At 55.9% G+C, this 141,418-nt stretch overlaps 1 protein-coding gene and 1 long non-coding RNA gene across 6 annotated transcripts; one reads left to right on the top strand and one right to left on the bottom strand.

Moving 5' to 3' along the window:
* The first annotated feature begins 10,631 nt into the window (after window positions 1-10,631).
* Window positions 10,632-12,708, top strand: LOC128825779 (uncharacterized). The gene is made up of 2 exons (XR_008442726.1): window positions 10,632-11,886; window positions 12,181-12,708. It is a non-coding gene; the product is annotated as an uncharacterized LOC128825779 (long non-coding RNA).
* Window positions 12,709-29,778: 17,070 nt separating this feature from the next.
* ELN (elastin) lies at window positions 29,779-132,795 on the bottom strand. Of its 5 annotated transcripts, none has more exons than XM_054008264.1 (39): window positions 132,639-132,795; window positions 115,688-115,735; window positions 112,623-112,688; window positions 111,968-112,000; window positions 108,238-108,273; window positions 107,616-107,714; window positions 106,703-106,771; window positions 106,499-106,567; window positions 106,358-106,405; window positions 100,381-100,410; window positions 100,026-100,097; window positions 84,610-84,651; window positions 83,321-83,383; window positions 82,219-82,263; window positions 80,900-81,010; window positions 78,538-78,594; window positions 77,133-77,249; window positions 76,985-77,038; window positions 71,466-71,612; window positions 71,318-71,371; window positions 69,738-69,854; window positions 69,590-69,643; window positions 60,582-60,698; window positions 60,434-60,487; window positions 51,437-51,553; window positions 51,289-51,342; window positions 49,411-49,527; window positions 49,260-49,316; window positions 45,763-45,894; window positions 45,426-45,479; window positions 43,237-43,383; window positions 42,467-42,520; window positions 41,591-41,761; window positions 41,271-41,318; window positions 34,529-34,555; window positions 33,188-33,229; window positions 32,767-32,796; window positions 31,503-31,553; window positions 29,779-30,875 (listed from the first exon to the last, which is right to left on the bottom strand). In XM_054008264.1, the coding sequence occupies exons 1-39, from the start codon at window positions 132,715-132,717 to the stop codon at window positions 30,826-30,828; spliced, it is 2,832 nt and encodes a 943-aa protein (XP_053864239.1). In that variant the 5' UTR covers window positions 132,718-132,795; the 3' UTR covers window positions 29,779-30,825. The 5 variants fall into 5 exon arrangements, with proteins under 5 accessions (XP_053864239.1, XP_053864241.1, XP_053864238.1 ...); XM_054008266.1 differs by lacking the exon at window positions 41,591-41,761 and adding an exon at window positions 100,767-100,838 and having other exon boundaries at window positions 132,639-132,794; XM_054008263.1 differs by lacking the exon at window positions 106,703-106,771 and adding an exon at window positions 100,767-100,838 and having other exon boundaries at window positions 132,639-132,794.
* Window positions 132,796-141,418: the final 8,623 nt, after the last annotated feature.

The raw sequence follows: 141,418 nt of genomic DNA, 5'->3' as shown, positions 1-141,418 counted from the left end.
GGTTTCTCAGAAATGAGTAGACTTTATGGCCAGAAGAGACAGTTAGAGCATCTAATCTGACCCCCTGCATATCACAGGCCTCCTGTCTACCACAATAGCTACTGTTGGGGCAAACACATTCCGGAAAGGCATCTAGTCTTTATTAACTGACATCAAGAGATGGAGAATCGACCACTTTCCTTGGTAGCTTCCTCCTGTGGTCAATTATCCTCGCTGTTGAATATTTGTGCCTTATTTGTCATAGGAATTTGTCTCTTTTCACCTTCCAGCCATTCCCAAACCTCAGCCAGCATTTGTAGGTGACAAATCTCACGAATTGTCACAGATTGCGGTGTTACTAGAGGAGGTTTTGGAATTAACTGATAAGTCACCGGGACCAGATGGCATTCACCCAAGAGTTCTGAAAGAACTCAGATGTGAAATTGCGGAACTACTAATTATGGTTTGTAACCTGTCCTTTAAATCAGCTTTTGTATCCATGACTGGAAGATAGCTAATGTAACGCCAATATTTAAAAAGGGCAGTATTGGTGATCCCGGCAATTACAGACCAGTAAGTCTAATGTCAGTACCGGGCAAATTAGTTGAAACAATTGTAAAGAATAAAATTGTCAGACACATAGAAGAACATAAATTGTTGGTCAAAAGTCAACATAGTTTACGTAAAGGGAAATCATGTCTTACTAATCTATTAGAGTTCTTTGAATGGGTCAACAAACATGTGGACAAGGGGGATCCAGTGGACATAGTGTACTTAGATTTCCAGAAAGCCTTTGACAAGGTCCCTCACCAAAGGGTCTTAGGTAAATTAAGTTGTCATGGGATAAGAGGGAAGACCCTTTCATGGATTGAGAACTGGTTAAAAGACAGGGAACAAAGGGTAGGAATAAATGGTAAATTTTCAGAATGGAGAGGGGTAACTAGTGGTGTTCCCCAAGGGTCAGTCCTAGGACCAATGCTATTCAACTTATTCATAAATGATCTGGAGAAAGGGGTAAAAAGTGAGGTGGCAAAGTTTGCAGATGATACTAAAGTGCTCAAGATAGTTAAGACCAAAGCAGACTGTGAAGAACTTCAAAAAGATCTCCCAAAACTAAGTGATTGGGCAACAAAATGGCAAATGAAATTTCATGTGGACAACGTAAAGTAATGCACATTGGGAAAAATAACCCCAACTATACATACAATATGATGGGGGCTAATTTAGCTACAACGAATCAGGAAAAAGATCTTGGAGTCATCGTGGATAGTTCTCTGAAGACTTCCACGCAGTGTGCAGAGGCAGTCAAAAAAGCAAACAGGATGTTAGGAATCATTAAAAAGGGGATAGAGAATAAGACGGAGAATATCTTATTGCCCTTATATAAATCCATGGTACACCCACATCTTGAATACTGTGTACAGATGTGGTCTCCTCATCTCAAAAAAGATATACTGGCATTAGAAAAGGTTCAGAGAAGGGCAATTAAAATGATTAGTGTTTTGGAAGGGGTCTCATATGAGGAGAGATTAAAGAGGCTAGGACTTTTCTGCTTGGAAAAGAGGAGACTATGGGGGGATATGATAGAGATATATGAAATCATGAGTGATGTGGAGAAAGTGAATAAGGAAAAGTTATTTACTTGTTCCCATAATATAAGAACTCCACTAGTAACCTCCCTCCAGCCTGACAGTTCACCTTTCAGTACGACCTGTTGTAGTCTCCCCTTTAACTAGTTCCTTATCCACCTTTCAATTTTCATATTGATCCTCATCTTTTCCAATTTAGCTAATAATTCCCCATGTGGAACCGTATCAAATGCCTTACTGAAATCGAGGTAAATTAGATCCACTGCATTTCCTTTGTCTAAAAAATCTGTTACCTTCTCAAAGAAGGAGATCAGATTGGTTTGGCACGATCTACCTTTTGTAAAGCCATGTTGTATTTTGTCCCAATTACCATTGACCTCAATGTCCTTAACTACTTTCTCCTTCAAAACATTTTCTCAGACCTTGCATACTACAGATGTCAAACTAACAGGCCTGTAGTTACCCGGATCACCTTTTTTCCCTTTCTTAAAGCTAGGAACTATGTTAGCAATTCTCCAGTCATACAGTACAACCCCTAAGTTTACAGATTCATTAAAAATTCTTGCTAATGGGTTTGCAATTCCATGTGCCAGTTCTTTTAATATTCTTGGATGAAGATTATCTGGGAGCCCCGATTTAGTCCCATTAAGCTGTTCGAGTTTGGCTTCTACCTCGGATGCGGTAATATTCTACCTCCATATCCTCATTCCCATTTGTCATCCTACCATTATCCCTTAGCTCCTCATTAGCCTCTGAAAGACTGAGGCAAAGTATTTGTTTAGATATTGGGCCATGCCTAGATTATCCTTAACCTCCACTCCATCCTCAGTGTTTAGTGGTCCCACTTCTTCTTTCTTTATTTTCTTCTGATTTATATGGCTATAAAACCTTTTACTATTGGTTTGAATTTCCTTTGCAAGGTCCAACTCTACATGGCTTTCGGCCTTTCTCACTTTATTCCTACATGTTCTGACCTCAGTAAGGTAGCTTTCCTTGCTGATCACTCCCATCTTCCACTCCTTGTAGGCTTTCTGCTTTTTCTTAATCATCTCTCTGAGATGCTTGCTCATCCACCTTGGTCTACAACTCCTGCCTATGAATTTTCCCCCCTTTCTTAGGATGCAGGCTTCTGATAGTTTCTGCAACTTTGACTTGAAGTAATTCCAGGCCTTCTCCGCCTTTAGATCCACAAGTTCTTCAGTCCAATCCACTTCCCTATCTAATTTCCTTAATTTTTTAAAGTTAGCCCTTTTGAAATCAAAAACCCTAGTCACAGATCTATTTTGTTTACCCTTCCATTTAGTTTAAACTGAATTAGCTCATGATTGCTCAAACCAAGACTGTCCCCTACAACCATTTCTTCTAAGAGATCCTCACTACCCACACCAAATCTAAAATGGCATCCCCTCTTGTGGGTTCTTCAACTACTTGGTGAAGGAATCCATCAGCTATCACATCTAGGAAAATCTGAGCCCTATTATATTACTAGCACTTGTCCTCCAGTCTATATCTGGGAAGTTAAAGTCTCCCATGATCACACAATTCCCATTAGTATTTACTTCATTAAAAACATTAAAGAGGTCTCTATCCCTATTCAAATCAGACTCCTGTTCTAACAGACAGCAAACCCCCCAAAGACAGGGATAGAGCCCAGGAATCGAGATGGTGGGGAAATTTCATTGAAACCGTTTCTGTCCGAAAATCCCATTCAAACTAAACCAGTTTGTTTCTTGAAATCATATCAGGTGGCATGAAAATTCTTTGCAAAAATATTTTGTTGCAAAACAAAAGCATCTTCTGTGTCACAAAAAGAACAGGAGTACGTGTTTGTCTCGTCGCACACAAAGAGGAGACACTTAGATCTCAAAAATTAGATAAGATGTTTCAGTCTGAGCTAAGTAGTTGCTCCTCTTAACAATTACAACATAATAAAATACAAATAAAATAGACTATTTCAGCCATTCTATTATGTCATAATCTGATCTGAGTAAACATGATAGGACACCTCATCTTATGCACTGCTCCGAGTGACACTCTCCAATAGATCCCCATCCTCCACCCGCCGGGAGGTAGGTAGGGGTGGATTGTTATCCCTACTTGAAAGAGGGAGAAGCTAAGGCTGAGAAAGGAGAATTGACTTGTCTTAGGTCACACAGCCAGTCCGTGGCAGAGTTGGGAATAGGACCCAAGAGCCCTGATTTTCAAACTAACCATCGGATCTTGAATTTCAGACATTGAATGACCTGAATAAAGTGCTCTCAAGTGAGTTCCAGACCAGCAAGAGTTCATAGTAATTATTCAGCAAGTATTTTAGGAGAACTGGAATGGTAGAGAAAATAATGAACTGCAGAGAAGCAGCAAAATTTGTCCAACATATGACTGGTTATGACTATTTACTTGGTCTTAAAAGAAAACAAAAGGGACCTGAGTCTCCTCCCTGTCAATAACCCCCTGCTCAGCCAATCAGGGTAGAGACCGAGGGACGGGAGGATGAGGGTTCTCACCAGAGAGCCCAAAGGATGGCCCAGGTCACCGCTGGGGATCACTGTCTGAGCACTATTTCAGCCCCACATTTTTCGGTGGACCTCCCACAATGGGAGTTGTAGAGCACCCCCCATGACACACACACACCCCTCCTGGTGGTGGGAGGGGAACAGAGGAAAGGACAAAAGAAGTAAGAGATGAAGAGAAAGGAGGGAGGGATGGAGGAAAAGGTAAAAGAAAAAGGACAAACCTTAATGTCCTCAGAGATTTTAAGGGACAAAATCCCAGGTGGGGAATAAAATTTGGCCACCTTAAACTAGTGTTTTCCATGCCTAAAATTCAGCTGGCGCCAGATGCAGCAGAGTGAACAGGTTCCAAACCTCTCGGAGGCTCTTACCTTCTAAACAGGGACGTCAGTTTTCTAGTGAAATCAGGAAAAAGAAAGGAGAAAACTCAAAAGAGGTTCCTCCTGGTGGTCACATACATGAACCCAAATACTCTCTCAGACCTCAAAGAGAGACCTCGAGAAGGAGACTTGCTGAAGCAAAGCCACAGGGGTCTCTGAGGTTTCCCTGGCCCTGCGCCCCTGTCCTGCCTGGCTGATGTCAGCATCCCTCTGTGAGGTCACCACCTCCCCTGCACCTTTGGCCAATAGACTGAGGTCCTGCAAAAGGCCTTTGTGATGTCACTGCCACACCCACCCCTCCCCTGCAGTGCTAATGTCCTGCCACAGGCCAGACACTTTGGAGGTTTGAGCTACTCCCTGTGGATCACCCCACTCAATGAGTGTTCATTCTAGGAAACAAGCCAGCTAGACAGTAAAACATCACAAGCTGCTCCCAATACTACACTCGGTTTCTCAAAAAGGAGTAGACTTTATGGGCAGCAGAGACCGTTAGAGCATCTAATCTGACCCCCTGCATATCACAGGCCTCCTGTCTACCACAATAGCTACTTTTGGGGCAAACACATTCCGGAAAGGCATCTAGTCTTTATTAAATGACATCAAGAGATGGAGAATCCACCACTTTCCTTGGTAGCTTCTTCCTGTGTTCAATCATCCTCGCTGTTGAATATTTGTGCCTTATTTGTCATAGGAATTTGTCTCTTTTCACCTTCCAGCCATTGGGTCTTGTTCTGCCTTTCTCTGCTCGATTAAAGAGCCCTTTAATACCCAGTATTTTCTCTCCATTAAGGCACTTCAACACTTCAATGAAGTCCCCTTCAATCTTCTTTTGATAAGCTAAACAGGTTGAGCTCTTTCAATAGTTCACTAGAAGGCATTTTTCTCCAGCCCTCAGAACATTTGGTGGATCTTTGCTGCCCCAGCTCCAATTTCTAGGACCATCTTTTTCAAAGGAGGACACCAAGACTGGAGGCAGTATTCCAATAGCAGTCTCACTGCTGCTGTGTCACCTCCCTATCCTACTCACGGCTCTGCTCCTTCGTCTAATGATGGCTTTAGCCCTGTTCACCACAGCATCACACTGGGAGCTCATGTTGAGTGGCTTCTCCACTCTGGCCCCTAAATCCTTTTCAGAGTCACTGCTTTCCTGGATACACGTCCCCATTCTGGAGGTGTGGCCGCCGTGCCTTCTTGCCACGTATAGGACCTTGCATTGGGCTCTGCTCAAACTTGGTTTCTTTGAATGGGTCCAGCTGGCCGAATGAGCCAGATCTCGGTATATCACTGCCCTCTCGCCATCAGTAATTACCACTCTGCCTGTATTTTGTCACCCCCCAATCTTATCCGCAGTGATTGTATGTTTTCTCCCAATTCATTGATAACAATTATTTTAAAAAATTAGTATTTGAGAGCATCTTCAGACCCTTAGTACCCAGGACCTGCTCCCCACATCACAGTCAGAAATGCTGTCCAGCCCTGCTGGTACATAGGGGATAAGCACAGAACAAACGTACCTTTAGGAGCTGTGTTGTCCATAGGCTCTGAACAACATGTGGGGGTCAGCAGATTACAAACGCACGACAGACCTGTAGTGTAGACAGGTCCCAACTGTGTCTCGGTTTCCCACCCTGTAAAATGGGGAGAACAAACAAAACCTTGATTAGCTCCATTTGATAGCTGGGGAAACCGAGGCACCCAGCGGTGCAGAGACTCGCTCATGGTCCCAAAGCCAGGAATAGAAAACAGCAGATCTGATAGCGAGGCCTGGGACCTAACCCTGGTTTTCCTGGCCTTGCTGCTCTAAGTTTAGTCACAGCCTCCATGTCTTTTCCCCCGTGTCCCTTAACCCCACGTCACTGCAGAAGAGAGATTTTCTGGTAGCCAGCTGGCTCTCCTGCATGTGGATGTCGTTCCAAAAGACGTGCTCTGGCTCAGTCCCATGCTATGGTTGGCTGAAGGAACCACTTGGTCACATTCTAGCCCTGAGTTATACAGGAGGGGCGACTAGATGCAAATAATGGTCCTTTCTGACCTGAACCTCTATCAATCGCTACATTTTCTGCTGCTAGGAAGAGAACTCTGGACCTATTTTCTCTCATTCACTTTCAGTCGGTATAATTTCAATCCAGGCCAAAGGATTTCCTCCTCCATTGTGTCTTCAGCACCTTTGCGAGCAACCAGTTACTGTTACCCACAGGTTTCCAGTTTCTACCTGTCCCTGGGTGAGATGGCCAGGAAAGGGGTTGGAGCTCAACTGCACCTGGCCCAGGTGATGCAACTCCCTAGGGTGAAGGGAATAAGTGTGGGGGTCACGTGACAAGACGCAGCCTGTGACTAGGACCCAGGCCTGCAGAGAGATAGAAGGGCAGCCTGTGCTCAGCCAGGAGAGAGATCCCAAGGGGAGCAGGCCTGGGAGGGGCTTGGAGAGTCCTTTAAAGGTCAGGGACAAGCTGGAAAGGGGCCAGGCTGAGCACTAAGGATCAGGCCCTAGGAGGGAAAGACAGGGCAGTTTAGGAGATGGGGCAGATAGTCCAGTTGGTTTCGGTCCCAGGACCAGACACCCAGAGGTGAAGGTGATTGTCGGGGCTTCTGTCCTTCTTCCCCAGTGTAGATTTGATAGTGGAGGAGACTGATGCCGTAAGGGGGAAGTGAGTTACCCCAAGGTCACCCAGTGAGTTTATATCACGAATGCATACTCGGAAGGATCCAATAGAAACATGGATTTTCCAGTCTCTTCTTTCTAGGAGTCCCCAGGGCTAAGGTAAAACCCCTGCGGCCCCTCCCCATTCTGCTCACCTCCAAGATGTGCTGGAGTTTGTCTGTGCTGGGGGGTGCTGTCAGCAGGATTGAGAGCTCGTCATCCATGATCTCTGGGCAGGCCTTGCTCAGACCCTGCCAGCGGAGGGAGACCAGGGGTCAGGAGCCTGCATTAGCACCGGTGTGCCATTGATCAGGAGCCGGCTGAGGTAAGCGTCCCCTGGCTGGAGCTCGCACCCAGAAACCCTGCCCCAGGTCGGAACCCCCTCCCACACCCAAATTCCCTCCCAGACCTCACACCCGGCACCCCAACCCCCTGCCCCAGGTCGGAACCCCCTCCTGTACCCTATTTCCTCCCAGACCCCACACCCCCACCCCAATCCCCTACCCCAGCCCTGAGCCCCCTCCCGCATCCAAACTCCCTCCCAGAGTCTGCACCCCAACCCTCTGCCCCAGCCTGGATCCCTCTCTGGCACTCCAAACCCCTAATCTCCAGCCCAATCCCAGAGTCCGCATCCCCACCGGAGCCCTCACCCCTCCCTGCACTCCAACCCCCTGCTCCAGCCCAGTGAAAGTGAGTGAGGGTGTGAGAGCGAGCGACTGAGGGAGGTGGGCTGGGCTGGAGTGAGTGGGGGTGGGGCCTTGGGGAAGGGCATGAAAGGGGTTGGGTCAAGGGCGTTTGCTTTTTGTGCAAGTAGAAAGTTGGCAACTCTACTTAAGGACCTTTGAAAAGCAGCCTCCTTAGCACCGCTCCTGTTACCAGGGGCCAAGGCGCCCCCGGACATGAGAACCACAATAGGCCAGAGCAAAACGCTGCGTTAGAAATCGGAGCTCAGGCTGCCAAGCGAATGATAGCTGACAGACAGGAGATGCAGGAATTAAGGTTGTGCCTTCAGCCAGCAGCTGGTGTTCATCCGTTTGCACCACACACACACCTGTAGGCAGGGCCACTATTTCCTTGTCTGCCTGCCTGTTTCGCGTCTCTCGGTCCTTACTGTGCCCATCACCGTGGTGTCTGAGTGGCAAACCAAGGGTTTGACGTGTGCATATGAAACTGCCTGACTGGAAGGACGTGGTTTGGTGTGGATCAGTGACTGCTGGGGCGATTGGTGGCAGAAGGCTCTGAGGGCCTGGCTCATTCCGACCTGGCTCATTCCAATGGCTTCTACAGCTGAGAGCAGCCCAGTCTCCTGCCTGGGTCGGACGCAAACCAGGAAGTACAGGACCACGGTTAATAAGAGCAGCTCAAAAGATCATTTTCGCTGAGCCCAGCCCTGCACAGATTTCCAGCTTAGGTTTGCATTTTCACCAAAGTTCTTCTTGATTATTTTCTCCCAACCCCTTTGTGCCTCCATAATAGCCAGCCACCCCGTCAGTCGCATCCTGGGGCGCTCCAGGGACTGCGTGTATGTGTACGTCTGTATATATGTGTATGTGTACATGTGCGTATGTATGTGTGTACGTGTATGTGCACATGAGTGTGTGCACGTGAGTGTGCGTGTGTATGTGTGTACATGTACCCCAGTCAGATGTATACATCTGGATTTCCTTTGAAAGAATTTTCCAATTGAGCTGATCAAGTGCAATGGCAAAGCACCCAATTCCTCTGCCCCCCAACTGCCTTCGCTGCTTTAACGTACAACCTGCTCCGCTGGCACCTCTGACTCCTGAAAGCCCTAACGCTCCAGGGGAGCAGGCCGTACCCTGCCCTGCCCTGGCTGCCCTGGGTGTTACCTCGGAGGGAATCGTTCCAGATTCCAATGGGTGGCAGGTCCAGGGAAGAGCCTTATCTGGGGGAGGCTGTACCAGACCCGCCCGACCCAGGCAGGCTCCCAGGTACTCTCTGCTCGGGGCTGATAAGGCTCCTTAGCAGTTTCTCTCCAAACAAATTCCAGTTCAAGACACCTGAGAGCTCCACAGCAGGGCAGCATCCCCAGAGCGCAGCAGGGCGGGGTTAGGGGGAGCAGTTGGTTGCAGCACCTGCCCCTCGTACGGCAGGAGCGAGAAGTGCCAGCCTCTCTGCACAGAGCAGCAGCGTTCAGCCTGGGCCAGACGTGCTGCGGTGATGGGTAAGAGCAGGCTCGGAGAGCCAGAGGGTCTGTGGGGGCAGCGCTGGGCCCTTCTGCTCCGCACTAGGGCCGGGTGGGCGTGTTCAGCTGGGATTGGAACCCACCAGCACTTGTGGGTGCGAATGTGGGGCTGGAACTCAACGTGGGGCGCTCCCACCTCGCCCGGGGGCGACTGGGGGGAAGGGCAGAGAGACACCTGGGCTGAGACCCCAGCTCCAGGGAGACAGTCACCCCGGCCAAGCCGGGTTAAATTGCCCAGCTGTGTGACAGCCCCCCCATCCCCGAGGGGTTCCCCCCCCCCGGTATGTCACAGCAGGGTAATGTGCGTATTGAACGGCAGGGGTTGCCAGAGACTGGCTGGGAGAGGCCTTTGGGGATGGAGGAAGCAGCACTAAGGTACATGCCAACCTCCCTACAGAGGAGGGGCCGTGCCCCGCAGGTGTGGGGCGGGGAGCTGGGACACTGCGCGGTGGGTCATTGTCTGGCCCAGGCCCTTCCTAGCCGGAGGCCGAGGCCGAGGCACTTCCTTCAGGTCACGTTCCGCTGCAGCTTGGCCACGGGCCCCCATAGCCACTAGCCCAGCCAGGGATCCCAAGTGGGGATTGTCACGGCTGGCTCCTCCCTGCCGCCAGCAGCTCTTCACTGCCAGGAAATTCCTGAAATCCTGTGTGCCCCTCCCCCACCCACCTCCTGGGGCTGTGAGTGCCCCCCCTGGACAGCCCCTCCCCGAGCTCTGAGTGCCCCTGGCCAGTCCCTCCTCTCTCCCCCCCCCCACTTCCTGGGGCTCTGAGTGCCCTCAGCCAGTCCCCCTCCCACACCCCGGGGCTGAGTGACCTTGGACAACCCCCGTCCCTTCAGGAGGAACTCCCAGTACCCACCCAGCCCCCACACCTCAGGGTTCCCCTCCCTGCGGCTCTTTGCCATCCCCCCACCAGGGCCAGCTTTAGGCCAATTCAACCAATTCCCCTGAATCGGGCCCCGGGCCCAAGCCCCGGTACAGTGTACCGGCAAGAGCCGGTGCGCTGTACCAGGGTGGTCTGGCTTCCCCAGGGGGCAATTTAAAGGACCTAGGGCTCCCAGCAGGGGCCGGAGCCCCAGGCCCTTTAAATTGCCACCAGACCCCCACTTCTGGAGCCCTGGGGTAGGGCTGCGGGGCTCTGGGGGCTATTTAAAATGTCCGGGGCTCCCATTGCCTCTAGCGCCCCGGCCCTTTAAATAGCCACTGGAGCCCCGCTGCTTCCCCAGGGCTCCCGCGGCTATTTAAAGGGCCGGGGCGGTAGAAGCAGGGGAGCCCTGGGCCCTTTAAATAGCCCCCAGAGCCCTGGGATAGCGGGGGACTCGGGGGCTATTTAAAGGGCCGGGGCTCCAGCTGCCTCTGACACACACCCCTGCCCAGCCTGAGGTCGTTGCATTCTACCCACCCCTCGTTAGCTGCATGGAGGGCCCAGGGGGCTCTGTCCTTCTTTTCTTGTGCCTCCGCCCTCCCCGAAGCAAGTTCGACCCACTCTCCCTGGCAGCTGGGCAGGGAGCGGGACAGAGCTGTTTCTGCCGGAGAGGCAGCCTGGGCTCGGCTGTGGGGGGAGGCAGCGGGGCTCCTGCTCGTTCAGCCCCTATCCTTGCAGCAGGGCCCGGATGGGGGGTGGCTCACTGCCGCCCCAGATGCCAGGGACAGGGGTGAGCGAGCCAGAGTCCCCTCTCCCCCTGCACCCCAGCATGTTTCTGGCTCACGGGGACAGGGACCAAGTGAGCTGGAGTCCCCTCTCCCCCGCCCACCCCCGGGAGCCCGCCGGCTGCTGGCACATCTCTGCGCACCCCTGGGGGAAGGGGAACAGCGTGTCTCCGTGTGCTGTCCACGCCTGCAAGCGCCACCCCCGCAGTTCCCATTGACTTGTTCCCAGTCAATGGGAGCTGCGGGGACAGTGCTGGGGGCAGAGGCAGTACGCGGAGCCTCCTCCCGCCACCCCTGCCAGGGGCCAGAGAGACATGCCAGCAGCTGGCCGCTTCTGGGAGCAGCATGGGTGTCACGGAGTATTGGGGGACTCAGGGCCCTGCACCCCCGGCTCCCTGCGATTCACCATGACTCTCAGCCAGCCAGTAAAGCAGAAGGTTTATTTGGATGACAGGAATACAGTCCAAGACAGGTCTTGCAGGCACAGACAACAGGACCCCCTCAGTTAAGTCCAGCTTGGGGTCCCAGGGCATTCCAGCCCACCCCCCTTTGGGGGGTCAGAGCCATCTCTCCCTCCCAGCCATCTCTCCAGCTCGCTTCCAGCACTCTGCCTTCAGCGACCCCTCCCACAGCCTTTGTCCAGTTTCCCGGGCCCCGGAGTCACCTGACCTCCAACCCCCTCCTGGGTTCTCATGTTACAAGCTCAGGTATGTTCCCTCGGGCCGACTCCCATCCTCCGATGCAGACCATCCTAGTCACACTCCCCTGTCAGCATTCCCACACCCCAGCAAGAACAGTCCCAGTTCGTCACAATGGGGCCACGGCATACAGGCAACCTGCCTGTGCCCTACTGCACCACTGGACTTTTAGCAGCCCGGAGATTGCGATGGACTGGCTGAGGCTCCAGGATCGACCAGTGGATCGCAATTGACGGTTAGTGACCACTGAATTGTATATAATAATGGATTTATTTTTGTGGGGGCCTGTGACACTCTGTGCCTTGAGGGAACCCCCTGCACCCCCATGTTCATCCTTATAATATGATTGTGTGGTATCTAATGCAAAGTTGGGCATGTCGGGTGTCTTAGGAAGGCTCATGATGCACTGAGCATTGTTGTTATAGTGATGGTATAGCAATTGTTACAGTAATGTTATAATAATGTTATAGGTTGTAATTTCATGTATGTAGTTATGAGGCGGAAAATGTGTCCTCATGGCTTAAAACAGGCCCAGGAAAAAAATCTCCAGGAGCAGAGGGGCAGTTCACACCTCATCAGGGCATGTATGGGACAAACCCAGTCCAGCCTCAGGAACAAAGGACGCTGGCCTAGGCAGCAACAAAGGATTTGTTGGATTCTCCAGTGAGTCACCCCCATTCCCTTGGTCAGTGTGGGACTGCAATGAGGTAATGCTCACCTGACTCTGAACGGGGGGCAAAGCCAAGAGGGAAGAAAGAACATGATAAAAGAGAGAGACATTTTGCCATGCTCTTCCTCTCTCTTCCACCTCCATCTACAGACATCACCACCAAGAGACTGAAGCGCTGATCAAAGGGGAGAGCCTGGCTGAAGGGCAACCAGCCAGCCTGCGGTGAGAAGTGTCTAAGTTTGTAAGGGCATTGAAAGTGTTCAGATCAGCTTAGAATGCGTTTTACTTTTATTTTATTTGATCAAATCCAACTTGTTGTGCTTTGACTTATAATCACTTAAAATCTATCTTCGTAGTAAATAAATCTGTTTGTTTATTCTACCTGAAGCAGTGCGTTTGGTTTGAAGTGTGACAGAGACTCCCCTTGGGATAACAAGGCTGGTACATATCAATTTCTTTGTTAAATTGATGAACTCGTATAAGCTTTCAGTGTCCAGCGAGCATAACTGGACATTGCAAGACAGAGGTTCCTGGGTTGTGTCTGGGGCCAGAGATATTGGCTACTGTGATTCGGTTGCAAGTGCCTTACATGCCAGAGGCTGTGCGTGAACAGCCCAGGAGTGGGGGTTCTCACAGCGGAGCAGGGTAAGGCTGGCTCCCAGAGTCAAGGATTGGAGTATCCTTACAGATCACCGGTCCAGATAACACTAGGGGAAGGTCACAGGGACCCCTTAGCCTGAGGCCCTGGGCTGCAGCCCCTAAAGCCCCTGCGTTAATCTGGCCCTTCATGCCTCCCCCCACGCATCGCCTCTGGGAGAGGGAGCGGGATTATCTCCCTGTCACGGAGTATTGGGGGACTCAGGGGCCTGCACCCCCGGCTTCCTGCGATTCACCATGACTCTCAGCCAGCCAGTAAAGCAGAAGGTTTATTTGGATGACAGGAATACAGTCCAAGACAGGTCTTGCAGGCACAGACAACAGGGCCCCCCTCAGTTAGGTCCAGCTTGGGGTCCCAGGGCATGCCAGCCCACCCCCCTTTGGGGGGTCAGAGCCATCTCTGCCTCCCAGCCATCTCTCCCGCCTCCCTCCAGCCTGCTTCCAGCCCTCCGCCTTTCAGCGACCCCTCCCACAGCCTTTGTTCAGTTTCCCGGGCTAAGGAGTCGCCTCGCCTTCAACCCCTTCCTGGGTTCTCATGTTACACACTCAGGTATGCGCCCTCGGGCAGATCCCATCCTACAATGCAGACTATCCCAGCACACTCCCCTGTCAGCATTCACAGACCACAGTGAGAACAGGCCCAGTTCGTCACATCTCTCCCCCCTTCGAGACCGAACTGAGCAGGGTCACTTTAGCCAGTGACCCGGGGAAGTTCGAACCTACCCCCGTTCCCATGGATGCCCCCGCATCCCTCCCATTCCTTGGTGAGAATTACACCAGGCCCCTCCAGTTTCACGCTCCCCCTTAGGTTGTGGGTGCTTGATGGCACTCGCAGTTCGCATGTGGGAAGGTTTATGCGGCCTGCGCCCTTTTCCCACCCCCATACCTCTGGGGCTCCAACTGGGTTGTGGTCTTCTCCCAGCGCTCCAGTCTGGAGGTCTGTGCTTTGGGCTCTCTTGGTTTAGAGCCGCCCTTTTTACCTTGGCCACCCTCCGAAAAGGCTCCTCTATGCTGGGCAAGGGTCCTAAAGCTGTTTTCCCTTTGTCCCAGGCCTTCCTCCCCCTCTGACAGGGGTCACAGGATCTGCAGTACTGTCGGACAGTAACAAAGACCCCAGGCCAGTAAAAGCTCCGTAGCAGCCTCTGCTGGGTACGCCAGGTTCCCTGGTGCCCTGCGAGGGGAATGTCATGGGCCCGGCACAGCAGCTGGCGGCGATACTTCTGGGGTACCACCAGCTGCCTCCTGATCCCCCCTGACTCCATTTTCCCTGGGGGAGCCCATTCTCGGTACAGGAACCCCTTCTCCCACAGGAATCTTTTCCGGCCACCTCGTCCCATGGTCTGTACCGCATTGAGGTCGGCCAGGTCCCTTATCTTCCGCAAGGAGGGATCTCTCTGTAACTCGGCCTGGAACTCAGCAGCTGGGACGGGGATGGCCACCTGCTCTTTCTCGCCCGCTGGGTCCGAAGCTGCAGCCTCCCTGAGCCGCGTCCCTGGGCGTTCCCTCCCCACCAGGTTAGGGTCCCGCGCCTCAGGCAAGGCACCCCCCCCAAGGCCAGGACGCAGTGCCCCTCGCCGGCTCTGACTGCGGGTCACAACTAAGGTGGTCTGGGGGCTGCTGGGCCAGTCCTCTAGGTCCCCCCCCATCAACACCTCAGTGGGCAAATGGTGGTGCACTCCCACGTCCTTGGGGCCCTCCTTGGCCCCCCATTTCAGGTGTACCCTCGCTACGGGAACCTTGAATGGGGTCCCGCCCACCCCGGTCAGGGTCAGGAAGGTGTTGGGCACCACCCGATCTGGGGCCACCACCTCGGGCCGGGCCAGTGTCACCTCTGCGCCCGTGTCCCAGTAACCATAAACTTCCTTCCCATCCACCTCCAGGGGAACAAGGCACTCGCTCCGCAGGGACAGCCCCGCGCCAACCCTGTAAACGGAGAACTTTGAATCCGGAGCATCTGGCCCCCCAGAGAAGCTAGCCTGGGGCTCTCCTCCCTCCTTAGCAGGTGGTACCCTGCCAGCCCCCCTTCCCTGGGAATGCTGCCTCTCGCCGGGCTGGGTCTCTACCCAGTCAACCCTCTGTGGGTTCGGCCTGCTCAGTCTGTCCCTGAGCCTGGGGCACTGGGCCCGTATGTGGCCCTTTTGGCCACAGTGGTAGCAGCCCATGTCCCATGGGTCCCCTTGAGTGGGTCGGATGGTCCTGATGCCGGATGTTCCCCTCTGATGGGGTTTTTCTGTATTTTCCCACGGGGAGGTCCCATGGTGACTCTCTCTCTGCGTTGTGGTGGGATTGCTCCTTTGGGACTCCTCCCTTTTATCTCCTGACCGGCTCTTTACGAACTCATCGGCCAGCCGGCCTGCCTGTCGCGGGTTCTCTGGCTTTCTGTCCACCAACCACAGCCTCAGGTCAGATGGGCACCGCTCATACAGTTGCTCCAGTACCAGCAGTTTGACCAGGTTCTCCTTCGTCTGGGCCCCATCAGCCCACTTGCTGGCGTATCCTTCCATGCGGGCGGCTAGTTGTAGATATGAGATCTCAGGGGTTTTATCCTGACTCCGGAACCTTTCCCGGTACATCTCAGGAGTCAGCCCAAACTCTCGTAGCAGGGCCTTTTTGAATAGTTCGTAGTCCCCTTTCTCTGCCTCTTCCAGTTGGCGGTACAATGCCACGGCTTTGGGGTCCAGTACGGGGGTAAGGACCCGGAGTCTGTCCGCGGGATCAACCCGGTGCAGCTCGCAGGCCGTCTCAAAGGCCTCCAGGAAGTCATCCATGTCCTCCCCCTCCTTGTATGGGGCCATGATGCACTTATCAAAGCTCTGTGCAGTCCTGGGTCCCCCCTCACTCACCGCAGCCGGGGGTTCGCTGCCCTTCAATCTCGCCAGTTCCAGTTCATGCTGACGCTGTCTCTCATTCTCCTCCCGTTCATGCTGTCTCTGTCTCTCTTCACGCTGATGCTGTCTCTCTTTCTCCTCCCGTTCACGCTGATGCTGTCTCTCTTTCTCCTCCCGTTCATGCTGACGCTGTCTCTCTTCATGCTGTCTCTGTTGTTCACGATCCTCCAGCTCCCTCAGTTTTAGCTCTTTCTCCCATTCCAGCCAATTCCGCTCCCCGGATGCCGAACGTCGCCGGGAGGATCCTCTGCTGGCCGGCGGGCTTCGCCGGGGGGACCCCCTGCTGGCCGGGGGGGTCACGGCGCCTTCGGTATTTGCTGGGCTCCTCCCCACCCTTCCCCTAGGCATAGGAAGGAGGGGTCTCGGGAAGCCCTCAGCAGCCGGCTGACCACTCCCAGCTGGGACAGACACTGGTGCCTGCGCTGCATTTGCCAGGCTGCTTCCCTGAGACACAGGGATCAGTTCATTCGCGCGATCTTCCGCCTCCAGCTGGGCAATGAGCTGTTCTTTGGTGAGCCTCCCAATGCGCAGCCGCCTCTGCTTGCACAGCTCCACCAGGTCGCTCTTAAGCCGCTTGGCATACATCTTCCTGCTGGCCACTCACCGGCCTGTGTGCTCACAGCTCCCCACAGTTCCCAGGGGGACCCCTAGTGTGCCAGCCCTTCTCGAGGTCACCGCCTCTCTGCCAGGGTCGAGCTGCAGACTCCTCCGCCCCTGGGACCACTCGCTGCGATCCCCCCGGGGGACCCTGTTACTGCAAATGTCCTTCTCGCTGGTCACACACTCCCAGGGGTAATAACCGTCTCTCTCCCACTCTTCAGCCGGCCTGGTCCCCGTCAATCCCCCTTCATTTTACTGCTCCCCAGTCACTTACCGCAGGAAGCGCCGTCCACGGGGTGCAGTAGATCCCACCGCTGCCACCAGTTGTCACAGAGTATTGGGGGACTCAGGGCCCTGCACCCCCGGCTTCCTGCGATTCACCATGACTCTCAGCCAGCCAGTAAAGCAGAAGGTTTATTTGGATGACAGGAATACAGTCCAAGACAGGTCTTGCAGGCACAGACAACAGGGCCCCCCTCAGTTAGGTCCAGCTTGGGGTCCCAGGGCATGCCAGCCCACCCCCCTTTGGGGGGTCAGAGCCATCTCTGCCTCCCAGCCATCTCTCCCGCCTCCCTCCAGCCTGCTTCCAGCCCTCCGCCTTTCAGCGACCCCTCCCACAGCCTTTGTTCAGTTTCCCGGGCTAAGGAGTCGCCTCGCCTTCAACCCCTTCCTGGGTTCTCATGTTACACACTCAGGTATGCGCCCTCGGGCAGATCCCATCCTACAATGCAGACTATCCCAGCACACTCCCCTGTCAGCATTCACAGACCACAGTGAGAACAGGCCCAGTTCGTCACACTCCCATTAGCCCTGCCCAGCCGGCCCTGCAACGGGAGAGGGAGCTGGATTCTATCCCATTAGCCCTGCCCGATCGGCCCAGCGATGGGAGAGGGAAATGGATCTTACCCCCATGAGCTCTGGCCAGCTGGGCCAGCGACGGGAGAGGGAGCTCTGCACATAGGGTGACCAGTGTCTGGTTTTCGACCGGAACCCCTGGTCAAAAAGGGACCCTGGTGGCTCTGGTCTGGTCAGCACTGCCGCCGTTAAAGGTCCGGTCGGTGGTGCTGCGGCGCTAAGGCAGGCTAGTCCCTGTTAGAGAGCTTATTCCTTCACTCTCCCCTTCCCTGGTCCTTCTCACACGAACAGAGAGCAACAATACCCGAAATCCGAAAGGGGCAAACAATTCGATGTTTATTGGGGTGAACTTCCAGCAAGCTTAAATCCAAGTTCCTTTTTCCTTATTTTTTAATCTCAATTTACTTCCTGTTTGTCCCTAACTTATATGGTAATATTCTCAGCTATACCTTAACCAATCATTTTACTGAAATTTAACTAACCAATCCTAACATATTGTAACATAATTCTCTAACCAATTATATCCCACTACCCTAATTAACTTACACCTAGTAAAATTATGTAACCCCTTTGGGGTTTAGAGAGCATGGCCCCTTTAAATCTTTTTCCTAGGGGGGAGGGGGAGAGTGAGAAAAAAAGAGGGAAACTCCAGGGGGTGGGGCTGGAGCTCGTTGGGAGAGAGGGGCAGCCGGCAGGCCCTGGCAAAGGAAGAGCAGAGAACCTGCCTGGAGCCTGGGAGGGACAGGGCGGCCGATCGGGGACACCCCAGGACAGGCGCCAGGAGGAGGACTGTGCCAGGGAGGAATTGCCCAGGAAGGACAGGCCAGCAGGGCCGGCTTTAGCAGGTGCGGGGCCCCATGCTGGGACGCGAATTGTCTCGCCCCCCCCCGCCCCGACTCCACCCCCTCCCTGCCCCATTGGATCCCTCCCCAAATCCCTGTCCTGGCCCCGCCCCCAGCCTCGCCCCTCCCTGCCCCATTGGATCCCTCCCCAAATCCCTGCCCTGGCCCCGCCCCCAGCCCCGCCCCCTCCCTGCCCCATTGGATCCCTCCCCAAATCCCCACCCTGGCCCCGCCTCTTCCCCAACACGCCGCATTCCTCCTCCTCAACCCTCCCTCCCAGGCTTGCGCTGATCAGCTGTATGGCGGCGCAAGCTCTGGAGGGAGGGGGGAGAAGGACGCAGCTTTTTTTTTTTTTTTTTTTCGCTCCGCTGGCAGCCCCGGACGTTGCGGGACCCTCTTAGGCGCCCTATTCCGGGGATTGGTCGAATCGGCTTAAAGCCGGCCCTGCAGGAGCTGGACCCAGTATCACGGCTGCCCAAAGCTGCATGGGGCTGTGAGTACTGGGGCTTGGGACTCTGCATTGGGAACAAGGAGGGAGGCTGTAGCTAGTTAAGTGGGGAGATGGAGGGCACCAGAGGGATTTGTTGGGGGAAAGTTCACTGGCGCCGAAGACAACCAGGAGCAACCAAGACTCACCACTGGACTGGAACTTTGCCCAGGACTCCTGAACTCTGTGTGCAGACACATTGCTCAGTGTCTGCCCTTCCAGACTGTGCTACCCCTGGGCCCGTGGGGCCTTGGCTTGGATGCAGCCCTGTTTTACTGCTCCCCCTATATGTCCCCTTGGTGTAGTTCTCCTCTCATCCCTCCGTAAATAAATATTTCCCTTTGTTATACCCATTGTACGATTCCTGTGGGGGGGTGTATTCACTCTGGGGGGTTTGGAACAGGTGCCCCTGGGTGGAAGGGATTTCTCCTGCTTCGTTCCTGCGCGCGCCTTCTCTTGGCCAGAGCTGCCTGCAGAGCAGACTCCATCTTGGCCACGAGGGCGCTAAAGTTACAATTAATTATATAGTTGACAGAAACAATTAGAGAACCAGACAGATTAACAATAGAAAAGTGGGGACCCTAAAGATAAAACATACAGAAATGAGGGTTTCACAACCACAACTACTGAGAAGTGATTTCTTGCCAGACAGGACGCTATCAAACTAAGTTTTCTTTACCCATCTTTCTCTGGTGGTGAGGGGCGCTATCAGGACAGGATTGTATTTCTAACAGCCCAACAGCCCCTTATTTCCATGTGGCTGGTTTGGGAGGTGAGGATGTGACCGGTCGCTTCCCAGATTATGGCTGCCCCTGCTGCTTAGCCAAAGGCCTGAGCCTAAGAACCGGGCCGCAGCCTGTCCCCGGGAGAGACGGCCCAGACAAGATTCTTTCTTTTATACCTTAGAACTAGCTAAATGATAAACATAGACCTCAATTCTTACAGTACAGGCCTTTATAGGCAGGCCTGCATATCTATATCCTAACAGCCCCGGAAGCGGCCAGCTGGTACAGCTCCAAGGTGGGGAAGGCCACGGGGCTCCATGCGCTGCTCCTGCCCCGAGCACCAGCTCCACACTCCCATTGGCTGGCAGCCATAGCCAATGGGAGATGCGGGGGCAGTGCCGGCGGGTGAGAGTAGCGTGCAGAGCCTCCTGGTCCCCCTGCCTGGTAGCCAGGCCTGCTAGAAGCTCGCAGGGCGCAGCGCAGTCCGTGGTGCCAGGACAGGCAGGAAGTCTGCCTCTGCACCCCTGCTGCGCTGCTGACTGGGAGCCGCCCGAGGTAAGCCCACGCCCCAACCCTGAGAGCCAACCCTCTGCCCCAGCCCTGAGCCCCACCCAACCCGGAGCCCCCTCCTGCACCCAAACCCTCTGCCCCAGCCCTGAGCCCCACCCAACCCGGAGCCCCCTCCTGCACCCAAACCCTCTGCCCCATCCCTGAGCCCCACCCAACCCGGAGCCCCCTCCTGCATCCAAACCCTCTGCCCCAGCCCTGAGCCCCACCCAACCTGGAGCCCCCTCCTGCACCCAAACCCTCTGCCCCAGCCCTGAGCCCCACCCAACCCGGAGCCCCCTCCTGCACCCAAACCCTCTGCCCCAGCCCTGAGCCCCACCCAACCCGGAGCCCCCTCCTGCACCCAAACCCTCTGCCCCAGCCCAGAGTCCCCTCCCACACTCTGAACCCCTCTGCCAGCCTGGAGCCCCCTCCTGCACCCCAAACCCCTCATCCGCAGCCACATCCGAGCCCACACCCCCAGTCAGAGGCCTCATCCCCTCCCACACTCCAACCCCCTGCTGCAGCTCAGAGCCCCCTTCTGCACCCTGAACCCCTCATTCCTGGCCCCACCCTGGAGCCCGCACCCCCAGTTAGAGCCCTCACCCCCCCCGCACCCCAAGCCCCTGTCCCAGCCCAGTGAAATTGAGTGAGGGTGGGGGAGAGCGAACCACCGAGGGAGGGGGAATGTAGTGAGTGGGGGTGGGCAGGGCCTCAGGGAAGGGATGGGGCTAGGGTGTTTGTGGGATTAGAAAGTTGGCAACCCCACCTGCATAGTCGGTCCAGTGACAGGAGAGGGAGCTGGTTTCCACCCCATTAGCCCTGCCCTGCAGGACAGCGACTGGAGAAAGAGCTGGATTCTACCCCCATTAGCCCTGACCAATGATGGGAGAGGGAGCTGGATTTCCTCCCCATTAGCCCTGCCCGGCCAGCCCAGCCCAGGAATGGGAGAGGGAGCTGGATCTTACACTTATGAGCCCTCGCCAGCCGGCCCAGCAACAAGAGAGGGACTTGGGTCTTACACCCATGAGTTCTGCCCAGCTGGCCCAGGGACGGGAGAGGGGGCTGGATTCCACCCCCATTAGCCACACTCGGCTGGCCCAGCGACAAAGAGGTATGCAGGTTCTGTTCCTTCTTGTGTATCAGTAAGAGAATTGCTTCCTGAACTCCAGTCAGTGAGAGTCCAGTGGAGGCAGAAGGGTGTGCACCATTGTTCCTGAGGGCACACTCTGCCTGCAGCACCTTTGTTCCTGGTGAACTAGGTGGAAAGAAGCTCAGCTCTGTGAGCCGTGGGGAGCTTGTGTGGCTGGACAGTTGAAAAGCTCTCAGGATGCTGATGAAGGGAACGGGTCAGAGCCAGAGATGGCACATGGCACTCTCCAGAGTAGCACTGGGCTAGGGTCACCTGCCAAGACCTCCTCCTATTCACTTGCCCATTCATTGTTTTCCCATACAACAGTACAAGGGCCCTTGGCTTTTTCAGCAGGAATTGGCTCAAGCCCCTCAAAGAGCAGCTGCTAGGAGACTCCATTACTAAAGAATGAAAGGAGGGTAATGTAATTAATACCAATTAACGTGGGTTTATGGAAACTAGCTCCTGTCATACTAACTTGATATCTTTTTGGAATGAGATTGCAAGTTTGGTTGATAGAGACTGAGACTTCCATCGGCATTTGACTTGGCACCAGATGACATTTTGACTAAAAAACTAGCAAGATATAAAATTAATATGGCACAAATTAAATGGATTAAAATCCTCACTGCTAAAGTTTGCAGATGACACAACACTTGGGGGATGGTAAATAATGAAGAGGACAGGGCACTGATTCAGAGCAATCTGGATCACTTGGTAAGTTGGGCACTAGCAAACAATGTACTTTCATACAACTAAATGTACATGTACACATCTAGGAACAAAGCATGCAGGCCACCCTTACAGCCTGGGGGCTCTCTCCTGGGAAGCAGGGACTCTGAAAAAGACTTGGGGGTCATGGTGGATACTCAACTGACCATGAGCTCCCAATTTGATGCTGTGACCAAAAGAGCTAATGTGATCCTTGGATGCATAAACAGGGGAATCTTGAGTAGGAGCAGAGAGGTGATTTTACCTCTGTATTAGGCACTGATACAACCAATGCTCAGATACTGTGTCCAGTTCTGGTGCCCACAATTCAAGAAAGATATTGATAAATTGCAGAAGGTTCAGAGAAGAGCCAGAGAATGATTGAAGGATTAGAAAACCTGCCTGCTAGTGAGAGAATTAATGAGTTCAATCTTGTTTAGTTTACCAGAGAAGGTTAAGGGGTGACTTGATTATAATCTATAAGTGTTTTCATGGGGAACAAATACTTAGCAATGGGATCTTCAGTCTAGCAGAGAAAGGTGTAACACAATCCAATGGCTGGAAGGTGGAACTAGACCAGCGGTTCTCAAACTGTGGGTTGGGACCCCAAAATGGGTCGCAACCCCATTTTAATGGGGTCGCCAGGGCTGGTGTTAGACTTGCTGGAGTCCAGGGGCGAAGCCTGAGCTCCATTGCCTGGGGCCAAAGCTGACACCCGAGGGCTTCAGCCATGAGTGGTGGGGCTCAGGTTACAGGCCCCCCCATCTTGGGATGAAGCCTTTGGGTGTTGGCTCCCCATGCCGGTTGGGCTTCTGCAGGGTCATGCTTTGGTCCTCCCTCCTGGGGTCATAAGAACATAAGAACGGCCGTACCGGGTCAGACCAAAGGTCCATCTAGCCCAGTATCCTGTCTACCAACTGTGGCCAATGCCAGGTGCCCCAGAGGGAGTGGACCAACAGGCAATGATTAAGTGATCTCTCTCCTGCCATCCATCTCCATCCTCTGACAAACAGAGGCTAGGGACACCATTCCTTACCCATCCTGGCTAATAGCCATTAATGGACTTAACCACCATGAATTTATCCAGTTCTCTTTTAAACGCTGTTATAGTCCTAGCCTTCACAACCTCCTCAGGTAAGGAGTTCCACAAGTTGACGGTGCGCTGTGGGAAGAAGAACTTCCTTGTATTTGTTTTAAACCTGTTGCCTATTAATTTCATTTGGTGACCCCTAGTTCTTGTATTATGGAAATAAGTAAATAACTTTTCCTTATCCACTTTCTCCACATCACTCATGATTTTATATACCTCTATCATATCCCCCCTTAGTCTCCTCTTTTCCAAGCTGAAGAGTCCTAGACTCTTTAATCTCTCCTCATATGGGACCCGTTCCAAACCCATAATCATTTTAGTTGCCCTTTTCTAGTGCCAGTATATCTTTTTTTAGACGAGTAGACCACATCTGTATGCAGTATTCGAGATGTGGGCGTACCATCGATTTATATAAGGGCAATAATATATTCTCAGTCTTATTCTCTATCCCCTTTTTAATGATCCCTAACATCCTGTTTGCTTTTTTGACCGCCTCTCCACACTGCGCGGACATCTTCAGAGAACTATCCACGATGACTCCAAGATCTTTTTCCTGACTTGTTGTAGCTAAATTAGCCCCCATCGTATTGTATGTATAGTTGGGGTTATTTTTTCCAATGTGCATTTATCCACATTAAATTTCATTTGCCACTTTGTTGCCCAATCACTTAGTTTTGTGAGATCTTTTTGAAGTTCATCACAGTCTGCTTTGGTCTTAACTATTTCTTAACCCCTTTCTCCAGATCATTTATAAATAAGTTGAATAGGATTGGTCCGAGGACTGACCCTTGGGGAACACCACTAGTTACCCCTCTCCATTCTGGGAATTTACCATTAATTCCTATTCTTTGTTCCCGGTCTTTTAACCAGTTCTCAATCCATAAAAGGACCTTCCCTTTTATCCCATGACAACTTACTTTACTTAAGAGCCTTTGGTGAGGGACCTTGTCAAAGGCTTTCTGGAAATCTAAGTACACTATGTCCACTGGATCCCCCTTGTCCACATGTTTGTTGGCCCCTTCAAAGAACTCGAATAGATTAGTAAGACACGATTTCCCTTTACAGAAACCATGTTGACTATTGCTCAACAGTTTATGTTTTTCTATGTGTCTGACAATTTTATTTTTAACTATTGTTTCGACTAATTTGCCCAGAACTGACGTTAGACTGACCGGTCTGTAATTGCCGGAATCACCTCTAGAGCCCTTTTTAAATATTGGCGTTACATTAGCTAACTTCCAGTCATTGGGTACAGAAGCCAATTTAAAGGACAGGTTACAAACCTTAGTTAATAGTTCCGCAATTTCACATTTGAGTTCTTTCAGAACTCTTGGGTGAGTGCCATCTTGTCCAGGTGACTTGTTAATGTTAAGTTTATCAATTAATTCCAAAACCTCCTCTAGTGACACTTCAATCTGTGACAGTTCCTCAGATTTGTCACCTACAAAAGCCGGCTCAGGTTTGGGAATCTCCCTAACATCCTCAGCCATGAAGACTGAAGCAAAGAATCCATTTAGTTTCTCCGCAATGACTTTATCGTCTTTAAGCGCCCCTTTTGTATCTCGATCGTCCAGGGGCCCCACTGGTTGTTTAGCAGGCTTCCTGCTTCTGATGTACTTAAAAAACATTTTGTTATTACCTTTGGAGTTTTTGGCTAGCTGTTCTTCAAACTCCTCTTTGGCTTTTCTTATTACATTCTTGCACTTAATTTGGCAGCGTTTATGCTCCTTTCTATTTGCCTCACTAGGTTTTGACTTCCACTTTTTAAAGGAAGTCTTTTTATCTCTCAGTGCTTCTTTTACATGGTTGTTAAGCCACGGTAGCTCTTTTTTAGTTCTTTTACTGTGTTTCTTAATTTGGGGTATACTTTGAAGTTGGGCCTCTATTCTGGTGTCTTTAAAAAGCGCCCATGCAGCTCGCAGGGATTTCACTTTAGTCACTTTTACTTTTTAACTTCTGTTTAACTAACCCCCTCATTTTTGCATAGTTCTCCCTTTTGAAATTAAATGCCACAGTGTTGGGCTGTTGAGATGTTCTTCCCACCACAGGGATGTTGAATGCTATTGTATTATGGTCACTATTTCCAAACGGTCCTGTTATATTTACCTCTTGGACCAGCTCCTGCGCTCCACTCAGGACTAAATCTAGAGGTGCCTCTCCCCTTGTGGGTTCCCGTACCAGCTGCTCCATGAAGCAGTCATTTAAAGTATTGAGAAATTTTATCTCTGCATTTCATCCTGAAGTGAAATGTTCCCAGTCAATATGGGGATAATTGAAATCCCCCACTATTATTGGGTTCTTAATTTTGATAGCCTCTCTAATTTCCCTTAGCATTTCATCATCACTATCACTGTCCTGGTCAGGTGGTCTATAATAGATCCCTAATGTTATATTCTTATTAGAGCATGAAATTTCTATCCATAGAGATTCTATGGAACATGTGGATTCACTTAAGATTTTTACTTCATTTGATTCTACATTTTCTTTCACATATAGTGCCACTTCCCCCCCCCCCCCCCCCCGCATGACCTGTTCTGTCCTTCCGATATATTTTGTACCCCGGAATGATTGTGTCCCATTGATTGCTCTCTGTCCACCAGGTTTCTGTGATGCCTATTATATCAATATCCTCCTTTAACACGAGGCACTCTAGTTCACCCATCTTATTATTTCGTCTTCTAGCATTTGTGTACAAGCACTTTAAAAACGTGTCACTGTTTATTTGTCTGCCCTTTTCTGATGTATCAGATTCTCTTTTATGTGAATGTTTATCATCTGATCTGGCCCTTACATTATCCTCCTCCATCCTCTGCTCCTGACTATAACCTGGAGATTCTCTATCATTAGACTCTCCCCTAAGAGAAGTCTCTGGCCGATCCACGTGCTCCTCTGCAGCAGTCGGCTTTCCCCCATCTCCTAGTTTAAAAACTGCTCTGCGACCTTTGTAATGTTTACTGCCAGCAGTCTGGTTCCACTTTGGTTTAGGTGGAGCCCATCTCTCCTGTATAGGCTCCCCCCATCCCAAAAGTTTCCCCAGTTCCTAATGAATGTAAACCCCTCCTCTCTACACCATCGTCTCATCCACGCATTGAGACTCTGAAGCTCTGCCTGCCTACCTGGCCCTGCACGTGGAACTGGGAGCATTTCTGAGAATGCCACCATAGAGGTCCTGGATTTCAGTCTCTCCCCTTGCAGCCTAACTTTGGCCTCCAGGACCTCTCTCCTACCCTTCTCTATGTCATTGGTACCTACATGTACCACGACCACTGGCTCCTCCCCAGCACCACACACAAGTCTGTCTAGATGCCTTGAGAGATCCGTAACCTTCGTACCAGGCAGGCAAGTCACCATTCGGTTCTCCCGGTCATCTCAAACCCAGCTATCTACGTTTCTAATGATCGAATCTCCCATTACTAATGCCTGCCTTTTCCTAGCAACTGGAGTTCCCTCCCTCAGAGAGGTAACCTCAGTGCGAGAGGTAACCCCAGCACCGTCTGGAAGGAGGGTCCCAACTATGGGAAGGTTTCCCTCTGCTCCCATTGACTGCTCTGCTTCCCTGGGCCTTTCATCCTCCTCAACAGTGCAGGGGCTGTCTGACCGGAGGTGGGACAATTCTACAGTGTCCCGGAAAGCCTCATCAACATACCTCTCTGCCTCCCTTAGCTCCTCCAGTTCCGCCACCCTGGCCTCCAGAGTCCGTACGTGGTCTCTGAGGGCCAGGAGCTCCTTGCACCGAATGCACACATACGCCACCCGCCCACGGGGCAGGTAATCATACATGCTGCACTCAGTGCAATAAACTGGATAGCCCCCACTCTGCAGCTGGGCTTCTGCCTGCATTGTCTCCTAGTTAATGAAAGGGTTGTTTAAGCAAAAGGTTTTGAATGTAGTTTGGTTTATAGGGTTTAAGGGAAATAAAGGGACCCCCCCTCCCTTCCCACTCCCCTTCCAAACTCCCTTGCGAAACTCCCTGTTAGCAGCAAAAGCTCCCTGGTCGCTTGTGCGCTGAAACTTCTACAGAATATCAGGGTTGGAAGGAACCTCAGGAGGTATCTAGTCTGACGCCCTCCTCAAAGCTGGACCAATCCCCAGACAGATTTTTGCCCCAGATCCCTAAATGGCCCCCTCAAGGATTAAACTCACAACCCAGGGTTTAGCAAGCCAATGCTCAAACCACTGAGCTATCCCACCCCCTCTATGTGTAGTCATTTTTGTTGTCAGGAGGGGGCCATGGTGCAATGAAGTTTGAGAACCCCAGAACTAGACAGATTCAGACTGGAAATGAGCTGTACGTTTTTACCAGCTAAGAGTAATTACCCATTGGAACAATTCACCAAGGGCTGGGGTGGATTCTCCATCACTAGCAGTTTTTGACTCAAGATGGGGCAGGTCTCTGGCCTGTGCTGTACAGGAGGTCACACTAGGAGATGACAGTGGTCCCTTCTGGCTTTGGGATTGATGACTCTCCATCTGTGATACTCAGACCCCAGTGGTTCAGGAACCCAATTAGCACTCGACATTGCCGAGAAGCGCCACAGTCGTGTGACTTCATTGGCTCATTTACTAGTGCTTTATATCATAGAATCATAGAATATCAGGGTTGGAAGGGACCTCAAGAGGTCATCTAGTCCAACCCCCTGCTCAAAGCAGGACCAATTCCCAACTAAATCATCCCAGCCAGGGCTTTGTCAAGCCGGGACTTAAAAACCTCTAAGGAAGGAGACTCCACCACCTCCCTAGGTAACGCATTCCAGTGTTTCACCACCCTCCTAGTGAAATAGTTTTTCCTAATATCCAACCTGGACCTCCCCCACTGCAACTTGAGACCATTGCTCCTTGTTCTGTCATCTGCCACCACTGAGAACAGCCGAGCTCCATCCTCTTTGGAACCCCCCTTCAGGTAGTTGAAGGCTGCTATCAAATCCCCCCTCATTCCTCTCTTCTGGAGACTAAACAATCCCAGTTCCCTCAGCCTCTCCTCATAAGTCATTTGCTCCAGACCCCTAATCATTTTTGTTGCCCTCCGTTGGACTCTTTCCAATTTTTCCACATCTATTATTCTCACAGCAAAGCATTATTTATCAACTGCAATTGGTTAATTACATAGTAAAAGCATCCTGATTGGTTACTGACTTAGATTGGTTAATAATTAAATCACCCAGCATTTTAAAGTCACGTGCTGCAAGGAGCATTGAATAGTTGTTTGCAGCTCGTGAGCTTCAGTCGGAGTCTCGCTGCTCTTCAGTCTGGCCACGCACTCCTGCGTTGGGGCCCCAGCACTATGCACGCCAGCTATGGGTCGGGATTGCAGAAATCCTAACACCCTTGCCTGGTCCCTGCCCCTTCCTTTCCCTGAGGCCCCCGCCTTCCGCTCACTCTATCCCCTGTCCCTCCGTTGCTCGCTCTCCCTCACCCTCGCTCATTTTCACCAGGCTGGGACAGGGGGTTGGGGTGCGGGAGGGGGTGAGGGCTCTGGCTGGGAGTGTGGGCTCTGGGGTGAGACCAGAAATGAGGGGTTCAGGTGAAGAAGGTGGCTCCAGGCTGGGGCAAGGGGTTGGGGTGCAGGGGGCATGGGGGCTCCAACTCGGGTTGTGGGCTCTGGAGTGGGGCTGGGAATGAGGGGCTTGGGTGCAGGAGGGGGGTCTGGGCTGGGGCCAAGGGGTTTGGAGTGCGGGAGGGGGTGTGGGCTCTGGGAGGGAGTTTGGGTGTGGGAGGGGGCTCCGGGCTGGGGCAGGGGGTTGGGCTGTCGGCTCGGGAAGGAAGTTTTGGTGTGGGAGGGGTGTGGAGTGCGGGCTCCGGCCATGCAGCGCTTACCTCAGGTGGCTTCTGGAAGTGGCTGGCATGTCCGGCTCCTAAGCGGAGGGACCGGGGGCTCTGCGTGCTGCCCGTGCCTGCAGGCACCACCTCCACAGGTCCCATTGGACGTGGTTCTCTGGGAGCTGTGGAGTCGGCGCTCAGGGCAGGGTCAGCGTGCGGAGCCCCCGTGGTCGCCCCTGCTCCTAGGAGCCGGACATGCCAGCTGCTTCTGGGAACCGCACAGAGCCAGGGCAGGCAGGGAGCCTGCCTTAGCCTGCTGCGCTGCCGAGTGGGACTTTTAGCAGCCCAGTCAGTGGTGCCGACCGGAGCCACCAGGGTTCCTTCTGGTAGAAAATTGAACGCCTGGCAACTCTAGCTACGGGCTGCTCTGATCCTGGCATCGCTTTGCTGGCCTTAGTGCTCTGGAGATGACTTTGGTTCCGTGTCTCAGCACACAGCCCAGTTATTGCTGCACCTAAACCCCCTTCTTCAGGGAACTATGGCCGGGCTCCCACTGTAGCTGGGCTGGGGGGCAGGGGGTTGACCCTGTGTGGGCGCCCCAGCCCCTGCTTGAGCAGGGTGTACACACCTGCTAGTCCAGTCACTCCCTGCCTGTCCAGAGAAACCCAGGCAGAGACAGACTCTGCCAGGCCAGCAATCTAACACAAACATAGCACCACTTCACTGTGATTCAGTCCCAGCAGGGCCATCAGCGCTGTGAGCTTCTTCGCAGTAGTGCCCTGTGAGTGCCAGCAGCGAGAGCACAGGAGTAGAGCCCCGGGAGGGAATCTAGCTGGCAAGGGGTGTGTGTGAGTGTAGCCGCCTGTGAAATGGGCACAGTACATGGCCGGTACCTGCAGCAGAAGGCGGCAGGGGCCCAGGTGCTGCAGGCAGGCAGTGGAGCTGGAGAAATGGGATGAGTCCCAGGCAGGTGCAGTGAGAAACTGGGTGGGGCAGATCCCCAGGTGGGCAGGGAGGATCCCCGGGGGGTGGGAGACTGTGAGGATCCTGGGGTACAGGGCAGAACCATGGGGGGGGCAAGCCGGATCCCTGTGGGGGGCAGATCGCCGGGGTGGATCCCCACCTCTGGGTCTGGAGAAGCAGCGCGGAAGGAGCAGGAGGCCGCAGTCCTTTAGAAGTCATTGTTTATTAGTCGTTTGGAAGCAGTTACTTTCCCTCTTTATAACATGTCCCACCCGAGCTATACCAAGTGAGTAACATGGAGAGGTGCGATTCCTTCCGGCCGACAGCTCTCAGGAACACACGGGCCTCCAGGGCAAGAGGAAGGGCAGGTCCCAGCGGGGCCTCGGAGACACGGCAGGGCTGGGCTGGCGCTGGCTGCCCGTACAGTACTGCTGAGTGAGGGCGGGCGCATGGCTAATCCCATCAGTGTTAGTGACTTGGCTCTGCTGATAGTGCCAACCCCTCCCCACGCACCGGGAGGGCTGTGTCCTCCAGTGCAAGGATGGGTCAGCCAATCAGATGGCCCTGCCGCAAAGAACTCTGGGTGAATTTAACCCACCCACGAGCCCCTACTGGCCCCACTGGCATGAGTGTCTGAGCAGGAGGCATTCCCCTGCCCGCCTGCATGGAGCCCACGAACCCCATCCCATGGCACCCTGCAGCGTGGGCCCTGGGGCGGGCAGGCATGGAGGGGGCTGACAGACACAAGGCTGGCTAGCTGCTAAGAAGTCCCTGGCACATGGCACCAATGCCAGCTGGACGGAGTCTTGGGAGCAGCTGGGATGTGCTGGGGCTGGGCGCTGCTGACGGGCCATTCGCCCATGTGCTGGCGGCAGGTGGAGCCCAGCCCCTCGCTGTTCTCTTGGAAACCAGCCCCCATCTCTTCCTCCCCCAGGGCCCCCGGGGAGGGTCCTGTCCTGCCCTGCCCAGAGAAGCCCCCGCCCCACGGAGGCCTGCCCGGCTCTCCCCGCAGGGAGCTTTAGCACCAGTGGGAACGGCGTTTCCCGCAGTTTGTTCTGTGCTTCCCGCTGGAGAGAGGGTGGGGACCCCCGGGCCGGAGCGAAGGGGGCGTCAGGGGCCGTGGAATTCCCTCCGGGGGGCCGGCGGGGGAGCGGGGGAGGGGGGCGGGATCACTGCTTTACTCAGGGTTTACATTCTAGACCATGCAGTAGCACCAAAGTTCATGAGGTTAATGGTAGCAGCCTGGCTGGGTTACTTCCGCTTCCTGCCACAGTACTTCCCTTGCGCACAGCCCACGCCACCTGGCAGGGGACAAAGGAGGGGGTCAGTGCCAGCGCTCCGAGCCCCGGGGCTCCCCACAGCCAGGGGCGGTAGCATGTGGTTCGCGAGGCTGCCACCTAGTGGTGATGGCATAGGCCAACAGGCCCCCTGCTGCCAGCTGGGGTGAGCGGCGTGATGTGCCCCAGGCCAGGCGCCACGCTGCAGGGGGCATGGGCTCACCCCAGGCTGACACATGTGCCGCTGTGTGAGGCAGCGAACATGCTATGAATGAAGGGTTTGTCGCTGTGCCGGAGGCGGGCCAGCACTCGCAGTGCCAATGCTGCCCTGTGGGCACAGCTGCAATGTGGGGAGACAAAGTGGGAGTGGCCTGGGTGAGCCCCTGGCAGTGGGGCATGCCGAACCGAGCACCAAGGCTATGGCCAGGTGGACACAGTAGCCGAGCCTGAGCATGGGCACTTCGGCTGGCACCTGGAGCGGCCAGCGCAGCAGAACCAGGCTGCACGAAGTGACGAGACTGGGGGAGCCCCAGGATGAGGAGTCACGTGGCTTCCTCCTTCTAAGTGCAAACGGCCAGTGGGGCTTTCCCATCCTGCTCCCCCGGTGTGTGCCTTGCTCTGTCTGGCACAGTCCCTGTGGGGGGCACCTACCTCTGTATCCCAGGGCTCCCAGGGCCCCACCATACGTCTTGAGAGGTTTTCCTGTGGAGAGGCAGAGAAAACAACCCATCAGCACAGGCCCGGGGAGTGCGCAGCCCATCCGTGGGCAGCAGGGAGTATGGGCCACCGGTTCCCCGCTCTGCCAGCCACAGTCCCTGGGAGTCTGAGGATGGGCGGTGGGCCTCATGGGCTCCCTCTCCCCAGCACCTCTCACAAGGGGCACTTCGTGGGAGCAACAGGGGCTGTTGGCAGCTCATCCAGGATGCCAGTTCCCAAAGGCAGCAGAGAGCGGCTCCCTATCGACCAGCTCAGCAATGCGATCGAACCCCTTTGCCCCAAGGCCTGGCTGCAGCTGCAATGCACAGAGACGTGCCCGCCCCTGCTGTGGGCACCAGGCCGTGTGCAGGGCCAAGGACTAAGGCAGAGTACCTGGCTGCAGAAGGCACCCTTGCTCAGGTGGCAGAAGGCACGGGGGGTAGGGGTTGGGGAGCCCAGCACTGGAGCCTGGCTTGCCCACTGGAAGTGCTTTGTGATAGTGACAAAGCAGGGGAGTCTGGACCTGCTGGAGCCACCCCGCTTGGCTGCTGTGGGGGTGCTGCTGAGGAGGGCGGATTTGGGAGCTAAGGCACTGCATGGGCACTCAGAAGATGAGGACTCCCTTCCCTGGCACTGCCGCCCAGGGCAATTCACTCTGGGCCTGGGTTTCCAATGGGCGCACGCGGCCCTTGCGGAATCTGGCCCCTCGGCTGCAGAGCGCTGGGGAATCCAGGCTTTGGGAAGGGGCTGCAGGGTCCCCATATATAACATGAGGAGAGGTCCAGCCTGTGTCTGCTGGTTTGGGCTGCATGCACCTGGGGCAGGGCCAGGCTGGCGCGGGGACCTGTCTCGGGTCCATGTCCCAGGCCACAGGTACTGTACCTAAGGAAATGGGAATGGGTTGCTCTCACCACATGCCCCGTTACCCTGGGGCAGCCCCAGGGAAGGTGAGGCCTGAGCAGAAACCACTGTGCTGCAGTGAGCCCTAGGGGAGAGTAAATGGCTCTGTGCTCACAGGCCGCACACCCATCCCAGGCACGGTGCCCACCCCCCCTCACACTGGCGGCTGCCTGGCATCGTCCTCAGGAGCTGGTAGAACTGCCCCAGCTAAGGGCTGTGGAGAGCAGGCTCTGGGGCCCCCCCAGGGAGAGGGGCTGGTTCTCCGGGCATCAGTGAGTCCTGCCTAGCCCAGCCCTGGCTGGCATGGGCACCCACTCACCGCCGTATCCCAGCTGGCCAGCGAGTCCACCTGGAAGAAAGCAGACTCCTCAGTGCCAGCCCTGTCAGTACCTCACCCCTCCTTCAGACCTGGCGCCATCCCCCGAGGACTGCTCCAACCCCACCAGCTCAATAAGTCTCCCAGGCAGACCGAGTGTCTATGGCATGGAGGCCACCATAGACCAGGGCCCAGCCAGTGGGCACAGCCCCCTGGGCATAGGCCTCCCTCCTGGGCCCCAGCCATTGAACACAGCCCCCTGGGCACAGGCCCTTCCCGTCGATGTTGGCCTGACTGCAGCACAATGTGGCGGAGCTATGCTGGGACCCCAGGTGTGGCCAAGAGGCCCATGCAGGGGGATGGGGCACTAGGCCGGGCTCACGGCCTGACTGCTAGGAGATAGGAACTGAGCCGTCAAATATACCTGGGTAAATGGGAGACAAACCGAAGCCAGGAACTCCAGCCCCTAGAACAAAATGACAGCGTGTGAAGCTGGGGCGAGCCACTGGCCTGGCTTGAGGGGGGTCGTGCCATGTACCCCACAGCATACACTGGGCCTGCAGGTCACAGTAACACCTGCCCTGCTGCGGGCTGCCTGGCAGTGCCAGAGACTGTGCCAGAGGAGACCCAGAGCATGGCCTGGCACCACCTTGGGTCGCAGCTCTCCTGGCCCCACCCTGGGCAGGAAGATGAGCCTCCAGGGTCCAGTCCTCATCTGATCAAGGCTCAGCCCCACCTGAGCGGCAATGGCTGTGAATGCCTGGCCCCATCCCCAGTGCTGGGCTGTGGGAACCCATGGCTGGCTAAAGAGAAGTTCGGTTCCCTGGTGCCCAGGGCACATCACCCATAGTTCCTGGCAGCTTGTCCGGGGCACTAGCCTGCCTGGTGTCACGGGGTCCCCGAGCGATGCTCTGCAACTGCTCCATATGAAGCCAGTCAGGACTCTGGGGAAGCCTCCTCTGTCTGAGCAGACTGTCTCCAGGGCAAGAAGCTCACACAGCTGCGACCTTCCTGGGTCTGACCTCGGAGCATTCAGCATCCCCTTCCACACTGTGCGCTTCCCACAGTGAGTCCGCACAGGCGGGGCTCCTGGGGAAGCCAGAGGGTCCTGCACCCCAACTCTGTAGTCAGACATGACTCTCAGCCAGCCAGTAAAACTGAAGGTTTATTAGACGACAGGAACACAGTCCAAAACAGAGCTTGTAGGTATAGAAAACAGGACCCCTCAGTCAGGTGCATCTTGGGGGTAGGGAGGCCAGAGCCCCGTCTGGCCCCCCTCCATCTCCCCAGCCAGCTCCAAACTGAAACTCTCCAGCCCCTCCTCTGGCCTTTGTCTCTTTCCCGGGCCAAGAAGCCACCTGATCTCTTTGTTCTCCAACACCTTCAGTTGGCACCTTTGGAGGGGAGGGGCCCAGGCCATCAGTTGCCAGGAGACAGGGTGTCGGCCATTTACTGTGTAGACACCATCACACTGGCCCTCTAAGGCTCTGCAACCATCAAACCCCCTTATCCCACCACCTAGATACTTAAGAAATACATAGGGGAAACTGAGGCACCCACACAGTATTCAGAGAAAACATTAAGAACATTCCCACTTCGTCACACCTGGACCCTGCCTGGGGAGCAGCTAAAGGGCAGGGCCATGCTGAAGGCACCACTGGCACCAGCATCCCAGCCCAGGGAGGCTAAGGCATTTCCTAGGCAATGCCCGGCATAGCCGCAGGCGGGCACAGCATGAGCTCCCCCCACAGCCCCATTCACTCACCTGGCTGCAGGCCCCCAACACCGAACCCTACAACAGCAAACACAGTCAGTCACTAACAGCGCCAGTGTTACAACATCCCTACCACCTCCCGCCACAGTGCCCCCTGCTGGGAGAGGCTGGACTGGCATAGCCAGGAGCCCCCCGCCCCACAGCCAGCACTCCTGCCCCACTCCCCACAGTGCCCCATGCTGGGAGAGGCTGGGCTGGAGTAGCCAGGAGCCTCCCCCTTCCCCCCCCAGCCAGCGCTCCTGCCCTGTTTCCTACACTGATGCCTGAGGGGAGGCCCTAAGTCTAGAGATGCTGCTCCTGGTGCCCCCCCGCTGCAAAGGGCAAGGCAAGGGCTTTGGGGACTGGCCAGGGGATCTGGGCCCTGGCGATTGCTGCTGGCGTCACTTGGTGCAGCCCCTCTCCCCAGGGCTGCTCTGCACCAAGAGATGCCAGCGTCTGGAAACAGGCTCCTCACAGCACTGCGCCACATTGAGATGGGGGGGGGGTCAGCCTAAGCAGCCGGGGGCTCCCTGCAGTCCAGCCACAGCCCAGCTGGGCGCAGCGAAAACGTTTCCCTCATCTAATTACGGCTCCACCCGGCTGGGCTGGCCCCTCCTGTGTCCACATTTCACAAGCAGCTGCACAGGGGAGGGCACGTGCTGGGGAGGCTCGTACCTGTCTGCAGCAGCCTGGCCACCATGCCTGGACACTGAGGGGATGAGCAGGGAGAGGTGGCTGCACGTGGCACATGCCGTCACCCTGCAGCCTCTGACGGGGAAAGCTGCCTGGAACAGCTGCCTGCCCTGGGACCAGCCAGGTGGGCAACCAGGGACTGGGACCCCCAGACCCATGGACAGAGCCAGAATACAAAGCAGCATGACAAGGCAGGGCTGGGCTCACAGCCCCCCAGACTGACACGGGGCCCAGTGACAATCCCCAGACTAAGGTCACAGCTCAGAGGGCCTTAAGTGCAGGCAGCCCAGGTGAGAGGCACTAGCCCTGCGCACGGGGCTGGCCCTGGTGTGAGCTGACAGCTGGGCCAGGGAGAACCCAGTTCCTCATTTATTGCCGTAGCTGCAGCCCTGCCATAGGCTGCCTACCTTTGTTGGATGGTAGTATGGGGAAAGCACATGGGAAATACGGGACAAGACTGTATTTCAAGGGCCATTTTAGGGACGCACCATTTTTTTGAGCACCACCTGGATTTCTCTCTCAAGTGAACATTTCTACTGCCCTGCCCTCAGGTGTCCAGTGCAGTTACCACCTGCATCAACGTAATGTTCCAGTGGTCAAGGGATGGCCCTCAAATGACGGGACGGGTGCCCGGCCCATAACCTGCAGGGCAAAGGCTCCCTGAGTAACTCCGTAGGGACACTGAGACTGCCCCTGCTCGGAGCCAGCGCTCCTGCCCTGCTCCCTACAGTGTACCCTGCTGGGAGAGGCTGAAACCAGTGGAGCTGGGCCAGTTACATGGCTTGAGAGGTTTGCCACTAGCCCCTGTGGCACAGAACAGGTGGGAAATTCACACCATCAGCATTCAGCAAACCTTAGCATCCCCCGGCTGGGTGATAGGGGTGGGGGAGGCCCCAAGCCTGTGGCTCATGGCTCCATGACAGTGTAGGGGGCCCAAGGTGCTGAGAGCTGGACAGATGGGAGCCCTCAAGGCGGCAGTGGAGTCTCCTGGCTCTGAGATGCTAAGAAAGGAACATCCCTTCATTGACACTGTTTGGGGGCTGCTTTGGATAGGACCGAGGGGCCTCAGGGCCGGGGCCCCCTTCCCCTGGGACCACAGCAGGCGACATTCCCCAAGACTGGCATCCTGGTCCGGCACTCCGTAGCCATGCATCCTGCCATCCCTCGCCACCGCCGATACCCAGTCCTGAGGCCAGGAGCTCTAGGAATTGGCCCAGCAACCTCCTCCCCACAGGGCCGGTCATGGAGCAGGACAGGTGCTCTGGGGAGTACGCATGAGAAGGCCCTGGGACATTAATGTGAACCTGTGCACCATGCAGACACACACACACACACATACGCATGCACCCCCCCATGTGTACACACACACACGTGTACAGTATGCACACGCTCAGCGCACATGTGCATGCAGGGCTGTCCATGCTAAGTGAAGCACTGCACCAGGCCCTGGAGAGATGTGTGCAAGTCTGGCTGCTCTGGGGGAAACATGGGCACACACGGCCATGTGGGGAGGAACCAGGCCCTACGAGCCTCTAGTGCGGGCTGACCCCCAACAGCCCAGCTCCAGTGCCGTGACCTGCCAAGTAAAGGCTCCATCAGCCAGTGAGAGCAGCTGTTCGCTGCTGGCAGCAGGCACCCAAGGCCAGCCCCTCTGGGAACAGCGGAGCCAGTGGACAGGGCAGCACCCCAGAAGTTTGTGGCCTCCCAGAAGCAAGGAGTGGCCTGTGGAAGCATCACATGGGGAAGGGAGAAAGAGGAGGGCAGTGGCCTGTAGGCCTGGAGCCCCACCCATGCTCCCTCTAGCTCCTCTGGACAGAGCCTCTGGCAGTGCAGAGACTCGGGTCACCCTGCGTGCTGGCTCCTCCAGGAGGGCCCCCCAGTGGGAGGGACTGCACCCTGCAGAGCCACTGCCCGGCCCCGGCACTGTGCCAGGGAGCAGACTCCTGCTGGCATGCCCTTAGGGACGGGGCTTCTGGGGGAAGGGAGCTAGCCAGGCTGGGTCTGGCACTAGCCGGGGATCCAGGATAGCATGGCCTGCGGCAAAGGGGTAGGTAATGCGAGCTGGGCCAGGGCCTGGAGACTGGACTGTAGGGAGAATCCTGCCTCCCCCATCTGGGGACACAGTGCTTGCCCCCCAGCACATCACCCCCGCCCGGCACCAAGGCCTCGCCTGCTGTAAAAGCCTTCAGGCCAGAGCCAGCCCTGGCCAGGACAAGGCCTTCTTTGAGTCAGGGTGCAAGGGAGGAGAGAGGAGCAGGTGACAAACCACAGGGTGGCCCCCCACTGTGCCCAACCTCTAGCCCCCTGCCAGTCCCTGCCCTGGGTCTTTCCCAGCCCAGGGAAATGCAGACAAGTCTCAGCCCGCCAGCCCCCAGGGCAGGAGGTGAGACAAGGGGTTGAGTCACTGACACAGACAGCAGGCCAGGGAGGGTGTTCTGGCAAGTGGGATAGGGTGGGAGGGAGCCTGGGCCACGCTGGGGAAGGGTTGAGTCGCTGGGGCTCCTGCACGGAGTGCGCTGGCCCTAGGGTGTCAGTGCCATGTGCTGAGTGAAGGGCTCACAGCCAGAGTGGCTGATGGGCACACTGATCACCCCAGCCATGCCATGCTGCACAGGGAGAAGCCAGGCCTGGGCCAGTTCCACCCTGCAGTGCCCAGCTCTGCCCTCGCAGCCCCTCTTAGGATATCAGGGTTGGAAGGGACCTCAGGAGATCATCTAGTCCAACCCCCTGCTCAAAGCAGGACCAATCCCCAAACAGATTTTTGCCCCAGATTCCTAAACAGCCCCCTCAAGACCCTGGGTTTAGCAGGCCAGTGCTCAAACCACTGAGCTATCCCTCTCCCTCTTGCTTGCATAGCCCATGGTCTGACTCCTAACCCGGGACTGGCCTGCAGCCAACCATGCTCCACCAGAGCCACCGCCAGGGAGGGCAGCTCCGGAGGGTCAGGGATGCCCTCAGCCCTTGCTGAAGGGGGAAGGGATGAGTCATACCTTGCTACTTGCCATCCTGGATGCCTGTCTGCAGCCATGAGGGCTGGGTCCCGGCCAGGGCTTTCTGTGCTCCAGAGGGGAGCTTGGGAGCAGGGACAATGCTGTGCCAGGGGAGAGCACTGGAGCCCTGCAGCACCAGACCGCCCACCAGCTCTGGGAAGCCTTGCAAAGCCCCTCTCTTCCCCATGCTGCCAGCACACTTGGGCAGAGCCCAGGGGCACGTCCTGCCTCTCCAGAGTTCCTGGCCCACAGAATTTAGCGTCTCTGGGAGCTGCACACCTGGGAGGCCCCGGTGCCTGTGATCCCAGCCCCAGGGACACCTGTCAGTCAGAGAACAAACAATTACGCCAGCCTAGTTCCTCCCACTGGGCATACGCTGCGGCCGCCTTTCCTAGGCCAGCACCTTTGTTGGATCACAGGTAAGGCTACCAGAGACCTCCCTGACATTCTCTGCTTCAGCCCAGGGGCTGCGGGATTCTGGAGCTGGCAGCCAGTGGGGCCATGGCAGGGTTCCAGCGACAGGCGACAGACTCCTCAGGGGGCCCTCCTCAGGGTTCCAACAATGGGCGACAGACTCACCTCGGGCGAGTGGCTGGGGGTGTCCCATTTTCTCTTTGGGAAATATGGTCACCCTGCAGCTGCCAGACACCACGGGTGGCCGGGGGTGGGGGGAGGGGGGTGGGGGTGGGAAGAGGACCATGGAGCCACAGCAGCAAAACTCACAGACAGGTCACAGCTTCCGTGAAGCTTTGTTTATTGCCTGTGACCTGTCCCTGATTTTTACTAAAAATAACCATGACAACATCTTAGCCTTAATCATAGGCCCCAGAACCCCTGGTTCTGAGCCATGCAGTGCTGGCAGCACATTCACCGGTGCATGACGGATCCATTCAGTGTAAACCAGGTGTATCTCCTGGTTCCCTTTCACAGGAAACTGGATTGTCACAAGATTTTAAACCTATGGATTCAACAAAGGGTGTGCACACACACACACACCAACATGACTTGCACACGCACATATGCACACATGTAAGTGATCTGCACACGCACACATGCATGTGCATACATGACCTGCATACGTGCATACACGACCTGTACGCACACAGACACAGACACACACACCCATAACCTGCACACACACACACACACACACAACCTGCACGCGCACACATGCACACACACCCATAACCTGCATGCACGCACACACACACAAACCTGCACGCACGCACACACACACATATAACCTACACATGCACACACACATATAACCTGCACATGCACACACACACACACACACACACAGATGCACACACACACACACGGACATGACTTGCACATGCACATATGCACACGTGTAAGTGACCTGCATGTGCACACACATGCATGTGCATAAATGACCTGCATATGTGCATACAGGACCTGCACGCACATAGACACAGACACACACACCCATAACCTGCACACACACATAATCTGCACGCGCACACACACACACACACAACCTGCACGCGCACACACGCACACACACCCATAACCTGCACACACACACACACGCACACATAACCTGCACACATGCACACACACACACATATAACCTGCACAAGCACACACGCGTACACACACACACCACCTGCACATGTGCGCACACACACATAACCTGCACGCACACACACACATAACCTGCACACGCACACACATACACACACACATATAACCTGCATGCGCACAATGCACACATACTAATAAGAGAGACACACACACTGCTGTGCACACACGGCCTACGTCAGTGATCCTGATAAGCATGCATTGCAAGATTTAATAAAATAGCACCAGGAAGACAGAGGGAAAATGCTTTAAAGACATAAAATGAACTGGCCTCTTGATAGTGCCATAGCGCTACAGGTCGAGAAGGAGAGCGCCCGGTCCCTGTTCTTTCTGCGAGGCAGAGCAGTGAGGGGTTCAGGGATTTCTGCCTGCTCGCTGTGGACACTGTAAGCTTTGGCCGGTCTGCCTTGGTTTCGTGGCCACAGATCATAGTCTGTAATGCTCAGTTTCACCCCAAATGCCTTCTATCATTCTTCCTTAATGCAAGGCAGAGAATTCACAGGCCTGAACTCACAAAACAATACAGCTCTGCCCCGACATGCACGTTTGGGGCTAAGTAGTGAGAACCTGCCTAGCTAAACTCAGAAGTGGAGCTGGGACCGATTCCGGCCAAAGGAAAGAACAAAGCCTGCTCTGGAGCGCTAGCTGGAGAGGAATCCACAGCTCCTCCTGCCCCAACCCCTTCCTGCACGTGGCGCTGTAGGAGGGAAGCAGAAGCACTGGCTCTGTGGCACTCAAAGACGTGTCTAGTAGGCAGCAGGTTTAAAGCAAACAGAAGGAAGCACTTCTTCATACAACGCACAGTCAACCTACGGAACTCCTTGCCAGGGGATTTAGTGAAGGCCAAAAGTATAACTGGGTTCAGACAAGAATTAGATCATTTCCTGGTGGACATGTCCATCAATGCTATTAGCCAAGAGGTCAGGCAGCCTCTGACTGCCAGATGCTTTGAATGGATGACAGGGGATGGATCACTCAGTAAACTGCCCTGTTCTGTTCATTCCCTTTGAAGCACCTGGCATTGGCTGTTGTCGGAAGACAGGATATTGGGCTAGACCCAGTGTGGCCGTTCTTATGTTATGTCGTCCCCGTTCCCCTCAGTAGAAGAGGGGTGTGGAACAGGGCAGGAGCAGTGGCTATGGGGAAGATGCCTTTGCTGGATCTGGCCTAGGCTCTGGAGGCCCTAGCTCCCCAGAGGGGCAGTGCAGGGCAAGAGAGGGGCAGAGTTTCAAAGCCAAGGCCGGTGGATGGAGACAGGGTCCCCAGGGTGGATGTCAGCGGCTCCAGCCAGAAGTTGCTGTCAGTCTGCAGAGACAGGTGGCTGGCTCTGGCTGTCTGCGCTGAGCAACAGGACAGCTCCTCAGCCCTCCACACAGAGGGCACAGGGGAAAAGTGGGCAGGATGGGCCACAGTTGGTGGAGGGCAGAGAAGAGCCATTGGCTGGGCCAAGGTGGGGAGGTGCCTACCGTACTTGGGAGGCTTGGCGCCTGGCTGCACGCCCAGCTGGGGAATCCCTGCAGAGTGAGAAGAGCATTGAGTTAGAGTCAGGAGCCACATGCGCCCGGTGCCCGTCCATCGCCAACCCGCCTTACTTGGCTTCAGGGGACAGATGGCGCATGGGTGACTGTTCTGCTTTTCACATTCAAAGCCACCTGCTTGCTACTACTCACAGCAGGGCCCAACCCTCCTGGTGCTCCAATGCCCGAGCTGCCCCAGTGCCCAGGAGATACCCTCCGAGGGGCATCCCATTGGAACCAGCACCCTGAGTGACAGGATATGCACTTACCTACTCCAGGAACAATGCCTGTGCCTGGCACTCTTCCCGCACCGGGCACAAAGCCCCCAGTCCCCGGCGTTACAACTGGCACCCCACCAGCCCCCGGCGTTGCGACTGGCACCCTACCGGCCCCAGGCACTAAGCCTGGCACCCCGCCGACTCCAGGTGCGACACCAGCACCTGTGGAGAGGGACGGGGGTTAAGGCCAGAAGCGCAGGCTGGGATGGAAGGGGACACGAGGTGCCTGTGTGGGCTCAGGGGGAGCATTTCTGGGCTGGGTCTCCATGCCTGTGACATGGGCCCATTCACCGGGCCAGACCCGTGGCCTTTGCATTCCTTGCACTCGCTCCGCATGGGGGTAGGGGATGGTGATGGGCAGCCAGGTGGAGGGTTGGAGGGAAGGGGGACGGTCAGGGCTGGAGGCTCAGGGCTGAAGCGGGAGGGCTGGAGGGAAGGGGGGAGGGTCAGGGTTGGAGGCTCAGGGCTGGAGGGGGAAGGTTGGAGGGAAGGGGGAGGCTCAGGGCTGGAGGGGGAAGGTTGGAGGGAAGGGGGAGGGTCAGGGCTGGAGGGGGTGGGTTGGAGGGAAGGGGGGAGGGTCAGGGCTGGAGGGGGTGGGTTGGAGGGAAGGGGGGAGGGTCAGGCCTGGAGGGGGAAGGTTGGAGGGAAGGGGGGAGGGTCGGGGCTGGAGGGGGTGGGTTGGAGGGAAGGGGGGAGGGTCGGGGCTGGAGGGGGAAGGTTGGAGGGAAGGGGGGAGGGTCAGGGCTGGAGCGGGAGGGTTGGAGGGAAGCGGGAGGGTTGGGGCTGGAGGGGGAGGGCTGGAGGGAAGGGGGAGGTCGGGCTGGAGGGGGAGGACTGGAGCGGGAGGGCTGGGGAAGCCCAACTCACCGTACTTGGCTGCTTTTGCAGCTGCTTTGGCTGCTGCTGCGGGACTGAGGAGTCCTGGGGAGAGAGCGAGAGGCCGGGATCAGAGTCCTGCCCTGGCGAACAGCCCGGCTCATCCACACGGGCACCACTGCCCCTGCCCAGCTCTGCCTCTGCTGAACCTCTCCTGCTCTTCCCCTTACCCCAGTGCAGCCTCCCTCTCCAGCCGTGTCTGCACTGGCACGAGGGACCCGACCTGCTCGCAGGGGCACAGCAGCCTGTGTCTGTCTGATCCATCCCTGCGCAGGCTCAGGTCACACGATGGCACCAGCACCTGCCCCCTCTCCGCCAGCGCTCCCAGCGCTGCCGCTGCCCAGGGAGCTGGGCCAGTGGGATCAATGGCTCTGAGGCTGGAGGGGCTGGGCGGGGCTGACTCTGGGCTGCTCAGACTGGCACTTCTGCCTGCCTCTGACACAGCCAAGCCCACCAGCTCCCATTTGATTACGGGCAGGTCCCAAGCCCATGCCTGAACCGCAGTCAGCAAGGAGCAGTTGGCAGAGCTGGGGTGCTGTATCCAGATCCCGGTCTGAGAGTGGGAGAATGGCAGGACTCCACCCCCGACAGGGAGGGGCAGGAGGTTGTACAGCGGAGGGGTCACTCAGACAGAGCAGCAAGGGGGCAGGAGTGCACTCAGCCACATCACTGTCCAACCCTATCGTATGGTACCAGGGAGGAGTCCAACACACTCATCCGCTACTGGAACAGAATGAGATTGTCTCCAACTCTGCCAGCACCTGGGATGCCTCCGACACCACCGGGCACCAGGCCTCCGACACCACCGGGCACCAGGCCTCCGACACCACCGGGCACCAGGCCTCCGACTCCACCGGGCACTAGGCCTCCGACTCCACCGGGCACTAGGCCTCCAACACCGCCAGCTCCTGCAGAAAGTTAGATATGTGAAATGCAGCCGTGGTCTGGAAATTCAGGGTCTATAAAGGTATGGAAGATGGCACAGACTGAGGTAGGTCAAAAGTGTGGGGCCTTCAAATAGCATGCAGCTGGATTGTAACGGACAGCGGTGCTTAGATAGCAAAACATTGGGGGCAGTATAAGAACTGATTAAGAGAGATCTGAATGGTGGTGGATGGATAGTGGGTGGGTCTGTTTGGGGATGACTGGATGGACAGTGGGTTGGTCTCTTTGGGGACAGGTGGATGATTGTGGGTGGGTCTGTTTGGAGATGGGTGGATGGACAGTGGATGTGTCTGTTTGAGGACAGGTGGATGGACAATGGATGCTTCTGTTTGAGGATGGGTGAAAGGACAGTGGTTGGGTTTGTTTTCGGGCAGGTGGATGGAGAGTGGATGGGTCTGTTTGGGGACGGGTGTAAGGATAGTGGTTGGGTTTGTTTGGGGACAGATGGAAGGATAGTGGATGTCTGTTTGGGGATGGATGGACGGATAGTGGATGGATCTGTTTGGGGACGGGTGGATGGATAGTGGTTGGATCTGTTTGGGGACGGACGGAAGGATAGTGGATGTCTGTTTGGGGATGGATGGACGGATAGTGGATGGATCTGTCTGGGGACAGGTGGACAGATAGTGGATGTCTGTTTGGGGATGGGTGGATGTATAGTGGATGTCTGTTTGGGGACGGGTGTAAGGACAGTGGTTGGGTTTGTTTGGGGATGGGTGGATGGATAGTGGATGGGTCTCTTTAGGGACGGGTGGTTGGATAGTGGATGGGTCTGTTTGGGGATGGGTGGATGGACAGTAGATGGGTCTGTTTGGGACGGGTGGATGGATAGTGGCTGGGTCTGGTTGGGGACGGATGGAAGGATAGTGGATGTCTGTTTGGGGACAGGTGGACGGATAGTGGATGGATCTGTCTGGGGACAGGTGGACGGATAGTGGATGGGTCTGTTTGGAGATGGGTGGACGGATAGTGGATGGGTCTCTTTAGGGACGGGTGGATGGATAGGGAATGGGTCTCTTTGGGGACGGGTGGATGAATAGTGGGTGGGTCTGTTTAGGGATGGGTGGATGGTTAGTGCATTTATTTTTGGGGATGGGTGGCTGGATAATGGGTGGAACTGTTTGGGGATGGGTGGACGGATACTGGATGTCTGTTTAGGGACAGGTGGATGGATAGTGGATGGGTCGGTTTGGGGACGGGTAGATGGATAGTGGGGGGGTTTGTATCGGGATGGGTGTATGGATGGTGGATGTGTGTTTGGAGATGGGTAGATGGATAGTGGATGGGTCTGTTTGGGGATGGGTGGATGGATAGTGGGGGTTTTGTTTAGGGACGGGTGTATGGATGGTGGATGTGTGTTTGGGGATGGGTGGATGGAATTAGCTACATTATTTCCTAAGGGACTCTCCAGACTCCACCAACCCCTTAGTGCAGGGAAGGGGCGTTTCCCAGCTGACTACACAATGGGTCTTGGGCTAGTAGTCACCTGAGGGGCTGGGTTGCCCATGTCTCATCTGTAACACCGATAGATGTGGATGTGTCTGTCTGGGGACTGATAGACCCCGTCTGCCAGCGAGCGGAATCAAATCTGGGGCCTCCGGAGCTTAGTGCATGACCCTCTACTGCATGAGCTCAAAGCCACGTGGCCCTTAGCGAAGGCTGCAGAGGAGACTCATTAATCTCTCTCTACGTGGTCTCGGAGGGGTGTGGGTTACATATACATTGTGGTCAATACATACCACCCCCCCACAAAGGAATCTCTGCCCCAGCTGGGTTGGCAAGGTAATTGCACTCAGCATGTACCATTACTTCGTGTCTGTTCACATGTGGCTCACGCGGTGGCCTTACTCCTTCTCCGGAGGGACCAGTCTGCTCTGAGTGGGAGGGTGCTACATTCTGGAACCCGAAGCCCCAGCTCTGGCCATGACCCCCTCCTGCTGGGACTCGCAGGGAGCCAGCAGTCGCAGGGCACTGTGGATAGCCCGAGGAGGAAGAGTCAACTCACCGTACTTGGCTGCTTTAGCCGCTGCTTTGGCTGCTGCTGCTGGACTGACGACTCCTGGGGACAGAAATGTCTGGAGAATGAGACTCGGGTGGAGATGCATTCCCCAGGGATGGACTCCAACAGACCCCTGGGCATATCCCATCACAGAAAAACACTGTTCCTGCAGCATGCTCTCCCACAGCAGGGACAAGGGGGATGCACCTGGGGATGCTCCAGATTGCAGCAGGGCATCATGGGACTCTTTGCCTTCCCCTGCAGTGGCCATTACAGATCACTGCAGCAGTGAGGATCCCAGATCAAGTGGCAAGTCGTATCTCCCAGTTAAAGCAAAAGTTACCTCCAACGCCGGGCACCAGGGCTCCACCAACACCAGGCACCAGACCCCCACCAACGCCGGGCACCAGACCCCCACCAATGCCAGGCACCAAGCCTCCAACTCCGGGTGCCACACCTGGTACGCGTCCAGCCCCTGTTGAGAGGTTCAGTAGTGAGGCCAGGGCATGAAGCAGGACTGTATCCCCCTGTACTCGGGGGCCCATGATGAGGTTGTAAAGGTCGCCCTGCCATTAGATTTAGAGAGATATGAATGGAGATCCTGGTTTGCCATCCGCTCCCCCCATTATCCTCTCAGCCCATGACCAGGCAGGCATCTTACTGCCTGCTCTGGGAGTCTGGCACCGATAGGGGCCATCCAGCCATCCCAAAACAGACCCACCCACTATCCTTTCCATGCCGTCCATTCACCATTCACCCATGTGACGCATAAGAAGTAGGGCCCCAGTAAATGCTGGGAAGTGCCCAGCCCCAATGCTCAATGTGCCCCACTCTGGCAGAAGCAAGTGTCATGTACTCCATGGACATGGTAGAGTACAAGGCTGCTACTAGCAGGTCAGACTGTTGTACCAGATATGGACCTGCCCACAGAGCTTCCTTCTTGGAGAGACACATCAGAGATGTTTCTTCCATGAGATCCTTTAATGCACTGTCTGGCTCTAGCTATGACCTGCTCAGATAAGGATGTTACACCTAGCGCTAACTCGTGGCTGATCAGTATAGGACAATTTAGCATTCCATTACACTCCCCCTTTAAATTCTACATTCCTACCAGTACAGATACAGATTGTTCAGTGAATCTGAATCATACTGTTTTTCTAATTACATGACCTGAATACATAACAACTAGATCATCTAGCTGTCCATTGGCAGCAACACCTGTCTCTGGTCAGTTTGGAATCTTTGAGTCTTCTTCTTATTCTGCATCTGCCATCTGTAGAATTTGCTCATTGATTGTTCTTTCTGAGGAACAAAATGTAGATGTTGATCGCTTCTAGATGTTGAACTCTCCAGTGATGGTCTCAATCACATATGATCTGGATGCTGAATTATCTTTTTTTTATAACAGCTGGAGTTGTCCATCCTTTTTCTCCATCCTGTTTGACACAAACATGGTCTCCAGGTTCTAGACCCCGCAGGTCCCCGGGTGATTTCTGTTGAAAAAGTTTTCCGTAAGCTCTTTTTGCCTTTGTATCTAATTTGGCTACTGTCTTCATGTCTGGCCACTTTGGAGATTGATTCTTTTCCAAAGTTAGAACAGTAGTTCTGAGTTGTCTTCCCACCAGGAGTTGTGCTGGACTATATCCAGTAGTCACTATTGGTGTTGATCTGTAGCTCAGAAGACCAAGGAATGGATCTTCCTGCCTTAGGATTTTCTTGTGTGTCTGTACAGCTCTCTCAGCCTCTCCATTCGTTTGTGGGTAATGTGGGCTACTAGTAATATGAACAAAATCATATTTTGTTCAGAATGACTTAAATTCTGCTGCAGTGAATTGTGGTCCATTGTCCAATACTAGTTGTTCTGGAATACCAAAGTGAGCAAAAGTGCATTTCTGTTTCTCCATAACACATGTTGTGTCTTTCAATTACATTATTTCTATATACCTGGAAAAATAGTCCACAATGACCAGGTAATGATGTCCTTTGAATTTGCATAAATCTGCAGCTCATCTTTTCCAAGGTCTCTCTGGTAGGAATGTCTGTACACTGCATGATCTACCATTGTCTCAAGTTTATTTGTACTGAATCTCTTTTCTAAAGTCCAATATCATCAAATCCTCTGAGTTCTTCCACCTTTCTCACTAGGCCCGTCATGGCTGCCACGCTGTGGCTGAGAAGGTTGTTGGTCTTTGATCACACGCACTCTGAATGCACAGCTTTTGTCTTTGTGTTACTATGGTGAAGTGGCCCAGGCAGTTCAGAATACCCCCAGGGCTAGTCAGAGCTGTGTCAGCTGATTTCAGCTCTGGGAGGGGCAGAAGGGGATTGTAAGTCCCTTCTGAGATGATGGTCACATCTGCTCCTGAGTTAATATTAAAGTGAATAGTCTTCCCATGAATATTCCGTTTCAATCTCCAGGCTGTCATCACGAGTGATAGATTATTTTAACAATGGCACGTGATCGTCTGTAATATTAGTCAACTCCCTGACTGCCTTGGTATGGCAAACAGCTACAAAATGTCCATATTACTTACAGGTGCATTTACTATACCTTGCACATTTGACTAAATATACATCTGCAGGGCTATGAATTTTTCCATGTCTTGTACATTCTGTCTGAAAGGCTTTGTAGTTTGCCTGGGACTCCCTCATAGCCTCAGGGTTTTTGTGGTAGTGTCTTTTTCAACTCATGCTGTGTCTGTTTACAGCTTCTAGGTTACTTGCAGATGTTTCAAGTTGCTCCTGCCTTTTGTGCTACTTTTTGACAAGCTCAGCCTGCTTTGGTCTCTGTGTAGCTGTGAGTAGGTTTAAATCTGTCTTTAATTGCCGTTCCTGTAGCTGGAGTTGTCTGTTGACTCAATAACCAGCCTGTCGCTGATCTTTTCATGTTCTGCATTCCCAGAATCAGTTCTCAGCCAATACATGCAGAGCTATTATAAAACATTCAACAGTTTCTCCTGGCTCTTGAATTCTCTGGTGGAAACATGCTCTTTCGTAAACTACATTTCTCGGAGGTATACAGTCTGCATCAGACAGAGCCAGAACCCTTTCCAAGTCATCTTTGTGACTGTCTGCAGTAAAGGTAAAAGATTTAAAGATGTGTTCTGTCTGCTTCCCACAGCATCAATTAACATTGATACTGGAATATCCCCCAGTTTCCTTATGGAGTCTTGTAGCAATGCAAAATCTTGAAAAATGTGGCTTCCAGTCTGTCCATTCTGAAGGGCAGAGAAGAGTGGCATGTTGATGAGATCCCACAACCTTTGTTGCTTTTGTTGCTTCTGTTTGCAACCTTTGCTGCTGTTTTCCTTCTGTTTCTGTTCTCCTCTGGCGCTAGTTTACTTTCAACACCATGTTGTAGATGGAAAATTGCAGGGCTGCTACTACCAGATATGGATTGGCTACAGCGCTTCCTTCCCAGAGAGATACACTGGAGATGCGTTCATTACAAGACCTTTCAGTGCTCTGTCTGACTTTAGCTATGACCTGCCCAGATAAGATAAGTGACACAGGGCTCCACCTAGTGGCCGGACAGTAAAATATAGTTTAACATTCTGTTGCAGCGGGGATAGGTCTGCAAAGGCCTCGGCTGCGCCTGTTGGCATTAGAGGCATGTCAGGGGAATCCAGGCTGAGCACTCCCCACCAGGTGATCCCCTGTGCCATGGGACCCTCGTCTCCTGCTGCGCAGCATGGACCGGTCTCTGTCTGCGCTCCATGCTGATGACCCAGTGACGCCAGAGGCTACAGATGCCAGCAAAAAGGACTCTGCCCTGCAACTGGGGAGCCCTGGGGAAAAGGGCATAGTTGCAGAGCAGTAAGAGAGGAGGAGCTGACTCACCATATGCTGCTGCTTTCGCTGCTGCTTTCGCTGCTGCCGCTGCTGCCGGGCTTATAGCTGTTTGGGACACAGTAAAGAGAGAGTCAGGGCTGTGAGACGGGGAGAACACAACCCCACAGGACCATCGACAGGGCCAATCATGCAACTTCACCTCCAACTCCTGGGAAACCGCCGACACCAGGAACCACGCCAGGGACACCGCCAACACCGGGCACCACGCCAGGGACACCGCCAACACCGGGCACCAGGCCTCCAACACCACCCGCTCCTGCAGGGTTAGAGGAGAGAAACCCAGTCCCAATCAATGCAAACTCTAAGTGCCCAGTGCAGCCAGGCCAGTGCAATTCCGCTGCTGTGCGCTCCCGTCATGTCAGACACACCAAAGGAAGGGGCATTGTAAACATCCTGCGCCATCCTGCCTGTTCCTCTCAGCCCCATACTAGAGGGACAGTCCGACGGGATAGGAATTCATTCTCCAGGGGGATGAAACATCTTCTACTCCAGCAGGGACTAGGGAGGATGTTAAAAAGCAACTGCTAAAGTTATACAAACATGCCAGACTGGCTAATTTACACCCAAGAGTTTAAAAGAGCTGGCCAAGGTGGTCCCAGAGCTGTTGATGTTGCTATGTAATACATCTTCAAACCTGGGCAAGTCCCAGAAGACTAGAAAAATGCCAATGTGTGCCAGTATTCAAATGGGAAAGTGGGATGACCTGGGTAGCTATAGGCCAGGTAGCCTGACAGCAATCCTGGGTAAAGTTATGGAAGGGCTGATACGAAATGCAGTCAGGAAAGTATTAAGGATGGCAGCATGGCATTTAGCATGGTCTTACGGACAATAGGTCATGTCAAACAAGTCTGGCATTGCTTGTGAGGAGAATACAAGTCTGGGTAACAAAGACAACTATGTGGATATTAAAAAAGAGAGGTGTGGATCTTTTATGGTGCCCAGCCAGAGCCAAGACAAAGTGGGAGGCCAACAGGGGCCAGCCGTAGCTCCCAGATACTCAGCACTCGGCCCCAGACTAAGTTAAACTGCAGGGGGGAACGTTAATTTACGTTGTTGGCGATAGGTCCCCCTGGTACCAGCAGCCAGTGGGAAAACATCCGTAGTAGAATCTAGCTCTAGCAGATGCCCTCCCTTCCCTTGCCCTGACCACCCTTCTTCTCCCTACGTGACACCCCTTCCTCCACCCCATCATGCCCCTCCCCCTGACCAGCCCTCCCCTCCTTCAATTGACAGCCCTCCTCTCTTACACCTTGACACACATCTCCTTTTCCTCACCCGGAGTGCCCCTCCCCTCCTTCACCTGACACCCCCTTTCCTCTCCCCCAGCACGCCCCCTGCCTCACCCAGCACCAGATGGCAGAGCTGGCTTGAGGTCAGCAGAGCCAACTCAGCCAGCCTTGCACCGCATGGATTCCCCCTACACCAGGATTTCCCCATGGCCCTTCTCTGCCTTCTTGCATGCTGCAGCGTGTGCTTGATGGACTGGGAACTGAGGCCGTTATGTATGAAGTGGATTCACACAGGCTGATGATGGAGCTGAAAAGATCATGAGGGGCTCTGGGAATTCACTGACTGGCACATCCAAAACGGTTTTGCCTGCAGCCCCCCAAACTAAGCCGCGGGATAGCAGCCTGCCCAGAGTGACAGGGGAACGTGCTCTGTGCCGTCACACTGTCGTAGGCTTCCCCACGCTCTCTGCTGCCTGCAGGGAGCCTGGCTTGTAGCTGGGGCTGGGCTCCCAACTCGCTCGCTGGCCTCTCTGCTCCCCATTGCCAGTGGACCAAACGCAAGAGCTCTCTGTGCTGCGTGATGCAGGATGGGACGAAGCTCCCTGGGGAGCGGGGAGGGGAGGGATGTGAGTACTTCCCAGACAGGCCAGTGGCTCTGCTGATCGCTCCCAAAGGGACAGACGGTCTCTGGGCTCGGAGCCCAGGAGCTACACGGTTCCAGGAGTGACAGGCGGGCACCCCATCACTACGGGCTGCATGGAAGGAGAAGGGGGGGGGAGCCAGCTTACCGTACTTGGCAGCTTTTGCTGCTGCTGCTGCTGCCGCTCCTGCTGGAAGTCCAGCTGTTTGGGACACAGTAGAGAGAGAGTCAGGGCTGTGAGACGGGGAGAACACAACCCCCCAGGACCATCGACAGGGCCAATCATGCAACTTCACCTCCAACTCCTGGGACACCGCCGACACCGGGCACCACGCCAGGGACACCGCCAACACCGGGCACCACGCCAGGGACACCGCCGACACCGGGCACCAGGCCTCCAACACCACCCGCTCCTGCAGGGTTAGAGGAGAGAAACCCAGTCCCAGTCAATGCAAACTCTAAGTGCCCAGTGCAGCCAGGCCAGTGCAATTCCGCTGCTGTGCGCTCCCGTCATGTCAGACACACCAAAGGAAGGGGCATTGTAAACATCCTGCGTCATCCTGCCTGTTCCTCTCAGCCCCATACTAGAGGGACAGTCCGACGGGATAGGAATTCATTCTCCAGGGGGATGAAACATCTTCTACTCCAGCAGGGACTAGGGAGGATGTTAAAAAGCAACTGCTAAAGTTATACAAACATGCCAGACTGGCTAATTTACACCCAAGAGTTTAAAAGAGCTGGCCAAGGTGGTCCCAGAGCTGTTGATGTTGCTATGTAATACATCTTCAAACCTGGGCAAGTCCCAGAAGACTAGAAAAATGCCAATATGTGCCAGTATTCAAATGGGAAAGTGGGATGACCTGGGTAGCTATAGGCCAGGTAGCCTGACAGCAATCCTGGGCAAGGTCATGGAAAGGCTGATACGAAATGCAGTCAGGAAAGTATTAAGGATGGCACCATGACATTTAGCATGGTCTTAGCATGTGAGGAGAATACAGTTGGGGAGACAAAGGCAACTATGTGGCCATTACAAAGGGAGGCCTGGAGCCTTCATGGGTCCCGGTCAGAGCGCAGACAAAGTAGGAGGCCAACGGGGGCTAGTCGTGACTCCCAGATCCTCCGCACTCAGCTCCAGACTAAAATAAGGTGCAAGGGGGAACGTTAATTTACATTGCTGGCGATAGGTCCCTCTGGGACCAGGTTGTGACGAAGTGGGACTGTTCTTAATGGTTCCTCTAAATACCATGTGAGTGCCTCAGTTTCCCCTATGCATTTCTTAAGTCTCCAGTGTGCATAAATGGCTGACAATTTGTCTCCTAGCAACAAATGGCTGGGGCCCTTCCCCCCTTGCAAGGGGATAGCTAACTGTGAACAAAGAGATCAGGTGACCTCCTGGCCCGGGAAAGAGACAAAGGCCAGAGAGGAGGGGCTGGAGGGGGTTTCAGTTTGGAGCTGGCTGGGGATGGGAAGGGAGTGCAGACGTGGGTGTCTGCCTCGCTGGGCCCCAGAACGGACCGGGCCGAGGGGTCCCGTTTGCCGCTGTACCTACAAGCTCTGTTTTAGACCGTGTTCCTGTCATCTAATAAACCTCTGTTTTACTGGCTGCTGAGAGTCACGTCTGACTGCCAAGTGGGGGTGTATGCAGGACCCTCTGGCTTCCCCAGGACCCGCCTGGGCGGACTCGCTGTGGGAAGTGCACAGAGGGTTATGCTGAATGCTCCAAGGAGAGACCCAGGAAGGTGAAGCCGTGTGAGGTTCTTGCCCTGAAGACAGTCTGCTCCAAGGGAGAGGAGGCTCCCCAGAGTCCTGACTGGCTTTGTGAGGAGCAGTTCCAAAGCATCGCCCGGGGACTCCGTAACACAGGTGCCAGTGGGAAATTATCTGTAGTAGAACCTAGTTCGGGGAGATGCCCTCCTTTCCCTCACTTTGACCCCCTCTCTCCTTCCCCACCTGACACCCCCTCCTCCAGCCCAACATGCCCTTCCCTTCCCACAGCTGCCTTTCCCCTCCCTTGCTGACACCCCCTCCTCCACTCCAACACACCCCTCTACCTGACAACCCTTCCCCTCCTTCACCTGACACTCCCTTTCTTCTCCCCCAACATGCCCCCTCCCTCGCCCAGCACTAGATGGCAGAGCCAGCTAGGGGCAGCAGAGTCAACTCAGCCAGCCTTGCACCGCACAGATTCCCTCTATACCAGGAATTCCCCATGGCCCTTCTCTCCCTGCTTTCATGGTGCAGAGTGCTTTTGATGGGCTGGGAACTAAGGCCCTTATGTATGAACTCAGGCAGCTGGAGGCTGACAAAGAAAAGGCCATCCACCAGCAAACCCTGGACTTAAAAGACAAAGAAATTGAGCCCCAGAGACGAACAGGGATTTTACATGTACTGCCTCCGCCATGGACAGTGTTCAAGACTATGGCAGTAGGTTCAAGAGGAGGGTGTGATGTTGCACTCCATATGCTTTATGGAGATATGCTTATGAATATGACATAACTGGAATATGCTTTACGCTAAATACCCCATCTATGGTGTCATTAGAAAGCTTTCAGAGTAGCAGCCGTGTTAGTCTGTATCCGCAAAAAGAACAGGAGTACTTGTGGCACCTTAGAGACTAACAAATTTATTAGAGCATAAGCTTTCGTGGACTACAGCCCACTTCTTCGGATGCATATAGAGTGGAATATATATTGAGGAGATATATACACACACATACAGAGAGCATGAACAGGTGGGAGTTGTCTTACCAACTCTGAGAGGCCAATTAAGTAAGAGAAAAAAACTTTTGGAGTGATAATCAAGATAGCCCAGTACAGACAGTTTGATAAGAAGTGTGAGAGTACTTACAAGGGGAGATAGATTCAATGTTTGAAATGGCTCAGCCATTCCCAGTCCTTATTCAATCCTGAGTTGATTGTATCTAGTTTGCATATCAATTCCAGCTCAGCAGTCTCTCGTTGGAGTCTGTTTTTGAAGTTTTTCTGTTGTAAGATAGCCACCTGCAGGTCTGTCATTGAATGGTCAGACAGGTTAAAGTGTTCTCCCACTGGTTTTTGAGTATTATGATTCCTGATGTCAGATTTGTGTCCATTAATTCTTTTGCGTAGAGACTGTCCAGTTTGGCCAATGTACATGGCAGAGGGGCATTGCTGGCACATGATGGCATATATCACATTGGTAGATGTGCAGGTGAACGAGCCCCTGATGGTATGGCTGATGTGATTAGGTCCTATGATGATGTCACTTGAATAGATATGTGGACAGAGTTGGCATCGGGCTTTGTTACAAGGATAGGTTCCTGGGTCAGTGGTTTTGTTCAGTGATGTGTGGTTGCTGGTGAGTATTTGCTTTAGGTTGGGGGGTTGTCTGTAAGCGAGGACAGGTCTGTCTCCCAAGATCTGTGAGAGTAAAGGATCATCTTTCAGGATAGGTTGTAGATCTCTGATGATGCACTGGAGAGGTTTTAGTTGGGGGCTGAAGGTGACAGCTAGTGGTGTTCTGTTATTTTCTGTCTTGTAGGAGGTGACTTCTGGGTAATCGTCAGGCTCTGTCAATCTGTTTTTTCACTTCAGCAGGTGGGTACTGTAGTTTTAAGAATGCTTGATAGAATTCTTGTAGGTGCTTGTCTCTATCTGAGGGATTGGAGCAAATGCGGTTATATCTTAGAGCTTGGCTGTAGACAATGGATCGTGTGGTGTGTCCTGGATGGAAGCTGGAGGCATGTAGGTAAGTGTAGCGGTCAGTAGGTTTCCGGTATAGGGTGGTATTTATGTGACCATCGCTTATTAGCACAGTAGTGTCCAGGAAATGGACCGCTTGTGTGGATTGATCTAGGCTGAGGTTGATGGTGGGATGGAAATTATTGAAATCATGGTGGAATTCCTCAAGGGCTTCTTTTCCATGGGTCCAGATGATGAAGATGTCATCAATGTAGCGCAAGTAGAGTAGGGGCGTTAGGGGACGAGAGCTAAGGAAGCGTTGTTCTAAGTCAGCCATAAAAATATTGGCATACTGTGGGGCCATGCGGGTACCCATAGCAGTGCCGCTGACTTGAAGGTATATATTGTCCCCAAATGTGAAATAGTTGTGGGTGAGGACAAAGTCACAAAGTTCAGCCACCAGGTTAGCTGTGACATTATCAGGGATACTGTTCCTGATAGCTTGTAGTCCATCTTTGTGTGGAATATTAGTGTAGAGGGCTTCTACGTCCATAGTGGCCAGGATGGTGTATTCTGGAAGATCACCGATGGATTGTAGTTTCCTCAGGAAGTCAGTGGTGTCCCGAAGATAGCTGGGAGTGCTGGTAGCGTAGGGTCTGAGTAGAGAGTCCACATAACCAGACAAGCCTGATATTAGGGTGCCAATGCCTGAGATGATGGGGCGTCCAGGATTTCCAGGTTTATGGATCTTGGGTAGCAAATAGAATACCTCTGGTTGGGGTTCTAGGCATGTGTCTGTACAGATTTGTTCCTGTGCTTTGTCAGGGAGTTTTTTTTAGCAGATGGTGTAGTTTCTTTAGGTAATCCTCAGTGGGATCACAGGATAATGGCCTGTAGAATGTGGTGTTAGAGAGCTGTCTAGCAGCCTCCTGGTCATATTCCAGTTTATTCATAATGACGACAGCACCTCCTTTGTCAGCCTTTTTGATTATGATGTCAGGGTTGTTTCTGAGGCTGTAGATGGCGTTGTGTTCAGCATGGCTGAGGTTATGGGACAAGCGATGTTGCTTTTCCACAATTTCAGCCTTTGCACATTGACGGAAGCAATCTATGTAAAAATCCAGTCTGTTGTTTCGACCGTCCGGAGGAGTCCAACGAGAGACTCCAACGAGAGACTGCTGAGCTGGAATTGATATGCAAACTAGATACAATCAACTCAGGATTGAATAAGGACTGGGAATGGCTGAGCCATTACAAACATTGAATCTATCTCCCCTTGTAAGTATTCTCACACTTCTTATCAAACTGTCTGTACTGGGCTAGCTTGATTATCACTTCAAAAGTTTTTTTCTCTTACTTAATTGGCCTCTCAGAGTTGGTAAGACAACTCCCACCTGTTCATGCTCTCTGTATGTGTGTATATATATCTCCTCATTATATGTTCCATTCTATATGCATCCGAAGAAGTGGGCTGTAGTCCACGAAAGCTTATGCTCTAATAAATTTGTTAATTAGAAAGCTTGTAATCTACTAAATGTGTTCATCCTATTTGTTCGCATGTATTATTTCTATATCTAGAGTTAGGAGAATAAGATATAAACTTGTATCACTGAAGTGGAGGCCATCATGGGTGCTCCAGAAAGAATCAGTTGTAAATGGCCTTAGTTTCTTGAAAGCCTTCCTGTGTACGTGTGGGCCAGCCCACAGGTAATGGAGACTAGGGGTCTTACAGTGTTATGTGACAATGTCACCTGATAATGAAATCCATCTTAAATCTGGTACTTTTCCATTTAGAAGGAGGGGTGGGGACCCAGAGAGACAAAAGATGCCCACCTTGTGGCAAAGCTATAAAAGGGGATGGAGCAGGACAAAGGGGGCTGCCAGTCATGAGAAAACCCCTGCTTTCCACCTGAGATGGCTGCTGAAACTAATAAGGATTGTACCAGGGGAAGGATTGGGCCCAGACTTGGAAGGAGTCTAGCCTGTGAAAGAAGCTTATTGGAACATCTCTAAGAGTGAGCTATTACCTGTAATCAGTTTCTTAATGTATTAGGCTTAGACTTACGTGTTTTTGCTTTATTTTGCTTGGTGACTAACTTTTTGTTCTGTCTGTTATTACTTGAAACCACTTAAATCCTACTCTTTAAACTTAATAAAATCACTTTTGTTTATTAATAAACCCAGAATAAGTGATTAATACCTGGGGGAGCAAACAGCTGTGCATATCTCTCTATCAGTGTTTTAGAGGGTGGACAATGTATGACTTTAACCTGTATAAGCTTTATACAGAGTAAAACGGATTTATTTGGGGTTCAGGCTCCCAGAAAGGCTGAACACTGGGTGCTGGGAAAGTCCCTGTTAACTGAGAAGTCCCTGGGCTGAGTGAATCTCAGGTTCTGTGAACTGCAGAGAGGTGTGGCCCAACCTCTGGGTCTGTGCTGGAGCTGACGGGAGTGTCTGGCTCAGCAAGACAGGAGTGGAGGGGTGCCTTTTCTGGCACGAGGAATGTTCTCAGTGGTATCCCAGCTAATTGAGTGACAGTCTCGAGGAGAGTCTCTGTGACCGAACCCGTCTGTGTACAATGAAGATTCTCAGAAGGAGCAGGTAAACAATGGACAATTTTTGACTCAGGTCATAGCAAAAGATTTTTCCAGCAAGCTGGAAGAACCTATAAAGGAGGGGAAGTGACATCATCACTTGGCCTCACTCCCCTCACAACTCAACACCTGGAAACACGTCTGGAGAATAAAGCCTTTGAACAGGGGAGGTGGTCTCAGGCTGAAAAGAGGAATCCCAGAAGGAACTATACCATTAGGGTGAGACACTGCTTGATTCAAATCCTATCTAGTTTATAGAACTCAGATTGCACTTCTATTTTTATTTCTGAGGTAACCAACTTTGAACTCTACGCTTACTACTTATAATCACTTTAAATATCTCTGTCTTTCGTTAATAAATCTGTTTTATATTTTACCTAAGACGGTGTGTTTTGGTTGAAGTGTTTGGGAAATCTCAGCTCAGTTTACAAAGCTGGTGTGTGTCCTCTCTGCATTGAGGGATTAGCAGACTGGGTAATGAACTTACACTGGTCAAAAGAACAGGAGTACTTGTGGCACCTTAGAGACTAACAAATTTATTTGAGCATAAGCTTTCGTGGGCTACAGCCCACTTCATCGGTGATCTTCCAGAAAACACCATCCTGGCCACTATGGATGTAGAAGCACTCTACACCAACATTCCACACTTTTGTGTGGAATGACCACAAGCGGTCAGGAACAGTATCCTCGATAATATCACGGCAAACCTGGTGGCTGAACTTTGTGACTTTGTCCTCACCCACAACTATTTCACATTTGGAGACAATGTATACCTTCAAGTCAGTGGCACTGCTATGGGTACCCGCATGGCCCCACAGTATGCCAACATTTTTATGGCTGACTTAGAAAAACGCTTCCTTAGCTTTTGTCCCCTAACACCTCTACTTTACTTGTGCTACATTGATGACATCTTCATCATCTGGACCCATGGAAAAGAAGCCCTCGAGGAATTTCACCATGATTTTAACAATTTCCATCCCACCATCAACCTCAGCCTAGACCAATCCACACAAGAGGTCCATTTCCTGGACACTACTGTGCTAATAAGCGATGGTCATATAAACACCACCCTATAACGGAAACCTACTGACTGCTATACTTACCTACATGCCTCCAGCTTCTATCCAGGACACACCACACGATCCATTGTCTACAGCCAAGCTCTAAGATACAACCGCATTTGCTCCAATCCCTCAGACAGAGACAAACACCTACAAGATCTCTATCAAGCATTCTTAAAACTACAATACCCACCTGCTGAAGTGAAAAAACAGATTGACAGAGCCAGACGAGTACCCAGAAGTCACCTCCTACAAGACAGGCCCAACCAAGAAAATAATAGAACATGACTAGCCATCACCTTCAGCCCCCAACTGAAACCGCTCCAGCGCATCATCAAAGATCTACAAGCTATCCTGAAAGATGATGACTCACTCTCACAGATCTTGGGAGAAAGCCCCCCAACCTGAAGCAAATACTCACCAGCAACCGCACACCATACAACATAAACACTAACCCAGGAACCTATCCTTGCAACAAAGCCCGATGCCAACTCTGTCCACATATTTATTCAAGTGATATCATCATAGGACCTAACTACATTGGCCACGTCATCAGGGGCTCGTTTACCTGCACATCTACCAACGTGATATATGCCACCATGTGCCAGCAATGCCCCTATGCCATATACATTGGCCAAACCAGACAGTCTCTATGCAAAAGAATAAATGGACACAAATCTGACATCAGGAATCATAACATTCAAAAGCCAGTGGGAGAACACTTCAACCTGTCTGGCCACTCAGTAACAGACCTGAAGGTGGCAATTTTGCAACAAAAAAACTTCAAAAACAGACTCTAAAGAGAGACTGCTGAACTTGAATTAATATGCAAATTAGATACAATTAACTTAGGTTTGAACAGAGACTGGGAATGGTTGGGTCATTACACTAATTGAATCTATTTCCCCATGTTCAGTATCCTCACACCTTCAATGGGTCATCTCGATTATCACTTCAAAGGTTTTTTTTCTTCTGCTGCTGATAGCTCATCTCAATTGATTGGCCTCTTACAGTTGGTCTGGCTACTCCCACCTTTTCCTGTTCTCTGTATGTATAAATATCTTCTGTCTGTGTGTTCCAGTCTATGCATCCGAAGAAGTGGGCTGTAGCCCACGAAAGCTTATGCTCAAATAAATGTGTTAGTCTCTAAGGTGCCTCAAGGATTCCTGTTCTTTTTGCGGACACAGACTAACACAGCTGCTACTCTGAAACCTTACACTGGTCAGGCTTCTGACCAGGGCAGGACAATACAGCCTTGGGGTCCTAGGCTGGGGAGCTGCGGGAATTGGCTGGAGCCCCTCTTGTTGGTTAGTAAGTGGCTGGCAAAAGCATTCAAGTAACTCAGCTGGGTGTGTCCCTGCCCGTGGATGTCTGTGTAAGTGTCGTACCTGGAGAGATTTGCAGCTTGTCACAGTGTGAGAGGGAGTCCAGGTTGGTGAGACAGAGGGCTCAGCGGTATCCCAGGTCCAGGTTTCACCCTGAGGAACCCATCACACATGGGCCCTGGTGAGGGGCTCTGGGAATTCACTGACCGGCACATTCCAAACGGCTTTGCCCGCAGCCCTCCAAACTAAGCCGCGGGATAGCAGCCTGCCCAGAGTGACAGGGGAACGTGCTCTGTGCCGTCACACTGTCGTAGGCTTCCCCACGCTCTCTGCTGCCTGCAGGGAGCCTGGCTTGTAGCTGGGGCTGGGCTCCCAACTCGCTCACTGGCCTCTCTGCTCCCCATTGCCAGTGGACCAAACGCAAGAGCTCTCTGTGCTGCGTGATGCAGGACAGGATGAAGCTCCCTGGGGAGCGGGGAGGGGAGGGATGTGAGTACTTCCCAGACAGGCCAGTGGCTCTGCTGATCGCTCCCAAAGGGACAGACGGTCTCTGGGCTCGGAGCCCAGGAGCTACACGGTTCCAGGAGTGACAGGCGGGCACCCCATCACTACGGGCTGCATGGAAGGAGAAGGGGGAGGGAGACAGCTTACCGTACTTGGCGGCTTTTGCTGCTGCTGCTGCTGCCGCTCCTGCTGGAAGTCCAGCTGTTTGGAACACAGTAGAGAGAGAGTCAGGGCTGTGAGACGGGGAGAACACAACCCCACAGGACCATCGACAGGGCCAATCACGCAACTTCACCTCCAACTCCTGGGACACCGCCGACACCGGGCACCACGCCAGGGACACCGCCAACACCGGGCACCACGCCAGGGACACCGCCGACACCGGGCACCAGGCCTCCAACACCACCCGCTCCTGCAGGGTTAGAGGAGAGAAACCCAGTCCTAGTCAATGCAAACTCTAAGTGCCCAGTGCAGCCGGGCCAGTGCAATTCCGCTGCTGTGCGCTCCCGTCATGTCAGACACACCAAAGGAAGGGGCATTGTAAACATCCTGCGCCATCCTGCCCGTTCCTCTCAGCCCCATACTAGAGGGACAGTCCGACGGGATAGGAATTCATTCTCCAGGGGGATGAAACATCTTCTACTCCAGCAGGGACTAGGGAGGATGTTAAAAAGCAACTGCTAAAGTTATACAAACATGCCAGACTGGCTAATTTACACCCAAGAGTTTAAAAGAGCTGGCCAAGGTGGTCCCAGAGCTGTTGATGTTGCTATGTAATACATCTTCAAACCTGGGCAAGTCCCAGAAGACTAGAAAAATGCCAATATGTGCCAGTATTCAAATGGGAAAGTGGGATGACCTGGGTAGCTATAGGCCAGGTAGCCTGACAGCAATCCTGGGCAAGGTCATGGAAAGGCTGATACGAAATGCAGTCAGGAAAGTATTAAGGATGGCACCATGACATTTAGCATGGTCTTAGCATGTGAGGAGAATACAGTTGGGGAGACAAAGGCAACTATGTGGCCATTACAAAGGGAGGCCTGGAGCCTTCATGGGTCCCGGTCAGAGCGCAGACAAAGCAGGAGGCCAACGGGGGCTAGTCGTGACTCCCAGATCCTCCGCACTCAGCTCCAGACTAAAATAAGGTGCAGGGGGGACTTTAATTTACATTGCTGGCGATAGGTCCCTTTGGGACCAGGTTGTGACGAAGTGGGACTGTTCTTAATGGTTCCTCTAAATACCGTGTGAGTGCCTCAGTTTCCCCTATGCATTTCTTAAGTCTCCAGTGTGCATAAATGGCTGACAATTTGTCTCCTAGCAACAAATGGCCATGGCCCTTCCCCCATTGCAAGGGGATAGCTAACTGTGAACAAAGAGATCAGGTGACCTCCTGGCCCGGGAAAGAGACAAAGGCCAGAGAGGAGGGGCTGGAGGGGGTTTCAGTTTGGAGCTGGCTGGGGATGGGAAGGGAGTGCAGACGCGGGTGTCTGCCTCGCTGGGCTCCAGAATGGACCCGGCCGAGGGGTCCCGTTTGCCGCTGTACCTACAAGCTCTGTTTTAGACCGTGTTCCTGTCATCTAATAAACCTTTGTGTTACTGGCTGCTAAGAGTCACGTCTGACTGCCAAGTGGGGGTGTATGCAGGACCCTCTGGCTTCCCCAGGACCCGCCTGGGCGGACTCGCTGTGGGAAGCGCATGGAGAGGCATATGCTGAATGCTCCCAGGAGAGACCCAGGAAGTGAAGCCGTGTGAGCTTCTTGCTCTGAAGACAGTCTGCTCCAAGGGAGAGGAGGCTCCCCAGAGTCCTGACTGGCTTTGTGGGGAGCAGTTCCAAAGCATCGCCCGGGGACTCCGTAACACAGGTGCCAGTGGGAAATTATCTGTAGCAGAACCTAGCTCTGGGAGATGCCCTCCTTTCCCTCACTTTGATCCCCCTCTCTCCTTCCCCACCTGACACCCCCTCCTCCAGCCCAACATGCCCTTCTCGTCCCACGGCTGCCTTTCCCCTCCCTTGCTGACACCCCCTCCTCCACTCCAACACACCCCTCTACCTGACAACCCTTCCCCTCCTTCACCTGACACTCCCTTTCTTCTCCCCCAACATGCCCCCTCCCTCGCCCAGCACTAGATGGCAGAGCCAGCTAGGGGCAGCAGAGTCAACTCAGCCAGCCTTGCACCGCACAGATTCCCTCTATACCAGGAATTCCCCATGGCCCTTCTCTCCCTGCTTTCATGGTGCAGAGTGCTTTTGATGGGCTGGGAACTAAGGCCCTTATGTATGAACTCAGGCAGCTGGAGGCTGACAAAGAAAAGGCCATCCACCAGCAAACCCTGGACTTAAAAGACAAAGAAATTGAGCCCCAGAGACGAACAGGGATTTTACATGTACTGCCTCCGCCATGGACAGTGTTCAAGACTATGGCAGTAGGTTCAAGAGGAGGGTGTGATGTTGCACTCCATATGCTTTATGGAGATATGCTTATGAATATGACATAACTGGAATATGCTTTACGCTAAATACCCCATCTATGGTGTCATTAGAAAGCTTTCAGAGTAGCAGCCGTGTTAGTCTGTATCCGCAAAAAGAACAGGATTACTTGTGGCACCTTAGAGACTAACAAATTTATTAGAGCATAAGCTTTCGTGGACTACAGCCCACTTCTTCGGATGCATATAGAGTGGAATATATATTGAGGAGATATATACACACACATACAGAGAGCATGAACAGGTGGGAGTTGTCTTACCAACTCTGAGAGGCCAATTAAGTAAGAGAAAAAAACTTTTGAAGTGATAATCAAGATAGCCCAGTACAGACAGTGTGATAAGAAGTGTGAGAGTACTTACAAGGGGAGATAGATTCAATGTTTGAAATGGCTCAGCCATTCCCAGTCCTTATTCAATCCTGAGTTGATTGTATCTAGTTTGCATATCAATTCCAGCTCAGCAGTCTCTCGTTGGAGTCTGTTTTTGAAGTTTTTCTGTTGTAAGATAGCCACCTGCAGGTCTGTCATTGAATGGTCAGACAGGTTAAAGTGTTCTCCCACTGGTTTTTGAGTATTATGATTCCTGATGTCAGATTTGTGTCCATTAATTCTTTTGCGTAGAGACTGTCCAGTTTGGCCAATGTACATGGCAGAGGGGCATTGCTGGCACATGATGGCATATATCACATTGGTAGATGTGCAGGTGAACGAGCCCCTGATGGTATGGCTGATGTGATTAGGTCCTATGATGATGTCACTTGAATAGATATGTGGACAGAGTTGGCATCGGGGTTTGTTACAAGGATAGGTTCCCGGGTCAGTGGTTTTGTTCAGTGATGTGTGGTTGCTGGTGAGTATTTGCTTTAGGTTGGGGGGTTGTCTGTAAGCGAGGACAGGTCTGTCTCCCAAGATCTGTGAGAGTAAAGGATCATCTTTCAGGATAGGTTGTAGATCTCTGATGATGCGCTGGAGAGGTTTTAGTTGGGGGCTGAAAGTGACAGCTAGTGGTGTTCTGTTATTTTCTGTGTTGGGCCTGTCTTGTAGGAGGTGACTTCTGGGTAATCGTCTGGCTCTGTCAATCTGTTTTTTCACTTCAGCAGGTGGGTACTGTAGTTTTAAGAATGCTTGATAGAGTTCTTGTAGGTGCTTGTCTCTATCTGAGGGATTGGAGCAAATGCGGTTATATCTTAGAGCTTGGCTGTAGACAATGGATCGTGTGGTGTGTCCTGGATGGAAGCTGGAGGCATGTAGGTAAGTGTAGCGGTCAGTAGGTTTCCGGTATAGGGTGGTATTTATGTGACCATCGCTTATTAGCACAGTAGTGTCCAGGAAATGGACCGCTTGTGTGGATTGATCTAGGCTGAGGTTGATGGTGGGATGGAAATTATTGAAATCATGGTGGAATTCCTCAAGGGCTTCTTTTCCATGGGTCCAGATGATGAAGATGTCATCAATGTAGCGCAAGTAGAGTAGGGGCGTTAGGGAACGAGAGCTAAGGAAGCGTTGTTCTAAGTCAGCCATAAAAATATTGGCATACTGTGGGGCCATGCGGGTACCCATAGCAGTGCAGCTGACTTGAAGGTATATATTGTCGCCAAATGTGAAATAGTTGTGGGTGAGGACAAAGTCACAAAGTTCAGCCACCAGGTTAGCTGTGACATTATCGGGGATACTGTTCCTGATAGCTTGTAGTCCATCTTTGTGTGGAATATTAGTGTAGAGGGCTTCTATGTCCATAGTGGCCAGGATGGTGTATTCTGGAAGATCACCGATGGATTGTAGTTTCCTCAGGAAGTCAGTGGTGTCCCGAAGATAGCTGGGAGTGCTGGTAGCGTAGGGTCTGAGTAGAGAGTCCACATAACCAGACAAGCCTGATATTAGGGTGCCAATGCCTGAGATGATGGGGCGTCCAGGATTTCCAGGTTTATGGATCTTGGGTAGCAAATAGAATACCTCTGGTTGGGGTTCTAGGCATGTATCTGTACAGATTTGTTCCTGTGCTTTGTCAGGGAGTTTTTTTTAGCAGATGGTGTAGTTTCTTTAGGTGATCATCAGTGGGATCACAGGATAATGGCCTGTAGAATGTGGTGTTAGAGAGCTGTCTAGCAGCCTCCTGGTCATATTCCAGTTTATTCATGATGACGACAGTACCTCCTTTGTCAGCCTTTTTTATTATGATGTCAGGGTTGTTTCTGAGGCTGTAGATGGCGTTGTGTTCAGCATGGCTGAGGTTATGGGGCAAGTGATGTTGCTTTTCCACAATTTCAGCCTTTGCACATTGACGGAAGCAATCTATGTAAAAATCCAGTCTGTTGTTTCGACCGTCCGGAGGAGTCCAACGAGAGACTCCAACGAGAGACTGCTGAGCTGGAATTGATATGCAAACTAGATACAATCAACTCAGGATTGAATAAGGACTGGGAATGGCTGAGCCATTACAAACATTGAATCTATCTCCCCTTGTAAGTACTCTCACACTTCTTATCAAACTGTCTGTACTGGGCTAGCTTGATTATCACTTCAAAAGTTTTTTTCTCTTACTTAATTGGCCTCTCAGAGTAGGTAAGACAACTCCCACCTGTTCATGCTCTCTGTACGTGTGTATATATATCTCCTCAATATTTATTCCACTCTATATGCATCCGAAGAAGTGGGCTGTAGTCCACGAAAGCTTATGCTCTAATAAATTTGTTAATTAGAAAGCTTGTAATCTACTAAATGTGTTCATCCTATTTGTTCGCATGTATTATTTCTATATCTAGAGTTAGGAGAATAAGATATAAACTTGTATCACTGAAGTGGAGGCCATCATGGGTGCTCCAGAAAGAATCAGTTGTAAATGGCCTTAGTTTCTTGAAAGCCTTCCTGTGTACGTGTGGGCCAGCCCACAGGTAATGGAGACTAGGGGTCTTACAGTGTTATGTGACAATGTCACCTGATAATGAAATCCATCTTAAATCTGGTACTTTTCCATTTAGAAGGAGGGGTGGGGACCCAGAGAGACAAAAGATGCCCACCTTGTGGCAAAGCTATAAAAGGGGATGGAGCAGGACAAAGGGGGCTGCCAGTCATGAGAAAACCCCTGCTTTCCACCTGAGATGGCTGCTGAAACTAATAAGGATTGTACCAGGGGAAGGATTGGGCCCAGACTTGGAAGGAGTCTAGCCTGTGAAGAAGCTTATTGGAACATCTCTAAGAGTGAGCTATTACCTGTAATCAGTTTCTTAATGTATTAGGCTTAGACTTACGTGTTTTTGCTTTATTTTGCTTGGTGACTAACTTTTTGTTCTGTCTGTTATTACTTGAAACCACTTAAATCCTACTCTTTAAACTTAATAAAATCACTTTTGTTTATTAATAAACCCAGAATAAGTGATTAATACCTGGGGGAGCAAACAGCTGTGCATATCTCTCTATCAGTGTTTTAGAGGGTGGACAATGTATGACTTTAACCTGTATAAGCTTTATACAGAGTAAAACGGATTTATTTGGGGTTCAGGCTCCCAGAAAGGCTGAACACTGGGTGCTGGGAAAGTCCCTGTTAACTGAGAAGTCCCTGGGCTGAGTGAATCTCAGGTTCTGTGAACTGCAGAGAGGTGTGGCCCAACCTCTGGGTCTGTGCTGGAGCTGACTGGAGTGTCTGGCTCAGCAAGACAGGAGTGGAGGGGTGCCTTTTCTGGCACGAGGAATGTTCTCAGTGGTATCCCAGCTAATTGAGTGACAGTCTCGAGGAGAGTCTCTGTGACCGAACCCGTCTGTGTACAATGAAGATTCTCAGAAGGAGCAGGTAAACAATGGACAATTTTTGACTCAGGTCATAGCAAAAGATTTTTCCAGCAAGCTGGAAGAACCTATAAAGGAGGGGAAGTGACATCATCACTTGGCCTCACTCCCCTCACAACTCAACACCTGGAAACACGTCTGGAGAATAAAGCCTTTGAACAGGGGAGGTGGTCTCAGGCTGAAAAGAGGAATCCCAGAAGGAACTATACCATTAGGGTGAGACACTGCTTGATTCAAATCCTATCTAGTTTATAGAACTCAGATTGCACTTCTATTTTTATTTCTGAGGTAACCAACTTTGATCTCTACGCTTACTACTTATAATCACTTTAAATATCTCTGTCTTTCGTTAATAAATCTGTTTTATATTTTACCTAAGACCGTGTGTTTTGGTTGAAGTGTTTGGGAAATCTCAGCTCAGTTTACAAAGCTGGTGTGTGTCCTCTCTGCATTGAGGGATTAGCAGACTGGGTAATGAACTTACACTGGTCAAAAGAACAGGAGTACTTGTGGCACCTTAGAGACTAACAAATTTATTTGAGTATAAGCTTTCGTGGGCTACAGCCCACTTCATCGGTGATCTTCCAGAAAACACCATCCTGGCCACTATGGATGTAGAAGCACTCTACACCAACATTCCACACTTTTGTGTGGAATGACCACAAGCGGTCAGGAACAGTATCCTCGATAATATCACGGCAAACCTGGTGGCTGAACTTTGTGACTTTGTCCTCACCCACAACTATTTCACATTTGGAGACAATGTATACCTTCAAGTCAGTGGCACTGCTATGGGTACCCGCATGGCCCCACAGTATGCCAACATTTTTATGGCTGACTTAGAAAAACGCTTCCTTAGCTTTTGTCCCCTAACACCTCTACTTTACTTGTGCTACATTGATGACATCTTCATCATCTGGACCCATGGAAAAGAAGCCCTCGAGGAATTTCACCATGATTTTAACAATTTCCATCCCACCATCAACCTCAGCCTAGACCAATCCACACAAGAGGTCCATTTCCTGGACACTACTGTGCTAATAAGCGATGGTCATATAAACACCACCCTATAACGGAAACCTACTGACCGCTATACTTACCTACATGCCTCCAGCTTCTATCCAGGACACACCACACGATCCATTGTCTACAGCCAAGCTCTAAGATACAACCGCATTTGCTCCAATCCCTCAGACAGAGACAAACACCTACAAGATCTCTATCAAGCATTCTTAAAACTACAATACCCACCTGCTGAAGTGAAAAAACAGATTGACAGAGCCAGACGAGTACCCAGAAGTCACCTCCTACAGGACAGGCCCAACCAAGAAAATAATAGAACATGACTAGCCATCACCTTCAGCCCCCAACTGAAACCGCTCCAGCGCATCATCAAAGATCTACAAGCTATCCTGAAAGATGATCACTCACTCTCACAGATCTTGGGAGAAAGCCCCCCAACCTGAAGCAAATACTCACCAGCAACCGCACACCATACAACATAAACACTAACCCAGGAACCTATCCTTGCAACAAAGCCCGATGCCAACTCTGTCCACATATTTATTCAAGTGATATCATCATAGGACCTAACTACATTGGCCACGTCATCAGGGGCTCGTTTACCTGCACATCTACCAACGTGATATATGCCACCATGTGCCAGCAATGCCCCTATGCCATATACATTGGCCAAACCAGACAGTCTCTATGCAAAAGAATAAATGGACACAAATCTGACATCAGGAATCATAACATTCAAAAGCCAGTGGGAGAACACTTCAACCTGTCTGGCCACTCAGTAACAGACCTGAAGGTGGCAATTTTGCAACAAAAAAACTTCAAAAACAGACTCTAAAGAGAGACTGCTGAACTTGAATTAATATGCAAATTAGATACAATTAACTTAGGTTTGAACAGAGACTGGGAATGGTTGGGTCATTACACTAATTGAATCTATTTCCCCATGTTCAGTATCCTCACACCTTCAATGGGTCATCTCGATTATCACTTCAAAGGTTTTTTTTCTTCTGCTGCTGATAGCTCATCTCAATTGATTGGCCTCTTACAGTTGGTCTGGCTACTCCCACCTTTTCCTGTTCTCTGTATGTATAAATATCTTCTGTCTGTGTGTTCCAGTCTATGCATCCGAAGAAGTGGGCTGTAGCCCACGAAAGCTTATGCTCAAATAAATGTGTTAGTCTCTAAGGTGCCTCAAGGATTCCTGTTCTTTTTGCGGACACAGACTAACACAGCTGCTACTCTGAAACCTTACACTGGTCAGGCTTCTGACCAGGGCAGGACAATACAGCCTTGGGGTCCTAGGCTGGGGAGCTGCGGGAATTGGCTGGAGCCCCTCTTGTTGGTTAGTAAGTGGCTGGCAAAAGCATTCAAGTAACTCAGCTGGGTGTGTCCCTGCCCGTGGATGTCTGTGTAAGTGTCGTACCTGGAGAGATTTGCAGCTTGTCACAGTGTGAGAGGGAGTCCAGGTTGGTGAGACAGAGGGCTCAGCGGTATCCCAGGTCCAGGTTTCACCCTGAGGAACCCATCACACATGGGCCCTGGTGAGGGGCTCTGGGAATTCACTGACCGGCACATTCCAAACGGCTTTGCCTGCAGCCCCCCAAACTAAGCCGCGGGATAGCAGCCTGCCCAGAGTGACAGGGGAACGTGCTCTGTGCCGTCACACTGTCGTAGGCTTCCCCACGCTCTCTGCTGCCTGCAGGGAGCCTGGCTTGTAGCTGGGGCTGGGCTCCCAACTCGCTCGCTGGCCTCTCTGCTCCCCATTGCCAGTGGACCAAACGCAAGAGCTCTCTGTGCTGCGTGATGCAGGATGGGACGAAGCTCCCTGGGGAGCGGGGAGGGGAGGGATGTGAGTACTTCCCAGACAGGCCAGTGGCTCTGCTGATCGCTCCCAAAGGGACAGACGGTCTCTGGGCTCGGAGCCCAGGAGCTACACGGTTCCAGGAGTGACAGGCGGGCACCCCATCACTACGGGCTGCATGGAAGGAGAAGGGGGAGGGAGCCAGCTTACCGTACTTGGCGGCTTTTGCTGCTGCTGCTGCTGCCGCTCCTGCTGGAAGTCCAGCTGTTTGGGACACAGTAGAGAGAGAGTCAGGGCTGTGAGACGGGGAGAACACAACCCCACAGGACCATCGACAGGGCCAATCACGCAACTTCACCTCCAACTCCTGGGACACCGCCGACACCGGGCACCACGCCAGGGACACCGCCAACACCGGGCACCACGCCAGGGACACCGCCGACACCGGGCACCAGGCCTCCAACACCACCCGCTCCTGCAGGGTTAGAGGAGAGAAACCCAGTCCCAGTCAATGCAAACTCTAAGTGCCCAGTGCAGCCAGGCCAGTGCAATTCCGCTGCTGTGCGCTCCCGTCATGTCAGACATACCAAAGGAAGGAACAGAGGGTCCTGTGGCACCTTTGAGACTAACAGAAGTACTGGGAGCATAAGCTTTTCTGGGTAAGAACCTCACTTCTTCAGATGCAAGTAATGGAAATCTCCAGAGGCAGGTATAAATCAATGTGGAGACAACGAGGTTAGTAAAATCAAAGGTGCCACAGGACCCTCTGTTGCTTTTTACAGATTCAGACTAACACGGCTACCCCTCTGATACTTGACACCAAAGGAAGGGGCATTGTAAACATCCTGTGCCATCCTGCCCGTTCCTCTCAGCCCCATACTAGAGGGACAGTCCGACGGGATAGGAATTCATTCTCCAGGGGGATGAAACATCTTCTACTCCAGCAGGGACTAGGGAGGATGTTAAAAAGCAACTGCTAAAGTTATACAAACATGCCAGACTGGCTAATTTACACCCAAGAGTTTAAAAGAGCTGGCCAAGGTGGTCCCAGAGCTGTTGATGTTGCTATGTAATACATCTTCAAACCTGGGCAAGTCCCAGAAGACTAGAAAAATGCCAATGTGTGCCAGTATTCAAATGGGAAAGTGGGATGACCTGGGTAGCTATAGGCCAGGTAGCCTGACAGCAATCCTGGGCAAGGTCATGGAAAGGCTGATACGAAATGCAGTCAGGAAAGTATTAAGGATGGCACCATGACATTTAGCATGGTCTTAACATGTGAGGAGAATACAGTTGGGGAGACAAAGGCAACTATGTGGCCATTACAAAGGGAGGCCTGGAGCCTTCATGGGTCCCGGTCAGAGCGCAGACAAAGCAGGAGGCCAATGGGGGCTAGTCGTGACTCCCAGATCCTCCGCACTCAGCTCCAGACTAAGATAAGGTGCAGGGGGGACTTTAATTTACATTGCTGGCGATAGGTCCCTCTGGGACCAGGTGCCAGTGGGAAATTATCTGTAGCAGAACCTAGCTCTGGGAGATGCCCTCCTTTCCCTCACTTTGACCCCCTCTCTCCTTCCCCACCTGACACCCCCTCCTCCAACCGAACATGCCCTTCCCGTCCCACGGCTGCCTTTCCCCTCCCTTGCTGACACCCCCTCCTCCACTCCAACACACCCCTCTACCTGACAACCCTTCCCCTCCGTCACCTGACACTCCCAATACGGCCTGACACACCTCTCCTCTCCCTCAGCCGAAGTGCCCTTCCTCTCCTTCACCTGACACCACCTTTCTTCTTCCCCAATACGCCCCGACTCGCCCAGCTCTAGATGGCAGAGCCAGCTGGGGGTGCAAAGTCAACTCAGCCAGCCTTGCACCGCACAGATTCCCTCTATACCAGGAATTCCCCATGGAAGGAGAAGGGGGAGGGAGCCAGCTTACCGTACTTGGCGGCTTTTGCTGCTGCTGCTGCTGCCGCTCCTGCTGGAAGTCCAGCTGTTTGGGACACAGTAGAGAGAGAGTCAGGGCTGTGAGACGGGGAGAACACAACCCCACAGGACCATCGACAGGGCCAATCACGCAACTTCACCTCCAACTCCTGGGACACCGCCGACACCGGGCACCACGCCAGGGACACCGCCAACACCGGGCACCACGCCAGGGACACCGCCGACACCGGGCACCACGCCAGGGACACCGCCGACACCGGGCACCAGGCCTCCAACACCACCCGCTCCTGCAGGGTTAGAGGAGAGAAACCCAGTCCCAATCAATGCAAACTCTAAGTGCCCAGTGCAGCCGGGCCAGTGCAATTCCGCTGCTGTGCGCTCCCGTCATGTCAGACACACCAAAGGAAGGGGCATTGTAAACATCCTGCGCCATCCTGCCCGTTCCTCTCAGCCCCATACTAGAGGGACAGTCCGACGGGATAGGAATTCATTCTCCAGGGGGATGAAACATCTTCTACTCCAGCAGGGACTAGGGAGGATGTTAAAAAGCAACTGCTAAAGTTATACAAACATGCCAGACTGGCTAATTTACACCCAAGAGTTTTAAAAGAGCTGGCCAAGGTGGTCCCAGAGCTGTTGATGTTGCTATGTAATACATCTTCAAACCTGGGCAAGTCCCAGAAGACTAGAAAAATGCCAATGTGTGCCAGTATTCAAATGGGAAAGTGGGATGACCTGGGTAGCTATAGGCCAGGTAGCCTGACAGCAATCCTGGGCAAGGTCATGGAAAGGCTGATACGAAATGCAGTCAGGAAAGTATTAAGGATGGCACCATGACATTTAGCATGGTCTTAGCATGTGAGGAGAATACAGTTGGGGAGACAAAGGCAACTATGTGGCCATAACAAAGGGAGGACTGGAGCCTTCATGGGTCCCGGTCAGAGCGCAGACAAACTGGGTGGCCAACGGGGGTCAATTGTTTCTCCCAGATCCTCAGCACTTGGTCCCAAACTAAGATAACGTGCAGGGGGGAACTTTAATTTACAATGCTGACGATAGGTCCCTCTGGGACCAGGTGGCCCCTCTCTGCCTTCTTGCATGCTGCAGCGTGCACTTGATGGACTGGGAACTGAGGCCGTTATGTATGAAGTGGATTCACACAGGCTGATGATGGAGCTGAAAAGATCATGAGGGGCTCTGGGAATTCACTGACCGGCACATCTGTCACGGAGTATTGGGGGACTCAGGGCCCTGCACCCCCGGCTTCCTGCGATTCACCATGACTCTCAGCCAGCCAGTAAAGCAGAAGGTTTATTTGGATGACAGGAATACAGTCCAAGACAGGTCTTGCAGGCACAGACAACAGGGCCCCCCTCAGTTAGGTCCAGCTTGGGGTCCCAGGGCATGCCAGCCCACCCCCCTTGGGGGGTCAGAGCCATCTCTGCCTCCCAGCCATCTCTCCAGCCTGCTTCCAGCACCCTGCTTTCAGCGACCCCTCCCACAGCCTTTGTCCAGTTTCCCGGGCCCCGGAGTCACCTGACCTCCAACCCCCTCTGGGTTCTCATGTTACAAGCTCAGGTATGTTCCCTCGGGCCGACTCCCATCCTCCGATGCAGACCATCCTAGTCACACTCCCCTGTCAGCATTCTCACACCCCAGCAAGAACAGTCCCAGTTCGTCACATCTCTCCCCCCTTCGAGACCGAACTGAGCGGGGTCACTTTAGCCAGTGACCTGGGGAAGTTCGAACCTACCCCCGTTCCCATGGATGCCCCCGCATCCCTCCAGTTCCTTGGTGGGAATTACACCAGGCCCCTTCAGTTTCACGCCCCCCCTTAGGTCGGGGTGCTTGATGGCACTCGCAGTTCGCATGTGGGAAGGTTTATGCGGCCTGTGCCCTTTTCCCACCCCCATACCTCTGGGGTTCCAACTGGGCTGTGGTCTTCTCCCAGCGCTCCAGTCTGGAGGTCTGTGCTTTGGGCTCTCTTGGTTTAGAGCCGCCCTCTGGAAAGGATCCTTATTGCTGGGCAAGGGTCCTAAAGCTGTTTTCCCCTTGTCCCAGGCCTTCCTCCCCCTCTGACAGGGGTCACAGGATCCGCAGTACTGTCGGACAGTAACAAAGACCCCAGGCCAGTAAAAGCTCCGTAGCAGCCTCTGCTGGGTACGCCAGGTTCCCTGGTGCCCTGAGAGGGGAATGTCATGGGCCCGGCACAGCAGCTGGCGGCGATACTTCTGGGGTACCACCAGCTGCCTCCTGATCCCCCCTGACTCCATTTTCCCTGGGGGAGCCCATTCTCGGTACAGGAACCCCTTCTCCCACAGGAACCTTTTCCGGCCACCTCGTCCCATGGTCTGTACCGCATTGAGGTCGGCCAGGTCCCTTATCTTCCGCAAGGAGGGATCTCTCTGCAACTCGGCCTGGAACTCAGCAGCTGGGACAGGGATGGCCACCTGCTCTTTCTCGCCCGCTGGGTCTGAAGTTGCAGCCTCCCTGAGCCGTGTCCCTGGGCGTTCCCTCCCCACCAGGTTAGGGTCCTGCGCCTCAGGCAAGGCACCCCCCCCAAGGCCAGGGCGCAGGGCCCCTCGCCGGCTCTGACTGCGGGTCACAACCAGTGCCTTTTGGGGGTTGCTTGGCCAGTTCTCCAGGTCCCCCCCCATCAACACCTCAGTGGGCAAATACGGGTGTACCCCCTCATCCTTGGGGCCCTCCTTGGCCCCCCACTTCAGGTGTACCCTTGCCACGGGCACTTTGACTGGTGTTCCGCCCACCCCCGTCAGGGTCAGGTAGGAGTCGGGCACCACCTGATCTGGGGCCACCACCTCGGGCCAGGCCAGCGTCACCTCTGCGCCCGTATCCCAGTATCCATTGACCTTCCTCCCATCCACCTCCAGGGGAACAAGGTACTCTCTCCGGAGGGACAGCCCCGCGCCCACCGTATAAACCAAAAACCCTGAGTCTGGGGCATCCAGCCCCCTAGAGGAGCTGGCCTGGGGCCCTTCTCTCTCTTGAGCAGTTGATAAGCTGCCAGCCCCTCTTGCGTGAGAAGCCTGCCCCTCGTCCGTCTGGGCCTCTACCAAGTTAACCCTATGCGGGTTCGGTCTGCTCAGTCTGTCCTTGAGCTTGGGGCACTGGGCCCGAACGTGGCCTCTTCGGCCGCAGTAATAGCAGCTCATGTCCTGTGGGTCCCCTCGAGCCGGTCGGTTGTCCCTGAGGCTGGGCATTCCCCGTGGGAGGGGATTCCCCATATTCCCCCTTTGGGAGGTCCCAGGGTGACTCTCTCTCTGCATCGCGGCGGGCCTGTTCCTTTGGGGCTCCTCCCTGCCACCCCCTGACCGGCTCTTTACAAACTCATCAGCCAGCTGCCCGGCGTGTCGTGGGTTCTCTGGCTTTCTGTCCACCAACCACAGCCTCAGGTCGGATGGGCACCGCTCATACAGTTGCTCCAGTACCAGCAGTTTAATCAGGTCCTCCTTCGTCTGGGCCCCACCAGCCCACTTGCTGGCGTATCTTTCCATGCGGACGGCTAGTTGCAGATATGAGATCTCAGGGGTTTTATCTTGACTCCGGAACCTTTCCCGGTACATCTCAGGAGTCAGCCCAAACTCACGTAGCAGGGCCTTTTTGAATAGTTCGTAGTCCCCTTTCTCTGCCTCTCCCAGTTGGCGGTACAATGCCACGGCTTTGGGGTCCAGTAAGGGGGTAAGGACCCGGAGTCTGTCCGCGGGATCAACCCGGTGCAGCTCGCAGGCCGTCTCAAAGGCCTCCAGGAAGTCATCCATGTCCTCCCCCTCCTTGTATGGGGCCATGATGCACTTATCAAAGCTCCGTGCAGTCCTGGGTCCCCCCTCACTCACCGCAGCCGGGGGTTCGCTGCCCTTCAATCTCGCCAGTTCCAGGTCATGCTGATGCTGTCTCTCTTCATGCTGTCTCTGTCTCTCATTCTCCTGTCTCTGTCTCTCTTTCTCCTCCCGTTCATGCTGTCTCTGTTGTTCACGATCCTCCAGCTCTCTCAGTTTTAGCTCTTTCTCCCATTCCAGCCAATTCCGCTCCACGGATGCCGAACGTCGCCGGGAGGATCCTCTGCTGGCCGGCGAGCTTCGCCAGGAGGGTCCCCTGCTGGCCGGGGGGGTCACGGCGCCCTCGGTATTTGCTGGGCTCCTCCCCACCCTTCCCCTAGGCATAGGAAGGAGGGGTCTCGGGAAGCCCTCAGCAGCCGGCTGACCACTCCCAGCTGGGACAGACACTGGGGCCTGCGCTGCATTTGCCAGGCTGCTTCCCTGAGACACAGGGATCAGTTCATTCGCGCGGTCTTCCGCCTCCAGCTGGGCAATGAGCTGTTCTTTGGTGAGCCTCCCAATGCGCAGCCGCCTCTGCTTGCACAGCTCCACCAGGTCGCTCTTAAGCCGCTTGGCATACATCTTCCTGCTGGCCACTCACCGGCCTGTGTGCTCACAGCTCCCCACAGTTCCCAGGGGGCCCCCTAGTGTGCCAGCCCTTCTTGAGGTCACCGCCTCTCTGCCAGGGTCGAGCTGCAGACTCCTCCGCCCCTGGGACCACTCGCTGCGATCCCCCCGGGGGACCCTGTTACTGCAAAAGTCCTTCTCGCTGGTCACCCACTCCCAGGGGTAATAACCGTCTCTCTCCCACTCTTCAGCCGGCCTGGTCCCCGTCAATCCCCCTTCGTTTTACTGCTCCCCAGTCACTTACTGCAGGAAGCACCGTCCACGGGGTGCAGTAGATCCCACCTCTGCCACCAGTTGTCACGGAGTATTGGGGGACTCAGGGCCCTGCACCCCCGGCTTCCTGCGATTCACCATGACTCTCAGCCAGCCAGTAAAGCAGAAGGTTTATTTGGATGACAGGAATACAGTCCAAGACAGGTCTTGCAGGCACAGACAACAGGGCCCCCCTCAGTTAGGTCCAGCTTGGGGTCCCAGGGCATGCCAGCCCACCCCCCTTGGGGGGTCAGAGCCATCTCTGCCTCCCAGCCATCTCTCCAGCCTGCTTCCAGCACCCTGCTTTCAGCGACCCCCCCACAGCCTTTGTCCAGTTTCCCGGGCCCCGGAGTCACCTGACCTCCAACCCCCTCCTGGGTTCTCATGTTACAAGCTCAGGTATGTTCCCTCGGGCCGACTCCCATCCTCCGATGCAGACCATCCTAGTCACACTCCCCTGTCAGCATTCACACACCCCAGCAAGAACAGTCCCAGTTCGTCACAACATCCGAAACGGCTTTGCCCGCAGCCCTCCAAACTAAGCCGCAGGATAGCAGCCTGCCCAGAGTGACAGGGGAACGTGCTCTGTGCCGTCACACTGTCGTAGGCTTCCCCACGCTCTCTGCTGCCTGCAGGGAGCCTGGCTTGTAGCTGGGGCTGGGCTCCCAACTCGCTCACTGGCCACTCTGCTCCCCATTGCCAGTGGACCAAACGCAAGTGCTCTCTGTGCTGCGTGATGCAGGACAGGATGAAGCTCCCTGGGGAGCGGGGAGGGGAGGGATGTGAGTACTTCCCAGACAGGCCAGTGGCTCTGCTGATTGCTCCCAAAGGGACAGACGGTCTCTGGGCTCGGACCCCAGGAGCTACACGGTTCCAGGAGTGACAGGCGGGCACCCCATCACTACGGGCTGCATGGAAGGAGAAGGGGGGGGGAGCCAGCTTACCGTACTTGGCGGCTTTTGCTGCTGCTGCTGCTGCCGCTCCTGCTGGAAGTCCAGCTGTTTGGGACACAGTAAAGAGAGAGTCAGGGCTGTGAGACGGGGAGAACACAACCCCACAGGACCATCGACAGGGCCAATCACGCAACTTCACCTCCAACTCCTGGGACACCGCCGACACCGGGCACCACGCCAGGGACACCGCCAACACCGGGCACCACGCCAGGGACACCGCCAACACCGGGCACCAGGCCTCCAACACCACCCGCTCCTGCAGGATTAGAGGAGAGAAACCCAGTCCCAATCAATGCAAACTCTAAGTGCCCAGTGCAGCCAGGCCAGTGCAATTCCGCTGCTGTGCGCTCCCGTCATGTCAGACACACCAAAGGAAGGGGCATTGTAAACATCCTGCGCCATCCTGCCCGTTCCTCTCAGCCCCATACTAGAGGGACAGTCCGACGGGATAGGAATTCATTCTCCAGGGGGATGAAACATCTTCTACAAAGTCATAGAAGGCTGATATGGAATGCAGTTAGGACAGTATTAAGAATGGCAGCCTACCATTTAGCATGGTCTTACAGAGAAGAGATTCTGTCAAACAAGCCTGGCATTGTTTGGGATGAGAATACAAGTCTGGGTGACAAGGGCAAATATGTGCCCATAACAAAGGGAAGACTGGACCCTTCACGGTGCCGCATGTTGTGACGACGTGGATTTTTTTCTTGTTTTCTGCGGCGTTTCAATGGTTTGCATGCGGAGGGGGTGGGACTCAGTTTCCCTGGGTATTACTGGTTTAACAAGGTGAGGGGAGAGGGAGTTTGTTTCTGCAGAGTACTGGAGAGAGAACTTGGGGCCCCAGCCGATGGCCTGGAGGATGGATACCCCAGTGACCGGTGACCTGGCGACCTGGTGACCCAGAGACGCAGCCAGTTCTGGCAGTGGGCGGACAATGGGCTGCAGAGTGAGGACCCAGTGACCTAACCAGCTGGTTCCAGCCAGAGGACAGAAGCGAGGAGAGGAGGCCCCGGTTTACGACCCTGTTTACCTGGAGAGAAGACAATGGACAGAGGCAGAGCTTGGGGCCAGTGATCTCAGATGCCCAGCTGGGAAGCGGGGGTGCTCTGGGCTGGAGAGGGGGAGCAGGCAGAGCCCACCTGGAGGCAGAGAGACTGGGGTGTGCTGGGCTGAGGGAGGCCAGGCCTGAGGCCCTGAGAGTTTCCTGTGCTGTGTTCAACCCTCAATAAACCCTCCTGTTTTATGCTGGCTGAGAGTCGCTCCGGTCTAGAGAACAGGGTGGCATCAACCCCTTCGGGGATGGAGGCCCAGGGGGTCCAGAGCGAGTGGACTCCCTGAGAGGGCCCACGGCGAGAAACAGGTGTGCTAAGGCTCTGAGAGATGTGGCTCCAGGAGGTGGAGGGGCCTGACCCCGAGAGAGAGTGGACCCCCGCGAAGGGCTGTCTCACTAACAGGGGCACCCCTCATGGACCGCACGGGGCCAAGAGTGGGCACGATCTGTGAGTCCATGACACATGCACTGAAGGAGTAGTCGGCCATCTTACCGTACTTGGCTGCTTTTGCTGCTGCTGCCGCTGCTGCCGCCGCTGGGCTTCCAGCTCCTGGGATAAAGGAAGGAGAGGAAATCTCAGAAACCTGACAATACACAGACAAAGAACACAGCAGGCACATCGGTTGGCAGAGCCCGGTAAGCACATTCACTTGCCACCCCTGCAGGTCCTGGGATGTCCCTGATTCCAGACACCAAACCAGGAATTCCACTGACACCAGGCCTGGAGCACCACCAGACCCTGGCAGGGCTCCAGCACCTGCAGAGAGCAACAGGAGTGAGACACAGCACGAGATAGGAGCACAGGGAGGAGAACCAATCCTCCGAGGGGAGAGGAGGGAAGTCCAGGAAAACGGAGCCCATGCGCCCTGCTCTGTCCTGGGCAGGCATGAAGAGCAGACTGGCCTCTCGCTCCAGGAACATCCTGCTTCACCAGTGCAGCTGGAGCCGAGCTTCGATTGGCAGCTTTTTTTGGAGTGAGATGGAAGCCCCGGTTCCAGGGTGCCCCCTCCCAGGCCTTCGCCCAGGAACTGGTTCTGGAGCACCATCACCACCACAAAGGGATGATGGAGCAAGAGGGAAGTTTTGCCTCCATCCAAATCCACCCTGGGCACCCACGACTGAAAAGGGCTGACTAAACGGGGTGCGCTTTGCAGGAGAAAGCTGGGAGCAGATGTCCAAGCTCAAGCCTTCCCGCTGCTCCCAGTGCAGAGCCCGCCCCGTCTCTGCAGGGCCGGCCTATCCCAGCCTGGGACGGGACACACCCCTGTGTGCACTCTGGGCTAAAGCCCTGGGAGCTAGGGCGCCAGGCTGGAGCTGTGAACGCACTGATCCTGCAGCACGCTGTGCACCCTAGACCTGATTGTCCTGGTTACACTTTGCACAGCGGGTCACTCCAGGGCAGTGACACCAGTGATACTGTAGGAGAACCTGCCTAGCCTTTGTGTTTAAAAGGCAAGACAGCAAGTGTTGGGACACAGCTGGCTGCCCTCAAAGGTGCTGTACTCAGAGCTGCCACTAGAGGGCATTCACACCCTTATGTGCCTGCCAGTCCTCTGGCTGACAGACTGAGAATCAATGGAGCTGGTTGGGTAGTGAGGAGCAGAGGCCCTTTGTGCACACACTAGTGCACTGCACTGATGCCACGGCTTGCGGGTGCTCCGTGTGAAGGACCCTACTGAACCCAGACATAACCGGCGCCCAGCGTCGCTGCGGAAATGAATCTGATGTGTATACCTCCACTGAAACCAGGGGCTGCCTCTTAGCTGGGTGTTGGAGGGGAAACAGAGTTGTGTTGCACGCACATTCACCATCGCTCGCACACACACATGACACTGTCTGGGAGCGGGGCTTTCGAAAGCAAAGATTGCACACACACCCCAACTTCCAAGAGAATGCAGCTGCTGTCGTGGAGCTGAGAGCTCCTGGGGAAACACACAGATAGCAGAACGGAACCCTCCCCATCAATGCTCCGCTAGTGCAGATCTGCTTGAAGCGACACTAGTGTGAATGCACAGACCTCCCCAGTGACCCCAGCGAGCGTCTCCCGCTGACATAGCTACCGCCGCTCACAGGGGCTGGAGCCATTAAGGCGACACGAGCGCTTTCCTATCTGCACTAGCAGCCCTACAGTGGCACGGCTGCACTGGTGTAAGCTGTCTAGTGTAGCCATAGCCTGGGTTCCCATGAGCTCAGCTGTGCAGGTCTCAGAGGGAGCCATAAAGCCCTTCTGAAAGGAAGAAAACAGTTGTGAAACATCATGGCTTTAAAGTCTGATATCGGAGGTCCTTCTAGTGCAGGAAACAAGTGCAGAATATCCCATCAGGCCACTGAAATCCCCCTTTGCAGGCAGGGGATAACGTTCCCTCTCTCACCCTGCAGGGCTGGGTAACCCGGCTTTAAATCAGGACAGAGAAGAGCTGTCCCTGGGGCAGGGCTGAGTCCTGCCTACCCTGGACCGTGGCATCCTTTGTCCTCTGAAACTGCTCCAGGTGGATCTGTCTCGGGGAGATGGATTGTGGGCTCAGGACAGGTGAAAAGGTCAAAGGTGCACCATAAATCTGTTTATCTCACAGCTCAGCTGTTTGCCCTATGGTTCGAATTCATCACAGATACTCTGTGCCAGGCATGCCACAAGAGAGACCCAGCACCTCCCAGACAGCGACTGCCCGAGTCAGCCCTTAGGAGCTGCTCGTCCCAGTGGGTCTGCTGGGAACAATCAGAGCCCACTCACCATACACTGCTGCTACTGCTGCTGCCTGGCCTCCAGCCCCTGGGTCACAAGGGGCGAGTCGGGGCTCTGAGATGGGGAACGCAGCCCCATAGGCCCATCGGCTGGGCTAGTCAAGCACATTTACCTGCAACCCCTGGGACACCTGCAACTCCAGGGAGACCCCCAACTCCGGGCACCAGGCCTCCGAGACCTCCGACTCCGGGGATGCCAGCAGCACCAGGCACGACGCCAGCACCTGCAGAGAGCACAGAAGCCAGACGATCATTGGCACTCTGGTGCAGAGAGTGCAGAACGGCCCAAACCCCGGGAGAATCAGTGGTCAGGTTACAAAGTCAGGGCCCACTCCGGAGTGAACGGAGCAGCAAGCTCCCTGCAGCGCCCCGGAGGGGCCCCGCTCACCAGGCATCCCTGCCGGTGCCCCTGTCGGCACAGTGAGGCCGGGTCTCCCAGCCCCCAGCTAGGCAGGGCTCGCAGGGAACCTCGTTCTCTCTGGCTTCGCTGTGTCACCCCATGCACCAGTTGTTATGTCACGCGTGGTGCACTGGGCGCACGCTCTCCCAGCCGGACGCGAGGCCTGGCCTGGCAGTGCAGGGCTGGTGGAGCATGCCCAGACTGAGGTGCTGGCTGCTCTGCTGGGCCCATTAGTCCCTGTTGCCCTGTATCGTTGCCGATTCTAGCACCACAATGGCGTGCTGCTGCCCGAGAGGCCTGGGACAGAGCAGCCCACACGCCCCCCGCCGGCCAGAGCGGTGCAGGACGTGTGAGCACACACATGATGCCTACCCCCTCCGGGTGGCAGGGGAAGTCGCTCCCATGCTCTGCTCCTGGGAGTCCCCCAATGGGACACCAGTGCCTGGCCTTCAGGGGATCCCTCTCCCGGGTGTCCATCTTGGTTCACTGGTCCCCCAGTGGGACCTTAACCCTGCCCTGGGGCACCCCCAGCTCCACATCCCTAGGCTTTCCCCACTGCCCCACGCTCTGAGCTGCGGGCCCCACCTGGTCTGCAGTGCCATGGCTCACAACAATGGCTCTGCCAGGCTGTACTGGGCGGTGCAGGGACAGTCTGAGGGGCTCACCCCAGAGCTGTGGTTGGCAGGTCAGTGTGGGGGTCTCAGGCTTTTGCCTCGAGGCCTCATCGCTCCCTGCCTCCTGCTCACGTGCGCGCTAGCCCACAATGGCACCCCAGGGCTGGGGTTTGCAGCAGCCGTGGCTCCTTCGCAGGCTGAAGGGAACAGGAGTCCCTGATTCTGCTGCCCAGGGATGGAGCCGGGGTCTGCAAGGGGCAGGTTTATCCATCCGTCTCCATCCTGCCTTCCCGAGGGAGCCCGTTACCCGCCTGGCTTCTGCCAAACACACCACTTTCGTGGTGCGGGTCCTGCAGTGCCACTCTCTAGCAGCTTGGCCCATGCCCATCACCATGGCATCTAGGCTCAGCCAACTCACCATATTTAGCTGCTGCTTTAGCTGCTGCTACCTGAGCTCCAACTCCTGGAGACACAAACATGGAGACGTTCAGGGATCTGGACTTCATCACATACCAGCAGAACAGCTGCCCCCAGGCCCCCTCGGCCACTCCCCACCCCCGGCCACCACCATACTGAACTAGAGAAACCCTCTTGGGTCGCTGTCACGGAGTGTGGGGGGACACAAGGCCCTGCACCCCCGGCTTCCTGCGATTTACCATGACTCTCAGCCAGCCAGTAAAGCAGAAGGTTTATTTAGACAACACAGTCCAAGACAGGTCTTGCAGGCACAGACAACAGGATCCCCCCCAGTTAGGTCCATCTTGGGGTCCCAGGGCACCACAGCCCCTTCGAGGGGTCAGAGCCCCGTCTCCCTCCCAGTCATATCACCAGCCAGCTCTGAAAACTCCCCCTCCAGCGACCCCTCCCACAGCCTTTGTTCAGTTTCCCGGGCAAAGGTGTCACCTGGCCTCTAACCCCTTCCTGGGTTCTCATGTTACATGCTCAGGTATCTTCCCTCAAGGCCAGTCTCCCATCCCCCAATGCAGACCATCCTGGCCACACTCCCCTGCCTTCCCAGCCAACACTCCCCACTCAGCATTCAAAGACCACATTATGAACAGTCCCAGTTCGTCACAGTCGCCCTGTGATGCGAGGGGAACTCGCCCTTGGCGCCGGCCCTGCAGCAACCTGGCCTTTCCCCCATGAAGAGGCTCAGAGTCAACCACTGTCCAGACACCTGGCCCCAGGGCGGTTCTTCTCCACACCAAGAGGAATTCCACCGCCACGCACCTCCCCCGCCCCTGGAGCCAGCTCCATGCACCCTCCCCCCAGAGTCAGCTCTTCTCCCCTGCCCCAGCCACTTCCCCTCCTCTAGAGTTAGCCCCCCACTTCCCCAGAGCCAGCCCCATGCCCGTCCCCACAGAGCGGCCGCAGTCTGAGCAGACTGGGAGGAAGGCTGGCTGGCCAGTGGCAGGGCCCGGCTCAAGGCCCGATTCCTGTGCCAAGGAGCGTGGGAGGCTCTAGGCAGCTGCCCCCTCGGCTCGGAGAGCTGCTCCCTGGGAAGAGGCCAAGCAGCGCACCTGTCCCCGTGGGGTATCCTGCCTTTCCCGCAGCACCAACACCTAGCCCGCCTGGTCCGTACCCTGCAACCACAAAAAGCAGAGGACTGTTAGTCCCTCCCAACAACTCAGGTAGCTGTGACAGGAGCGGGCAGCCCAGAGGGCAGGGCCTGCTGCAGCCTGCTAGGGGGAGCCAGATTTCCAGAGGTGCCAATCCAAACATCTCTGAGTGAGGCTGGCTGCGGCGTGAGGCGTGTCCTCAGCGCTCAGCTCTCCGAGCCGCCGGAGGGAGCGAGGCTGGGGCCTCAGCACATCTGGCTTACAGCCCTGCACTGCCGGGATGCCAGGAATCAAGGGAGATGGCTCCAGTTCGGGCCAGCCTCCAACTGGGAGATGTTCACAGTTGTCAGCATTCTTCCTTCCCAGCTAGTCGGGCCAGGGAGGCGGCTGCTCCGCGGGGGGAGCAGGAAGGTGCGTGGGCCTCCAGGCTGGGAGACTTGCACTCAGGTCTCAGGTAACAAAGTACAGCGATAAACAAGCCCTGCCCTCCTCGTGGAGCCCCTGGTCTGGCAATGCAGGCCCACAGCAGGGCAGAGAAAAGGCAGCTGTGAGCCATCTTCACCTTCCCCAATGCTGGGCCACCAGCGCTGCCCTGGTCCCAACTGCTCACAGCCCCAAGGGTCACTCGGGCAGCCAGGAATCACAGGGACACCCTTTTGCACAAGAGGATGGGAAGCGGGTGCCTGAGGGTTAAAAGCTGCCTTGTGCTGGGAGAGCAGTGCTCAGCACCCCCGTCTCCAGGCTAGGAGCTTGTCAGCATGACAGTGAGCAGCCCCAGTGCTCTCTGCTTGGCGTGTCTGGCGCTGTGCGTCCTGAGACCTTCCCAAGGTGGGAGGCCAGGTCGTGTGGGCAGGCAGCTGGCACTCCAAAGGCAGAGCTTTTCCTGAGCTGGGGGCTCACACGGGATGTCTGAGCAGCCCCCGAACCGCCTGCAGTCCTGTGCAAACCTTCCTCTGAGCTCGCCAGGCCTCTCTAGACACCAACTGCTCGGGGATTTGGTACCAGCTCACAGCCTGGCTGGCCACAGGTCTCAGCTCCTAGGAAATACCTCCCATCAGTCATCCCAGATGAGTGTTGGCACGGACCCCTCTGAGGTTTGGAACGGCTATGGACTCATCCAATGCTATGGACTCATCCCTCGTCTCTGCTGGGAAGCCGCGTTTAGGGTTAGAAGGGGGAAGTCACTGAACCCTTGTGAGCAGATGGCCCTGACCTCATCCCGGGAGGGCTGAGAATGAAAGAGCACTCACCGTAAGGCAGCTTTCCAGTGCTGTAGGGCAGCCCATAGCCACCTAGCAAGAGAAAACACACAGAGATGGGAGTGAGTGCAGCAGCCCCTGCGTGTGAGCTCCATCCCACCTGCCCTGCAGGCCCTGGGACATCGGGCCCCTGCCGCAGCCAGGCAAGACCAGCACACCAGCCACGCCATTCCAAGCCCTGCTCTGCTCCACTTCAGAAGTGCCCCATTTGCCAGCACTCTGTGGAACATGAGCTGTCCAAGCTTAACTCCAAAGGAGACGGTCTCAGAGCCACCCCTTCCTGTGGCAAGCCCTTGCAGACTCCACTTCCTGCCAGCCGCTGGGCCAGGGTAGTGCCAGGCAGCGAGACCCCTAGCCCCACATTCCTGGTAGTGGCAGCAGAACCCTCCCAGCTGGTGAGGTCGCCATTTCTCTGATGCTCTGAGGAGCTTCTGCCCCAGGCCAAGGACCGCACTGCCCACAGCTTACCTCCAAGCAGAGCATGTTTCAAAGCATGTCCCCCAATGCAGGCTCAGCAAGGGACCCCCTGAAGCCCTGCAGTGAGAGCTGCTTCCACCCGGCTCCGTGCTGGCCACAGCCAAATGAAAGGCTTTGGTGGAGTCAGTCTTTGGGAGCTCCTGCTGAGGTCAGCAAGGGGGCTGGGGCTGGGGCAGCGTGCGGAGAGGAACATTGCCCCTGGGGAGCAGGGGGAACGTGCTGCAGTGGAACAGTCTCCTAGAGAAGGGCTGGGAGCCCCATCGTGTGGGAAGTCTGGACAAACCACACGTCAATACGGAACTCCAGCGGCCTGACTGCAGGGAATGGGGCAGCCTGCTCCATCTCCAGAGTGAGCCAGGCAGGGCCTGGGGAGCCCAGTATCTGGGGCGGGGACCAGCCCCTCAGGCTCTGGCAGGAGCAGATCGAGAAGGAGGAAGATTTAGACTCAAAGGCTGAAGAGAGGCTGCTGATTTCAGGCACCTCCATTTTTGGTACCCAGCCTGAGACAACTTGAGTTGAGCCCACGTTAGAAACTGTGGGCCTGATCGTCCCCACAGCACTCCCTGGGGGGAAGGGGGGGGGGGCTTCTCCCCTGGCACCAGAGCCGTCTCCAGCCAGAGGAGGCCGGGGGGTGCAGGGATCAAAGTGAGTCAGAGCTTTATTGCTCATGTCTCTGCGGGTGGTGAGTACTCTCGCCCCTCCTGCAAGCCAACATGTGGAGACCAGATTTCCCTGCGCCCATTCCAGGCGTTCCCACATCAACACGGCCCTGACAGAAAGCAGAGCTCTCTGGCCAGATGCTGCTATGTGAGCTCTGTGCTGGGGAGGCTCCATTTCACAGGATTTTAGCAACCCGCCAGTCCCTAGGGCTAGTTGTCTCCACACGCCTCACGGTACCTTCGGCGCCTAGACGTGCCTGCCGGGCTCTTACTGGTGATAAGATAAGCAGGCTGGGCTGTGAAGCCATATTAGTGCCCTGATCTCTGCCTACCTGCGTGCGGCACAAACAGGGAAATTAAGGCACAGCACAGCCTGCTGAGAGACCACAGTTTTAGCCTGGACTATAACCCAGCTCTCCCAAGCTCAGGCCTGCACGTGTCGGCCACCAGAGCTTTCTGATAATTGGCTCGGCAGTGGCGACAGCGGGACTTTGGTTCCTCAGCAATCTAAACAGAAGCAAAAGGCATAGATGGCTGCATTACTAGTCAGCTGTGTGGTATAAACAGCCTGGGTGGTGCACAGCCTGGCCGCACTGGGAGCATGCCCACCGGGCCCTGGTTGTGGGATTCCAGTCCATTATCCCCACGGGCTGCAAGTAGGGATGTTGGCAGAGTACTGGGCTAGCCAAACTCAGCCAGCAGCCTAAGGAGCATGAGTCTATGAGCCTCAGACCACATGGCCTTGGCCAGCGCCCAGTGTGCACCAGATCAGAGCTGCTGCTCACAGAGAACACATATGTAACTCGAAATGCAACTCTGGGCCGGCCACCACTGACCGCAGCCTGCGAAGGAACGGGATTTTGTCAACCATGCAGGGCAAAAGTCATCTCTGTGTGCCAGGCTGCAGAGAGCCTTCTCCTTGCAAAATGGGCGCCAGCTACTGACTCTAGTGAGGCCAGGGGTTCACCCACAGGTTCAGAGATGTGAAGGCTAGAGGGAGCACTGTGATCATCTAGGCCAGTGGTTTTCAAACTTTTAAACTGGCGACCCAGTTGAAGAAAATTGTTGATGCCTGCGACCCAACAGAGCTGGGGATGAGGGGTTTGGGGTGTGGGAGGGGATCAGGGCTGGGGCAGAGGGTTGGGGTGCAGGGGTGAGGGCTGTGGGGTGGAGCCAGGAATGAGGGGTTCAGGGTGTAGGAGGGGGCTCTGGGCTGGTGCAGGGGGTTGGGGTGTGGGAGGGGATCAGGGCTCTGGGATGAGGGTGCGGGCTCTGGGATGGGGCCGGGGATGAGGGGTTTGGGGTGTAGGAGGGGGCTCTGGGTTTCTGGGGGCTCAGGGCTGGGGCAGGGGATTGGAGCGCAGGGTTGGGGCGTGGGCTTACCTCGGGTGGCAGTGCAGCGGGGGTGCAGAGGCAGGCTTCTTGCCTGTCCTGGCACCGCGGACCGCACTGTGCCCCGGAAGTGGCCAGCAGCAGGTCTGGCTCTAGGTGGAAGGGCGCAAGCGGCTCCATGTGGCTCTCGCCTGCAGGCACCGCCCCCCTGCTCCTACTGGCCGGGAACAGCCAATGGGAATGCGGAGCAGGTGCTCGCGGCGGAGGCAGCGTGTAGAGCCCGTGCCCCCCCCGCCTAGGAGCCAGACCTGCTGCTGGCCGCTTCTGGGGCACAGCGCGGTGTCAGAACAGGTAGGGACCAGCCTACCTTAGCCGGGCAGCACTGCCGACGGGACTTTTAACAGCCCGGTCAGCAGTGCTGACCAGAGCTGCCGCAACCCAGTGTCTGACATGCCACAACCCAGTTCTGGGTCGCGACCCGCAGTTTGAAAAACACTGATCTAGTCTGACCCCTGCATAGCACCGGCCAGAGACCTGCCCTGAATTAATTCCTGGTTGAACTAGAGCAGAGCTTTTAGAAAACCAGCTAGTCTTGATTTAAAACTGGCCAGGGATGGAGAATCCACCATGACCCCTGGTAAGTTGTTCCAATGGGTAATTCCCCTCAGTGTTAACATTCTACACCGTATCTCCAGTCTGAATTTGTCTAGTTTCACCTTCAGCCATTGGATCATGTTAGACCTCTCTCTGCTATCACTAAGGGCTTGATCCTGTGAGGGGCCTAAACACTCCAACTCCCATTGTCTTTCTTGGTCCTTAGGGAACAGTCCTATAAATGGTATAGAGATGAAGCCTAGAGAGCTCTACAGAACCTTGATGGGGTGCTTCATACCTATGGAATGTAATAGGGAAGTGCTATTACTCCTCTGTATGGTGTGTCTTAAACAGCCTACAGAATCCCTGAGCAGGGACAGAATTCCCTCCTTGACTGGGCGAGGCAGAGCAAAGCACTGGAGCTGGGTGGAATTTTTTTGTCTGAAAATGTTTCTCACCAAAAAATGGGATGAAGTTGAAAATGAACCACGGCTTTGGTGTAAAATGTTATTTTCAGGGATAGTTTTTGATTTTTCAGTGGAAAACTTAGAAACAATATGAAATGATTTTTTTTGTTTAATTTCTGTTTTCCAAAACCAAATACTCTGGGGATAATTTTTCCTAAGTTTCTCCCGTTCCCCCATATTCTTTTCTGTTTTTTCATTTTTCTTTTCTCACTGTATAACTTATTGAAATGTTGAGAAAATTACAGTGAAAAAAGGTGGGAGAGGGAAGAGAAAGAAGAAAGCGGAAAAAACATTTTATTGCACTCAGTGGCAAAAACAAAAATTCAAAATGTCAAAAAATATGTTGTGAACAAAATTTTATTTTTTTCCCCAGTTTGAAACCCCATAAACAGGGAACAACTTCACAATTCAAAAATTTGCAAGAAATTGTTGAGTGCTGCCTCTTGAAAGAACCCACCAACAGGGCAAACAGATCCCTTACGGCCTGGGGTGTCCTACACCCGCCACTCAGGCAGCTGCCAAATCACCCAGCTTTGCACTTGGAAATTTTACCACAGCTCCCTTATTGCAAGGGCCCTGTCCTCTGGTCCGTACAGTAGGTGCTCTTCGAAGGCCACTGCGGGAAAACCTAGTCACCACAGCTCCACTGCAGACTTCTCAAACTCTGACTGGGATCATTACAAGTCAGCCCAGGAGTGAGCTAATTTAGAGTCCCTTCCTGTCACCTTCAGCCAGGTCACAGGACAACCTGCCTCCAGCCAGGAAGCTCAACTCTCTCTCCCAAAGCTCCTCACCTGGAGTTCCAACCAATACTCTCTGGTGGCTGCTCTTCAGTACTGCCTGGTCAGACAACCCATGCAAAGGGAGACCTGGCTGCTACTCCCCCAAGAGACACAGGGCAGTCGCTGCTACAGAAAGGTGATAGCTCCTTAGTCAAATAACTCACAGGAAGGGTGAGTCAGCCTACTCTAAGATTAAATGGCTGTTTGCTTCCTATTCTGGTCACCAATAAAAAGGCAATGTCTGCCTAGTGCAATAACTCACAGAAAGAGCCATCACTGCCTAAGAAAATAATCCACACAAAGACCTAGCGCTGCCTAGTCAAATAACCTACCATAGAAAGGATGATCGCGGCCTATTCTAATAATCTCAAAGGGCCATTGCTTCCAATGCTAATCAATAGAAAGGTAATGTCTTCCTAGAACGGCAACAAATGCCTGTTTAAATTTCCCATAGAAAGGGTAAAAAATGCCTAGTCAAATAACCAATAGAAAGGAGGATTTCTAGCTATGTAAATAACCCACAGAAAGGGCTATGGCTGTATGACGCACTAGGGAGCGGGGTGGATTGACCTGGGAATGTCGTTTAGTTTTACTGGACTGTCTGCATGGGGGATGGGAGAGCAAGGGATGACTTTAGGTGAGGGACGGTACCTGAGCCTGTAACCTGAGCCAGGAAGGGGGGTGGGGGGAGTCGACACCTTTGCCCCGGAAACTGGACAAAGGGAGAGGGGGAGAGAGCCGGCTGAAGGGGTTTTTGGTTTCAGTTTTGGGCTGGCTGGGAAGAGGCAGGGAACCCCAAGTCTGGGGTCTAAGATCCTTGCCCCCCAGAGGGACCTGGCTGAGGGGTCCTGGTTGTACCTACAAGCCCTGCTTGGGACTGTGTTCTTGTCGACTAATAAACCTTTTGTGTTACTGGCTGGCTGAGAGTCACGGTGAATCACAGGAAGTGGGGGGTGCAGGGCTAGGTGACAGGCTGCCTTGTCAAACAACCCCTGGAAAGGGCTATCCCTGCCTACTCCAGTGGCAATGGAAGGGGCAATCCCTTCCTCTTCTAAGAAACAAAAGCAAAGGGAATTGCTGCCTATTCAAATAACCAGTATGAAGGGTGATTGCTGATTTGGAAATACCCCACAGAAAGGATGCTCAAGGCCTAATCACTTACATGACAGAAAGGGTGATCCCAGCGGATTCAAACAGCTGAGAGAAAGGGTGATCACTGCCTGGTAAATAACCGGGAGAAAGGGCGAAGGCTGCCTTGTCAAATAACCCATAGAAAGAGCAATCACTGCCTATTGAAATAGCACATAGAAAGGGTGATCCCTTCCCATTCTCACTGGCAAGAGAAAAGGCAACCACTGCCTACAGAAATAAGCCACACAAAGGGAGATCGCTGCTTGGGAGAGATGGATGCTTAGTCTAATAACCCATAGACATGGGGAAAGCTGCCTAGTCAAATAACCCACAGAGAGGGCCATCTAGGTGTTCTTGGCTTAGCCAAATAACCCGTAGACAGGGTGAAATCTGCTTAGTCAAATTAACCACAGAAAGGGCAAACTCTACCTGGTAAAATAACCCATAGAAAGGACAATCACAGCTTAGCCAATACCCAGTAGAAAGGGTGATCATTGTTTGGTTTGGTAACGTATAGAAAGGGCAATCACACCTTAGCCAATACCCAGTAGAAAGGGTGATCATTGCTTGGTTTAGTAACGTATAGAAAGGACAATCACAGCTTAGCCAATACCCAGTAGAAAGGGTGATCATTGCTTGGTTTAGTAACGTATAGAAAGGACAATCACACCTTAGCCAATACCCAGTAGAAAGGGTGATCATTGCTTGGTTTAGTAACGTATAGAAAGGGCAATCACACCTTAGCCAATACCCAGTAGAAAGGGTGATCATTGCTTGGTTTAGTAACGTATAGAAAGGACAATCACAGCTTAGCCAATACCCAGTAGAAAGGGTGATCATTGCTTGGTTTAGTAACCTATAGAAAGGACAATCACAGCTTAGCCAATACCCAGTAGAAAGGGTGATCATTGCTTGGTTTAGTAACCTATAGAAAGGGCAAGCGCCACCTACTCAAATAAGCACAGGAGGGGCACTCCCTGCCCAGTCCAGTAACGTTTAGGGTACGTCTACACAGCTGCTGGGAGCACGGCTCCCGGCTTAGGCAGACAGACTCATGCTAGCAGGGCTCGAGTTAGCCCAGTATAACTAGCAGTGTGGACGCTACAGCTCTGGCGAAGACTCAAGCTAGCCACCCAAGCTCAAGCCCAGGGGGCTGGGTAGGCGTGAGCTCAGGTGGCTTGGCCTGAGCTTCAACGTCCACACAACTGTTTTCAGTGCCAGCTTGAGACCCACTAGCACATGTCTCTCTGCCCAGGCTGGGAAGCTCGCTGCCAGCGGCACTGTAGACACACCCTAGAAAAGACACTCATTTCCTGTTCACACCGCCAATGGAAAGGGTGGACGCTGCCTAGGCTGGAAATGGGGATAGTCAAATAGCCGATATATGTGGCCATCACTGCCTATTGGTGTAACCAGTAGAAAGGGCAATCACTGCCTATTCAGATAACCCACAGCAGGGTGATTTCTGCCTCTTCAGGTAACCCATAGAAAGGGCGATAGCTGTCTAGTCAAGTAACCCAGAGAAAGAGCTGGCAAGGCCGAGGCAAATAACCCACTGAAAGAGCAATCTCTACTGAATCAAACAGCTGATAGAAAGGCCAAACAATGCCTAGTCAAAACATCAATCAAGTCATTGCTGCCCATTCAAATAACCATACAAAGGGCGATCGCTGCCTAGTCAAATAACCCACAGAAAGGGCCATAGCATCATATTCAGATAACCCACAGAAAGGGAGATAGCATCCAAGTCAAATGACCAAATGGGCTATTGACACCTAGTCAAATATCCTCTAGAAAGGCTGAGTGTATCATATTCAAATATCCTCTAGAAAGGGTGATTGCTGATTATTGAAATAACTCACCGAAAGGATGATCGAAGTGTGGTCAAATAAACAGCAGAAAAGCTGATCCCTTTCAAATAACTGATAGAAACCGTGATCGCTGCCTATTCAAATAACCATAGGAAGAGCAATCACTACCTCACATAAAGGGCTTTCGTCACTTAGTCAAATCACTACGGGAATCATTTATAAACAGGCAATCACATATTCCAATAGCTTTAACAGGACGATTGCTGACTAGTCAAATAACCTAGAGAGGGTGATCGCTGCCTGTTGAAATAATGCATAGAAATGGCAACTGATGCCTAGTCAACTAAACCATTGAACGGGCAGATTCTGGGCTTATTCAGATTACTGATGGCGATGGCGATCGAGGCCTAGGCTAATAACAAACAGAAAGAGCTATCCACACCTGGTCAAATCACCCACAAAAAGGGTGAAAGCTGCCCATTCAAACAACTGGTAGGGAGGTCGATGGCTGCCTAGTCAAACAGCTAATACACAGAGCGATTGTTACTTACACATAGAAAGGGTGATCACTGCTTAGAGCACTGCCTACACGACCGCGCTTACAGCTGCACTGATCCAGCTGAGGTACTGCTAGTGCCGAGGGGAGAGAGCTCGCCCGTCAACTTCATTCATCCACCCCCAATGAGCAGTGGTAGCTATGCTGGCGTGAGAAACTCTCCTGCCGACATAGTGTTGTCCACGCCAGCACTTAGGTCGGAGTAACTTACATCGCTTGGGAGGGTGGCTAATTCACATCCGGAAGCAACACAAGTTGTACCGACCGAAGCTGTGGCATGTACATAGCCTTAGCCAAAGAACGGATAGAAAGGGTGATTTCCGCCTACTCAAATGACACAAGGAAAGGGTGATCCCCATCCCATCCTTATCGCTGCCTATGGAAATAACCCATAAAAAGGGTGATGACGAGAACGACCTATTGAAATAACCAATACAAAGAGCGATTGCTGCTCTTCAAAAGGCCATTGCTACCTAGTCGTAGGCTGATCGCTGCCTACTCAAGTAGTGGACAGAAAGGGCAATCAGTGTGTAGTCAAATAAACAATAGAAAAGACAATGGTTTCTGATTCAAATAACCAAAAGAAGGGAGATTGACACCTAGTCTAATAAGTGACAGAAATGTCAACCAACATCAACTGAAATAACTGTTAAAAAGGGTGATTGCATTATATTAAAATAACCCATAGAAAGGGCAATAAGTGCCTGTTCTACTAACCACAGAATGGGTGAGGCATCCTAGTCAAATAACCAACAGAAAGAGCACCTGAGGCCTCGTCAAATAACCATAGAAAGGGGGATTGAAGCCTTGTCAAATAACCATAGAAAGGGGGATTGAGGCCTAGACAAATAACCATAGAATGGGGGATTGAGGCCTCGTCAAATAACCATAGAAAGGGGGATTGAGGCCTAGACAAATAACCATAGAAAGGGGGATTGAGGCCTCGTCAAATAACCATCAAATGGGGGATTGAGGCCTCGTCAAATAACCATTGAATGGGGGATTGAGGCCTCGTCAAATAACCATAGAATGGGGGAAGAATGGGGGATTGAGGCCTAGACAAATAACCATAGAAAGGGGGATTGAGGCCTCATCAAATAACCATCGAATGGGGGATTGAGGCCTAGACAAATAACCATAAAAATGGGGATCATATCCTATTCGAATAAGCCTATGGGAAAGGCAATTGATACCTAGTCAAGGCAGAGTCCTTGCTGCCTATTCCAATAATCCTAGAAGAGGTGAGTGCTACTGTCACGGAGCTATAGCCCAAGGAGGAATCCCTTCAGGGTGCCAGAACTCGAAGGGGTCCCACTCCTCCTTCAGGGGACCATGTGGCCTCAACACCTTTGAGACTGAGCCTCTGGGCTCTAGCACTCCTGTTTCACACCATAGCTCTAAGATAGACTCCAGTTCTGAGACTTTCTGCCCTCTTCAGGGATCAATGCACCTCAGCAGGTATTGACAGTGACACCAGGCAGCCTTTTCAACACAAAGAAGTGTTTATTAGGCAACTGGCACGCACCATTGGGGAGTCCTTAGGGTACAATAAAGAAGCAAAGGTTAAGGCATGGTCCATACTGGCTAAAGCAGAGGTGCGGAACCTTTTTTCTATCAGGGGTCATTGACCCACAGAAAAAATCAGCCATGGGCTACAGACAGCCCCGTGGGGGTGGGGAGAGGGAGGGGGAGGTTCAGGGCTTCCCCTAAGCTCTGGGGTGGGGCCAGAAACAAGGGGTTCAGGATGCAGGAGGGGGCTCCGGACTGGGGCAGGGAATTGGGGTGTGGGAGGGGGTGAGGGCTCTGGGATGGGCTGGGGATGAAGGTTTGGGGCTCTGGGCTGGGGCCAAGGGGTTTGGAGTGTGGGATTGGGATCAGGTCTGGGACAGGAGGTTGGGGTGCGGGAGGGCGCTCAGGACTGGGGCAGGGGGTTGGGGTTATCTGAGAGGGAATTAGGGTGTGGGAGGGAGTTCCAATCTGGGGCAGGAGGTTCGCGGTGTGGGCTCCGGCCGGCCAGTCCTTACCTCCAGTGGTTCCCGGTCTGCAGCGCAGCGGGGCTAAGGCAGGCTCCCTGCCTTCCCTGGCTCCGTGTTGCTCCCAGAAACGGCCGCCATGTCCGGCCCCCAGAAAGAGGGGCCAGGGGGCTCTGCGCAGTGCGCGCTGCCCATGCTCACAGGCGCTGTGTTCACAGCTCCCATTGGCCGCAGTTCCCAGCCAATGGGGGCTGTGGAGCCAGCACTGGGGGCAGGGACAGCGCACGGAGTTTCCCTGATCGCCTCTGCTCTTAGGGGCCGCAGGGTCATGCTGGCGCTTTCGGGAGCTGGAGCCGACCTTATCTTCTCCCCACAGCAGGGCGAGCCAGCGCTTGTGGCTCCAGCCCCGTAGGGGGTGCCAAGGCTCTGGGCTTATGGCTCCTGCACGGAGACTTGCTGTGGGCCGCATAAAATTAAGCAGTGGGCTGGACCCAGCCCATGAGCTGTAGGTTCCCCACCCCCTGAGCTAAAGCCAGGGGTCCCTTGACCATCCTGCTCTAGGAACCATCTTGGTTTCTTTTCAGTCAATTTCTGCCCCTTGTCTGTCAGTCCCAGGTCAAACCTATATCCAGAGCCCTGCTTGGATACAAAATTTGTATCCACATCAGATCTGTGATCTACAAAAATAGTCCGCAGATTTGCAGGGCTTTACCTGGGTTTCTCAAAAGGCCAGTTCTTATCCTAGCTTCTGGTCACCTCTTGGTCCATTGTCCTCCTGCAGGACACTTACTGAGTTCACATGTTCTGCCTGCTGGAGTTTCCCATTGTTACGCATCAATTGTTTGGTCCTTGGGGTTCCCATTGTCATTCTGGATCCTCTATTGATAGGGGTCAGTTTCAGCCACAACAACACATTCATATCACCCCAGGCAGTTACGTGACCCAAACACCTCATGGATCCTGCTTTGCCCTGGGAGCAGCATTTAAACCCTTCTGCAGTTGCAATCCTTAGTCGAGTAAGTCCTGTCATGCATATCATTCATCAGAAAACTCCCATTGGTCACAGCTACCTAGTGAAATGACCCATAGAACAGGTTCAGATAACTGCCTGTTCAAATAGCCACAGAAAGGACGCTTGCTGCCTACTCAAATACTGACAGAAAGAGTGACTGGGGCCTATTCAATTAACCCGCCAAAATTGCGGCCTATGGAAACACCCCCTAGAAAGTGTCATCGCTATCTGTTCTAATAACCCATAGCAAGAGCAATTGCTGTTTATTCAAACAACCCACAGAAGGTGTGATCGAGGCCTAGCCACGGTAGCCGACTGAGGCCTATTCAGTTTCACTGGAGTTTTTGTACCGGGTAGGGTTACCATATTTTGAGCCTCCAAAAGGAGGACACTCCACGGGGCCCCGCCCCCGCCCCCAGCCCCGCCCGCACACCCGCCCCAACTCCGCCCCTTCCCCAAAGTCCCCGCCCCAACTCCGCCCCCTCCCCTGCTTCCCGCGAACATTTGATTCGCGGGAAGCCTGAAGCAGGTAAGGAGGCTGTGGGGGGAGGAGGCGCGGCCCAGTCTGGCCCCCCTGGCGTCTCCAGCCTGGGTCGGCTCGGGCCCTGGGGTGCCGGCCCGGCCCCCGGGCCCCCGGCCGAGCACCCCCGGCCCGCCCAGCACTGCCGGTCCCCGGCCCGGTCCCCGGCCCCCAGCTCGGCACTGCCGGCCTGGCCCCCGGCCCGGCCCCCGGCTCGGCACCGCACCGCCAGCCCGGCCCCCGGCTCGGCACCGCTGGCCCGGCCCCGCCAGCCCCCGGCTCGGCACCGCCAGCCCCCGGCTCCCGGCTTGGCACCGCCGACCGCCGGCCCGGCCCCCGGCCCAGCACCGCCGGCCCCGCATGTCCCAATTTTCCCGGACATGTCCGGCTTTTTGGGATTTCCCCCCGGACGGGGATTTGGAGCCCAAAAAGCCGGACATGTCCGGGAAAATCTGGACGTATGGTAACCCTAGTACCAGGGAGTTTCACAAGAGTAATAGCTAGAGTCAAACCTTCATTTGTAGGCCTGGAGCTCGCAGGTGGAGACCCAGAATCCTTGTTCTCAGGACAGTGGCCCTTTATAGCTGGGACAGTCTATATTCTGGCCTAGGTTAGACGGAGGTCCAACTAGATGATCCCAATAGTCAAGCTATGAAGTCTATGACTAACCACCAGGACCCAGGATGATGCCTCCCGCCACAAGGAAGCTGACATCTTAGAAAATATCAGCTGGTGTTAAACGTGCTCGGAGGGGCAGCTAGCCCCACCCAGCCTCACTCCTACCCCCCAAACAGAGGCACATTTTGTGAAAAATGCCTTACTGTATCAAGCCTGGGGGCTTTTGCCCCTCGACCCATATTTAGGCACCCAGAAAAGTTTCCTGATTCAGTCTGGCCAACTGCAAGCATTCAGAAACAACAAGTCAGGCCCAAACCCCATAAAACCAGGAGACTGGCTTAAAAATAAGCCATGTGGAGGGTTCACAGGCAAGGGGAAGCTGCGAAGCTGAGCTCAGAACCTGTGAGATCATGGGAGACTTTAAACAATGCTCAGGAGGGTGGGACTCATGCTAAAATGGCAGGAATTTACAGTGCAGGGGTAGCACTAACCAAACTAGAGTGCCTGGGAGAAAAAGCCCTTCTCCCTGCCCGGGCTCAGGTGGGGAGCCCAGCACTCCGACAAGGGCTGCTGCAGCAGGGCCGGCTTTAGGAAGGGCGGGGCCCAATTCGAACATTTTCAGCGGGGCCCCGGCAGGGATGACTAACAAAAAAAATAATGTAAAAAAAAGCCTTTCATTTCTTCCATGTATTATTTACTTTCTATAACTATATAAATAATAAAATTATATATTATGTACATTGCATCATATATGCTGTTGATCGGTTATTAATGAGCTCCGTTTCACGTGTGTGGGTCCCCGCCACTCCCTGGGGATGTGCTAGGGTGACCAGATGTCCTGATTTTATAGGGACAGTCTCAATTTTTGGGTCTTTTTCTTATATGATCCTATTATCCCCCATCCCCGTCCCGATTTTTCACACTTGCTGTCTTGTCACCCTAGTGGTGTGCACATGTGTGGGTCCCAGCTGCTCCCTGCCCCCCTCATTGAAGCAGGTGTGCAGGGTTAATGCCCTGGGAACTGCAGGGCACCAGTGGACATGGGGCTGGCTGGAGGCAGGGCAGGGGCTCACTGGAGGTAGGGTCTGGCTGCAGGCAGGGCAAGGGGTGCGGGGCTGGCTGGAGACAGGGGTGTGTGGGGCTGGCTGGCTTTGGGCAGGGCCGCAGGGGGGTGCGGCAGGGGTTGCCTGGAGACAGGGCAGGGGGTGCGGCAGAGGCTGGCTGTGGGCAGGGGGTGCAGGGCTGGCTGCAGGCAGGGCAGGGGGGCGGGGCTGGTGCGGGCAGAACGGGGGGGCAGGGCTGGAGGTAGGGCAGGGGTGCAGCAGGGGCTGGCTGCGGACAGGGGGTGAAGGGCTGGCTGGAGACGGGGCTGGCTGTGGGCAGGGCAGGGGGTGCGGGGCTGGTGCGGGGACGGGGTGCAGCAGAGGCAGCTGGAGCCCCGGCCCTTTAAATAGCCCCCGAGTCCCCCGCTATCCCAGGGCTCTGGGGGGCTATTTAAAGGGCCCGGGGCTCCCCTGCTTCTACTGCCCCGGCCCTTTAAATAGCCGCGGGAGCCCTGCGGAAGTGGCGGGGCTCCAGTGGCTATTTAAAGGGCCGGGGCGGTAGAGGCAGTGGGAGCCCCGGACTTTTTAAATAGCCCCCAGAGCCCCGCAGCCCTACCCCAGGGCTCCAGCAGTGGGGGTCTGGTAGCAATTTAAAGGGCCTGGGGCTCCGGGAGGGTATTTCTGTGGAGGGCTGAGCAGAGAAGCAGAGGGACCCAGATCGTTAGCACTGACAGCGCTTGGTGGAGAGCCCTGCAGCATGAGGGGAGGGGTGGGGGAGTGCTGCCTGGAGCAGGGAGATGCTGAGAGCATGGCTCCCCGGTGGGGCTATCTCCTGCGATTTATTAATGGCGGCTCCCCAGTAAGTGGGTCAGCTGGCGGCGGGGCGGCGTCTGGGCTCTGGGCCACTGGTGGGGCTGTGCTGCAGAAGAAGCCAGGTGCTGCCTCAGCCGTACATTGATGGCTTGCTCGTTAGCACCAGGCACCCCATCAAAGACAGTCTGGGGCAGCGGCTAGGCGGCGGAGCCGTGCTGTGGGGGAGATGCCAGACAGCTCTGGGAGAGATCTCACTGAGTGGCTCTTTGGCTTCCCAGGAATACTGCTCAGGAAGAGAAGGGCCCTAATGAGTGTAACTCTGCCTCTGCGGGAGGAAGTCGGCCTGGTTCAAGTATTTCTGCCTCTCACTGCGATGGGCCCCAGTGGGGGAATCTGGCTGGTCTGGCGAGGAGTTTTATATTGCACTGCCCTGTCTGTCTGGGACCCTGCCCAGCACCAGGGGCTCTCGAGGCCAGGGTCACCTCTCTCCAGGGAGGCTGCTACCAAAGAAGCAGTTTGTAACCATGGAAACCAGTTATCCTCAGAGATAGGGCTTAAAAACTACCCCTTGCTAACAGCCCTGTGGGAGCAGCTTCCCTGGCCTGGCTTTGACCCCCTTCCTCCCGTCCCGGCGGCGTCTGCTGCAGAGTCCTGGATCAGCATGTTGCACAATAAACCTTGGCAACGGCAAGTTTCCCCAGCCTGCCAGTAGAGACACTGCAGCGCTCCCAGGGCCTATGGGTTCAGGCTGCTGGCGCTGGGACCCACCCTACCTGCAGCAGCTCCCAGCCCTCGCCTGCGTGTCTCTGGACAGCCCAGCCAAGGCACACATCTGACGTGTCCCCAGCCCTGCGCTCGCATTCTCCTGCTCATCTCCTGTGGAGTAGGGGTAAAACAAGACGGGTCTCGCCTTCATATTACCCTCGCCTACCCTACTGTTCCCCTCCACCCCGGCAGACGCAAGGAGCCAGCCCTGCTCCCCACAGGGAGACAGAGCGGGGCACGGACTGGTGTCCTCACACATGGGAGGCTAAAGCTAGGTCCCTGGCCAGGTGATGCCTGAGCACAGCAGCTCTCACGGACTTCCAGGCAGGCCATTTTCTAGGTGCTACTATGGATTCAGGGCCTCATGTTGGAATTGTCACCCGCGGATCAGCTAGCAGCAGCCCTGGAGTAAGAGTTGCACCAAATATGAACATGTTTGTACAGCACCGAGCGCAGTGTGGTCCTGGGCTAAGCGCTGCAGTAATACAAATAATAAAGAAGAAGCCTATAGGATCCAAAGGAAAGGAAGAGCTGTTAACATGTATTGCTTGCCAGCCTCTCTGTGCCTCCCCCTTCCCCTGCCCCCTCCCTGCTCTGGTAGAGAGTCCAGTGCTTCCTGGGCTTGCCCTGGGCACAGGTCTTTCCTGCTCCCACATGCCAGCGCTCAGGGTCAGGGCCAGGTGGCTGTCCTGGGGATGGCAGGAAGGGCTGGGGCTCAGAGTCAGGTCTAAGTGCAGTGGGAAAGGCAGGGCTCAGCTAGGGGAAATCCCCCAGCAGAGCAGCAGTAACTCCAGCTCTCCCCAAAGGCAAAGCTAGGGAAGGTTTGCCCCCTCCTGCCCAGCCCGGCTACTTACCCGGGAGCTTGGGGGCTTTGATGGGATATCCCAGAGGGACGCCGGGCTGCTGGCCCCCGAAGCCTCCGAATCCTGAAAGACAACAGCAGAAATTCTCAGGCGAATGCGCAGTGCTCCTGCCAGCACCTGCTCCATGAGCCCGCCACCAGCCGAAGGGGACCAGGGGAGTGTCTGTGGGCTGTCCAGAATCCCAGAGCAAGAACAGAGCAGAGCAGGAAGCAACATGTGGGCAGAGCTGGGGGCTCTGAGACCCTGACTGCAGCATGGGCAGGCCCTGAGGCTGTACAGACATCACTTGGGTATATGGATCATGCAAATGAAAGCATGCAGCAGGCTGGGAAACCAGGCAACTCACCGGGAATTCCTGCAAGGGCTCCTACTCCTCCTGTTAAAGAGAGAAACCGGTACATGAGCCTCACAGCCAGCCAATATGGGACTGAGCTAGTCCATACAGGCCTGAGCTGGTCCATATGGGTCCATACGGGTCCATACAGGCCTGAGCAGGTCTATATGGGCCTGAGACAATCAATGTAGGCCTCCACCTCACCCAAGTCCCCCCCTACACCCTGTGACAACCCCAGGAAAATGTGCCCTCTCCTACCCCGTGCACTCTTGGCATGATGAAGGATGCAGCCGCCTATAATCTCTGCCCAGCCCTGGCCGCCCACCCCAGCCCACACAGGAGCCATGGCAGCCCCCACCCCACTGGTACCTGAAACTCCCTGGGGAAGGACAACATACCTGGGGCTTTTGCCTTGACTCCAGTCCCAGTGGGCACACCAGGCAGGACGCCTATGCCAGGGTAACGGACCCCTACAACACAGTGCAGAGGGAGCTAACTGAATGCAGGGCAGGGACACCCCCAATGACAGCACCACCAGCCCCCCTGCATCGTATTGTGGGGCCGACCCCAGGATGCACCCACCCCTGTCCCAACGCAGACTTTGGGACTGAGAGCCAGGCACCTGTCTGTGTCCCGATCCCAGCTCTATCCCAACTCCCACTAAGCGGCTGCTGTTGGGCTGTTCTGTTCCCTGGCTCAGATCCTGTCACTTCCTCTCTCCTGCAGTCTTGCTCCCCCTCCCCATTCCCATCCTTCTGTCTCCTCCTGAGCCACATGACCCTCAGTGTCCAAAGGGGTCACTGTCTGTAGCTACAGTTGTTACCGGGGCAGGCAAACTTACTACACAGAACACACTGTTGTCATAATATTTATCCAAAAAGTATCTTGCAAGGTATCATATGGACCGGTGACACTGGTCATTGATGTTGCATGATGCCCGTATGTTTAGTGTGTAAGGTTATGGAGCTGTGCTGGAAATACGGTACTATACTCTGTTTAGACCAAGCAATCCAAGCAGAGTGGGTATTGTCTGTCCTAGCCAAAGAAATGCTGGTTTGCCTCTCTGCTTGTGTCTCCAGTGTCACTGAGCAAGGCCATGCCAGAGACAATGGAGATACACTTGCATCTGAGCAACAGGACAAGCCCATCGAGAGAGAATCATAGAATATCAGGGTTGGAAGGGACCTCAGGAGGTCATCTAGTCCAACCCCCTGCTCAATGCAGGACCAATCCCCAACTAAATCATCCAGCCAGGGCTTTGTCAAGCCTGACCTTAAAAACCTCTAAGGAAGGAGAGTCTACCACCTCTCTAGGTAACCCATTCCAGTGTTTCACCACCCTCCGAAAAAGTTTTTCCTAATATCCAACCTAAACCTCCCCCACTGCAACTTGAGACCATTACACCTTGTTCTGTCATCTGGTACCACTGAGAACAGTCTAGATCCATCCTCTTTGGAACCCCCTTTCAGGTAGTTGAAAGCAGCTTCAAATCCCTCCTCATTCTCCTCTTCTGCAGACTAAATAATCCCAGTTCCCTCAGCCTCTCCTCATAAGTCACGTGCTCCAGCCCCCTAATCATTTTTATTGCCCTCCGCTGGACTCTTTCCAATTTTTCCACATCTTTCTTGTAGTGTGGGCCCCAAAACTGGACACAGTACTCCAGATGAGGCCTCCCCAATGTCGAATAGAGGGGAATGATCATGTCCCTCGATCGGCTGGCAATGCCCCTACTTATACATCCCAAAATGCCGTTAGCCTTCTTGGGAACAAGGGCACACTGTCGACTCATATCCAGCTTCTCATCCACTGTAACCCCTAGGTCCTTTTCCACAGAACTGCTACCTAGCCATTCGGTCCCTAATCTGAAGCGGTACATGGGATTCTTCCGTCCTAAGTGCAGGACTCTGCACTTGTCCTTGTTGAATCTCATCAGGTTTCTATTGGCCCAGTCCTCTAATTTGTCTAGGTCCCTCTGTATGCTATCCTTGCCCTCCAGCATATCTACCACTCCGCCCAGTTTAGTGACATCTGCAAACTTGCTGAGGGTGCAATCACGCCATCCTCCAGATCGTTAATGAGAGGGATGAGAGGACAGCAGGGCACCAGCTTCCTGGAACCCAAGCACCAGGGAAGGAAGCTTCATCTGGGGCAGGGGTGAGCAAACTACGGCCCGTGGGCCGGATCCGGCCTGTGGGATTGCCCTGTGGCGCTGTGGGCCCCGTGCTGCTTTCAGCAGCGGCCGGCCCAACATCCCTGCGGCCTCTGGGCCCTTGCCTCCAGGCACCGTCCCCCACAGCTCCCATTGGCTGGGAACGGGGAACCGCGGCCAATGGGAGCTTTGGGGAAGGTATCTGGAGGCGCAGCAAGTGAAGAGCACAGGGAGCCCTCCGCCCCCCCTCCCCAGGGGCCGCAGTGCTTCCGGGATGGGTGTGGGGCCGGGACAGGGCAGGCAGGCAAGGAGCCTGCCCTGGCCCCAATGCATGCCACTGGCACCCTGGAGCCCAAACCCCTTCTGCACCCCGCCCCCCACCTCCCTGCCCTAAGCCCCCTGCCTGCACCTTGCACCCCTTCTGCAGCCCAACTCCCTGCCCTGAGCCCCCTGCTGCACCCTGCTCCCCTGTGCACCTCAACCCCCTGCCCTGAGCCCCCTGCTGCACCCCGCACCCCTCCTGCACCCCAACCCCCTTCCCTAAGTCCCCTCATACTTCCCGCACCCCTCCTCTGCCCCAATCCCTTGCCCTGAGCCCCTTCCTGCACACCGCACCCCCTCCCTCACTCCGCACTCCCTCCCACACCCCAACCTCCTGCCCCGACCCTGCATGCAATTTCCCCACCCAGATGTGGCCCTCAGCCCAAAAAGTTTGCCCACCCCTGATCTGGGGAGACACTTCCCAAGAACACATTGCTGGGGTTTGCTGGATTATAAAAGGGAAGAAAGGGGACTTGGTTATCCATCACTTAGGGGACAAAGTTCGGTGCATGGTGGGTTCTCCTGCCTGAGGGGCCGGAGCTGCCGGCAGCTGGAAGTAGGTGGGAAAGCAGCTCAGGCAAAGATTGGAGCTTGCCGGAGTGAAGTTTTGCTCAAAGTGATTGTTGTTCTGTTAGTAACCAGACCTGCCCCTTTCCTCTGCTCATTATCACTTCAATCTCTGGTCCTATTAGTAGCCTGATTTAACCCATCTCAGTGCTGTGGGCCGAAGGGAGGTGGAGGCAGCTGCCTTGGTCATTTCTGTGCGTGGCCAGTGCTAGGGGCTGGATGTCTCGGGGGATCTTGGGTCACCTGGAAGGCTCGTTTCAGGCTGGCAGTCTGGAGGAGTTTGCTGGGGAGGCGGGCGGGCGGACTGGCGTGGCAGGGAGCTGACACACAGTCTCCTTCGCTAAGGCAGAGGGGTAACACAGAGGCTTGTGGTTCTAGACACCCTGAGGAAAGCGTCACACCCATCCATCCTTCCCCTCCCCCACCCTCTCATTTCTTCATCTCTCTCCCTGCCCCAGTGCTCCTGGGATGGATGGACCAATTCCTGCCATCCCACGAGCACTGGGGCAGGGAGAGAGATGTGTCCCCTCTGCACGCCAGGGCTGCGCTCAGTGTCTGGGATGCACGATATGCCCCTATCCACTGGGACTTGCCTTCTTACAAGCCACACCAATCTGGGCCATTCTAAAGCAGAGAGGGTATCTAGGTGCCTGGGGCCACATCTACAACCAGTGGACAGGGAGGAGCTTGGGAGATGGGGCCTGGCTTCAAAGGCTCTTGTTCTGATCCAGTCCAGGGGAGGGGGACTGGCTGGCTTAGGGGGTGGGGAATGGGACTCTGGGCCTTTTAGGGGGCACCAGCTCCCATCTGGCCCCTGCGGGGCGGGGGACTGGCTGGCACCAGGGAATTGGAGATGAGAGGTGGGGCTTTTCTCCTCTAGGGTGCGAATCTAACCCCCGATGGCAGTAACCAAAGACTGTTCAGGGTCTCCCATGGCCCTGGGGAGGGGAGGGAGTCGGGCTCCTGGTGCTAGGCACTGTACAGCCCAAGCAGCCATGCCCTGAGGTGGCTCAGTGGTTGTGGGGGCAGCTTGCAGCCTTCTGAGGGCTGGTGGGGGCCAGCTCTGCAGCCGATGTCTCTCTCATGGGCAGCATTGGCACACGGGTCTCCCGGCAGGTGGGCAGGCCCAGGGGCTCCTGTCCTGTGAATGTGGAAGAGGAGCCCAGAGCACACCCCACAGTGGAAATGGCCCAGCAGGCCCCTGCTCCCACACCTGCAGGCTTGTGCAGGGCATGGGGGTGCTGCATTTTCTCATGCACACGCCCTCCCCATTAGAGCTGGGGCTCTGTGGTTACTGTGATCCCCTGTCCCCAGGAATTCCACACCCCTCTTTGCCAGGTCTGTGGCAATGGCAGCTGCCGTCTCTCACCCCGAGTCTCTCCTGCACCCCCTTCACAGCGCCCACTGAGAGCTCTGGGGTTCACAGCCCCAGGCAAAGGTGGAGGTTTCCAGGGCCCTGATCATTCCCACCTCACCCCCAAGCCCCCAGCTCGGGGACGGGGGGAACTGCACCGGGTATCCCTGGGGATATGAACTAGACAAGGGCATTGCCGTGTTTTCCATACTACCCCCCACCCTGACATGTTTGGGCTTTGCTGCCAGCGGTAGCCCCACACCAGTGCAGGGCTGCCCAGAGGATTCAGGGGGCCTGGGGCAAAGCAATTTTGGGGGCCTCTTCCATAAAAAAAAGTTGCAATACTATAGAATACTATATTCTCGTGGGGGCCCTGGGGGCAAATTGCCCCACTTGCCTCCCCCGGGCAGCCCTGCACCAGTGATTTGCCTTTACCCCCACCACTGCTTGGTTTCCATAGCAGCCGCCTACAGGAGCCTGCGCCGTCTCCGCACAGAACAGCGGCACCAATTCAAATAGCTCCTCTCCACCCCACGCGCCAAACCCAAACGGCCCCTCTCCACCCCACGCCCCAAACCCAAACGGCCCCTCTCCACCCCACGCCCCAAACCCAAACGGCCCCTCTCCACCCCACGCCCCAAACCCAAATGCCGCTCTCCACCCCACGCCCCAAACCCAAACGGCCCCTCTCCACCCCACACCCCAAACCCAAATACCCCTCTCCACCCCACACCCCAAACCCAAACAGCCCCTCTCCACCCCACACCCCAAACCCAAATGCCCCTCTCCACCCCACGCCCCAAACCAAAACGGCCCCTCTCCACCCCACACCCCAAACCCAAATGCCCCTCTCCACCCCACGCCCCAAACCAAAACGGCCCCTCTCCACCCCACACCCCAAACCCAAACGCTCCTCTCCACCCCATGCCCCAAACCCAAACGCCCCTCTTCACCCCACGCCCCAAACCAAAAAGGCCCCTCTCCACCCCACACCCCAAACCCAAACAGCCCCTCTCCACCCCACGCCCCAAACCCAAATGGCCCCTCTCCACCCCACACCCGAAAACCAAACAGCCCCTCTCCACCCCACACCCGCAACTTAAACAGCCCCTCTCCACCCCACACCTGAAACCCAAACGGCCCCTCTCCACCCCACGCCCCAAACCCAAACAGCCCCTCTCCACCCCACGCCCCAAACCCAAGCGGCCCCTCTCCACCCCACGCCCCCAACCCAAACAGCCCCTCTCCACCCCACACCCAAACCCAAATGGCCCCTCTCCACCCCACACCCGAAACCCAAATGGCCCCTCTCCACCTCACGCCCCAGTTCCAAACGGCCCCTCTCCACCCCACGCCTGAAACCCAAACAGCCCCTCTCCACCCCACGCCCCCAACCCAAATGGCCCCTCTCCACCCCACGCCCGAAACCCAAACGGCCCCTCTCCACCCCACACCCCCAACGTCCTTCCCAGAGCGAGCTGGTGGCAGTCAGGCTGGCTGGGCAGTGTCCTGACAGACTGGGGACACTGCTACTGGTGGGTCCCTTGGCCACAGACTTCATCAGCGGAGCCCAGTACCAGGGCCCGGCTACCGCTCACCTGTTCCTGGGAGCACGCCACCCGGGTACACCCCTGGAATGCCAATACCTGCCAGCCAAGAAAGGAAGAACAGTGACTGTCTGTCCAGCTGATTGGTCTCACCCTTCCCAGCCCCGCACTAACGCTTTCTCCGTCACCTACCTGGTACCTTGGCAGGTTTCCCTCCAGCGCCTACTCCTGGCTGCACCCCAGTCTGGGGCACTCCAGCACCTGCAGGAGAGCCAGAGGCCATGAGCACTGGACCAGCAGACAGCATGGCAGGCCCCTGCTCCTCTCAGGGCACGGCACGGGGCAGTCAGAGTTGTGCCCAGGGGTGGGCAAGCCCTGGACTGCAACAAATCTTACCTGTGGAGACCCCAACACCGCCGGGTCCACCCACACCGCCGACTCCGCCCACTCCGCCCACACCAGCACCTGGTTACGAAAAGGAAGTGCTGAGCCATAGTGCACAGTGGGATCCCAGCAGGAGACTGGATCCCCGGGTATTTCAGGCTCAGCCCTGGGCCCGGTGCCCAGCTTCGATGGACCATATGCTCCAGGGGTGCGAGCGAAGTTCAGTCTCAGTGGGCACTTTGCTGCGGGCTTCCCCATGCTGCCCTCCTGCCAATGGGTGCCATCCAATGTGGGCTTCCCCACACTGTCCCACAGGCCGCAGGAGTGACAGCCTCTGTTGCATCAGATAGGGAGAGGCCTCCCTGAGCCTGGACAGCAGGATCCCAGCCTGTCTGGTGCCAGCACTGCACACCCAGCTCTGTGCTTCCTATGCACCGACTCCTAACTCCAGCCAGTGCACTCGGCTCAGCACGTGACCCACGGGCACAGTCTCCACAGGGCCCAGCCCTGCCCCTTCGCCCCCAGCTCTCTACCCCACCCCCTGGGCCAGCTCTAGCCCAAGAGACCAGTGCCTCTTGTTTGCCGCTTCACACCTGGCTGGAGACCAGGACCTACCCCAGAGAAGGCAGGAACCCCAGGGCTCATGGCAAGAGAGCCAGGCAAGACAGCAAGGTAAGGGCAGCAGGGGATACCTCTTCAAGCCCAGGGCATGCCAGCTTTGCCAGACCAGGGGAGGCCTGAGCTCCTGGTCTGGCTGCGGTGCCAGGTTCCAGGGTGTCTGGCGATGCCTATCCCAGTGCCTGTCCTAAGCCGGCTTGCAGATGAGTGCAACTGGTGCGTGGCAGTGGCAGCGGGCACCAGGGAGGGGCAGGGGCATGCAGGCACCCTGGATCAGCCCCTGCAGTAGAAAGTCATGTGCACTCACCAGCTTTGGCAGCAGCTTTATAGGCTCCCAGCCCAGCCCCTGGGTAGATGCCACCTGGGTAGACGCCTCCTGGGTAGAAACCTGGCTGGACTACGCCACCTGCCAGAGAGAAGGAGAGTTAGCTGTGACCCGGGAGACTCCAGCTCCATGGGCTGGGGGGATTCACGCCCAGTTAAAAGATCCCAAGATGCTGTGGGGCATCCAGCTGTCCTGTGGCTCCCCGAAAGGGGGGCTCCATCCCTGCCCCATGTGCTTGTGCCTGTGGAGTGGGAGCCAGGCCTGGAGTGCCTGGCACAATGGGGCTCTGACCCTGATGGGGGGGCTGAGGCTGAATCCCCATTGCTCAAGGCTGGGAACAGCCCCAGCTCCCTGGGCCCCACAGCTGCGAAGAAGCCTGGCTCCCCAACCCCCATGCACTGCAAGGTTGTCCAACCTCCTTGGCAGCCTTGCACATCTCAGCACCTGTCTCTGTGGCTTGGGCAAACGGGGATCAGGAGAGGCGCACAAGGATCTGCAGTGTGCGCTGTATGCAAGGGAGTGCCCTGGGTGAGGGGTCCCATGCCAGCCCCTCCGGGGCAGGGCTCAGCCTCCCCAGAGAGCCCCTAAGAGTCAACACACTCACCTGGCTGCAGGCCAAGTGTGCCGAGTCCCCCGAGGCCTGGAAAGAGAAGATTGGTGAGAAGCACTACAATCTCACCCAGCACCATGCCAGGGGAAGGCCAGAGAAACCCTCCACTAACACAAGTCCCAGACGGTGTCGTCTGTGTGGGTGTGAACGGTTCTAGCCCATTCAGCCACGCTCAGCTGGAGCCAGTCGGGAGGGCCCAGTGGCAGCAGCCTGTTCTGCCTCTCGGAGAGGCAGCTCGAACACTGGCCCTTGGAACGAGAGCCATGGTGACTGCTGGAGCCTAGAGGCTCCCTTGTGCCCCGGGATTTCTCTGCCTCCTAGGCTGGGGAGAGGGAGTGACTGGGGCCAGCCCCCCTGGCTCCCAGAATTCCAGCTTTCATTTAGATAACCAGGGAGTCTCTCTCCCGCATGGCTGCCCGGGTAACTAGAACCGTGCACCTCGAGCGTACCCAGTGCAGGCACTCACAGGCTCATGGATCCGCAGGCCACAAGGGACCAACTAGTCTGACTTCCTGCATAACGCAGGCCGGAGACCTGTCCCTAAATCATTCCTAGGGCAGAGCTTTTGGAAAAAACACCCACTCCTGAGCTACACATCCCCAGTGCTGGAGAATCCCCCATGCTAGGGTGACCATATTTCCCAAAGGGAAAACAGGACACCCCCAGCTGCTCGTCCGAGCCCCACCCTTTCCCCTGCAAGGCTGTTGCTGGTCGCTGAAACCCTGCTGCCCCACCCCCCTGCATGCTGGAATGCTGCCTCCCCCACCAAGCCCTCCCTCCCTCTGCGAGGGGCTGGCATCTCCACTCGCCCCCCACGTGTTCTTTTGCACTGCACCCCTGAGCAAGTCGGCAAGAGCGAGCGGGACAAATGCCCACTTCCACAAAACAAGTCAGGATGGCTGGGACAGGGCTTAAAAAAGGGACTGTCCCGGCCAAAACGGGATGTATGGTCACCCTACCCCATGTTCCAGTGGCTAGTTATTCTCACTGTTAAACATTTACGCCTGATTTCCATCCTGAATGTGTCTAGCTCCAATTTCCAGCCCCGGGAGGATGTTGGCCCTTTCTCTGCTATACTGAAAAGCCCATTGCTAAGTATGTTTTCCCCGTGGAGACATTTGACTGTGATCTCGTCACCGCTGACCCGTCTCTGTGCTCAGACACTGCGTGAGTCTGCAGAGAGCCTGAGCAAGAGCACTGTGTGGGCCACCTGCCTCGCTTCCTTTCCAGCCGCCGCTGAGCTCAGGGCCTAAGGAGGAACAGCATTGGTAACGATCTCCTGGCTGACCGCAGCACACAGGAATGGAGAGGGGCTGGATCCTTGCTTTTGGCTCCTCAATTGGGTGGGGCTTGCGGTGTGGGAGGAGCTTTGGAGAGTCACTTCCCTCCGCACATGTGCCCTGGGGTGAGGAGCTGGTGCAATGAGATGGGAAGCGCCCTAGGAGCAGGGCAGGGATAACGAGAACAGCTGCACGCTGGGGCAGGTCGAGTGGCTCCCTGCCCCGCCCTACTGTGCCCATCTGTCTCTTCCCCATCACTCTGTGTCCCATCCCTGCCACCCTCTGGGCTCTGTCCCCCCATGCCGCAGGAGGCAGCGATGGGACTGGATCTGAAATGTTTACGAGTGTGGAGCAAGTCGCTCTGGCTCAGGACTTTGATGCCTTCCAACATCTGTGCCTAATCATCCGCTCGCTCCTCCAGACACAAATTCCACTGCCCTTGGCTGAGGGCGGCTGCCAGCAGTCAGGCTGGGCCTGCACAGCTCCGGACCGTTTGGGTTTCATTACCCACAAACACAGCCCTTGTTTTTCTTTCCACACACTGAAATTGGAGACCTGCCTTGCCAGGGACACCCGCGGAGATGCAGACGGACAGGCCCAGGGGCCAATCGCATTGCTGCTCACCTAGGCTCTGGGCAGGGCCAAGGTTGGGTGGGCAGTCTGACCTGGGAGTACCCCAAAGGGGTTGGAGCCTCCTGGCCCCACTCAGACAGGCACCAGGCAGAACGGGTGATCTCCAGCCCCAGTCCCCGGGCCTGACGCAGCATCTCTCACCTGCCTCCCAACGTGCCAGGGACCCAGCCCCCTTCCTTCCTGCCCCCTCCCTAGCAACCAGATGAGCTAGGACCCAGCTGCATGCCCCTGATCTGATGATGACACACACACTGGTCCAGCCATCCCACTGGACAACATGGTGATGACACATGCGCTGGCCCAGCCTGGCATAGCAGAGGGCCCCATGATGAGACGTGCACAGGCCCAGTGATGACACGTGCACTGCCAGCGTCATGCCTCTTGAAGTAAGTGTGGATCCATCCTACAACAACCAGACGATTCCTCAGCAACTCCATCCACAGCTAGAGGGTGTCTCCAGGCACCATCGCAGCCTTGGGGCAGCCTCTCACCCCACAGGGCTGAAGCCATGTCTAGCTATGCCAGAGAGGTTTCTGGGAAGCACCCTGCCCAGCTGAGCCCACTGCAGGCATTGCAGGGGAAAGGCTGGGCTGGGCACTGCCATCTCAGGGACCTGAGCAGGCTCCTGGTGGCCCTATGCGGAGCCTCCTGCAGGCTGCATGTCTCATTGTAAATGGGACCCTCTGCCCCACAGACGCCTCCTGCTCCAGTGTGGGGTTTGCCTGAGCAAAGGCACCTGGCTGGTTGTTTGGCCTGGCACTGAATCCTGCAAGGCGGAGAGAGGCTCTGCCAGCTTTCCAGGGCACAACCTCCTGGCAGCCGCTGGGTTTGGCATGGGGCTGACATTACTGCAGCTTTACGTCTGCCCTGAGAGGGACACAACTGACTTGGAGCTCCTGAGCTCTGTCCCTAGCGCCAGGATGGCTGACTTACAGACAGACAGGGACGGATCAGCTGGGGGAGCCAGGATCCTCTCCCTGCCCTAGGGCTCTGCATGCTGCAGTTCCCCCAGCCGTTCTGGGCACTCGGGAGGGCTGGGCTCTGGCTCATCTCCTGGAGTTGGCATTGAACGTCAGGCTAGCTGAGGCCTGACATGCCTTCACCAGGCCTCGCTGGCAGCAGAAGAGGCTGCCTGGAACCAGTGCCCAGGGGCTGCCAGGCCCTGAACCAGGATGGTGCAGATGACCATAGGCCAGCAACTCTGCCTTGGCCTGGGCCTTCCTCTCATCAAGGCATTGACTGCCACTCTGCCCCCTGTGGATCAGGGACAGTGCCAACCAGGGCTCCAGCACCACACCTCGTGCCAGTGCTCCAAGGGGTCATGGGCTGCCAGCCCCAGGGTATGAAGGAGGCCAAGGCCGCCCAGCCTTTCCTTTCCCACACGAGAACCTGGTGAGTTCTCAGCTCCCAAGGTGCCCGCCGGCGTGAATCCCTGCGTTGGGCACCAGGCACGGACAGCAGTGGTCCTAAGGCACTGGGGGAGGAGGCGGGGGCAGCTGGCAAAGCAGGGAACTACCGAGTGTGGGAGGGGGTCTGAGCTGGGGCAGTGTGATGTGCTGGCACGGGTGCCATCAGGGCACAGCGAGCAGGGCTGAGGCTGGGAGGCGAAAGGCAGCTGCAGAGGAGTCGTGTTTGCCAATGCAGCATCCTGAGTGGTGACCCCCAACTCAGCCCCATGCAAGAGAAACAAGGGCAGCAGCTGATGGGAAACCCCTACATGTCCACGCCTGGCTTCTGCTGAGCCCTGCCCCTAGCAAATGGAGCCCTGCGCTGTCCAGCCAAGAACCCGCAGATGGGGAGACATCCCTTACCTGGCTTGGGAGGTTTTGCTCCAACACCGAGCCCTAGAGAAAAGCAAGAGCCCAATGGATGAGTGAGCCTGGTGCTTGAAGGGAGATGCGCAAGGCGCCAACCAGCCCCTTGCCTCGGGAGGTTGTGTCGCACAGGTGGCTGGCCTGGCACCAGCGGGATGAACCTGGCACACTGGCCATGCACCTCTGGGCAGAGAACCGCCCCCGCATTGCCCCACCTGAGAGCCAGACACATGGGTTCGAAGGCCCCACAAGGCTGGTCTCCTGGACAGCATGGGTCTGAGAACTTCCCTGACTTGATCCCTGGGTGGCTGGAGTAAAAGCTTCCAGATGTTAGTCTGCGAGACCGAAGGGCCCTCCCCCTGGAGAATCCAACAGCACCGCAGAAGAGGGCATGGGCCACCCTCTTTGGTTATGGGGGGACGCTGTAGCTCAGGAAGCAGATGCCTCCACACCAAGGTGAAGGACCCACTACAGGTGCTTCTGCACAAGGGGCGGGGTGGGGGGGGGGCTCCCTGGGGGAGCCGCTGACCAGTGCCCAGGAGAAGTGCTTGCTCCCAGGGACTCAGCCAGCAGTGAGCCTGCTTGCCAGCCACTGCTACCTTGGGCCATGTAGGTGGAGACTGTGGGTTGTGTATCTCAGGGCAGTACTCACCTGCACCCCCAAGTCCAGCTCCAACCCCTAGGCCTCCTGCTCCCAGGCCTCCAACCCCAGCAGCTCCTGCAAACAGCAGCACATACTCAGCACCCTGCCCTCCAGCCCTGCCCGCATCACGGCTTTGGAGTAGCCCTGAGAGCTGCCATCCCATTCTACCATGCTCCAGCCCAGAGCCACAGGAACAAGAGCCAGGAAGATGTGGGCAGCTGGTCCCCTACCAGCTTGGGGTCAGACTGCCCGAGAGAGACCCTCTTTCCTTTGGGTGGTGCGCAGTGAAAGGTTGCTGCAAGCACCCTGCTGAAGGTCACAGCTTCTGTCGGGCCCACCCCCGCCCAGTCAGGGCTGCAGGCTGTGGTGAGACAGCTCCTTTCCTGTGCGCTCCACAGCAGGGACAGCCCGTGCTGCACTCTCAGTAGGTGGTGCTGCAGAGCAGAGTCCCACCAGCCAGAGCTGGGCTCTCAGGCCAGTGATCTGCCAGGTTCCTGGCTCTAAGGTGACCAGACATCCCGACTGTCCGGATTTTGAGCAGTTTGTCCCGCGTCTCGACCAAAGTACGGTCAGGACACCATTTGTCCTGAAATTTTGTTTCGGGTGGGTTATTTTGTTTGTTTGTTTGTTTGTTTGTTTGTTTGTTTATTTGTTACACTCACCTGACCGGTGGGCGCCTTTTTAATTGTTACACTCACCCGTCCAGGTCTTTGGCGGCAATTTGGCGGAGGGTCCTTCAGTCGCTGACGGTCTTCGGTGGCATTTTGGCGGCGGGTGCTTCTGTCTTTGGCTGCAAGACTTATTACTTTCTGCCGAAATGCCGCTGAAGACCATCAGCGACTGAAGGACCCTCCGCCGAATAGCCGCCGAAGACCCGGACGGGTGAGTGTAACAATTAAAAAGGCGCCCCCCTGTGGCGGTCCCGATATTTTACAGTTAGCATCTGGTCACCCTACCTGGCTCCCAGAAGGACTCCAGGGGCTGGCTCTGTGCTGGGAATGCAGGCTCTGAATTCCGTCACGGCCCAGTGCAGGGGCTGAGCCCTGATCTACATAGGGATGGCAGTGCCTAGTCCAGGATTTAGGCGACCAAGTCCCAGGTCTATGCCCCACTGCAATCCACAAAGCTCCCGCTCATGCCTGGAGGTGCCTAAACTCTCAGTACCTAAGTTTTGAGGGTTAAAGTTCCCTCAGTGCCTAAGTTTCTGCATCTGGGTACATGTCCTGCTGCCTTCTCTAGGCACCTGACCCCCGCCTCCCGCCTAAGCCCCAATGCAAAGGGGGGAAGACAGGCATTCCTCCACCTGAGTCATGTGCCAAGCCCCATCCAGGGGGCGGGCTCAGAGGCCACCTGCCAGATCAGGTCCCATTCAAAATCCAGCTGGAGGAGTATTGGTGCTTATCTTATAACGCGTAGCCAGGGGCTAGCGTGCTCACCTGGGATGTAGGTGACCCAGGTTCAGTTCCCATCCCCCGCAGGATCTGAACAGGTGTCTCCCAGTGCTCACCAAGGTGCTCTAATGACGGAGCCATGGGATATTCTGATGGGGGGAGGCTCCCTCCAGCTCTCCTGCTGAAGCTGTTCTATGGTAGGGTGACCAGATGTCCCGATTTTGGGGGCTTTTTCTTATAAAGGCACCTATTACTCCCCACCCCCGTCCTGATTTTTTACACTTGCTGTCTGGTCACCCTATTCTATGGGGCTAACTAATCCGAGGTTAGAGGAGGGGGTGGACCCAGGGGCTTCCACCTCCGAAGCATGTGCCCTAACCACAGAGAGTCTCGCTCTCTCTGGCCAGTGACTGGCCAGCATTAATCCCCAGAGACACAACCATTGGGGCAGAAAGGGACAGCAAGAGAATGGCTCTATAGGCCAGTGCTTTGGGCCCCCCGGGAGGTGGGGGACCCCTGGTTCACTGACAGCCTGAGGGGGCCCCACAGCAGAATAGCCCCGTGCTCTCACCCCTGGAGTAATAGTCACAAGGCGGGCTCCTCCTCCTCCAGCTGTTGTGCGTGGAGTGAGGGACACACCTACCTCACACCTGCGAGAAACCAGTAGGGGCCTGCGCCCCGCAGACTCCAGTGGAGGGCTTCCTGCTGAACCCTTCCTGGGTTGCTAGCAGAGACAGGTGCCTGTCTGAGGACACGTCCCTGCCATCGGCCGTGCCCACTGGCTAGCTTAGGTGGCTCCTTGCCCCACGTGCTGACTTTTGTGCCCAGCAGTCCAGGCACTGTGCAGGGAGCCTGGGAACCTACATGGGCTTTGTGGATTGCAGCGTGTTCCAGTGGATCCGGGCCTGAGCCCATGCAGCAACTCAGGCCTGGATGGGACCCCTGGCTGTCATAAACCAGGGGCAAGACAAAGGAACCGGGCTACAACATGACTCATGTGACAGGGCTGGGCTACAGCGTGCCTGGCTGATAGGCGTCCTTCTGCTGTGTTACCAGGTGTCACCCTGCTGCCACCACCCCAGCTGCCTGGATTGTCCCTCAGGCACCGGTCAGGGCAGCCAGCGCACTAAGGCCAGGGCACGGCTGCTTTGCTGGGGCCTGGGCTGCGACTGTGCTCACTGAGCAGAGACAGCTCCCCCGGGTTCTGTGTCTCCCCGTCCCCATGCAGGGCCACGCGCAAGTGAGGACCAGAGCCGGGACAGGAACCAGGCTCTACCTGACTCAGCTCAGGCCCAGCCACGCCGAGCAGCTCTGCCTCTGCCCAGAGGGACCATGGCCAGCCTGCTGGAGGGGGCTGTGCGGAGGGAGGACACAGACAGCTCTGCTCGCCTGGATCCACGCCTGACTGTCCCTTGCGGGGTTCCCACCCTTGCACATGGCTCCTGCTGGCCAGATTCATTCAAACACACTCCTGTTGGGGCGAGGGAGACATTTCCTGAGCTCCTAGCCCTGGAGACCCCTCTCCCCTGGGGCCAGCACCCCCTTCTGGGACAGGCTGATATTTCCATCCACCAGCCTGGGGACCCCTCTCCCACTGCGCTCTCACTTCTCTTCCCATGCAGGGGAGAGCGTGCCCATTTCCTGCTGCTTCCCGTGTCCCGCTGGGGGGTGGGGGGTTCTTACCTGGGTAATATCCTAGAGCCGGAACTCCCCCTCCAGCACCAGGCACCCCTGCAAAAGGAACAGGCAGCGTCACGCACAGCCAGCCAGGGAACACACCCGCCAGGCCCCGTCCATCCAGTAGTTGGCTCATAGGGAGCCCAGAAACCTTCCCAGGAAAAACAGGGAAAGCAGGACTGCCCCTTGAGTGCACGAGTTCCGGGGCAATGTCGGGTACCAGCTTTGCTGTGGGAGAGAGCCATTCCCTGCACCTCCCTGTGCCACAGTTTGTCCATCATTACTGTGGGGAAAATGACACTGACCCGCCTTGGGGAAGTGCTTTGAGATCGACAATGGGCAAGTGCGATGTAGGTAGCAGCATGGGGTCGGTGCGCTCAGAGGTCCTGTCATTTTGCTAACGGGACCCAGAAAAGCCGCATGTGCCCCTGAGACTCAAGGTGGAGGGCCGTGACACCTCTCAGTCCCAAGGTGGAGGGCTGTACAGCCCTGAGGGCCCTGGCGGAGGGCCGTACACCGCTGAGGGCCCTGGTGAGGGCCGTACACTGCTGAGGGCCCTGGTGAGGGACGTACACTGCTGAGGGCCCTGGTGGAGGGCCGTACACCGCTGAGGGTCCTGGTGGAGGGCCGTACACCGCTGAGGGTCCTGGTGGAGGGCCGTACACCACTGAGGGCCCTGGTGGAGGGCCGTACACCGCTGAGGGCCCTGGTGGAGGGCCGTACACCGCTGAGGGCCCTGGTGAGGGCCGTACACCCCTGAGGGTCCTGGTGGAGGGCCGTACACCGCTGAGGGTCCTGGTGGAGGGCCGTACACCCCTGAGGGCCCTGGTGGCGGGCCGTACACCCCTGAGGGTCCTGGTGGAGGGCCGTACACCGCTGAGGGCCCTGGTGGCGGGCCGTACACCCCTGAGGGTCCTGGTGGAGGGCCGTACACCGCTGAGGGCCCTGGTGGCGGGCCGTACACCCCTGAGGGCCCTGGTGGAGGGCCGTACACCGCTGAGGGCCCTGGTGAGGGCCGTACACCCCTGAGGGTCCTGGTGGAGGGCCGTACACCGCTGAGGGTCCTGGTGGAGGGCCGTACACCCCTGAGGGCCCTGGTGGCGGGCTGTACACCCCTGAGGGTCCTGGTGGAGGGCCGTACACCGCTGAGGGCCCTGGTGGCGGGCTGTACACCCCTGAGGGTCCTGGTGGAGGGCCGTACACCGCTGAGGGCCCTGGTGGCGGGCTGTACACCCCTGAGGGCCCTGGTGGAGGGCCGTACACCACTGAGGGCCCTGGTGGCGGGCTGTACACCCCTGAGGGTCCTGGTGGCAGGCTGTACACCCCTGAGGGTCCTGGTGGAGGGCTGTACACCCCTGAGGGTCCTGGTGGAGGGCCGTACACCCCTGAGGGCCCTGGTGGCGGGCTGTACACCCCTGAGGGTCCTGGTGGAGGGCCGTACACCCCTGAGGGCCCTGGTGGCGGGCCGTACACCGCTGAGGGCCCTGGTGAGGGCCGTACACCCCTGAGGGCCCTGGTGGCGGGCTGTACACCCCTGAGGGTCCTGGTGGAGGGCCGTACACCGCTGAGGGCCCTGGTGGCGGGCTGTACACCCCTGAGGGTCCTGGTGGAGGGCCGTACACCGCTGAGGGCCCTGGTGGCGGGCTGTACACCCCTGAGGGCCCTGGTGGAGGGCCGTACACCACTGAGGGCCCTGGTGGCGGGCTGTACACCCCTGAGGGTCCTGGTGGCAGGCTGTACACCCCTGAGGGTCCTGGTGGAGGGCTGTACACCCCTGAGGGTCCTGGTGGAGGGCCGTACACCCCTGAGGGCCCTGGTGGCGGGCTGTACACCCCTGAGGGTCCTGGTGGAGGGCCGTACACCCCTGAGGGCCCTGGTGGCGGGCCGTACACCGCTGAGGGCCCTGGTGAGGGCCGTACACCCCTGAGGGCCCTGGTGGCGGGCTGTACACCCCTGAGGGTCCTGGTGGAGGGCCGTACACCGCTGAGGGCCCTGGTGGCGGGCTGTACACCCCTGAGGGCCCTGGTGGAGGGCCGTACACCACTGAGGGCCCTGGTGGCGGGCTGTACACCACTGAGGGCCCTGGTGGAGGGCCGTACACCACTGAGGGTCCTGGTGGCGGGCTGTACACCCCTGAGGGTCCTGGTGGAGGGCCGTACACCGCTGAGGGCCCTGGTGGCGGGCTGTACACCCCCGAGGCAAGGGAGTACCTGGCTCTCCTCCCTGGGGCAGGAGTCTGGCCTGGCTCTAACTCCTATCCAGCTGGTGTAAGACTCCGGGGAGTGTCTCCTCGGGGTGGGGGACAGTGTCTCCAGGCCCTGTCTGGGGCTAACAGGCCTGTCTCCAGGGCCCTGATCTCTGGGCAGCTGAGCATGCTGCGGGGGGAAGGGCTCGGCTCTGGGATGCCGGCTGTTCCTGTAACACCCCACACAGCTGTGCTCTGGGACAGCCCCGGAAAGGGGGAGGCCCACGGTTGTGTCAGTAGAGGCAGCCCTGCAGCAGTGTCTGTGCCAGCCCAGTGCTGCCTGGGATTCAAGCCAGCATCATTTCTCAGGCTGGGGAGGGGAGGCTGAGCTACAATGAACCTGATATCTGCCATGAGGCTAGGAGAGCCCCAGCTGATGTCCTCAGGCAGGATCATCGCCCCAATCCCACCGACACCTGTCCCCATGCAGAGCGGGGACAGGGCCCACCTTTCCTGCCATTGCCCTGCTCCTAGCTAGCATTAGACAGCCCCGGGGCGCTGCTGCATGAACCTCCATCCCTTTGCATAGAACCATACGCTTCTGTTGTGTGGGCTCAGTGCTGGGACGGCTGTTGTGTTTAGAGCAAACCCTGTGTCTATGTACAGGGCAGCACCAGTCAGGTCTCCCAGACAGTACAAAACGGCCCGTGGTGTTTGGGATGGGGGAGCTGGAGTTCCAGGGAGTATCCCAGGCCCAGATCACTAAACTCCTTGCAGGGGAGCCAGCGGAGGCTGGGTTTTCTGGGAGCCAGAGGCTGCCATGCTGGGCATGGAGCTCTGCCCGGGTGGCCTAGTGCGACCTCTGTGTAAAACGGGGCAGGAGGCTTGCTTGCCTGCCCTGGGCGCGGCCTGCGTCTGGGAGGGCACAGATGTCCTTCCCACTGCCCGCAGGAGCTGGCCTGATCCCAGAGTGCACAGCTGCCCCTCCGCAAGGGCTGGTCTGAGGGGGCATTGCTCCCACATTGGAGAGGGGTGACGAGTGGCAGCCCTGTTCCCACATCCGCCCAGCCCATGAGTGATGCTCTGCATCAGTCTCTGCCTAGCCAGGTCCTTCTGGGCCAGCCCGCCAGCGGGGTTACGTCCTTTGGGCGCGGAAGCTGAGGGAGTCACTAGCGGCTGTCCAAGTAGACATGCCCAGCAGATGGCATCGAGGGGCTGAGACAGAGCCTGCCTGCGTGCGGCTGCTCTCACTGCTGGGGAGTTTTATCAGGCTTTGGAGAAGTTCTCATTTCCTTCCCAACGCCCAGCCCGGGCGCCCTACAGCCACTCCAGCCAGGGACACGGACACGTGTCCAGCTGGGACAAGCCTTCCTAGCGCTCCAGGCTCTAGCTGCTTCTGCCCCTGGGGGAGGAGACAACGTCCTGCCTGAGCCATAGACATCCCCAAGACAGAGATATAGACTCCCAGCCTCCAGGCACGCACAGAGCACTAGTGCCAGGGGTTCACACTCACAGCCCCCTCCCCCACAGAGGGCACTAGTGCCAGGGTTCACACCCCCAGCCCCCTCCCCCACAGAGGGCACTAGTGCCAGGGTTCACACCCCCAGCCCCAGACACACACAGGGCACTAGTGCCAGGGTTCACACCCCCAGCCCCCAAGCACACACAGGGCACTAGTGCCAGGGTTCACACTCACAGCCCCAGACACACACAGGGCACTAGTGCCAGGGTTCACACCCCCAGCCCCAGACACACACAGGGCACTAGTGCCAGGGTTCACACTCACAGCCCCAGACACACACAGGGCACTAGTGCCAGGGTTCACACCCCCAGCCCCCAAGCACACACAGGGCACTAGTGCCAGGGTTCACACCCCCAGCCCCCAAGCACACACAGGGCACTAGTGCCAGGGTTCACACCCCCAGCCCCAGACACACACAGGGCACTAGTGCCAGGGTTCACACCCCCAGCCCCCAAGCACACACAGGGCACTAGTGCCAGGGTTCACACTCACAGCCCCTGCCCCCAGACACACACAGGACACTAGTGCCAGGGTTCACACCCCCAGCCCCAGACACACACAGGGCACTAGTGCCAAGGTTCACACACACAGCCCTTAAGTGTACATGTAACTCACACACCTCCTGGGTGTGGTGTTCTGCCCCATCTAGTGGCACTGAGACCACGTAGAGAGAGATTAATTAATGTGCTCTACAGCCTTAGCTAAGGGCCACATGGCTTTTAGCTCATGCAGTAGAGGCTCATGCACTAAGCTCCAGAGGCCCCAGGTTCAATCCTGCCCGCCAACGACCGTGGTCTGTCGGCGTTACACACACAGGGCACTAGTGCCAGGGTTCACACTCAGCTCCAGACACACACAGGGCACTAGTGCCAGGGTTCACACTCAGCTCCAGACACACACACAGGGCACTAGTGCCAGGGTTCACACCCAGCTCCAGACACACACAGGGCACTAGTGCCAGGGTTCACACTCAGCTCCAGACACACACAGGGCACTAGTGCCAGGGTTCACACTCCCAGCCCCCAGGTACAGACAGGGCACTAGTGCCAGAGTTCACACTCAGCTCCAGACACACACAGGGCACTAGTGCCAGGGTTCACACCCAGCTCCAGACACACACAGGGCACTAGTGCCAGGGTTCACACTCAGCTCCAGACACACACAGGGCACTAGTGCCAGGGTTCACACTCAGCTCCAGACACACACACAGGGCACTAGGGCCAGAGTTCACACTCCCAGCCCCCAGGTACAGACAGGGCACTAGTGCCAGGGTTCACACTCAGCTCCAGACACACACAGGGCACTAGTGCCAGAGTTCACACTCCCAGCCCCCAGGTACAGACAGGGCACTAATGCCAGGGTTCACACTCAGCTCCAGACACACACAGGGCACTAGTGCCAGAGTTCACACTCCCAGCCCCCAGGTACAGACAGGGCACTAGTGCCAGGGTTCACACTCAGCTCCAGACACACACACAGGGTACTAGTGCCAGGGTTCACACTCAGCTCCAGACACACACAGGGCATTAGTGCCAGGGTTCACACTCCCAGACCCCAGGTACAGACAGGGCACTAGTGCCAGAGTTCACACTCAGCTCCAGACACACACAGGGCACTAGGGTCAGGGTTCACACTCAGCTCCAGACACACACACAGGGTACTAGTGCCAGGGTTCACACTCAGCTCCAGACACACACACAGGGTACTAGTGCCAGGGTTCACACTCAGCTCCAGACACACACAGGGCATTAGTGCCAGGGTTCACACTCCCAGACCCCAGGTACAGACAGGGCACTAGTGCCAGAGTTCACACTCAGCTCCAGACACACACAGGGCACTAGGGTCAGGGGTCACACTCATAGCCCCAGACACAGACAGGGCACTAGTGCCAGGGTTCACACTAGCAGTACTGGATGGATGACAGTACAAGACTGGTTTCAGAGTAGCAGCCGTGTTAGTCTGTATCCGCAAAAAGAACAGGAGTACTTGTGGCACCTTAGAGACTAACAAATTTATTAGAGCATAAGCTTTCGTGGACTACAGCCTATCTCCTCATTATATGTTCCATTCTATATGCATCCGAAGAAGTGGGCTGTAGTCCACGAAAGCTTATGCTCTAATAAATTTGTTAGTCTCTAAGGTGCCACAAGTACTCCTGTTCTTAGTACAAGACTGGGATCCATGAGTGATAGGTGCCATCCCCACCTGTGCCAATGAATTGCTGGGCAGCCTAGGGGTTCCCCTCCTGTCTTGGGGAAGTTGCCCCACCTGTGATGTGAGGCAGCGCTAGGTGCCCCTGATGGGGTGGGAAGGTCACAGGACAGCAAAATGTTTTGAGACTCTTGGGTGTCAGGCCCTGGACAAGGCAAAGCCCAGTGGATCTCTGCTGCGCTGCCAGGCGCTGGCATGCCCAGGTCCGCAGCCCTCGGCCCGCACAGCTAGCACAGCGCCTGCCTAATGTGGAGCACATTACACTGAGCCTCCGCAGGCTTTGGAATTGGTTCCAGATTCCAGACCAGCTGATCTCACTTTGCGTGGAATTCGGAGCCTGATAACACGTTCCCCCAGCCAAAGGCACTCATTCCAGTCCTCGCTCTCCTGTCTCCCCATCCGTCTGTCTGTCTGTCCCTCTCGCTCCCCTGGCCTGGCCCTGCCCCACTTTCCCTTCGTGGAGGCTGCACTATTGGCTGGGATGAATGACAGGGCTCTGACCTTTTCAAACAGGGATTAGAGCCCTGGCTCCCGCCCTGCTCGCCTCCCGCTGGCTCGGAAAAACAAATCCCAGATAATTCCTTGTTTAAAAACAAACGCAAAGTGTCTGTGCGGCCCCTCCCTGTCCTGCACTGCAGGCCAACGCCAGCCCCAGCCCCAGCTGCTGCAAACGTCTGCCAGGGGGAGCTCCCCAGACTGGGGCGCAGCTGGGATGCCAGTGCTGCGAGGTTCCCCACAGCAGTGCCTGGTCCAGGCCACAGACTCACTCTGAGGGCCAACGGCAGCCCTGCTGTAAATGGCAGAACTGCACTGATGTTTGCACCAGGCTGCAGCTTGGCCCCGTGAGCCATGTACTGCGATGTGCTACAGGAAGGGACAGCATGGCAAGGGGGACTCGCCTCCTGCCCACCCCTTCCCTGGCTGCTGAGAGGAGTGGGGGAGCTGAGGTGGGAGCAGCTTGTGTCTGGCTGGGGGCCTCGAGGGGCTTCAGTAAGCTGTGCAGCCCTGGCCCTGGAGAGCTGTCCCAGGGCAGTCCCAGTCTGTTGCCCCTGCCTGCTGGGAGAGAGGGGAAGGGGGGCAGACTCACTCTAGGGGAAAGGGAGACACACCCCCAGACAGAATCCTGGGGGAACCAGCGGTTCCTCAGGTCCCTCTCTGGGCTGGTCACCGACAGGGCTCCACACACTGCCTGGTGCTGGCCCTGCCCGGGGACATGGGCTCCTTTTGGGTCCGAAGATTCCCTCTCCCCGGCGCTGTCACCACATGATGACGGGTGCACTCCCTCTCCCCGGCGGATTCTGTCCCGTGGGGGGCAGCGTGAGGATAGTGCAGTTGTGGCCCCTGCCTGCAGGGCTCATTGCTGTCGAGCTGGTTATTGTGTCGGCGGGAGCTCTGCGCACCAGGCACGGCTGCCAGCGGGACACGGGGCTGAGGGCGTGTGGCTGCCCCAGAGCTCAGGGGAGCCGCAGGCCTGCTGCTGGGAGGAATGGTCTCACAGGGTGCCTGGGAAGAGGACATTCCTCGGCAGGACTCAAGCCAGGGGCTCCATTTGCCCCTCCAGAGAGGTCAGAGGGGGTAAAAGTCTGAGCCTTTGGCCCCCAGTAAGTTCTTTGGTGCTGAGTCAACCCAGCCCAGCCTCCCTGCAGAGTTTGGGTTCCCAGGAAGAGCAGTCTGAGAAAGCCGGGTGTGAGGAGAGGAGCCGGCAGTCAGCGGGGGCACGACCTGGACGGCGCCCATTGGCAGGAGCTGGCCCTGTGCTGGTGCCGCTTGGTGCAGCACCTGGCACCACCACACACGTGACAGGAGCCTTCCTGGAGCCACGGCTGATGCATGTCTCTGCCCAACCTGGGGTGGGAGGCTGGAAGCAGAGCATCCTTCCTCCTAGGTCTAGTTCTCCTTTGCCCAAGTGCCAGCTCCTAATTGGCGTCACTCCCCAGCACCAAGGGAAGGTCCCCTGTTAACTCAGGATTTGTCATCGGGACAGGCATGTTCTGTGCAGACCTGCTTGTGTTCGGCGCCTCAGCCACGCTTCTCAGCTGCTGGGCAAAGGGCTCCTAAGGATACTCTCGCTCCTTTGGGCTGGCACCATCCATCAGGCTTCTATGTCTCTCATGGGGCCCTGCTACCTTCAGTGATATCTCCCACTCAGCCCTCCTCACCAGCTGTTCACTGACTGGCTGTCACAGAGCTTTCCATTTCTCCCGAGTCTGCCCTCCCCAGACAGGGCTGAGAGTGGAGTGTGCCAACCTCCCCTGGATCTTGGCAAAGCTCACCGTGGTCTGTTGTGCTGCTGGGCGGGGGGCCATTGCCTTGCTCGGCAGGAGGGTATTGGAATCCTACAGTCGAAAGAATATCAGGAGGTGACATCTACTAATGGCAGACTCCCTTGTTCTGAGCTCGGTTAGCTTGGCCCATGGCTGGACAAGATGCATCAAGCTGGCTAGTTCATACCCCAGCCCCTTGATATTGACGGCCGTGAGTCCCAGGCCCCAGCTAGCACCAGCTCTTCACTGCACGCTCTGAAGAGCCCACGGGTCAGATCTCGGAGGCGAAAGTGTGGCAACTTCCCTGGCTCAGCATGGCCAGTGCTGGTGCCAGATGTTGGCCGTCCTGCCCTTTTGTTGGGTACGTCCACACTGCACCTGGGGGCTAGCCTCCCAGCCCGGGCAGACAGATCATAGAATCATAGAATATCAGAGTTGGAAGGGACCTCAAGAGGTCATCTAGTCCAACCCCCTGCTCAAAGCAGGACCAATTCCCAGCTAAATCATCCCAGCCAGGGCTTTGTCAAGCCGGGCCTTAAAAACCTCCAAGGAAGGAGACTCCACCACCTCCCTAGGTAACGCATTCCAGTGTTTCACCACCCTCCTAGTGAAATAGTTTTTCCTGATATCCAACCTGGACCTCCCCCACTGCAACTTGAGACCATTGCTCCTTGTTCTGTCGTCTGCCACCACTGAGAACAGCCGAGCTCCATCCTCTTTGGAACCCCCCTTCAGGTAGTTGAAGGCTGCTATCAAATCCCCCCTCATTCTTCTCTTCTGGAGACTAAACAATCCCAGTTCCCTCATCCTCTCCTCATAAGTCATGAGCTCCAGACCCCTAATCATTTTTGTTGCCCTCCGCTGGACTCTTTCCAATTTTTCCACATCCTTCTTGTAGTGTGGGGCCCAAAACTGGACACAGTATTCCAGATGAGGCCTCACCAATGTCGAATAAAGGGGAACGATCACGTCCCTCGATCTGCTGGCAATGCCCCTACTTATACAGCCCAAAATGCCGTTAGCCTTCTTGGCAACAAGAGCACACTGTTGACTCATATCCAGCTTCTCGTCAGATGTGCTAGCGAGGCTCGAGCTAGCTTGCTGGAAATAGCTGTGCGGGCATTGCAGGTCGGCTCTCAGGCCCACCCGAGCCCTGAGCCTCAGCTGGGTGGCTAGCCTGCATGTTGGCCACAGCCACGACGTCCACACAGCTAGCTAGCAGAGCCCTACCCAGGCTGGGTGGCTGGCTGCCAACTGAAGAGTAGGTGGCCCCTAGTGGCTCCTTCAGAGGCTCTCAGAAGGCGAGTTTGTTGGGTCCCCTCCCAGCTGGCTCACACGCCAGGCAGGTCTCTAGGATCTCGTGCTAAGGAGACTGCACAGCCTCTCCAGACGTGCAAGGCTGGCCCTGTGGAGCCCTAACCTGTTGAGCTATAAAGCCAACGACCAGACACGAGGAACCAAATTCAGCCCCAGTGCAAGGGATTGCATTGAAACCAACAGAGCTGCACCCACTTACTCCATTTCCCAGTTTGTCCCAGAGAGAGCAGGAGCAACGGTCGCCCATTGGCATCCCCGACCCAGGGGGCTCGTCAGGGGCAGCTCCGCATGGCACACTCCAGGGCTCCCGCAGACCTCTCGCCTTCCACCAGCACCGTGGCATTTGTGCTCTTGCCCACTGGCATGGGGCTGAGACCGCAGTGCCCCTCTTGGACTCGCCCCCTCAGCAAGGACCAGGCTATGAGGCTCTGATAAGCTGGATGGCACCATCTGGCAGGAATCAGAGGCAGATCACTTGCTGCCACACAGCTAAAGCTCCGTTCAGGGCCCTTGTCCTGGCTTCCAGGAGGCCTCTGCTGTGCTGCTTCCTGCTGCCAGCTGTGGAGCAGGGCTCACCTGTGCTGAGCGTCGCTGCTTGCAGGGCCGGCTCCACCTTTTTTCCACCCCAAGCGGCGAAGAAAAAAAAGACAAAACCGATTGAGCTGCCGCCGCCGTGCTGCCGAAGAGGAACAGAGGGACCGAAGGACCTGCCGCTGAATTGCCGCCGAAGAGGAACAGAGGGACCGAAGGACCTGCCTCTGAATTGCCGCCGAAGAGGAACAGAGGGACCGAAGGACCTGCCGCTGAATTGCCGCCGAAGAGGAACAGAGGGACCGAAGGACCTGCCGCTGAATTGCTGCCGAAGAGGAACAGAGGGACCGAAGGACCTGCCGCCAAATTGCTGGCAAAGACCCGGACGTGCCGCCCCAGCAACGGACAGAGTGCCGCCCCTTTCTATTTGCCGCCCCAGGCACCTGCTTCCTTCGCTGGTACCTGGAGCCAGCCCTGGCTACTTGCCCTGAGAGGCAAGTGACTGCTTGGCAACCAGAGACCTTCCTTCACCTCTGTCTCTCTGCGTCTGGGACAGGAGGGAGCTGGCCACAGACCTTCCGAGGAACTGAAGAGCTTTCAGGAATGTGCCTGCCCTGGCTTCTCTCCACAATCATCTCCGGGCAAATGTGAGTCAGCGGCTCTGAGGGCCTGCACGTGCAGAAGCTTCTGGATGCTCACCAGTGGCATTGAGACACAAGACCCTGCCCCATATGCAGCATTTTGAGGCTTAGCAGAGCTCACTTCCGGGCCACGTGGCGTCCTGGGCCTGGTGCGTGTGATTTGAACATGGGGCCGTGTCCCAGCCCAGAGCTCTCCACCTGCCCTGGCCCAGCAGCAAAGCCACACACAGCCGCTTGTCCACCTGCCATCATTCACTGCAATGGTGGCGGAGCTAGGTGAACAATGCCCAGTGTTTTCAATACACAGCCTTGTGGGTTTTCAACCCCCTTTGCTTTGCCGGTGCTCACGCTGGAGCTGCCCTCCAGGGAGCTGGCTTCAGACCCAGCAGCTGTGGAGCTGGGTGGTGTCATGAAGGGTTAATGGGATGAACACGGGAATTCACACTGGTGAGAATTTGCACTAAAAACTGGGACTCCAGATGCTTCCCAATCAGGAAACAGAAACATACCATGTGACCAACAGCCCACATTTCAAACATGGCTGCCTACGTTCGTTCCAAACCACTGAGCACCTGCAGCTCCCAGTGAAAGCACTGCTGAAACAGGCCCCTTCTTAGGAACCTCAATGCAGATTAGGGGGCCTCGTGTTAGGCCCCAGGCCCAGAGTTGAAGATTCTGGCTCATGTGTCCACTCCAAAGAGCTTGAATTTTGATTTCCAAACTCTGACAACTCGCCCTGAGCAGTTCATGAATGAACTGCAGATGGCAAATCATTCACTGAAATCACTGGGGGAACGTCATGCTCTTGGTGAACAATTCGCGAGCAGGAAAAGAGGCAAAATTCAGAGCCGAAAGCCTGGCCATCTGTGAGCACCTGCAAGCCATCCTCAGGTGTGCAGCATAAAGGGGGAGACACATGGACTGAAAATGGGGGCCATGCCTGCTGCACAGGTACAGGCAAGAGGGCAGCTCCCACCCCCACCCCCAGCTGCTGTGCACTGTACTTATCTGCTGCACAAAAGGCAGAGCAGGGGTGAGTGGCCTCTGCCAGCAGGAGGCGCTGTAGCGAATGGAGGAGCACTAGTTCCCAGCCTGTCCCAGCAGGAGGCGCTGGAGGGACCAATGGAGGAATGCGGGCAGCTCCCAGCTAGTTCATCCCAGCGATGGAGCGCCCATAGTTTGGGCAGTGTGGGCGCCATTTCTGTAGGGTCCTGAGTGAGGAGTGGGCCCAGATGGGGCACAGTGCATTGCACAGAACAAAGGCCTCTCTGTCCATCTCGCTGTGGGCTCAGAGATACAGAGCTTAGAGCCCCGTGTCAGGAGCTGCAAGTCTCCCAGAAGCCCCCCACGGGCGGCGTTGGCTTTTCACAGCCTGACCCTTGCCTCTGAGGTGCTCAGTGAGCATGTGACCGTCACAGGTTGAGTCTGCTCAAAGAGCAGCCTGTGCTAATCGCCTTACTGCGGAGCTGGGCCGGGGCAGGAGAAGGCACTGGCTTCTCAGCGGCTTTGGGCCTGACTCAGGCATGCACGCCTTATCCCGGGGCATGCAGCAGGCAGGCAGAGGGATGGGCCTGGGCAGGAAAAGCCACAGGTGCGTTGGCCTGCGTTCCAGGCCTGCGATCCAGCCCTGGGTTGCACAGCTGGCCCCAGCCTGGGCTGGGAGTCCCTCTCCATGGTCCCTGCTCCCTGGCCTGGCGGACTCGTGCCCTTTGCAGCCTGTGAGCCCAGGATCTGTCAGGGCAGCGCTGGGAGACTGACGCTTGAAGCTGTGGCTAGTGCAGCCTGGTTCTTCCAGCTCGAGCCTGTGGAGGGAGTGCCGTGTACGGCTGCCAACGGGCAGCGGGGCCCCACACGGAGCTGCGAAGAAAGCCCTGGTCTTCCCCACTTCCCCAGCACCATTTGCCCCACCGCCCCCACGTGGCAGGGGAGAGGCAAACTCGGGGTCTCCAGGCACGTCTCTGGGGGGGCTAGCCTTGTGGGCGCAGAGACCCCACGGGCACAGGGGGAGGGGAAGGGAGTCTGGACAAACAGCAGTTCCCTGGCAGGGTCGGGCCCACTGGAGGGAGATCCCCTGCACCTCCCCCATAGGCAGGCCTAGTCCCACCGCCGAGCCAGCGTGGGCACTACCTGGGTTACCGGCTGCAAAGTGGGAAGGATCTGAGCCTGCTGCCGCCGGCTGGACAGTCACGTGGCTGGGCAGAAAGCTCTGCCCTGCCTGGGAAAGAGACAGGAGACGCTCTGTGTGCTGGCACCAGCCCCTCCACTTCCAGGCAGCGAAGAATGTTCTGCTTCCAGCAGCCCAGACCAGCTGACAAGTCCCCCGTGCACGGCCCTGCACACGAGCGCACTGCGCTCCTGCCCGCCTTCCCCCCTGTGCTGGGACCGACACTCCCTGCTGCCCTCTGCCCCAGAGACCGTCCTGGGCATGCTGGCCTCTCCCGCAGGCGGGCACAGCGCAGCCTGCTGCAAAGTACAATCATGCCACATCGCCCTGCCAGAGGGGGGCAGGAACCCTAGCTGCTCCCCTCCCCCGGCCTGTCCAGTGGGCATGGGCCATCCTGGGAGATCTCGCTCCCCGCGGCAGAGCGATTCACGGAGAGCGCTGGGCTCCCCAACAGGCCCAGATGAAGAGTGTTGGCATCAGAGCCACCCCAAAGCCATGCCCGCCCCATCCCACGCACACCAGGGCCACGCTCGCCCTGCCCGCCTCCCAACACAGCCACCCCCGGCCCTACCCCACAGCCAATCCCAGCCCTGCCGCACCCCGCAGCTACGCCCGCTCTTCCCCACCCCACCGCCACTCCCAGCCCCACCCCGCAGCTACGCCCGCTCTTCCCCACCCCACCGCCACTCCCAGCCCCACCCCGCAGCTACGCCCGCTCTTCCCCACCCCGCCGCCATTCCCAGCCCCACCCCGCAGCTACGCCCGCTCTTCCCCACCCCGCCGCCACTCCCAGCCCCACCCCGCAGCTACGCCCGCTCTTCCCCACCCCGCCGCCACTCCCAGCCCCACCCCGCAGCTACGCCCGCTCTTCCCCACCCCGCCGCCACTCCCAGCCCCACCCCGCAGCTACGCCCGCTCTTCCCCACCCCGCCGCCACTCCCAGCCCCACCCCGCAGCTACGCCCGTTCTTCCCCACCCCACTGCCACTCCCAGCCCCACCCCGCAGCTACGCCCGCTCTTCCCCACCCCGCCGCCACTCCCAGCCCCAAACCGCAGCTACGCCCGCTCTTCCCCACCCCGCCGCCACTCCCAGCCCCACCCCGCAGCTACGCCCGCTCTTCTCCACCCCACCGCCACTCCCAGCCCCACCCCGCAGCTACGCCCGCTCTTCCCCACCCCACCGCCACTCCCAGTCCCACCCCGCAGCTACGCCCGCTCTTCCCCACCCCACCGCCACTCCCAGTCCCACCCCGCAGCTACGCCCGCTCTTCCCCACCCCACCGCCACTCCCAGTCCCACCCCGCAGCTACGCCCGCTCTTCCCCACCCCGCCGCCACTCCCAGCCCCACCCCGCAGCTACGCCCGCTCTTCCCCACCCCGCCGCCACTCCCAGCCCCACCCCACAGCTACGCTCGCCTGCTCCACCCCACTGCCACTCCCAGCCCCACCCCACAGCTACGCCCGCTCTTCCCCACCCCACCGCCACTCCCAGCCCCACCCCACAGCTACGCTCGCTCTTCCCCACCCCACCGCCACTCTCAGCCCCACCCCACAGCTACGCCCGCTCTTCCCCACCCCACCGCCACTCCCAGCCCCACCCCACAGCTACACTCATCTGCTCCATCCCACCACCACTCCCAGCCCCACATCACAGCTACACTAGCCTGCTCCATCCCACCGCCACCCCACAGCTACGCTCACCTGCTCCACCCCACTGCCACTACCAACCCCACCCCACCCCGTAGCTACGCTCGCTCTTCCCCACCCCACAGTCACGCCCAGCCCCGCCCCACAGCGACGCTCGCCTGCTCCACCCCACCGCCACTCCCAGCCCCGCCCCACAGCCACACTCGCCCTGCCCACCGCACAGCCACTCCCGGCCCACCCCACCTCCACGCTTGCCCCGCCCCACCCACTTCCATCACACTCGCTCTGCCCCCACCCCCTGCCATGCTCACTCCGCCCATCACCACATTGTCTCTTCTCCCACCGCACTGCCAGGCTCTCCCTGCCCCACCCCCACTCCCCGGCCACGCTTGCTTTGCCCTCACCCCTCTGCCCCTCCCATCGTGCCCAGCAGAGAGCTGGGGTGCTCATGGCTGTCTTTGCAGGGGTGCCGCAGCTCAGGGTGGGGGCATTGTGCACTGTGCCCACTCCCAGCACATCTCTGCCATGCTGCAAGGAGTGAAGCTTCACGCTTGTTCTCATAAACCCGCAGGTGCAAACTCCCCTCGCCTGCACGTCTGCCCAGCCATACTGGCTCCCTCCAGGGCCCCGCCTGGCTCGCAGGGCCGGCTGAGAACTGGAGCTGGGTCAAAGCCCCAGACGTCTCAGAGCACGTTTCCGAGCCCAGGCTCCTGTCCGAGTTTAGCCCTGGGGCGCCAGCCCGCGAGCCTGAGTCCACAAACACGGGTCTGAGACTCCCTGCCGGGGACGTTGCCGTGTAGATGTCCCTGAAATGCCACTGGGCTCTGCCCTGGAGCTTCCTGCTTCCTGGGATGGCCTGGGTGAGCAGCCAAGTCTGTCCTAGCGATTGCGCCTCTCTCCCCCGCCAGTGATCTAGGTACCCATCCAAACCGCAGTGGGACCCTACCCTGCCTGGCTGCAGACGGCTCTCTCACCAGAGGGATGGCTAGCCCAGCTGCGATAGCATCTGTCCTCTCTACAGGGAGCCCAGGAGTCCTGGCACCTGCACTGAGCATTCCAGGGGTCGCTGACCCCCAAGAGTGGGCCTGAAGGGCTCTTCTCTGGGGAGGGGGCAGCACAGCCCATGGCGACCCCCTCCCACCCACTGCCCTGCCAGGGCCCCTTCCCCCTCGCCTACATACGCACACACACACAGTTGTCCACACAGGGTGTGTCACATCGACACACACACACGCACACAGTGATCCACATGGGCTGTGTCACACATATACACACACTGATACACATAGACTTTGTCACACACAAACACGGAGTAATGCACTTGGGTATTGTCTCACACCCAAAGTGATACACAAAGGCTGTGTCACACACACTGCAAATTATACACGGGGGCTTTGTTTCTCTCTCTCTCTCTTTCATACACCCGCTCACTGAAGGTGCTACACATGGGCTGTGCCATACATACACACGCATACAAACACACACACATAGAGGGCTCCAAACAGGTTGTGTCTCTCACATCCACACATCAAGGGTGCTATGAACAGGTTCTGTCACACCCACACCCGCAGTGAGAGTGCTACACAGGCACCGTGTCACACACACTCACTGACAGTAATCCACACACGCTGTGTCTCTGTCACACACAGCGAAACACACAGGCTATGTTAGACACACACAGAACGAGACACATGTTTTGTGTCTCTCATACACACTGAGGTGGCTACACAGGCTGTCACATGTGCAGAGGGTAACACACACAGACGCAGAGTGACACATGAGATACTGCGAGTGTGATACACCTGGGTTGTGTCTCTCTCTCACTCACACACTGAGTGAACCCCGGGCTCTCACACACATCCCATGCCTGCTTTCTGTGTCCCAGTCCCTCACGCTGACAGCCCGGCGGGCCCTGGCACCCTCAGCTGGGGCTGGGATCTTGCCTGCTGGGATGCGCTAGGGAGGACGTTGCATGACCTGGTAGGAGCCCCTCAACAAGCACCTTGCCCCCCAGGAGATCTACTGTCCAGTGTCACACAGGGATCCCCAGGGGCAGCCCCAGCTGTGCTTCCAGCTCTACCTGCCCCAGCCCCTACCCCAGGGAGAGCCCTGGTGCCATGTCATGCTTGGGCAGGGATAGTTGGGAGCATGCCTGCCCCAGCGGGGGGAGGGTGGGAGCAGAAGGGATGGGCCAAGCTCTGCGAGTGGCTGTGGATAGGACCCAGGGACGGCTTGGGGAAGGAGAGCCCAGGGGCAGCGCGGGCACGGATTGGCTTGGGGGCTTCATTGAGCTGCTCCGTTCCCAAAAGGGGTGCGTGGCATTAGCAACCTGCCCACTGGGCATTCCCCTTCCCTTGGGGGGACATGCTCCAGAACCAGCCCCCCGGGAGCCCATCCCTGCCAGCGAGTGCCTGAGGTCAGGTGCCCCAAGAGAGGTGGCCCGGCTTGGGGAGAAGCAGTTGTTGCTTTCCTTACCTCCTTGCCGAGAAGCTGGGAGGATGGCGAGGAGGAGGAGGACTCCGGGAAGGAGGGATGCAGCCAGCTGCCTTGCCATCTCTTGAAGCAATGCCCCAGTCCTCTTGCAGCCAGTGTGTTTTATCCCAGAGCCGCTTAATTGTGGCTTCCAAGGCTGTGAGGGGCGAGGGGTGGGGGCTGGCTGAAGGGAGGGGAAGGGAATGAGGGGAGAGGCCCAGGACACTACGTCATTACAAAGGGCAAAGCCTCTCCAGGCTATTGGGCTTTTTTCCCTTTCTAATTTCTCTCTCTTGCTGCTTTCTCCAATTCTGGCACGTCTCTGCCAAGAGAGTGGGGCAGCTGCCAAGAGAGCCTTCAGCGAGAGAAAGGGGGAGGGCTGGGCTGCCGAGCGCTCCCTCCCCCCGCACCATAATGGCCAGGCCTCCGGGGGCACGTGGGCACTGCAGGCCCCAGCCTTTCCCGCCCGCTTGCCCCTTGCAGCCGAGGCAGGGCCATCGGCGAGCCCTGCACAGCCTTGCCACCCTTGCCAGACCCGGGTCGGAGCCCTTGCTGGGGGTGCCAGGCTTGTCAGGGCACAAGTGGCTCGTGGGGGGCATGCGATGCTGGGGCAGCCAGGCAGCGAGGGGGGATGGGGTGGCAGGAAGAGACCCAGCTCTCCACCAGGCTGGAGCAAGGAGGGCAGGGAAAGGGGGGAGATCTTGGTGGGTTTCTGCTCCCAGCCCCTGCAGCTGAGGCCTTGGGCGGCTGCCAGCTGGGCCCCTGCTTCCCGCTCCCAATTGCTAATGCTGTATGTGCTGGACACCCTACACCTGAACCTGTGCTGCGCTGCAGGGTACCAGGGCCAAGGGGAGGGGGAGGACAGCGACTCCCAGAGAGCCCAGGAGTTAACCCTGTCACAGCCAGGACCCTGCCATCCATGGCACGCAGCAGGGCTCTGGCGGGCGGAGGGGAAGTCAGCTGTCTGGTCCTGGGGCCAGTCAGTGGGATCCCAGCAGTGCCACGTGGGAGGGGCTGGGGGGAGGGGACTGGCAGGCTATGGGGCAAGGAGTGGGACCCCAGCAGCTCTATGTGGGGTGGAGGTGAATGCTGATGAGGACAGTAGTGATGCTGTGAGAGTACAGTGATGGGGAGGTCACAGCCGGCCCATGGGGCACAGGGGGATGTACAGCTTGGGGGGGGGGTCAGAGTACAGTGATGGGGGGTCACAGCTGGCCCATGAGGTGCAGGGGGATGCAGAGCTGGGGGGTCACAGCCAGCCCATGGGGTGCAGGGGGGATGCAGAGCTCGGGGGGTCAGAGTACAGTGATGGGGGGGTCACAGCCGGCCCATGGGGTGCAGGGGGATGCAGACCGGGGGAGGGGGTCAGAGCCTACCCATGGGCACAGGGGAGATGTAGAGCTGGGGGGTCAGAGTACAGCGACGTGGGGGGGTCACAGCCAGCCCATGGGCACAGGGGAGATGCAGATCTGGGGGGGTGAGAGTACAGTGATGGGGGGGTCACAGCCGGTCCATGGGCGCAGGGGGATGCAGATCTGGGGGGGTGAGAGTACAGTGATGGGGGGTCACAGCCGGTCCATGGGCGCAGGGGGATGCAGACTGGGGGAGAGGGTCACAGCCGGCCCATGGGCACAGGGGGGATGCAGATCTGGGGGGGTGAGAGTACAGTGATGGGGGGGTCACAGCCGGCCCATGGGCACAGGGGGGATGCAGATCTGGGGGGGTGAGAGTACAGTGATGGGGGGTCACAGCCGGCCCATGGGCACAGGGGGGATGCAGATCTGGGGGGGTGACAGTACAGTGATGGGGGGTCACAGCCGGCCCATGGGCACAGGGGGGATGCAGATCTGGGGGGGGTGACAGTACGGTGATGGGGGGGGTCACAGCCAGCCCATGGGTGCAGGGGGGATGCAGAGCTGGGGGGGTGAGAGTACAGTGATGGGGGGGTCACAGCCAGCCCATGGGCGCAGGGGGATGCAGATCTGGGGGGGGGGGTGAGAGTACAGTGATGGGGGGGTCACAGCCGGCCCATGGGCGCAGGGGGATGCAGATCTGGGGGGGTGAGAGTACAGTGAGGGGGGGTCACAGCCGGTCCATGGGCGCAGGGGGATGCAGATCTGGGGGTGTGACAGTACAGTGATGGGGGGTCACAGCCGGTCCATGGGCGCAGGGAGATGCAGATCTGGGGGGGGGGTGACAGTACAGTGATGGGGGGTCACAGCCGTTCCATGGGCGCAGGGAGATGCAGATCTGGGGGGGTGACAGTACGATGATGGGGGGGTCACAGCTGGCCCATGGGCACAGGGGGGATGCAGAGCTGGGGGGGGTGAGAGTACAGTGATGGGGGGGTCACAGCCGGCCCATGGGCGCAGGGGGGATGCAGATCTGGGGGGGGTGACAGTACGATGATGGGGGGGTCACAGCTGGCCCATGGGCACAGGGGGGATGCAGAGCTGGGGGGGGTGAGAGTACAGTGATGGGGGGTCACAGCCGGCCCATGGGCACAGGGGGGATGCAGATCTGGGGGGGTGAGAGTACAGTGATGGGGGGGTCACAGCCGGCCCATGGGCGCAGGGGGATGCAGACGGGGGGCGGGCGGTGAGTCTGGGATGCAGGTGAATTTGAGGCTAGATGAGAGGTAGGTGAGGGGCTGGCTGTGGGGTGACAGGGCCACGTGGGGCGGTGGAGAACGGGGGGCTGGAAGGGGCGACGTGAGCAATGTCCCGACGCTCCTTCGGTTTGTGTCAGGAGCGATAACGGGACAGATTGTGGAGTGAGCCGAGCTGGTGCCAGGCTGCCATCTCCCCGGCGGCCATTAGGGGGCAGCCGTGAGGTGTTCAAAGGCGCAAGAAGCCGCATTTCCCAACAGAGGCTTCCAAAAGAGAAACCAGCGTTTTATGATGGACAAGAGCGGAGAGCGGCTGCAGTGCCCTGCTCTGGGGAGCAGCCGGGGACACGCTTCCCCCCCCCCCCAGTGCGAGCTGGCCTGGGCCGCGGGGGGGGCTTCCCTGCAGGAGATCTCTAGGAGGCCTGAAGGGTGTGAGAACCAGCTTCACTTTGCGCCTCCGTCCAGGAAGGAACAGCCCCTGGAGAGGGCATTTCAGGCCCTGGGGCTGGGTGGAGCAGCGGGGGGGAGGCAGACCACACCCCGAGGGGAAGGCCCAGTAACTGCACAGAAGTTTGAAAAGGCTAAAACAAGGGACGGTGGCCCCTGGCACACAGCCCAGGACTGTGATCTCCGGACAGTGTGTTCCTCAGGGACCCTGAGCCACAGAGCATTCGATGCCACATGGGTGCAGTGGGGAAACCAGCTCCAGACGTGAGATGGAGAAAACCTCCCAGCTGTATGCCGTGCGGGAACTAATCAAGGGGCAGGGAATGTGAATTGCTGGGGGGGGGGGGGGGTCAATGAGAGCTGCACACGCCACAGCTGGTAGCACAGTCAGGCCGCCTGATCGCCAGGTGCTGAGCAGCTGGGCCTTGAACTTCAGCAAGAACATTGGGATCATCAAGCCATTGGTCACTGCCTCATCCTCAAGCACACGGTGCATCCCCGTCCTGCTGGCCTCTCTTGCTGCTCCCAGAACACCCACCTTTGCCACGCATGTCGCCTAGGGCACACTGATTTCCCCTGTGACTGGAAAACAGCAACTTCTGAGGGCCCTGGGCATGCAAATTAGCAACAAGTTCATTTAGCTCATTCTTCTCCCCTACAGGTGGAGCCAAGAATATGCAGCATTTTGGGAGGGCTTCGGAACCTCTGACACCACTTAAAGAAGTGCAGCTCACATCCTTGCTCAAGACAGTATCGCTGGGTACTGACTGTCTGGGTTGTTTCGCCTCCCCACACCTTTTAGGGAAGCTGCTGGTAGCTACGGACACAGAAAACTGGGGGGCAGTTTGCAATATTGGGCAGGGTGGGGCTGTCTGTTGGAACGTGCTAAGCCAATGAATGCAAACAGCATGCAAACACAAACAAGCAGGGCAGTGTCTCCGCTCTGGGTGGAAGGGTTTTCAGTCAAATTAACTTTTTATTTCACCTGCTCTTGCTTTTCCTTTGCAAATCCTTCCCCACCGTGTGCAGAGCCCCTGCTGGGGTGTGTAAGGATGTGGGTGTGGCCACAGAAAGAAAAGGGCATCTTCCATGTTGGACAGCGGGCAGTGGCAGAGCACGCTGTGGCTGCCTGGAGCACGCTGCAGGCTGTCCGTGCTGTGCTATGGAATGTTTAAACAAACTGAATGTAGCTGTTAAACACAAGCTCGCCTCGCCTTGGTGAGAAGAACACCACATGGTGCAAGAAGTGGATGGATTTGAGCATAATCAAGAAGAATTTTCACAGCAATTCCAGACGCCTGAACTGCACGTACCCAGCCAGCAAGGATGGATGGTCTGAAACCACCATGAGAATGAAGGTTTGGGAGCAATGTGGAAGGGGTCTGGAAGCATTTCAGACAGAGGTTCGTGGTGTTTATGTCTGCAATGTATGCAGACACGCTGAGCGTGCCAGGAAAGTGGCTTTACTATTAACCATAGCTGGTACAGCCAGAGATTTATAATAGCTTCCAGCTCTCACCTGTGGACAGCACAGATTTTGACAAAGTCCTAGCACAGTTCAAAGTGTATTGTGTACTTAGGAAAAGGGAAACCTATGAAAGATTCCTGCTCCGCACAGAGTACCAAAGGCACAAGGGATGGAGGAGTGAGGTACAGACGTGAAGCTAAGATGCCAATGTTGCAGTTTGGGCCTTAAGCGATTCCCTGCTCAGGGACAGCCTGGTGGGGCGCTGCAGTGAGCAGTCGCTCGGAGCCTGTGAGCGTCTGGTTTTAGAAAAAGCTGTACAAACCTGTCCAGCAGTGCAGGGAGGGGGAGAGCTGGAAAACCACATACATTTTTTTTAAATTAATGGAGATATCCCATCTCCTAGAACTGGCAGGGATATTGAAAGCTCATCAAGTCCAGCCTCCTGCCTTCACTAGCAGGACCAAGTACTGATTTTGCCCTAGATCCCTAAGTGGCCCCCTCAAGGATTGAGCCTACAACTCTGGGTTTAGCAGGCCAATGCTCAAACCACTGAGCTATCCCTGCCCCCTTGTGAGGCTATCAGGCAGGAGAATGGGAAGGATGAGCATGGGCTTAACACATAGGAGCAAATCAGGCAGCGCAGAGAAAGAGCACCCACATCTGCCACAGCCAGCCAGCCCAGATGCCTGTGTGGGAGGTGTGGACGTGAACATGGGTACGAAGATTATCCAGTGTTGGGCAAAAGTGCAGAATCTGCCTGAAGGACAACCATTCCGTACAGCAGTGCAGGCAAACAAGACCTGTACATGCATGAAGGACTCAAGTGATAGCTCTGGTGATGAGGCATTTAGCATTAATTCCATGCAGCAACTGATACTGGCAGACAAAAGTTGGCCCATTTCACTTAATGGCATGCACATTACATACAGTTTGGACACAGGTGCTGAAATTGATGGTACTCCCATAATTGTGGTGCAATCTGCCAAACAGACTTTCACTGATGTAACAAACCCATGTTCTGAAAACATACAATGAGCTGCCTGGGTCAGCAGTGGGAAGATATTGCCATATAACAACAGAGAAGTAAACAACACCCTTACCCAGGTTACAGGGGACAGAACACATCTTAGGTTGGGGCTCAAGCAATTGATTGGGGGGGGGAGACACAAGTTGTTTACTGTAGAACAATTCTTGACTCAGAATGTCACACCATTAGTGAAGAAATGTAAAGGTATGGTTCCAAAGAGATTTGGAATGATAACTGGTCATAAAAAGGCACCATAAGGGAAGATGCACCACAACCTGTCCTACATGCAGCCAGGAATGTGCCGTGGTCCTGAGAAACACATTGCAGAAAGGACTTCAATGCGTCATCTCAGTGGACACGAGGGAGGAAGTGGAGTAGCCAAGAAGATGGGTGCACTCCCTGGTGATGGTGGAGAACGAATCGGGAGCGCTGTGCTTGTGTTTAGACCCCAGAGAATTGGAAGCCAGCATGAGGAAGGAGCATTATCACTCCCTAACCAGACATGAAATCCTAGGGAACATTGGAGGTGATATATTTTTCACCATTTTCAATGCATGCAGTAGGTCTTGGCAAAGTCTTCTGACCCAAGAGTTAATGGTTTTGCCCATTTAACACACCTTTGGGCAGGCACTGTTTCCAACATCACCCGTTTGGAATTTGCTGTGCACCCAAAGTATACCGGTGGACTATTCAGCAGCCCCCGGATGGTGCTGATGGAGTCAGGGTGTCAATAGATGATATCTCATATGGGGCATTGTAGCGGGGTGGTCACCCCACTCCTGCCCTGAGGGGTTAAAGCAGCCCTAGAGAGGGCTGTGGCGGAGAAAAGCCAGGCTGATTGGGGGAAGCAGCCAGAGGTGGGGCCATGCCCCAATCAGGCCATAGCTGGCCCTATAAGAGGGCTGAGGGCCAGAGGCTAAGAGACAGTCTCTCTAGCTTCTCTGAGAGAGAAGGACCTGGCTGCCTGGGAAGCGGAGAAGGGTACCTAGTGTGGAGCAGTGCTGGGGAAAGGCAGAGGGAGCTGAGGAGCTCCAGCCTAGCTAAGCCCCAGGCTGCAGGCCGAGTTAAGGGCCCACAAGGGTACTAGGGCTGCAGAGGGGCGGCCCAGGAATAGGCATAGCTGGTCCAACCCCCCTTGCCGATGATGAGTGGTTTATAGACGGCAGTCTGCCCTGGGGGCAGGGACTAGATGATGACTGGCAGTAGCCACTGTGGCAAGGTGGGGATAGGGGGTTGGGGGCTCCCCTGGGAGGGGAGACCCAGAGACGGAGGGGTTAAAGCTGGGGGCAGAACCCTGGTATACAAGGGCACTGGGGTCCGGGAGGGACACGGGGGCCAATGGCAGGCAAGGCATCAGCTGGCAGAGGGCTCTCCGGAGCTGAAAAAGAGCTAATTCCCTGGACAACCAGCAGGAGGCACCGCGCCACAGGCACCATGAAACATAGCCACAGTGATAGGCTTGCACAAGTCCTGCGGGTTGCTGGGGCCAATGGCCTGAAAGTGAATAAAGTAAAATGCCAATTCCAGAAAAAGGAACTCTTGTGTTTGGAGGAAACTCTAGCAGAAAGTGGTGTCATGCCAGATACTACAACGAATGCAAGTTGCCTATGAATGCCAGCCTAGACAAAAGAAGGGTCTACAGAGGATCCAGGGTGTGGTGAATCTGTTGGGAAATTCATTGACCATCTGACTGCTAAAGCATACAAGAAGGATACTGCTCCAGGGTGTGGCATGGAAGTGGACAGAGGAACATGAGCCTGAATGCAAAAGACTGAAAAGATTACTCACCGGTGCACCTGCAGAGTGAAATGTCACTGTGTCCTGTGCTACGATATCTCTGAAGATGGACTAGGAGCTGTGCTCTTGCAAAGAAAAGCTTGTGCCAGGAGACCTGTGCACAGGGCCGGCTTTAGGAAGTGCGGGGCCCAATTCGAACAGTTTCGACGGGGCCCCGACAGGGATGACTAAAAAAAAAAAAAAAACCACGTTAAAAAAAACACGGGGGGCTTGTACTCACCGGGCCGCGCTCCTAGTCTTTGGCGGCGGGTCCTTCACTCACTCCAGGTCTTCGGCGGCACTGAAGGACCCGCTGCGAGTGAAGGACCCGCTGCCAAAGACCTGGAGCGCCGCCGGGTGAGTAAAAATTAAAAAGGTGCCTCTAGCCAGGGAAGGGATTCTCTGCCACTTGCCCCCCACTCTGGGCGACCCTGCCACTGGGCGCGGGGCCCTCTTAAGCGCGGGGCCCGATTCGGGGGAATTGGCCTAAAGCCGGCCCTCCCTGTGCATACTCACCCAGAGCCTTCCCAAACCCAGCTAGCTCAGTGTCATTGGTTTTATAATTAGAGCAGCTGCTGCAGTGGTGTGAGGATGGGAGGACGGCTGCATTGGCCACAGGGCAGGGTTCTGGACAGGAGGGTGTGACGAACTGGGACTGTTCTTACTGTGGTCTGTGAATGCTGACAGGGGAGTGTGGCTGGGATAGTCTGCATTGCAGAATGGGAGTCTGCCCGAGGGTGCATACCTGAGCGTGTAACATGAGAACCCAGGAAGGGGTTGAAGGCCAGGTGATACCTTGGCCCGGGAAACTAAAAAAAGGCTGTGGGAGGGGTCGCTGAAGGCAGGGTCTTGGAAGCTGGGTGGTGAGATGGTGGGAAGGCAGAGATTGCTCTGACCTCCCAAGGGGGGGCTGGGATGCCCTGGGACCCCAAGATGGACCTAACTGAGGGGGTCCCTGTTGTCTGTGCCTGCAAGACCTGTCTTGGACTGTATTCCTGTCATCCAAATAAACCTTCTGCTTTACTGGCTGGCTGAGAGTCATGGTGAATCGCAGGAGGCCGGGGGTGCAGGGCCCTAAGTCCCCCAATACTCCGTGACAACTGGTGGCAGCGGTGGGATCTACTGCACCCCGTGGACGGCGCTTCCTGCAGTAAGTGACTGGGGAGCAGTAAAACGAAGGGGGATTGACGGGGACCAGGCGTGCTGAAGAGTGAGAGAGAGATGGTTATTACCCCTGGGAGTGTGTGACCAGCGAGAAGGACTTTTGCAGTAACAGGGTCCCCCGGGGGGATCGCAGCGACTGGTCCCAGGGGCGGAGGAGTCTGCAGCTCGACCCTGGCAGAGAGGTGGTGACCTCGAGAAGGGCTGGCACACTAGGGGGCCCCCTGGAACTGTGGGGAGCTGTGAGCACACAGGCCGGTGAGTGGCCAGCAGGAAGATGTATGCCAAGCGGCTTA

The sequence above is a fragment of the Malaclemys terrapin genome, chromosome 18 (assembly GCF_027887155.1).
Source record: "Malaclemys terrapin pileata isolate rMalTer1 chromosome 18, rMalTer1.hap1, whole genome shotgun sequence".
NCBI lineage: Eukaryota > Metazoa > Chordata > Testudines > Emydidae > Malaclemys > Malaclemys terrapin.
This window is presented reverse-complemented; position numbering and strand designations above follow the sequence as displayed.

What these genes read in the sequence shown, in the direction of transcription:
- ELN (XM_054008263.1), bottom strand. Translation starts at nt 132,717, where the DNA reads ATGGCAAGGCAGCTGGCTGCATCCCTCCTTCCCGGAGTCCTCCTCCTC. An exon ending in TAAAGCTGCTGCCAAAGCTG is followed by an intron (nt 106,568 to 107,615) that starts GTGAGTGCACAT and finishes GCTCTCCTGCAG; the next exon opens with GTGCTGGAGTGCCCCAGACT. An exon ending in AGGATACCCCACGGGGACAG is followed by an intron (nt 82,264 to 83,320) that starts GTGCGCTGCTTG and finishes TTGTGTCTCCAG; the next exon opens with GAGTTGGAGCTCAGGTAGCA.